Genomic DNA, 144,179 nt, shown 5'->3' on the forward strand with positions numbered 1-144,179 from the left:
TTCCTTTATGGGGCCTCACAGGGCTCTTCCACTGCAGGCCACTAGCACTCTGTCCTAATCACTGCAAGGCCAGGTATCAGACAACTAGGAACAGCCCATATGCTCCAGAGCCCAATGAAATTATTTAAACTAGCCAATGCCAAGCCTGCTCACCCCACCTTGTCCATTCCTTCCCTCGAAAAGCACTCAGAGGGCCAAACTGGTCACACCTGATGACGGCCTGACTGTCCAGCTGACTGGTCACCCCACAGACCCAAATATGCTGTCTCCCTGGCCCCCCATGTCTCCATCATCCCCACCTTGAAGGTGACACCATTTCTGGGGAGACTTCTGAAGTGCCAACTTTATTAAGATTGATTCGGCCTGCCCGCCATTCTGACAGGTCCAAAAGCAAACACGGCAGGGCCATGGGGGAGATTTGGTCATAATTACCATCTTTAATTACTGCTAAAACATCAATTGCTCTTGTTCAATTAGCAGTGCGGTTTCAGGCATGGCAAACTTTGCAACACAAAATAAGCTGAAAATTGATTTCTGAACACTTAATGCAGATCTGAAATTGCTAACCTGATAAGGTTGTCATAGAAGAGCCAACATGGCCAAGGAGGAACTTTGCAGGGCTGTAATTGCCTTGGTAGGAAGATTAATAACTTGTATACTTACATCTTGTTCATCAAGTAGGAGGCACTCGTTGGGGGCGCCAGAGCGGTGGGTGGGTGTGAGGCATGAAGGCAGAGGGAGGGTGTTAACAAGGACAACGGCAATTAGGCAAGAGAGAGCAGCAGTCTGCACCCAATGGTCCGTGAACGAGGACACAGCCCTCTGGGATGGCACGCGGAAGGGGCCGGCTGCCTGGAATGGCTGCCAGCGAGAGCGGACCTCTGCAGAGCAGGCAGGTACTGGGGCAGGCTGGTGGGGAGAGGGTGCCCAGGGTCCCAGCCACCTCCACTTTCTCTCTAAACACTGGAAAAGGACCCTCGAGGTCAAACACCCCTAAAAGCTCAGTTGGCTGATGAAAGAGCTTTCTCTGTTCAGGCCTCCTGGCAAGGAAAAGAGTCCAATGTGATGGACAAGAGGAATCCCAGCTGGGCTAGGAATGTGAAACCCCTGCTCCCACTGCTCTCATCATCTCTCCTTTGGATGCCAGGGTCTTCCTGCCATGGGATTGAGTGCATTTCTTGGTGCATATCACATAATGGTGAATAGGTGAGCATTTTATGAGCTACCAGGTGCCCCACAGACTGTGCAACTGTTGTTATTATTACTATTATCATTATCATTATTATTCCTCTAGGCCTGGGGCTGATATAAGGGCACAGGTCAAAAACCTTAACAGTCTTGGGAAAGGGCCCCCTCTCTCTCTCTGAACCCTGTCACTGAAGCTGAGGAAAATGAAGAAAATATTCCCTCCTCTGCTTGTGAAACTAACATCTACTGAGCACCGGTATGTGCCAGGAACTGGACAAAGCACTAGACAGACTGATGGGTCAATGGATCCATAGATGGGTGGATAAATGGATGGACAGATTGATGGATGCAGGTAAAGAGAGCAGGCTGGCAAGTAGTCAACTGTTAAAGAGAGGTTATTGCATTTAATCCTTTCAACACCACTAGCGGGTAGATGTTACTATCCCTATTTGATTGATGAGAAAAATAGGACGTAGCAAGATTAAGTAACTTTTCCCAGAGTCACAAACCTTCTAAGTGGTGGAGCTGAGATTCAAACCCATACCTCTCTGAGGTAAGAGACAATACTCTCAATCTCTACTCTCTGCCCCAGAAGTGTCCTTTAAACCTATTCAGTGCTTTTACTAAACTGTGCTGGGCCCCATGACAGACATGACTAGGAACTAGAAAAGTCCTTGCCCACATCACTGTACCTGTAGAAATGGAGGCAGACACTCATCCACCCAGCTGTGCTGTGTATGCAGCCGACAAACACCTCTGCTCCTGTCCTGAGCAGCAAACTGGACACTCTCAGAAGACACAGCTGCTAATGCCAGGCTTGGCTGGAGCCAGACTGTAACCAGGCCCCTGTCTTTTATTTTCTTAGAGCATAGGCCCACGACCGCTGTACGTCCAAAATCCAACTCAATTCAACATGTTTATTGAAGACCTCTTGCCCGGCCTAAGCCCAGAGATAAAGAGAAGAGTGAGAATTTCCAAACACACACTTCCTGAAAAAAGGAAAAGAAAAGGATGATCGTATGGGTGTGAGCCGTGCAGAACAGATGAATGAGGTGTCGAGGGCACAGGAGAGGGAAGCAGCTGGAAAAGGCTGCCCAGGGGAGGTAATATCTGAGCCGGCTGTGCAGCTGGTCAGGAGTTAGCTGGGCAAACAGAAGAGCCACAGGGCCCTCCCAGCAGAAACAGCGGTGTGAGGGGCACGGTCTGTTGGAGGAACTGGAACCTGTTTGTCTGTGGCCTTGATGCCTGAGGTTGGGTTTGGAGTATGAGACAGAGATGAGGCTGGAGAGGAGGGACCAGATGACGAAAGGACTGTAGGCCATGCTAGACTTTATCTTGTAGCTGCAAGGGGTCAGCACTGCATCCTAGAAAGCTCTCTGGCTGGAGGGGAAAGAGGGTGTATGAGTAACAAAGAACCACAGCCTGGGTGCCTTAAACAACAAAGACTTATGTCCTGGAGGCTAGAGGCCAAGATCAAGGTGCAGGCAGGGGTGGTTTCTTCTGAGGCCTCCCTCCTTGGTTTGTCTCCCTGTGTCCTCACACAGTCTTCCCTCTGTGCTGTGTCCTAATCTCCTCTTCTCTTAAGGACACCAGTCATATCAGATTAGGGTCCACCCATATGACCTGATTTTAACTTCACCCATGTCTCTTTAAAGACCCTATCTCCAAATAAGGTCACATCCTGAAGCACTGGAGGTTAAGACTTCAACGTTGAATTTGGTCCATAACAGAGAGATAAGACGCAACCAGACCAGAGAAAAGAAACCAATGGGAGCCTGTTGCTGCAATCAGGGTAAGGCCTGAATCACCCCCCACTCCAGAGCAAGGGGCTGTTTCGAGGGCTGTAGTGTAGAAAGGAAACAAACAGGCTGTGTAGGTATCTTGATGGAAGGACTCCCTTACAGTTGCAGATGTTCGTAGGGTCAGAGGCTGGGCCACCCACTCCAGAGAAGTCTCTCTAAAATGTTCGTTTGGGTGCCTGGGTGGTGTGTCTGACTCTTGATTTTGGCTCAGGTCATGATCTCAGGGTCGTGAGATCGAGCCCTGCATCGGACTCCATGCTCAGCGTAGAGTCTGCTTAAGATTCTCTCTCCACCCCCCCGGCACTCCCTCCATCTCAAAAAATTTAAAAATAAAATATTCATTTTCAGGACTCCTTAGGACAATATAGTATGCAAATCTACAGTGAACACACCCACCGTGCAAATCAGTGATACTGAGAAAATATCACATACTGGTTATTCGAGAGGTGGTCTAGCATAGTGGACAGGACCCCGGACCAAAAGTCAGAGGAGGCCTGGGTTCTGGGACCCATTCTCTTTAAGAAAGTCACCTCTTTTGGGGCATCAGTTTTCTCCTCTGCAAAGGAGAGAGTTGAACTAGATTGTCTATAAGTTACCCTTCCATCTCGGACACCCTGTTAGCTTTTTATTACATAAGGAGCAGAGTGGGAACAAGAGCAGTGGGAGAAAAGAGGCCAGAAGGAGACTGGGGTGAAGAGGGAGAAAAGGAGCAAGTCCCCCATTCATCACACTAACCACACTCCAGGGACAGTCTTAATAGGCGCAGATTCAAAGGTAAAGCCAGATCAGTGCCACCTTGGCCTGGCATGAATGTTTCTAACAGTCACTTGAGGGAAAATATTAATTATAATAAGTTAACACTGGTACAACAAACCAATTTGCCTTATTACCTGAACTCCTCCAAAGCTGATGACCCTAAAAGTACTCCCTGACTCTCCCTCCTGACCCCGGGCTCCATATCTTCCTCCTACTCCAGGTCTCCCTCCCACTTCCCAGTCTCAGTCAGTGGTACCATCTTTGACTGCCTTTTATCTAGTCTACATTACCGATTAGCCCCTGAGTTCTGCGGCTCTGTTTTAGCAGAGGATCTTGCCTCCATCCCTCTTCCTTCTTCCCTTCCAATACTAACCTTAGAATTTTCTTGGAATTTTCCAGCTTCATGACTGTTGAAGTTTGTTCTTCCAGTTCCCGGGACTTGCACCCTCGTGTCGACGGGCACTAGCCCCCTAACTGGGCTCCTCCGCCAGCCTCCCTTCCTCTGGTGCTCCTTGCATATCCTCAGTCCCAAGCCCCAGCCCTCCTAGGCCCTGCCCAGGTGCTGACTCAATGGAACGCCATCCAGGTCCTGAGCCAATGAGAGTTGCTGCTGTCTGGGGAGTTCCCGGGACGGGGGGGGGGGGGGGAGAAGAATGGAGGACTAAGTGCAACCACCACCCTTCCTGCACATTCAGTCTCATCCAGTACTATTCCTCAGCATGTTCCACTCCATCCAGGCTTGGTTAGGGGGCTTCACCCCACGAACTCAGTCCTAATCTCAAGTCATTGCCTGGGTTAGGCTTGCCCATACAAACCCTTGTGCCCATATCCCCCTGGTAAGGAGATAGTCCAAGACTGTATATACTCTGCTGCGTTACTGAAGAGCCTCAAGCACAGCCACCTGACTAGAGAAAGGAACTGATCCAAGCATTTTATTAAGAGGGCAAAAAGTTCTATCCAAATAAGGACAATGGTTATTCACTAGACCAATCAAATTGTTTCACAGGTTTGAACAGGAAACTATGGGGGAGAGCATCAATTAGTAGCAAAAGTAAAAACTGAAAAGACACACAGAAATAGGCATTGAAGTAATAGCGTTATTAGCATGCCTTGAATAAGCAGAAACTATGAGTAAATAGAAGCTATAAGCTAAATAGACAACCAAAATAAAGAATGTATGGAATTTCTGGTTGCTGTTTCTCCCTCTAAAAGGAAAATACTTCTCTTGAAAAACACGTAAAAGCAACAAGGAGAATAAGAAATGAATTCTATCTTTGACAAAGCTAGCAAAGACCTATAAACTCAGACACAACACATAACTGGGATACAGAAAAAGGCTAATAGAAAACAGCTGTGGCACAGAGCTCAGGTAAAGCTGGCCAAACACACCCTCCAAGATAAATGCCACTCTCCAGGGTTAAAAAAAAAAATCACACTCCCTTGTTAAGAATAATAAGGACAGGTATGTGGGCTAGGTGTTGGGAATTTTCTTGAATCTATTTGAAGCAGAAAAAGCAAAGGTGGGGCCAATGATGAATCATGCAGAGAAGTCATATTTGCAGAAAGCAGTCTCTTAGTAATGGAGGAGAGAGGAATGAGGCTCCACATTACGAGTGTGTACCTGCAGTTGTCCTTGCCAGTTGGCTAGACAGAAGTAAAGCTTAAAAGATCTTACTCTCATGTCCCTGTAGGAAAGTGCTGGTAGCCTAGAACATGACCGTGCTCTCCCTCCTCCATTCTAGAACCTCCTGCAAATAGCTGGTCCAGGAAAAAGTCACCTCATTAAAAGATGAATTAATAACCAAAAAGAAACTACCATATAACTTATATAATAAAGATTTTATAACAAAAAAGGAGAGAACAGAGGAAAAAATAAGTAGTAGACAAAAAACCCTCACCAGAAAAATGAACAAACATATTACTATAGAAATTTTTAAAACTCAAGGAAGCAATTACTTCTACAAACCAAGAGCACAAAGAAGAGATACAAATGTTTAGGGAAAAATATGGCAAGGCAAGCAAAGGCTTTAAGTCACAAGATGGCAGAGCTCAGAAAATAAGTAAGGAAAAAAATGTAAAACCAACCATACACCCTGCTGAAAGCAGAGGAAGTGATATGGAGGACAAAATTGAAGTGAGAAAAACCAGTAGAAATTAATAAAAGGCTAAAAAACCAAGATTATGGAGAAATGGTTGGTCTGAAAGGCAGACAAACATATATGTAATTCCTATCCCTATGAAGAGAACAGATATTTGAAGATATTTTATAAGAATTTTCTGGAAAAAAAAAAGGAATTTTCCAAAAAATATAAGAGCAAATCTACCAATTAAAAAGGAAAGTACCAGGAAAGAATGATCAAATCTAGTAAATATTCTGGACTTTAAGGAAAAATACTCCTTTGGAACATTCAGCCCAAAAGATCAAGTTGCTTTTAAGGGGGAGGGAAAACAATTAGGGTAACCTCAGACATCTCTACAACTTTATTCGAACAAAGAAATAACGGTGTAACTGAAGATGCCACATCCAGGCAAGCTATCAATCAACATTTATGAACATGAAAGAACATGAGAACATCAATCTTATGAGCCTGAGGAATCTACAAGAGGATAATCCCAAGGCAATCAAAAGATGAATGGAAAAAAACACAGTAATAGAACTAAAGTGACACAAGATCCATGTAACAGACCAAGACCAACACTAAAGCAACGTGGTAATTACAGTTTTAGAACCAAAGGTAAAGGTTCTAAACCTTGATAACATAAAAAGTTTATAACCAATGAAACTTGGCTCAGGGAAGGAAGAGAAGGTAGAAAATAGTGTAAGTGTGCTAAGAACATTTTGTTTACAACTCGCTTTCAAAGCTACCATTTAAGGCTAATAAAGTAAGTAATAGTCATGCATGAATATTTAAAGGTATAAAAGGAAAACATTCAGAAAAACATTAATAATATGATCAACTTAAGTGGTGGGGGGAGGTAGCATTTAGTAGAAATACAGCAATTTTTTCATTTGTAGAGAAAGCAGTCAGTAGATACTAGGGAACACAGACACACACACAAACACACACACACACACACATATACAAAAGGTAACCACTTGCGGGAAAATAAAAGCCTTTCAAATTATTAGAAGAAATATACCCATAAAAAACAAGCAAATAAAACACAATATGGAGTAAAGGATTGAAAAAATAAATGCAGCAGCAATAAAACCAGAAAGTATAACATAAAACATGATTTAAGAGGGAAAAAAAGCCAAGAGCAAACATGTCTGTCATATTAATTTATGTGAATGGGATCACTTTACCTGCTAAAATATTTTTACTCTCAGACTGGACCACAAAATAAGGTCCAAATTTCTTATGTCTCCTAAAACATGATTACCTAGGGAGGTTGGAAACAAAAGAATGGGTAAAGATAGAACATGAGGGCATAAAGAGGAAGGAAGGAGCGCGATTTTAGGGGCTGATAAGATTTAAGTCGGGGGCAGCGAGTAGGACACAGAGGGATATTAAACCAGAAAGCAGGAAACGTTCTAATGATAGAGATCACCATCCCCAATGATGATCGAACAGTTGAGAATATTTATATTTCAAACATCATCACATCAACATTCTTTAAGTAATACTACAGGATACACAAGAAGAACTAGAAGCATTTTAGTCGTCATAGATGACACTTGGCCACCCAGCCCATGCCAGAGGAAGTAAACACAAAATAATTCAGGATACAGAGGAGCAAATAATCAAATTAAGAAAGTAATCCTGATACCCTGAAAATAATGCCTGCAAAAGCCTGAAAACAGAAAATTTTAAAAATTGAATACCTTAGTCTACAAACACCACCACAATAATGCCCTCCAAAACAGAAACCATCCACACCATATGCTGGGATTATAATGAAATAAAATCAGAATTTTTAAATAAAATTCTTACCACTCTGAAATGTTCACTCCTTGTCTTAAAGAGCATTTGGAACAAAGAGGAAGTCAAAGATGAAACTGGAAAATACCTTTACATAATCCTAATGAAAGTGTTATGGCGGAATTGTGCTAGAAGGATGTTCACAGGTAAAAATGAAGATAAGTTAATTAAGCATGCAACTCAAGAAGTTAGAAAACAGCCAACAAACTCGAGCTGCGGAAAGCAGAAAGAAGACATTAGTTATGTGAAAGCAGAATACAATGAATGAAATTAAAGAATTGTAGAATTAATATATATATCTCTGAGAGGCAATTCTATTTAAAAAAAAAAAAAAAGCTCATAAAAGAGATAAACCATTAGCTAACATTATCAAGCCAAAGGGAGAAAACAGAAATACCCAAAATAAATAATTATAATGGGAAAATAACCATAGAAACTGATAAAATTTAGAACATAACATGACACTATTTTGCTCATCATTATGCAAAATAATTTGAGAATGTGGGAAAAAGGATAAATATACAGGAAAATATAAATTGTTAAAACTAACTGCAGTAAAGTGAGATACTCTAACAGATTAATTGCTATGTGAAACTACAGACAATTGTCAAAGCTGTCCTGCCACCCACCCAAAGAGCACCAGGCCCAGGGACCATCACAGAAGAACTGTAACCAACTTTAAGAAATGGATGATTCTGATGCTCTGTAAACTCCTTCGGCACATACAACAAGTGCGTATAATTTTTTTTTAAAGTAGTATAACACCGACATCAAAATCTGACAAAAAGCACAAAAAGAAACTACAGCCCACTGTCACTTATGAATATCATAACAACAAAGAAATTCTATAAAATATCAAGAAACGAAATATATATACGAACAACCACCAATTAGAAAATATGGTGGAAGTGGGGCGCCTGGGTGGCATAGCGGTTGGGCATCTGCCTTCGGCTCAGGGCGTGATGCCGGCGATCTGGGATCGAGCCCCACATCGGGCTCTTCCGCTATGAGCCTGCTTCTTCCTCTCCCACTCCCCCTGCTTGTGTTCCCTCTCTCGCTGGCTGTCTCTATCTCTGTCGAATAAATAAATAAAATCTTTAAAAAAAAAAAAAAAGAAAATATGGTGGAAGGAAAAAATTCATCTATAACAACAGAAGATCGGATACACAAAATTAAACCAGGAAATGTACAAGATCGAGAAGGAAAAAAAAAAAAAAACCAGAAAACACCATAAGGCTCCAACAGAAGACTTGCAGATGAAGATTTAACATCTAAAATATGAAAACTCCCTTTATGTTAATACACAGATTCAATATGATCCTGACCCCACCCCCCAATATCAACAGAGTTGGAATTTTTTTTTTTAATTTTGTTTCTTTGTTTTTGTTTGCTTGGGCTTTGGGGGACAGAACTGAAAATAAATAATGACTTTGAGAAATAAGTAAGCCAGAATTGTTAGCAAAAATATTTCTTGAGGAGTTATGGGTGGTAGGAGCAGGATTAGCCTTACCAGATATTAAAACAAATTATAAAGCAAAGAGGCCATAATAATTAAAACACCATAGTACATAGCATGAACAGATGGACAGATTAATGGAACAGAAGACACTCAAAGACATCCTTTCAAAAGGGAGGAAGACAGAATTAAAAAAAATAATAATAAATGGCATTTAGCCAACTGGGTAGCCATTGGAGAAAAAATAAATAAGAGAAATTGTATTCCTCTTTTTTTTTTTTAATTTTTAAGTTATCTCTACACTCAATATGGGGCGTGAACTCACAATCCTGAGATCAAGAGCCAGCCAGGCACCCCTAAAGTTGGACTTCTATCTCACACCTTACACCAAAATCAACACAAGAAAAATCACATATTTACATTTTTACACAATAAAACCATAAAATTCTAGGGAAAAAAATGGAAGAATCTTACAAATATAATCTTAGAGTAAGATAGATCTTGGTAAATAGGACCCAAAATCCAGAGCCCATTTCACTAAATTGATTCATTTGACCATATGGAAATCAGATTCAACGAGTCTGGGGCTGGTGAGGTGGGAAACAACCAAACAAAGCCAAGAAACAAATGAGAAACTGGAAAACAAATTGGGAAAACCATATTACAAACAGTTAATTTACTGAAAGGAGAAAGAACGTCTTATACATCAAAGAGAAATTGGGCAAATGGTACAAACAGACGTTCATCTAAAAGGGGACAGCTCCCAAACACAAGAAAAGATGCTCGCCCTCACCTGTAACAGGAGAAATATTAACATGGTGACACCATTTTTACCTAACAGATGGCCAAACATTAAAAAGTTCAATACCCCTTTGAAAGGGCTTAAGACACAGTTGGCTTTTGGTGCTTTTGTTTTTTGCCGGTGGAAGTGTAATGTGATATCCCCTGGATGAGGCTGCTCCTAGCTGGGTCTTTGACCCTAGGCAAGTCTCATACCCTGAGTCTCAACAGCACTCTTAGAATTACTTTCAGAATGAAAAGGAATGGCGTATGCAAACTGGCACAGTGCTCAGTACAGTAAGACTGATACACCTCACACCTTGGTTACATACCACCCTCTGCCCTTGTGGACTCAAAGTCAATATTCTATCCACAGCTAAGTTTGTTCAGAGGCTCTGCTCTTCGGGGAAGGGGTCCTCCTCCCAGAGCTAGAGGAGGGAACTGGTATATCCTAGATACCCAACCATGCCTGAGAAGGGCAGAGGCCCAACCCCCAGCCCTGGAAGCCCAGGATTTGCCTCCAGAGCAAGCCTCAGCCCAATCTGGCCAGCTAGTGGGGTAGAAAAGAACAGCTCAGAGACCTGGGCCTGAGAGCCACAAGCAATGGGCATGCACACAAAACCAGGGGCAGCACAGCCCTCAGACTGTATTTTGAGGTTGCTGATGCCCTCTAACTGGCCAAGATCCCCAACTGCTCAGTTCCAGCCCCAACACCATCCCCAAGTACCAGGGGTTGACTGAACTCTCTGGCTTCCTCCCAAATGGGAGAATGCAGGGAAGGTTGGCTAGATGCTTTGACAACCAGCTGCTGGAGGCCAGCCTCCCCGTGGATCTCCAGACCCTTCAGCACACACTCAGCTCTTCTTGGAGGTAGGAAAGCTGATGCCTGCTTGAATTAAGAGTCTGCTACCAGAAAAAGGAGGTGTGTTCTTAGAATCCTTTCCAGCCTGGGCTGGAAACAGCATCTCTGTGAGCAGGTTGCTTCCCTTCTCAGGGCCCCAGTTACCTAACCATAAAATGAAGCAATAGGACAAGCAGCCTCTGTGGCACCTTCCAGCTCTGACACTGTGTGGCTCTAGGATCTCTCCTACTAGCCAGCTTGAAGACCAACAAGACTGCTCTTTCTGGTAAGTTTCCCAGGGAAAGGGAAGGGTGGGCGGGGGCTCTATTCTGACCCTGTTAGGGGGATGGACCCCTTCCTCTGCAAGCATCTCGGTCTAGGAGGGGGCTTCAGCCATTCTTAACAGGGTATTACGTGGAAATTCTGGCACCATGACACAACAAATGCCAGTCTATCAGTAGAAATGGCAAAGGAGATGTTCAAAAACCAGTTAGAAGCCACTATGATCCACAGAGAGGATGCAAAAGATAGAGAAAGTCGGAATAGAGAGATGAATCTGAGAAGTAGTTTTATTTGTGGAGAACTGCTGTAAGTGTTCCCTATCCTACCCCAGGCCGGAGCAATGAAGAGAGGCATGCCCAATCAGGGGGACTTCCAAAAGTCCCTCCAAGAGCTTGATAAGGGTCCCTTGCACTTTGAGGAGCCCAAGGGTCTAGTGACTAGCTTTTGCCAGGATATTTAAAGAGCAAGAGAAGGAGGCCCATGAACTGCTGTCACGGCAGAGGAAGAACTGCTTCCGGGGTAAGAAGCCCTGCACCCCCAGGATTTGTCAGGGACAGAAGATGCTTAGCATTTCCTTAGACTGGAAGTGGGAAGGAGAGAGCCATCCACAAGCCACTTTGTATCCTACACAAGATGGGCACCTGGGAGGGCAAGGGGACGCTAACAAGGAGTGAACACCCACTGGATGCAAAGGGGGCATTCTGGGGAGGGGTGGCAGCTGGAGGATGGCCCACGTAAGCGAGCTGCCATCAGACAGGAGCCTTTGAGAAACCCACAAGAGATGATCAGGCTTCAAACATCTGCTGGTCCAGAGGGCACGGAGCCATTGTGTCTGTACGGTTTCATCAGGAAAGTGGAACTGCTATAAGTGAGACTAAAGGAAATCGGGACTTATTACAGGAATTAGCTTTCCACAATTATGTTAGCTGGAGAAGGGGTCTATGGAAGGCTGCTGCCTCTGTCTGATGTTGGGCCTGACATCACCATAGATCATGAAGCAACGGACAGCGAGGGCAGACTGGAGCCTGCACCTGCCTCTCCATCCCTCCAACCTCGTCAAGAGGTGGAAGGAGCGGAGCCCCTGGCTACGGAGCAGCACACACACCTGGCCCAGGACTCAGAGCAGCGGAAGGGGGAGACCCAGCAGAAGCGGCAGCCTGGCCCTGCGGAGGTGAGCCAGGAGACTGTCGGCAATATGTCTGAGCTACAGTGGCACCTGGTTCCCTGCACCGACCTTTGTAGCCTAACGGCTGCTGCTTGCCTTCTGCCTTCCAAATCTCACCCAGATTTCTCTTGTGCTCAATCCTAATCCAGAATCATTCTGAGAAGGGAATTCTGGGACGCTTCATTCTAGCTGAGCTACGTTGACAAAGCACAAAACCACCACAGCCACCTTCTGACAGCAGAACTTTCTCCTTTCCTCCACCTCCCTCCCTGCACTCCCACACCTGAGGGGTCAGGAATGGCAGCTGGCAAAGCAAACTGGTAAGGAAAAGAAGCTGAATGCATCTTCTGCTCCAGGACAGGCAGCTGGACCCACCTCCCTCAATATTCAACTAGAAATCAGATGCTGTCACAGTACCAACCAAAAATAAAAAGTACTTGGAAATTAATCTACCTGAAAATTTTCAAAGAGCCTTTACAAAGACAAGTTATAAACTATTAAAGGATAAAACAGGAGACCTAAATAAGTAGAGAAAATTATCCCCAAATTAATTCATAAACTCAATAGAATTCTGAACCAAATTCTGGCAGGCTTACTAAAAATTAGTTTTTAGTTCATTATGAATGAATCTGAATACCTTTTCCGTATATCACTTATTTGCTTACTTCATTTTCTCTTTAGGGAATTGTTTGTTTCTAAGATCGCCGTCCTTCTTAGGGGTGTTCCTGGTTTTCTTGATTGGATGAACACTTTACTAAAATGACAAATATTTTCCTGTCATGCTCATACAAAATACCTCCAAGTTTGTTGATTACCCTTAAGTTCTGCTCACACTGTTTGGACATCAGGAGTTTAACATTTTTATTTGGTTAAGTCTGTCAGTGTGTATATGATTTCTTCCATTATTTTTAAGGTTAGAAACAGAAATCAGATACTTATTCTAGCTTTTTGTGATTTCACTTTTACAGTTAACTTATTTTTTTAAATTGAGATATAGTTGACATACAACATTACGTTAGTTTCAGGCGAACAACATGATTTCATATATGTATATATTACAAAAGGATCACCTGTTAACAGCCATCAACATACACAGTAACAAAAATTTTTTTTCTTGCGATGAGAACTTTTAATATCTACTCTCCTAGCAACTTTCAAATGTGCAATACAGTAGTATTAACTATACTTGCCATGCTGTACACTACCTCCCCCTGACTTATTTTATAACTGAGAGTTTATACCTTTTGACCTCCTGCACCCCTTCGTTGCTTACCCCCCACAGCAGTTTTATCCATACAAAATGTGTCTTCTGATGATATAAGCTATGTATCTGGATGCATGCCTGTCTTCTTCTTCCCATCCCTACCCACTGTCTAATTTTTCCCAGCATCTTATGTTTGTAACAAAGTGATTAATTTTGTATTATCTTGACACCTGGCATCAGAATTCCTCCTGGGGACAGAGTCACTGTTTAGAAGGTCCTCTTAATAAATGTGGGATAAAAGGTGAGCCCTCTGAAAGCCCTAGTGAACAGTGGTACCAAAACTTTGGATAAGGGGGAAAGCCACTCTGAATGAGATTCAGAAGGAATTCATGGTTATTCACATACTAGGGAAGTGAGAGAAAATGAAAAACAAGAAGGGAAGATGGTGACATGTCCTTTAGAAGCTGATGCTTGTTGGGGAAACTGAATCTCCTTGCATTTCAGCAACTGAAACCCTCCCTCTTTTGTCACCACCCTGCTTAAAATTCCTTGTATGGGTTAATTTTTCCAGCTGCAATTCCCTAGAAGATTGAAAAATTCTAAAATGGGAGAACAAAGAGCTACATGGTTTTTTTTTTTTTAAAGGAAGAACAAAGAGGAGGGACATGCCTTATCAGCTACTGGAAAAAGTCCACCATGGTAATCGTTTTAGTCAGGATAGGCAAGATTTTGCTGCAGAAACAATAACCTCCCAGTGCAATCATTTAAAACAGCCAAGGTCTGTTCCTCACTCACGTTACATGTCCATCGAAGGTTGCCTGGGGGATCTGCTCCGTGTCGTCCAGGCTGACAGCGCCTACCTGACTGAGCATCACAGGTTGTCATGGCAGGGGGAAGGGAACGCGGGGAATTACACACTGGCTCTGAAAGCTTCCTTCCAGAAGTGACATGTGTCACTTCTGCTCATATTCCATTGTCCAAATCAAGTCATAGAGCCACAGCGAACTCCAAGTGGACAGGGAAATGCAATCCTACCATTTTCCTGAAAGAGAGAACTACTCTATTTTCAAACAGTGCTAATGATGACAACAAACATTTTTTAAAAGGAAAACTGGAGGGAGTACTGACACAAGGACTAACAAATAAATGAATAAAACAAAACGTGTGTGTGTGTGTGTGTGTGTGTGTGTGTGTCCATTAGATCAGGCATATGACAGGTGAAATCATAAAGACTGGGGGGAAAGGTGATTTGTTTAGTGGGTAGTGTTGGGAAGATTGGCTTACCATACAGGTGAAAAACAAGTTTAAATCTCTCCTTCTGCTATATAAAAACTTGAACTCCCAAAGATTAGGGCCCTAAATGTGACCTGCAAAACTACTGGAGAGTATATAAAAAAAAAAATCTTTGTGACCTTGGTGTGGGAAGATTTCTTTAATAAGACCCCAAAAGGCTCAAACCATTAGGCAAAAAAAGAAATGATGCATCTGACTAGAATAAAACTGAGGTTTTCTGTTCACCAACAGAACAGAATGCCAATTACCAGGCAGGTGACCAGCCGGGAGAAGCTGTTGCATCAACTGAGATAGAGAACATGCCTATATCTAGCAAATATCATAGATTTGAACACCTTCAAATGAACAAGAAGAAGAAGAAAAAAAAAACAGAAACAACTGAGAAAGGGAAAGAAATATGACCAGGCAATTCACGAAAGGTGAAATATGCAAAGTCCCTCACTGTAACAGGTACACCGTGAGATGCGCAACTGCACGGTGATCAGAGAAACAGAAGAACCAGGGGAGCACCCCCGTAAGGCCTGTCAGCCTGGCAACAGTTAGAAAGGCAGATGACAGACACCAAGTGCTGGAAAAGATGTGGGGAAACCACCAGCCACCGGCACTGCCAGTGATGGGAGTCTGCGGAGAGAGCCCATCTCAGGAGCCCTGTGGCCAGCAAGCCCTCTCCCGGGTGTGTACTGCACACAAACTCCCACAGAGACCCACAAGAGGACGTGCTTGAAATTGTCCATCAAGACAAGGAACTGAGGCAGCCTGGTGTCTGTCACTAGGACATCAAAGCAACCTTCAGTGGGTGCGTAGGCGAAATCCTCTGCATCATTGAGAAGCAGTGAAATGGATGTAGATACAGCGGCATGAATGAAAACAGCCGAGCAAAAGAAGTAAGGTGAGATATGGTAGAGACAGGGCAGTAAGCATGGGGGTGAGATGGAAAGAAATAATAAAGCAAAACAAAATAGTGGCCTTTCACAGATGAATGGTGACAGTTGCCCCGTACTGCAGAACATGATGAACTCAGTCCTATGCTTCTCTCGCCCACTAAATGGAAGGAAAAAGAAAGCAACCAATCAGAATCACCGCACTGCCAGGCAGTGGCACTTACACTCCTACTCTGTGGGTTAGAAGGCTTCTCACACTTCCACCTGCAGATTCCTGGGCTCGGCTCCCAGACATTCGGATGCAGTAGGCCTGACATGGGGTCCCAAGGATTTGCATTCCCAGCCAGCTCCCCGGTAATGCTGCTGCTGTCCAAGAAACCACCCGTTGAGGAGCAAGAAGTTAGACCACGGTCAGAAAACCATACCTCTTGCTAAGGAGACTGGAAAGGCTAGCCTAACTCTGCCCCAGGAAGGAGACGAAAAAGGTCTAGTAAACAGCTGGTCAGTGTCTGCCCCATGGTCACACCCTCACTTCCAGCACCTGCACATCTCGCTCATTGGCTCCTTCCACACGCCCACATCGGCCTTCCCTGCTACACTGTAAACTCCATGAGGGCAGGGCTCATGCCTCGCTGTGCCCCCTTCCCCCGGGCCCCCAAGCCTATCTCAATGCCTGGCACATAGCAGAGACTCAATAAATGCTTGCTGAAACTAGGCTGGACATTTAAAGTTTCTGAGCACAAAAATGGCTGGTAAGAGTCAGGATAGGGATCGCACCAGCAACCGGGAAAGAGTGGCTCAGAGTGGGAGTAAAATAAGCATCAGGGGAGGCAGGTGTAGACTAGGGAGGCTGGAATGGAAAGGAAGTGTCCTGTGGGTCTCTGCCTGTTGCCAACTGCCCGATCAACTGAGTTTCTTTCATCTACTCCTCTCCCTTGCCTCTCTCCTCCCTTCCTCCATACCCTCTCCTCCAGCAACAAAGAGGACAGCAGGGGCAAGACCAACTTGGACCCCATGGACTAGCCCAAAATTGCTGGGAGCTGGGAGTGGGGGCAGGAACCCAGTCCTAAAGTCCAGAGTGGATTAGCCAGATACGGATGAACAGCAGGTTGGCTGGATGCAAGGCCACGTGCTGCCTGGAACCCAAAGGGTCAGGGCAAGACCATCTCTGGGGATGGAGGAGTGGCTCCATTTGTCTCAGTGGTTCTTTCTTCCCTTGTGCCCCCTCCTCATCTTTCTGAGCTCTGCCCTCAGTGCTTCAGCTTGGAGAAGCACTGAAGCCAGAGCCTGTTCTGTGGCCAAGTCAACACATCCGCTTTGATCTCAGTCCCTATACCTGCAGTGAGATACCTGAACCCTTCTAAGACACAATTAAAATGCTGAGGTTCTAGGAAGTTATTTACACCTTCATATAATTTATTTTGTACCCCTTCCCGAGTGTTTTTTCCCCTAAGGGGAGCAGGGTAAATAAGTGATTTTAATGGTGATATGTCATGCAGCCATAGTGTCTCTGCAGGGAAGATTACAAGACATGCTTCCTATATGACCTGGTCAGCTGGCCGTGGGAGGGCAGCTCTCCCATCTATCCAATTCATTGTGACTTTCCCCCATCTCTATGGAACCTAAACTCTTCCAGACACAGAGGAAATGCCACATGTAGAACATTGCTCAAATTTTCCAATTGTTACCTGGGATTCAGGCAATAGGGGAAAGACATCCTTTATTATGCCTGAGGCACTGGGGAAGGAGTGTCTGGACCTGGGTGGGAGTGGGTCTGTGGCCCACTGGCCAGTCCATCCCTGAGGCTGCAGGCTCCCACAGCCCCCAGGCTGAGATTGCTGCGAGCGCCCAGCCAGGGAGCCCCGTTCCCAACCCCAGACTGACCTCTCCTGGCCAGACCCTGCAAAGCAGTTTGGAAAGAGAAAGGGTGAGGAGTCATCCATGTGTTCATCGTTTTCTCACCACCTTCCTCCAAAGAGAGGGAAGAAAGGGGACAAAGAGGAAATCAGGAGAAGTAAGTTGGCCCTCCCACCCTCCAGGCTTCCCCCTCCCCCAGACTCCAGCTGTCGGCCTAAAATCACAAAGCCTTTTCGCTCAAAACCCCAAGAAAAAAAAGAGAGGAAAGCGAAGGGAAGAGAAGCAGCAGCAGTGAATTTCAAAAAGAGGGCTAATTTGTGCAGCGCCGGACAGCTGCATTTGCATAATGAAATGTGCAGAGGATGTTTGGCTCATGTATTTTTTAGAAGGTTTAACTTTAATTTTATTTAGCCTAAGAAGGGCATGTCACTCAAACTCCGCTGGTCATTTATAAAAATATTTCAATTGTGTTTCCAAGGAGCTGTCTTTCTGGCCTAAGTGGCTGGTGCCCGAGGTTGTGAATGCTAATGCAGAGGTCGGAAGATCGATGGGGAGGGGAAAGCAGGAGAGAAAAAACTGGGAGGGGCAGAGACACCACGAAAGAGACACCGAAGATGCAGAGAAGAAAGGACAGGCAGGAAGACAAAGAAAGAAAGAGACGGAGTGTGGAGTTGGACAAGGCCCACTGGACTCAAAAGAAGCAGGTCAGGTAAACATTCACAGCAGGTGAGGGGACGGGCATTCCCAGGGGACCACACCTCGCTCATGCAGGTTGGCCCAGCTCTCCCAGCCTGTGGTGTTCAGGTTTGTTTTGAGTATTGCTACTCTAATCTCCAAAGAAATACCACTTCCAAGAAGGGCACTCTAGGACCAAACTGTCTGTCTTCTACCCCTGGGTCCTGCACTGGTGGCATCTTCTCCCATCTGTAATTCTGAACTGTAATGAAGGAGCTTGATTGTGGGCTGTTTGCATCAGTGATGGGCAAGGGAGGGCTGGGTGGAGCGAAGCTGTGTACACTTCTTTCCTCTTGCCATTAGGGCAATAATTACCCTTCAACTCCCCTCGCTAGTTTCCACTCAAACACCCCACCTCCTAAATAAAGCTCTCTCAGGCTTTCCCAGCACACACTAGGACAGCAACAGCAGCACAAAGAGATGAGGAGCGGGGAGGAAGGGGAAGCTGTGTCGCAGAATATCATCCTCCCTCCCCCACTGGCCTCAGAGCGCTTCAGAGAGACCCTAGACTCTCAGACCCAAGCCAATCTCTGATTCACTGATGTGGAAACGAAGAGTCAGGGAAGGGAGGAAACCCACCCGGAGGTAGCCAGGCCCTCGGGTTAGAGCTCTCGAGGCCACACCTCACTGCTTCCCCCCTTCCCTTGCCAACCCGCTGCCCAGAGCCTGGGCTTCCTCTGCCTCCTCTCTGGTCTCAAGGACCAGAAAGGAGACCCCCAGTAACCTGCTCAGGAGATGTCCACCTCACAGCTCCTTGAAGGCTCTCTATGTTAGGTTGTCTAATCTGAGCATTCAGCTCTCCACTGGATCTGTGGACACAGCTGGGGGAATAGGCATTCTGGTCTGGTGATACCTCCAATGGTCCCCATCTTGGAGTTCACAATAGCCGATACAGAATGTGGGGCTGGGGGGAACACTAGAACCCTCCCCACAGGAGGTATCCCAGTCCCTACTGCAGACAAATGACAATTATACACACAGTCAAGGTGGTCTGGGGCTGGAGCCAACTCCCAAAGCTCATGGACTTGGCAGAGGGTGCAGGGTAGGGAGGATGGCCCATATGGTGACATGGGACAGTGGCCTGAGGGGCAGGGGATTTAGAGCTGGTCCATCTGGGTTCAAATTTACTTGAATTAATCACTTGAACAAGTCGCCTAACCTCTTTGATCCTCCCTTTCTCACCTGTAAAAAGGAGGGAAGTTGATCTTACCCCATCAGATTGCCACGAGGCTTTGACATCACGCATTACAAGATGTGTGACCTGTGGCAGTAAGAGGGTTTGAAGGACCTTCTGCCGGGACAGACCCAACGTGCAAAGCCACCATACCAGTCCTGGGCACCTCGGGAGGCAGAAACAGAACCGGGAGAGCAGAGCCAGCTCCTGCCCCTGAAGAACGCCTCACACGTAACTACTACCAATGGCCCATCGTTGTGTCAGTCCTTGTTGCTAACAAAAGAGCTGGACAAAGAGTAGAGACTCAGAGACTGCTGGAAGCAGAAGAGATAGAAACAATCTAATGCAATACTCTTCTAATGCTTTCAATTCAAAGATAAGAAGTCTCAAGTCCAGAGAGGGGCATGAACAGCCAGCCCTACATCACATAGCTGGTCCACACAGAGCCAAGACCTGAACCTACCTCTCACATCCTGGTTTCCTCTCCTCTCTGATGGTAAGACTAACAGCTTCTGGTGTGTGAGACTCCCCTGCCTTCCCACCCCCTACCTCCTCCCCACCCCACGCACACACAACTGCACGCATGCAGGCACACACACACAGGTCCAGAAAGGGCTTGAGTGGGCTTCCGGACCACTGGTTTCCACTATGCAGACGGAGAGGGCAGCGGAGACCAGACTCGGGTGGGAGAAGAGCCAGGGGAGGGGGTTGGCTCTGGCCACCGCAGCCCCTTGGGAGACTCCCGCATATGGCTAGGCAGGCCTGGCAGCCCGTGCGCACTAATCCTGCTGTCAGCCAGGCCGCTCGCCGGATTAGGAAATGTCACGTTTCAAAGGAAATTATTTCCATTTTCTCCCCAGGAAAGGAAAAGGCAGAAAGACAAGCAAACTCCCAGGGTTGTGTGTTGGGAGACAGGCCAGCATATGGACCCGAGACAGGCACCCCCTCCTCCTCCTCCAGTCCCTCTGCGGATGCCCAGAAGTGACAGCGATCGCCTCACTGAGTTCATTCCAGCCAAGGACAAATGGATTTCACAGTTTATCAAGGGAGGAAGGGGCGTGTCACGAACTCATCAACCGTGACCCACCTTTGGTCCCTGCTTTCCCACCCTGAGCTCAGGCAGAGTCCCCTCCCTGGGCTGGCTCCCGGGCACCTGCCTCCAGGATCTGCAAGTGTGAGAGAGATGTCGCCCTCGATCCTCTGTGCTGTGCGGTACCTGCCAGACCTTCTGCCCCCGCCCGGCCCTGAGATCCTGCCTCTTATCTGGGGCTCTCTCCACTCTGCAGACAAGACAAAACCTCAAGACCCAGGGAATGAAACAATGCGTGCTCGCTCTCTAGATTTCTCTCTCTGCTATTACTTTTCTGCTGCTCTACCTTCTCCAGCCTCATCTGAGACAATAATAAACACTTCTCATTCTCACCGCCACTGAAAATGATGGGGCTTCTTAATTACGAAAGTAATGTCACAATATTAGCAATTAATTAATTCTAATCTGGCCCGGAAGAGAGGTCGGGCGCACAATTGCCCCATACGCCTCTGGAGCCGAGGACCACCCCAGCGGATACTGTGATTGAAATATATTTGTATGGAGTTATTAGATACTATCTGCAATCAATCCATTACCATAAACTTAAGCTTCCACGTTCTTTCATATTAAATGAATTTTCATATCACATTTCCCAATAAGCACTGCCTCAAGTCAACCCTTATTTATCTAATAATGCCATGCAAATATTTTATTATATTTCAAAGAAATGTGTCGAAAACTATTACATCGTGCTGCCTTTGGGGGAGGGCACAATGCTGAGTGGGAGGTGGGGAGACTTCCCTCAGCGTCTGCTCTGTTAGGAAGCAACCCCCTTCCCGACACCCACATGTCTCCAACTCCACTCTAGGCCCCCAGCCCCTTCAGGGAGGCAGGTCTGCAAGGAAAGGGTTTCCGCCCCAGACAAACTGAGGACTTGCAGGGCAAATACAAGCCCTTCAATGAGGAAAGGGACCCCTCCCCAGTTCCAACAGCCCTCTGTGCTGCCCATCGGCCATGGCCCGAGACCAGCGCTAGACGGTTGACTGCGCAGTCACACAGAGCCCCTCGCTCAGAGGGCCCTGTGCTTTGTTTATGGGTCTGCTGTCACTGTGATGAAATTCTCAATCATTTTTGAACAAGGGGCTCCACATGTTCAGTCTGCACCAAGGGACCCCACAAATGCTGTAGCTGGTCCTATCCAGGATATACTCTAATTCCACCAATACTGGTTTTGTACTTCTCAGACATGCTGTACGCTCTGAGGTGTTCACCTACAATCTAGCAGCCAAACCTCTGCAGTCAAAGGCCCTTTCCGGTCCTGCCTTTCCTGCCCATCCAGACTCCCTTCCTGACACAGTCCCGCTCCCAGAGATCTCACCATCAGGGAACTGAGGACCCAGAGGTGTGTGCCAGAAGCTACACATCCAATAAGCAGAGATCCTGGACCCCAGAGTCGAGACGGCTCCCAGATCCTGGACCCGAGTCGGGACGGCTCCCAGATCCTGGACCCCAGAGTCGGAACGGCTCCCAGATCCTGGACCCCAGAGTCGGGACGGCTCCCAGATCCTGGACCCCAGAGTCGGGATGGCTCCCAGATCCTGGACTCCAGAGTTGGGATGGCTCCCACTGCATTGCTGGTGCCATTGTCACGAGACTGTTCTGGGCCTGGGGACAGGTGGAACTGGTGCCTGCTCAGTGTCTCCCAGGATCCTGTCCCTGCTACACGGTGATCTGTCACTACCCCCATGACAGCTGGCAGAGTTCAGGGTGAGCGTGAACCCCTGTCTCCTTGTCCCTACTGTTCACAGTCTTTCTAACTAATCTAGAAGGACTGGCCTCTTGGTGACCAAAGCTCCCAAAATGGCCATTTGTTTTTAGTTTTGTTTGTTCTTTAGATTATTAATTTATTTATTTTAAAGAGAGAGCATCAGCAGGGAGAGGGGCAGAGGGAGAGGGAGAGAATCTCAGGCAGACTCTGCAATGAGTGGGGAGCCCAATGCAGAACTCGATCCCATGACCTAAAGACCAAGACCTGAGCCGAAACCAAGAGTCGGATTTTACTGACTGAGCCACTAGGGCATGCCCGCCATTTGGTTTTTAGCTTTGTGGTCCCTTCAGCCAAGAAACATTTCCCAGGGACTGGAGGGCATCAAACTTACACACATATCTCCTTCCCTGCTCTGGTCTTCAGTTTTACCAACTGCGAAATGAGAAAATAATATCTTCAATGAAAATCAGAGCCTTTGTGGAAATCAGGTGAAACAGTAGAGTTTCTAAAGCCCCATGTGATCTTCTGGCTCTCAAGCAAGTGTGTCTGGGGTAGAATGGGTCCTCAGTGATCTATGAGCTTCCCCAGGCTTGTGGTCCGCTGTGTAAGCTCCTCACACGTCACCTCCATGCCCCCCAATAATACTTTCTCCTCAACACATTATCAAAACTCACATCTGCTCAGTCAGAAAGGCAAGGGGGGCTCTTGCAAGCAGAACAGACTGATAGCAGGGAGGAGGAAACAGTCCCCACATAAGGAGTCGAGGGGTCATGTAAGCCACCCTGGCCTGGTGAACACCAGAACCCCATTACTGAGGGACTGAGACCTCAGAGCTGGGTCTGGCCCCCCAAGCCAGCAATGGGGGCGGGGAAGTCCAGCCCAGCTGGCAGCCAGCGCTCACTGAGATTAGGCTTCCTTCTTCCCAGGCCCACTTCCGTTTGGGCTGCTTATGTGCCTCCTTCTCACTCCCAACTTACACATCTGAACCTCCGCCACTGCCCCAGGAGGCCGTTTCACAGGTGAGGAGACTGAGCTCCCACGCGCAGTCACTGGCAGAGTTGAGATTCTAATCTGGATCCGGCTGACCACTTTCCATGACTCGAGGCAACACAGTGCCCTGCCTCTCACTCAAGCATCTGCCTTCTAAAAGAGCCTAGTCACAAAGTGAAACCTTGACTCCAGAATCCTGAGAGGTCTTCATTCAGTCATCCCACAAATATTGGCTCCACACTGACGATATGCCAGGCACGGTTCCGGGCGCAAAGCATACCAGATGAAGGCCTGGGCCTCCAGGAGCTTACGTGCTGACCTTTGACTACAGTCCTCCGATCCATCCAGAGGCTGCACTGGGTCTGCTCTGAGCTTGGAGTGGCCACCACTCAGCATCTAAGTGCTCAAGGCAGAAGCCAGAGAGGGAGGAGCCCAGGGCCGGCGGCCTGCCTACCTCCCAGATTAGGCACTGTGCCCTCTCAGTGCTTGCCGCGGCCTCCAAGGGGCTGACCTAAGATTTGAGGAAAGTCGGAGTCACTGCTCACAGGAAAAGGGGATTCCAGGTAATAGGATAGAGGAGAGGCGTCATGATGGAGAATCTTCCAAAAATTCTGTAAGTGTATCCTACAGAAAACCACTCACTGGTAAGGTGAGCTTGCACCCAAGCTCTCTGTGTGTGTGTGTGTGTGTGTGTGTGTGTGTGTGTGTGTGTGAGAGAGAGAGAGAGAGAGAGAGAGAGAGACCCATCATTCTATCCTCAGTGCCCTGAAGGCAAAAACACCAGCCTCCCATTTTTCAGCCCCACCCTTCGTCCAGCTGTGTTCGGGGGACTTCAGGGCTCTCAGTCCTTGGGGGGACTGACCGCTGGACAACCTGCCTGACTGGCCGGTGGTGCGCAAACCTCCCCCAGCCCCCCGCAGGACACAGGCTCCTCCTCCTCTCAATCTGTTCCCTCCCTCTCCTCCCCCTCCCTCTAATCATTCATGGTGACAGACTGACAGAAGTGCCCCCACCAGATAAAACTGCCTCTGGGCACAAGTACAAAACATAAAACATTTAGGGAAAATCATCCAAGAACAGTTGGCACCACGAGTAAACTGCTTTAAACACTCAACTATAAGCAACCAGTTTAAAACTCTGGCACAGCTGAGTCCTGGCATCAGCTCGGCCAGCCTCGCGGGGTCTCCATCCTCAGTGCCCCTGGGGCTTTCCAAATCATAGCTGCCTTCTCCTGGCCTCCTCCTTCCCTTCCCTCCTGAAACCAGCCAGGGGCCCCTCATGCCCCACAGGCACATCCAGAAAGTCCCAACACTGGAGGAGGCAAAAGGAAAAATTCCCTTTTAGGGAATACCCTCCCACCAACTCCCACATACGCCCCGCTGACAGTAAACAGGTCTGAGCAGCCTTACTATTTGCACAGCATGGATGACCCACACAGTCAGCCACTTCACACTGTGCACCCCACTGGCCCTCACAGCAGCCTGTGCGGTGCGCCTCTAACTCCATTCTTGAGATGCACAAAAGGCCCAGAGGCAACTGCCCAGGGCTGGCAGGTGGCAGAGCTGGGACAAGCTTCTTTGTGGCCTTCCCACCATATCCAGCTGCTTCTCGGCCCACACTAGAGTACCTCTTTAGGCTCAGATGTGGTTTCCTTGGGGAAACATGGGCACAGGATCAAGGGGGAGGACAGGTATGGCTCCAGGAAGAAGCAGTGCTGGGGAGGGAGTCGGGGAGCCTGCTGGGCTCAGAAGGTGGGGCCTCCCACTGAGACCTCGCTGTCCTGCTCCCCGTTCAACTCAGGCCAAGCTCCCCTCCCAGGGGGACCCAGGTTGGTGTCTGCTCCCCAGCAGGAGGTCTGGATCTGGGCAGGAGCTGAGTCCAGGCTGCCCCCGCCCTGCTGTGGTGCTCCCAGGAGCTTTGTGAGAAGAGGAACCTCTAACGTGTTACCTGAACTATGAACGGTTCACAGGCAAAGATGTGGAGACATGGCAATCCAGGCAGAGGTGACAGCATGGCACACCTGGGACTGCAAATATTTCATGATGGATGCAGCATAGACCAAGATGGGGCAGAGCAAGAGAGATGAGCCCGGAAACAAACAGAGGCCGAGCCACACAAAGGCCGGGGAGCTTTTGGTACCCGAGAGCCTGAGAGCAAAGGAAATCTACCATGGGTTTGGAGCAGTGGAGTGCTAAGACTTCTCTGGTCTTCACAGAGGCAAGGGATTGGAGTGGACAGGACTGGAAAGAGGGGGACAGGTGTGGGAGCCAAGGTAGTACCCCAAGCTGGGGCAGCAGGGACAGAGCGAAGGCAAAGCGGTAATGGGACCACAGAGGTAGACTTGGCAGCGTTGTGTGTTCTAGGAGATGGAAAGTGAGAGCACTGAAAGAGGCCTGCAGGGCTTCTGGTGTGGGCAGCAGGGGAGAGGTGCCCAGAGCCTAGAGCACTGCCCAGCAAACGGCAGGCACTCGGAAAATACATGCTGAATGAAGCGATTCACCAAGGGAAGGAATACAGGAGGGGAGAGTGTTTGTGGGGAGAGGGGATGGTGAGTGAAGTCTGGGGGATCAGGTGCAGAGAAAGATACACAAGGGCCGGGGTGGAGGGAACGTGCCAGAGTCACCAGCAGATAGACCACAAACAAGGCCATGGGATCGGCCTCAAACACCCACACAGAACTTGGGAAGTGAAACTGAAGGAGACAGAGAACGGAACACTGAGAAATATCAAAATTTAAGGAAACAGGAAACAGAGTTTACAACTCAGACCATGAACAAAAAAGGAAGAGTATAGAAAGAGAAAGGAAGAAAACAGCACCATGGGAAAGAGAGTGTTTCCAGAAGGTGTGGTCAACTAGATCGGACCATGGGAACAAGTCAAGCAGAGCACGAGCTAAACCTGCCCGTCACATTTAGCGACACAAGCAGGTCACAGGTGACCTCAGCAGAGTGATGGGTGAAATCGATTCCAACTCAGTGAATGGAATAAAAATAGACAATGATGACAATGTTTCGAAAAGTCTGGCTCTCCAGGAGAAAGGAAAGAGGAGCGATGACCAGGGAGGCGTAGGAAGTCAGAGAAGGGTGTGTGTTTGTGTACGAGAGATGCTGATGTCCCAGTGGTGCACGGAGGGGTCCAGACAGGGAGGGGTGCTTGTAGGTACAGCAGAGAAAGTTGCCTGCTGATGGTCAGATTAAGTCCTGGCAGGAGACAGAAAAGTTGGTCCCCCGTCAACAGAGACAGGAAAGATCCAGGAAAAGCTCAGACACAGATGTGCGGAGCCGGTGTGGGGGAAGAAGAAGTCTGTTGAAGGCACCGCGGTGGAAGGGCCGCTGCTGTCTCAGTGGTGCCAGAGGTGGGATGAAGGGGGGAGGGAGGTGCAGTGTTGAGGAGGTTCAAGGGCAGTAAAGGAGGCTGGAGACACCTTCTTGGAGAAATGGAAAGAGGTCTACCTAGGGAACCAGAGGAGGGCTGCAGAGAGCACCACTGAAGGCTGGGTGAAGTGCCACGGTGCTCAGCGGTGTATGTGTGTGTGCGTGTGTGTGTGCGTGTGCGTGTGTGGCCAGAGGCACTCATCACCCCAGACTGAGAAATGGAGAAAGGAGACCATTGGGTTGATCCAGGGTTTAAGAGTTTGTCCAGGTCACGAGACACAGACAATGGAGCAAAGGATCTGAGGATATTGCAAATGGGTGGCTGAAGTGCTTAATTCTATGTGTAAAACTGACTGCATCACAGGGTGCCCGAACATTCGGTTAAACATTATTCTGGGTGTGCCTGTGAGGGTGTTTTTGGATGAGATTAATATTTGAATGGATAGTGTGAGTATAGCAGATTGCCCTCCCCAGTGAGGGTGGGCCTCTTCCAATCAGTTGAAGGCCTGAATGGAGGCTAAAGACTGACCCTCCCAAGAGTAGAGGAAAACTCCTCCTTTCAGACTGGAACTGAAACATCAACTCTCCCTGGATCTGGATCCTGTTGGCTTTCAGGTTAGAACTACACCAGTGTCTCTCCTAGGTTTCTAGCTTACTGACTGCAGATTTTGGGACTTCTCGGCCTCCATAACTACATTAGCCAATGTCTTATAAATATAGATTGCCTCTTACATAAATATATAGATGTATAGATACAATCTTCTATTGGTTCTGTTTCTCTGGAGAACCCAAATACAGTGGCTAAATGGTGGACCACAGAATTTAGGGTGGATGGGAAAGGAAATGAGGACAGGGAAGTGACAGAAATCAAGGGATGTTCAAAGAGTGAAGGAAAAAACCAAATACGCTTACTGGAAAAGAAGAAATGGCAAGAAAGAGAGCTCAGTTGATGGGAAGTTGTGGTCAAAGCACAGATGCAGGATTTCAGAGTAGGGGGCAATTCTGGACAATAAGATCCAGATGTCACCATGGAGGTGGCTGCTGAAAGTAGAGCAAAGATAAAGGCCAATATATATGTGAAGAGACATGAGGAAGGAGAAGCCAGGATTTTGGATGATTGTCCTGTGTGGGCACTGAAGTTTCCAGCACCCAGGGAGGCCTTGGCATGAGGATGAAGGCTGAGATATGCCACGTGTCCCACGCAGGAGGGAGAGTCACAGCTCCTGTGATAAACCACTGGGATCTGCAGGTTATTGCCACTGTGATAACCAAGGATGGCATGAATGAGAGCTTTGGCAGGCTATGGCTGGCCACAAGGTCTCCATGAGATTTCATCACAATATTTCCCTGGCAGATTGGACTGGCACAGGAGAGAGACACAGGAAGATGCTGAAGAAGAAACAGAAGTGGGAAGGGAGGAAGACAGACTTTTCTAGAAGGACTCAGCCACAGCCTAGACTGATCAGGAATCTACCCTCACCTACTTAGTAAATAGGGGTCTGGACCAAAGTGTCCTCCAGGCTCCAGAGATTTACTGAGAGGCTGGAAGACCTGTCCTCAGCCTGGGGATCTATGGGTCTGGGTCTGTCACAAATGTGCTGTGAGCAGGGTCATTTAACCTCTCTATATCTCTGAGGTCCCCTTCACCCTGAGATGGTTCATTTACTCCTTCATTCATTCTATCAACAATGTATCGACCACCTGATACATTCCAGCACTTTTCCAGGGACTGGAATTGGAGACTGAGACTGACGCAGCTCTCCCAGTGAGACTGTAGATTGAAAGCAATGTGCCCTTGGAAGTCCTTCCTGGAGTGGTCAGCAGCCAGGGGGTCAAGGAGGCCAGGTCCATCCAGGGGAAGAGCCCCCTTCTCTGGTCCCTCCCCAGCAAGGTGAGGGTACAAAGACGTGGGACTTCCCCGCCCTGGCTGTTGGGCTGTGTGGATTCCCCACAGATGGCTCGGTCAGTTTGGGAAGGCTTAGAACCTGCACAGCTGTGACCTCCCTGCCTTCCCCAAAGCCCAGAGGAGAAACTCTGCCCAGAAGGAAGCAGGCAGTTGGGGCAGAGGGGGAGTAGAATGATTGAGGTTTGCAAATAACGAGGTTTCACCCTCGGGGGCCCTGGCCTGTCTAGCACTGTTGCTGTGGCCTTCTGGGGTGTCCAGCCTGCCCCATGCCCTGTCTCTGCACCACCACCCCCTCCCCCGTCCCTCCCTGACCCTCTGGCCAAGCCCCTTTTCCTGCTCTCCCCTGGCAACTCCAGCTCAGGTCACCCTCGCTTGCATCCATGTCTCTTTCCTATTCTCCTTTCCCTGGCTTCCTCTGCTCCCTTGGTCTCTCTCCATCTGTGCCTCCTTCTCTCCCTCCACAGTCTCTAACCTGGGCTCTCAGGCTCTGCCTCTGCCCCTCTGTCCTCCCTTTCCTCCCTCTTTCAAATCAAATCAACAAGTATTTATTGAGTCTGACCCTCTCACTCTCTCCCCTCCCCTGACCCTGCCTCTCCTTGGCCTCTACTCCCACCCACGTCTGCTGCCCTGTGGTCCATTCCACTCAGCCGGGAGCCCCCCCGCGGGAGGCTGTCAGCGAGCGGCAGGGCCCGGGGGATGAGGAGTGAGACGTGTCCCTCGCGCCCGCACTGAAAACCAAGCCAGCGTTCCCGCTCTCCCCCAGCTTCTCCTCCCTGCAGGCAGCCCAGAGAGCGTACATTATTTAGAGAAATTATTTAGCATTCTGCTTCTGTCATTCCTTGCCATGGCGCCAGGCCCTGATATGTGATAAAAATATCAACGTTAAATCGACTCTGACAACTGCTGTTTACTTGCAGTGTCACTAGAGCCTAGAGCCGGGGGCAGAGTCGACAGCTCCTGCAGGACCTGAGGCACCAGCAACAGCAGCAGCAGCTCGGAAGACTCTCCAGCTCCCCAGACGGGCAGGCCCGGCTGGGAGAAAGACCAGGAAGGATGGCTGTGAGAGGCCGAGCCCCTGGGACACGTGGCTGCCCGCATACCATGCTGCAACCGCCAGCCCCCCCCCCCCCAGTCCTTCCCACTCTGCCCAACCTTCCCACAGTGGCAAGTGTTCATTTCACCAGCAGTAGAAAAATTCCAATAAAACCCCAGCAGAGTCTTTACAACATGCACAGCACTACGCGAGCAGTCAGTCACGTGATACCTTCAGGTTCCACATCAGTCCTGGAGGAAGGGAGTTACACCCCTATTTTCCAGACTTTAACACTGAGGCTGGGAGATGTCATGGAGCTTTCCTGAGGGCACACAGCTAGCAAGCATGAAGCCTGGGCTAGGACCTGGGTCTGTCTGATGCAAGCCCAGGGCATCTGTGTGTGGCGATCGGAATCCAGCATGGGGCACTGACCAAAAGATGGCTGTTGTCTGAAGGCCAATGAGGGGGGGATCCTTCCCCTAATGTGTGACCACCAACCTGGTATGGACTAATTCAACCTACCTGGATGGAGGTGGGAGCATGGATCACTCGACCTGTGTTGAGGATGCCGGATGAGAGCTGGTTAGACCTTTACACTCTCCTTGCTCTTCGCCTTTGCAGCACTCCCAGGGCTAAGTAAGGATCCACAGGCAACTGGAGAAGAGAGAGAACAGAGAACTTCAGGGAGTGAGGGGCAGAACACCAAGGACAGCAGGAGGAAGGAAGGACAGAATAAGAGCAGGAACCCAAGTCAGAGAGAGCTCTGCCTTCACAGGACAGTCACATGACCAACATCGCTCTTGGGGGTCTCTCTTCTTGGAAACAGAAGCTACGTCCCCTCCTTCTTTTGAACTAACAAAAGGCTGAGTACGTAACAGACTGTGCAGATGTTTGCTAGTTGGGTTTTCTCCACTAAGGGCACAGGGTGGAGAATGGTATGACAGCCTCTGCAGGCACTCAAGGATGATGGTCCTGGAGTAAGTTCTCACCTGGTCCTTCCTTGTGGAAAGGACTTAGGGGCTCCAGACAGCACAGAGTCAGCATGGTGAAAGAGTCACCATGAAAGCAGCCCACATGGAGACACAAGGTCCAAAATGAAGGTGATAGTCTCCTCTGTCTCTGCAGGGAAAGCCCTCCCTGGGACCAGGGTTCAGCGGTGAGTGCTTTAGAAAGATTTAGACAGAGTAGGGTGACCAGAATGAGGACAGGCTTCAAATGATGGTAGAGGAGAGGTATTGAAGGAACTGGGTGTGTTTAGCCTTACAGAAGACTCACAAGGACAAAAGATCCAATATTTAAAGAGCTATTAGAGAATGGACTTGACCATTCGGCCCATAAAGTGTGGAACTGTGTTGTTGGGGAAAGGAATGGATGAGGTTGGCCAAAGCCACAGGCGACCAGCGATGGCACTCTGACCACCCACGTGGTGGCCCCATGGTGGAGAAGAACTCACAAAACATGCATATGGAAGGACACTGGAGGAGCTCTGTTGTAACAGTAGTGAGCCTCCTATCCCTGGGTGTATGCAAGGAAAGACTGGCTGAGGGCTTGGGGGAGAAAGGCTGCTGCAGAAAGGGTTTGAATATTAGAAAGCAAGTCCAAAGCTTTCAGCTCAGAGCTTCCTGGTTTCTAGGCCTCCAGGAGGACCAGAGAGAAGAGAAGCACGGCTGCTCCACACACATATGCAAGGCCCAGAGCAGGGTCCGTCCAAGTCCGCCTTCGCTCCTGGGAGAGCAGAGGATTTCTGCATTAGCCAGCCCCTCACAATGATGACCTGTGTCAGTCACTCGCTGTGCTGTGGGAGACCCAGGTGACCCTGTTGTATAACTACCCCATTAGCCTTCCACCCCTATGTGGGATAAGGCCTCCAGATGGACTAATGAAAATCACCCAAATTGAGTTCAATTGAGCAGAAGAAAGGAGGATGGATCCCATTAATTATTCCCAGGCCGACCCTCATGCATCATCCCAAACACAGAGCAGCGCCGCTTCTGACAGACAATAGCAATTAGTGATGTGGAACCTTGATGTTGTCAAAATAAAGATCCATGCTCTGCTCACAGAGCGTGAGATGACAAGATGGCCCCAGGTTGGCCCGGCAAAACTGTCTCAGCATGTCTGGTGGGAGGGCATGGACTGCAGAGCCAGACAGACCTGGGCTTCTCCACTCACTGGCTGTGTGACCTTGAACCAGTGACTTGGCTTCTCTGAGCCTCTACCTCCTCAACCACGAAACAGTTTGAATAGAGCCCACCTGATAGGCTTATTAAGAGGATTTCATGAGCTAGGGTGTGGCATTGTCATGGACACTCTGTGTGACGTTGGGAACATCACTGCTTTCATGAAGCCCCAGTGTCTCCCTCTGTAAAATGATGGGGTTTGTCCATAGACGGCTAAGGTCCTTCAAGCTCTAAAGTCCTGCCCTCGATGATTTATGAACTCACAGCCAAGTCTGGGGTGGGCCAAGAAAAGCCACCAGTCCCTGCCACCTAACGCCCATCTCCCTCCCTCAACCCTAACTCACTCCCTTAAGACAACGGTCTCCATCTTGCCTCCCCTCCAAATCCCTACCCCTCAGGAAATCCAGGCACCAACTCTCCAGATGTCCATCAATGTCATAAGACCTAGAAGTCACTAACTTTTGATTTATAAAGCACTTTGTTGTCCCCAGCCAGGTGCCCTCTACTTCTGCCCCGCACAAAAGACAGCCCACTCCTTGGAAGATAAAAAACCACTAATTGTTTCCCTTTCCACTCCAGTATTGATTAGGAGAGTACAAGGCTATTGGTGTTTGATCGACAGGCAGCTGTCTCTCTTGCCTAGGGTAGATGGCCTTTAATAAGACAGAAAGAAAGAGAAAAACTCTGCTGGGTCATACAGTCAGAGTCCGGGAAGGCCAGATGAGGGATGGACCAGGCAGCTGGATGATCTGGGTTATAGTTCTGCATTTCTGGGACAGGGTCTCAAGGGCCACAGCTGCCCATCTCCAGCCTAGCCCAGCCAGCATATGAGGGGAGGCCAGTGGATCTACACATCTCCCCAAGCTGGACACTCTCAGCTGACCCTGTACCCTGCGCACTGGACATCACCAATTCCCTCCCCCCAATCCTAGCACCCCCTTCTCCCCACTGCATGTGACCCAGCTCCTACAGCTGGTGGTCCCTAATGGGACCCTGACCTGGCCTACTCCTCGGTCCAGGCCAGTCAGGGAGCCTGTCCTCAGCTCTAAGCTGCTGCGAGGACTCAGGGACACAGTGGGCAGCAGACTATATGAGGCGCCCTGGGGAGGACAAGTAACAAACAGGGTCACCGGGCAGACATGGGAGCCAATGCTCACCTACATTACAGAGTCAAGGATATCTCCTCTGCTCCCCTTCTCCAACCCAACTTTGTCCCTCGATCCGCCTATTCTTTCTCTCATTCAGTAAATCTTAAGTGAGTCCAATCTACACTGCAGGCACAGCCCTAGATACTGAATTATAAAAACAAATTAGACACAGTTCCTGCCCCAAGGGGCTCACAGTTGGTGAGAGTCAGATGTACATATAGAACTAGGGACAGAGTCCTAAAGGTGCTGTGAGAAGGGTCATCACAGGGCACAATGGACATTGTCCACCTCCTTCTGAGAACTGGACACCAGATGGGGTGTCTCTCATTCAATCCATCAGTTTATCTGGAGATAAATTTTCCCTGCTAGGGGCTGTTTGGATTTGGACCTCTGTGGAAGTTGGAGAATGACCTGGATGATATATCTGAGGCCTCATACAGCTATAACCCTAGGAGTCCCAGCCCAGTGCACCCAGCCTCCCAAAGCGCTTGCCCTTGCCCTTGACTTTCTTTCCTCTAAGCAGTAAGGATGGTAACCTGTAGCTTTTTCATCATTTCTCCCAGGGGGTCCTTGGTTTGGAGGAGGAGGCAGGGAGCAGGGCCCCAAAGAATATCCCACGGCTCCCTCCCAGATTGCCTCCCTCCAGCTACCAGATGGGACAGGTGTCAGCTCAGGAGTCCAAAATCACCAATTCCCCTCACAAGGATGGGATTCATTCTAGAGCCTCCCTCCTGGAATGTATTCCATCAAGGAAGGGGCCTGTTTGAGGGATCACTGCAGCTCAGAGAGGAATTTATAGGATTAATCTTTAATACTTGCCAGCATCAGTAATTTGGTTATTAAAAGAAGAAATAATAAAATAACAAGCTGATTCCATACCATTGGATGAGGTTCCCTCCTTCCAAACACAAATGTTCCTACACACACACACACACACACACACACACACACACACACACACACACACCAGCTGTCCCAGAAAAACCTATGGTGGCAGTAATGAGCACCAGGACCCCGATCTCAAAGGACAAAGGTGGGGTTCGTGGGGATAAGGGGAGGGGAGGATGTTTCTTTAGGCTTCAAAGACAACTGTTTACAATAGATGGACAAAACTAAATTAAGCAATTCTAGAGCCTCAATATAAAGTTTGGGGAGGACAGAGTCTCCCAGTGCTACCGACAATGAATATTAAATAAGTTAAAAGTCATCCAAAATGGTAAAAAATTGAATTGAACTGAATGTTGTCATGTAGATCCATTTGGATATAATCAGATTATAAACTGTACACCGAAGACTTGAAAACCTACAGTGTGCCATTAAGAGACCTCACTTCTGGCAGAAAAGGTTAAAGAAAGGTCATTCTCACATTCAATAAACATTTATTAGGAAGCTACCAAGGGCCAAGCACTGTGTCAGACACCGGAATATAGACACGAGCAGGAGACCACCCCTGCCCTCAGCTTGCTCATGGGCTAGAGAGAGAAACAGACACAGAAGAAGATACTGGATTTGGTAGACATGTACAATGGGCTAACCCAGGCAAAGGCAGAGTGCCAGGGAAGGAGAGAGGAGGGAACGTGCCTCTGCTGGGAAGAATGAGAGAAGGGTTAATAGACAAGGTGACCACTGAGATGGGTCATAAAGGGAGGGGCTTACCCAACGAAGAAGGGATAAAGGCATTCTAGGCAGAGGGAAGAGCATATGCAAAGGTACAGAGGCATGAGCAAGCATGGTGTGTTCAAAGAGCAGCAAATAACTCCCCTGGACTGAAGCACAGAGTATAAGGGACACTGACAGGAGTGAAGGCTCAAAGGTGAGTTGGGGCCTCATCATGAGGGACTTTGAATGCCAGGCTAGAAGTTTAGATGTTATCCAATAGCAAGTGCCAAGCCAATAAGGCTTTAAACAAGAACATGGTAAGTTAGCTGTGTTTTAGAACAAAACTTGCTGCTCCAAAGACTATGGGGTCCTGGAGGCAGTGAGGTCCAAGGAATCCTCAGAGAGTAGCATCCCTCTACCAAGGAAAGGTAGGACAGACGCCCTCCTTCAAAGAGGACTGCTTATGAGACAAGCCCCATAAGGAAATGGGGTCACAACTTCAGGGGACCCTGATGGAAACCAGCCCCTCCATTTTCATCAGTGGTATGTCTCAGGTAGCGCTGATGGGCAAGCAGACCCTCAGTGGGGGGCCGGGGGGGGGTTCGAGGTCTCAGAATAGCTTGGCTGGTGCAGAGGCTGGCCCTCCCCCCTGGGTAGAGGAGACCTCCAGGGGAGTGATGCAGGGCCTGGGACAAGCCTGCAAATCTCCAAATCAGTTTTGTCTTGAGAAAAGGTCGGGTCATCAAAGGCCTCAAGAAACTCATTAGACACAGAACAGGGAGAGGGTTCTTCATCCCTTGCAAATAAAATTCAAGTTACACATTGATAAACCTCGGTCTCAAGAATCAAGGCAGATTTCCAGTGAGGGTGGAGTGAGGAGGGCAGTAAATTCTGTTCCCAAAATCTGGGACAAAATCGTCAAACACCCAACAACCATTCAGGGGCTCTGAACACCAACCAAAGGCAAAACAACCCACCAAGAAGACTCTGCTCATGAAAAACACTCTGAGTAAGAAAAGTGGACACCTGGCCTGGGACTGCTGGCATCCTTACCCCCAGCTGTGGTTCTGCCTAGGCGGGGCTGACCACTGAAAACAAGAACGTTCACTGCAGGAGAGGCCTGATTGGGAGCAGAAGGAGACGAACCCACGTCCGGCAGTGGGCAATACAAATGCCTGCTTGGTGGGGAAGCAATAGGCAAGGCCCACAGCTCTGCTGCAACGAGCGGCAGTCCCAACAGGAGCAAGCAACAGAGCAGCAAATCAGTCAGAACCCGGACAGGGAGCACCACCGAGAGTTCCCAGACTACAGCTCGTGGAAGGCACTCAGAACAACTGTCAGACCACTATGACTGGTCTCCTTTGTGTCTTCTCTTACATGAGTCAGAAGGCCTGATGCTTAGCCTTTCTGAGGCTCAGTTTCCTCCTTTAAATTAGGAGAAATCATGTCTACCTCATGGGAGTGGTAGTGCAGTAAGGATAAGGACATAATAAGGATAAATATTCATAACCCTAATTATTATTTTTTAAAGATGTATTTATTTATTTCAGAGAGAAAGTATGAGCGGGAGGGGCAGAGGGAGAGAGAATCTCAAGCAGACTCCCCACTGAGTGCAGAGCCTGATGCGGGGCTGAGATCAGGACCTGATCTGAAATCAAGAGTCGGTTGCTCAACTGACTGTGTCACCCAGGTGCCCCAATAACTCTAATTATTAATAACTAATACCAATAATAATGTTCAGCATTGATAATATTATCACTGACAATAAGAGTAAATATCATTTATATTATAAATAACACAGTGAAGGTGGCAGGAGCAGGGAGGGCTGGGCAGGACAGTAGGGGAGAGGGAGCAGGGGGAGCACAGGGCTCTCCTAGGACTGCAGGACTGCAAAGGCTGGACATATGAAGGCTGGGGTGAGAGAGCACTAGAGGGAGGGGAGGATTGAGGAGTGAGACCAGGGCCCCCCTTTGGGACATATGGGGGTGGGGAGGGAGCTGGAGGCAGAATCCACGGCTGGGTCCTGCGAGGTTTGATGCCCCTGCTGCTGGGCAAACAGCAGTGAGTCCTCAGGCCCAGCCTGTCGCCTGAATGCTCCAAATTAAATAACTGCAACTCCCCTTTTATTTCCTCTCTGACAGCAACTTATTGCGAAGGCTGCTGCTTCTGACATTCTAATATTCAGAGTCACATCCTGTGGGATAAACCCATCACTGTTGTCTGAGCCAATGATTTGTGCCAGGAGAGGAGGGAGCTGGGAGGGGCAGGGAGAGGTGAGGCCTGGTGCTGCTGGCAGCAAAGGGGGAGAAGAATGAGCTCTCAGATTCTGCTGGACCAGCCCAAGTCCCCCCTCCAACAGGAGTCCCACCCTGGAGTAGGTGGGGCTGTCTGATCATTCCTCCCCGGTCCACCTGTACATTTAAGAAATGCTTTGAGCACCCACCACATGCCGTCTGTGCCAGGCACCATGAGAGTCCCAGGTCCCACCCCTTCAGGAAGCTCACACCCACACTCCAGTCTGGGCAGGCAGCCCACAGTATGGCCCAGTGGTTAGAGTCGGGTGCTTCGGAGAGACACAAGACTGGGTTCACATTCGCACCCTGCAGCTTACCAGCATGGTAGCTATAGGAAATGTTCTGACATCAGACCCTGTGTCCTGCAAGTCAGAATAACCATGTGGTCCACCTCCTAATGTCATCCAGAAGATTAAATGAGAGAATGAAACATAAGCCCTGACCATCCCCAGTGCCTGGTGCAGAGTAAATAATGCTCATGGCAGTCTTGCAAGTGACACACGGTGTAGGACAAGATATTGCTAAAAGAGAGGCGCCAACAGAGTGCTGTGGCAGTGTTGGAGAGTGCTTGCTCCTAAGTTACGACGTCCTGGTCAGTTAGGGGCTTCCAACGGTCCCCCCAGCCCTCCCTTGACTTCAGACACATGTGGGCCCCTAAGGCTGCTCGCCATACAATGAGATGCTTCATGGAGTTTTCTGTGCATGCCAGCCAAGGCCCAGACAGCCAAGCACATGCAAGATGGAAGCAAACATGTAAGTTGAGCGTGCTAATGGGGTGGGTCACTTCCAGGGGGCAGGGTGAAGCCAGGGTGGTCCTAAGCTAGACTGTAAGGGAGATGGCTCCGTGGGATTCAGGAGACCAAGAAAGGACCAGTGAAAAGGCCTACCTGGCAGTCTGGAGAGTGCGGGGGTTGGGGGGCACTGCTGCTGGCAGTTGATCTTGGTGGGGGGAGGGTGGGCAACAGAGAGATGCTGGCTCCATTAAGGGATGGGCAACACAGAAACTTATGGGAATGGATAGGGTGGTGGGGGGGGGGGAGGCCAAGCCAAGAGGCCGGGGAAAAGGCAGCAGAGGGGCCTGGAGACAGACCTCACACTCCAAGTAAGGGCCTGTGGGATGTGTGAATGGAACACAGATTTGGGTCAGGCCTTCCCAATTAGCCTTTAAAGGGGAAAAAAGAGTCTCCACAGGCCTGAAAAGAAGAACAAAAACAAGGAAGAGAGAAGCTCTGAGAATACCCCGAAGAGCTGCTGAGGACTGCTCTGGCCTTTAAAATGCAGGGAGTATGGTAATCTAATAAACATGGCAACAAAGCGTTTGTCACCAAGCTAATTTTATTAGAACAGATCTCAAATGGCTAATTTCCTTTTACTAATGAGCAAATTAGTTGAATCTCTGATCTGCTTTTAAGGCACTTATACTAATAAAACATGAACGACAGTGAAATTCGTTGTGAGGTGTGGTGACACGCGCACTTGGGTTGAAGAGAATCTCCAGGCAGGGAGGCTTTGCTCTAACAGGACCTGGCCTCTGTCTGGTCTGTGCAGGCCAGCTCAGAGCCCAGCCCGGCCCCAGGGAGCTCAGGTGTCAGGTGGTCTGCTCCCCGCCTCCCCCACCTCCTGGCCTAGGTGTGTTGTATGTATAGAGAAGGTTCTAAAACACTCCCAGCCCTCTGGTGATCCCGGCTGGCTCCCATCAAAGCTGAAAACCTTTATGCCGAACTATCTTTCCCAGGGCCAGAGTTGAGGCTCCTTACTTCAACTCTTCAAATCAGTTATGCAGAAGCCAGGGGAATGGGATGCACAAGGCCCAGCTTCTTTCTGAGGCAGAGGCGCGTTGGCTGGGCTCTGATGGGGGCCAATATTTTTAGCCAGCAGCCAGGGCAGGCGTGGGAGGGTACAGCACAGACGAGGACCTGGGGGAGAGGAAGGCCCCCTGGCAATCACAGCCCAGGGATGCTGCCTCCCGCCTAAAGGATGGGGTGAAAGGGTGGGCAGAGGCCAAGTGCTCTGAGCTGACAGGAGGGTCCCCCACTTGCTTTGGTGACATGCTTGCTATTGGCAGAGAGAAGACCTGGGAAAAATGCTCCTGCAAGCAAAACCAGGGACAAGGGCTATCAGATGGATCCCATGTACTTGATAAATACAGTACATCCACTTGTTTCAACCAGGCTTTGCAAGGAATGGGGGGAAACTCCTAGGAACAAGATCCAAGACCAGGCAGGTCCCCTGGCCCAATCCATGCCTTAGTAGTTCCTTTATGCAAAAGGGTTAAAGAGAGCTGGGGGACTGAGGCAGTGGGCAGCACCTGCTTAGCTGCCCCAACAGTGAGCCTGACTGAGAGGACCCCCAAAATGCCAGCAAAAGGATGAAAACTTCCTCCAGTTCCAAGCCCAGCTCAGCTCAGCCACATACATTTGGATCCCAACTCACCAGTTAATTACTGGGAGTATAATTTGAGCCCAGTTAGTCTCTCTGTCCCTCAGTTATTTCTCTTTAAAGGGGAGACACTCATCCTTACGTATCTGAACTAGCATGTGGGCTCAGTGAGGAAAAGAGCCAGACACATGTCAAGCATCCAACAAAGGTGCGTCCCCTTATGTCTGCAGCCCGGGTTTTGGAAACTGGAGCCCCTTCTGGCCATGCAGAAAATGTAAGGACGGTATTGAGTTGGCAGAGAAAACAGGGGCAGGGGACTCCCAGGTCACACGCTTGGATGCCCACATAACTGAACTGCTGAATGAAACGGGCTGCCTTGAGACAAGAGGGGGTCTCATCACTGAGTGATCAAGTATCTGTCGGCCCTGAGGACCCCTGACCCCCGCTGGGGACACCCATGCAAGATGCCCTTGTCCGGCACCTGCCGGGAGTCACGTGTACCACAGCCACTCTCCTGGTTAATCTGGCCTTCCTCTAAATGCCCCCCACCAAAGTCTCCCATCCTGCAATCTTCATCTTAGGAGGGGTGCTCTGCACACAGTCTAAATCCAGCTCCACAAACCACCTCTGCAAAGCCCTCAAGTAGCTTTTCTGAGTAGGAGGTTCAAAACTGGGGGACGACAGGGACAGCACTAGGAGCTTAGATATGTGACAGACCCAGGGTTTGCAACACAATCCATAGACACACTCTCGTGGCCACTTACCTCTGACCTGCAATGGAAGCCACAGCCACGGCCCACATTGGATCCCCTGGAATCTCTCTCCATGCCTGTCCACTCCCCACCTGTCCATGCCCCTCCTTCTGCCCACACTGTCCCCAGGGCCACCGCTCTGATGTGCTGTAGCTCATTCATTATTCAGACATTTCCTCAGTTCAGAGGCCCAGGGCCAGAGGGTTGGCATTCCGCGTGCTCTTGCACCTCCCGGGTTGTACAGAGAATGCAGATGCGCCAGGCTGGGGTTCAGGATGCGGACAAAGCTCAGTCCTAGGGTTGGGGGCGTCTTCGCACTTTATGTTCTAGGACCGCATCCTCTCACAGCTGCCCCCTGGGGTTACCCCACCAAGGCTTACACATCCACCCTGAGGAGCCACAACCGAAAGCAGCTGGGATTTGATCCAGGGGCAGGCTCTTTACAAGCGGCAAGTGACAAGACTTGACTATTCTATAACAGTACTAGAGTCACCTGACTGTGACCTTGGGGCTGAAGGCAGCACAAAAGCCTGGGCAAGCCCCTGGGAAGAGGGACAAAGAGCCCTCCTGAAGTGGGGCCAAGACACCTGCCAAATCTAAAGCCAGCGGTGGCGCCCTGACCCCTGATCTGGCTGTGCGGGGGCTGGGCTGGGAGGGCAGAGGTCTCTCTCACCTGTATCACAGGTCCTGTGATGTGCATTCCAAAAGCTGACATTGCTCTGCTCCTCCCCTCTCGGGCTTTGGGCTGCATGGTCCTCTTTTCTCATGTTTCCCTCCCAGGGTGCACAGACCAGCAACTTAGCCTTCAGTTACTTGAATAAATGCAAGGGTTAGAGGGAGAGAGAGAAAGAGATACAGTGTCAAATTGCCTGGTCCTAAATATTTCTTGTCCCTTTGCCCATCCTGGATCCATCTCCCCCTCAGCTTTGCCCCACCTTCCACCCATCCCAGGATCAAAACTGGAATCTTCTATATACAGCTACACTTCCCTGAGTCTAGTGTTGGATCCCTAGGCTGGCCAAAGGAGCGGGAGCCAGCGTTGCCCCTCACTGGCAGGGGAGTGTTCACAGGAGGGCCCCCCATTGCCTCAGACAGAGAATGAAGGTGGAAGGGGCACCTAACAGGGATGGCTTCCTCTCTCCTGCCCCTGTGCCTGGCTCCACAGGATCAGGCCTGGAGTACACGCTGAAGGCGGTCTTGGTCATTTCCCTCCACAAAGCTCCATTTCGGAAACAACCAAAGGGGACCTCAAAGGAGAAGTCTCTCCATGAGGCCACTGAAGGTGGAGAGGGAGGGAAAGCAAGAAGCCAGGGAGAACTGCCCCTCATGGGCTCCAAAGTGTAGGTTTCTTCATAGAAATCTGAGGATCCCTGTTGAGTACCCAGAAAATTAGGCTGGTAAGGGAAGAGACAAGCTTTCAAAAGTGTGACTTTTTCATTGACTCCCACGGCCAGGTTGCTTTTTAAAACCCAGCTCCCAGGCCTGCATTCCTTCCCTGCACCCCCTGCCATAGTTCCTGGGGAGGGGACCAGCCAGAGCATGGAGGATGGGATGAGAGTTCTAGACTCTGGCTAGAAGCCAGCCTGTCCAAGGCTTTGTGCAGGGCCTAGAGATCTGGAGTCTTCCACAAAGCAGGCTCAGGACACACTCACCTGGGCCTTTCCAACGACCCCAGCCTCCAAGCTCCAGGGATCCAAAGTTTAATAATGCGCTTTATCCAGAAGTAATATGATTAGCTCAGCCCAGTCTGGCCTTCAAGACTGACCACTTCTAACCACTCTCACTCACATTGTTCCCTGCCAGGAACCCCCTCCTACTACCTCCACCCCTCTTCTCCTTCTCAAATCCTCCTTGTCTTCAAGAACGGGCTCCAGTGCCACATGGTCCAACAGGCCTTTTCCTTCTGCTCCAACTCCTGCTGACCCACCTTTTTCCATCACCCCAAACACATACTTGGCACTTGACCATATACAACTTCGCAATTCATTAAATACTCCTCTTATACCTTTCTCTCTTTTTTCATATATATCTTTCATATATACCTTGTCTCCCCAGCTAGTCTTACAGATGGGAGTCACATCTTCATCTTCCCTGTGCTTTCCCAGTGCACACCCTGTACTCCTTCTCATGGCCATGCCTTTAGATCAGCACCCCCCCCCCGCAATCACCTGATCACTGCTCAGATTCACCCTGTGCAACACCGCTAAGTTAGTCTTTCTAAAGCACCACTCTGATCATAACATCTGCAGCGCAAAAACCCTCAAAGGTTCCCTGCTGAGGTTTCAGTGAAGCCCAAACACCTCTGCTTGGCATTCAGGATCCTCCATGACCTGGCTCAAGCTCCGCCCAGCCTGCCTCTGTCATCCCTCTTCTACACAGCCTCCATGCTTCAATCAAACCTGTTACTTTAGCAGCTCCCAAATACACTAGGATTTCTTGCTTTGGTGCCCTGCCCATGCCACTGTGGCCACCTGGAGCACCCTTCCCTCCCACCGCCATTTGTTGAATTCCTACCCATTGTTCAGGGTCCTGCTCAAACGCCAACTGCCCCTACGCAAGTCCACGCCAAGAGGAGGCTGCTCCCACCTCTGAACCCAGGCAGCACTTGGTACCTCCCTTGGGGTATTTAATTGGGGTCTGCTTCTCATCACAGAGCATCCCCGAGCACTTGTTTACCCTCCTGCATGGGTGTAATAGCTGGGACAAGGACCATCCTGCATCTCCACAACCCAGTGAAAGATACCCAAGACTTTCCTGATTTCTCACATTTCCAAATCTTTTCTTAAAGAGAACCCAGGACTCTGGGTAAAGATTTAGCTACTATGAAAAGCACAGTTTCTTCATCTAGAGCGTATACAACATCAATAGTATTGATAAGAGTATTGATCATAGGCTCCCTGCAAAGCACTACACATTCCTCATCTCACCTGCCAACAATGGACAGGCCCTGCCCGGCACCGGGACCTCTGAACTGTAGCCCTTGCTATGCACTAACAGCACTGTCTCAACCCAGGCTCCTTTAGCTTACAATGAGAGGTGCTGACTTCAGTCACTGTGCTCTCATCCCAGCCTCACGTCCTGCGTATCCCTGACTGCCTGAAGTCCCAACCTGCCTCAAGGGTGGTTTGAGAACCACAACAAAGACCATGGAGATGCAGAATGGCCTGGAGAACGTAAGGAATGACCATAGGAGCTGTAACAGGAGGAAAGAGAAAAGACCTGCCCAGGCTCAGCCTCCAATGAGACATCGCAGAGCCCTGGCTGGCTGGGGCAGCGATTCTCCTAAGGGCCTGGGGCCACCTGCACTCTCTCTGATCATAGCAGGCTTGTAGCTGTTTCTGTGTGGGTTGGAAATGGTGGGCTTTTTGTAGTTTTGAGTTTAAGATATTCAGACCCCTCCCTCTGCTCCTTTCCTTATTAAAGTTTCCCTCACTCAGCTTATGTAATATCCAAAAATCAATTGCTTATTTTACTGTCTGTTTAGAAATGAAAGTGGGACTTAGTGGGGGAGCCTGCAAGCCAGGAGGCAGCCCCAGGCTGAGCCAGAGGCACTGGGAGGGAGACGGCCCAGGCAGCTGGCTTCCAAGCTCAGCTGTAAAGGAGCTGAGTGCTTGGGGTCTCCAAGGGCCTCAGGGCTGGAAGAGACCCCAGAGCTGAACTCTCAGTTGACAAGGCCACTCCCTCCCCTCCTCTGCTCTCCCTCACCCCCAAACAGAGCCTGGAGAACCAAGCCCTCTTGAGGCCACAGCTCAACCAATGGAATGGGGTGAGATCATCCAGTTCCAGCAGTAGCTGGGCTTTAAAAAAAGGCAATTCAAACTCATGTGCAAGCCTGTTCACACACTCCTGAGCCAGCATCCCATGGTGCCTGGCTTCCAAAAAGTCTCTGTGGATAGGCACGGTCAGGTCTAGAGATTCAAGAGGGGAGACATGTTAGAAAATTCCCAAAAGAAGCAAATAAAGCCCTGGAGATAGTAAAAAGATCAGCGGTTGGCAGAGGTTGGGATGGAGGGAGGGATGAACAGGCAGAGCACAGGGGATGTGGGGGGCAGTGAAATTACAGTGTGACACTGTAATGACAGACACGTGACACTATACGTTTGTCAAAAACCCATAGAATGTACAAAGCCAAGAGTGAACCCTAAGGTGAACTATGAATTTTCATTAATAATAATGTATCAATATTGGTTCATCAACTGTAACCAATGTGCCACACTCATGCAAGATGCTAATAATACAACTGTGAGGGGATATATGGGACCTCTCTGTATTTTCAACTCAATCTTTCTGTAAGCCTAAAAGTGCTCTAAAAAATTAAATCTATTAATCAAAAAATAATAATAGCCAAACTGGAAACAACCCAAAGCAGGTGAATGTGGTGCACGCCTACCATGCAACGCCACTCAACAATCAAAGGAATGAATGACTGATAGACACATGCATGCACAAGAGCATGCACATGCGTGCATACACACACACACGCACACACATACACACACAGCACTCCGTTCTAGCAATGGAGCCACTGACGTGCTATATGACCTCCGGCAATCACTGCAGTGTCTTGGCCCCAGTGTGGCCCCATGTGGACCTTCTCCCCCAAGTCCCTCTCATTGCCTCACTCTTGTCTAAAGCAGCAAGGATGAAATGAAGCAAAATTTGATCCTACTCTTGACCCCAAGAAGGAATAAGGTCTCCACAGCCCCTGGCTTCTTGGCGGCCCTGATGGCTTCCCCCGCCCCGCCAAGCACAAAGGGTTTCTCCTCTGGCGAGACTGAGCCAGGGCTCAGCTCTGCAGGACCAGGAGCCCGTGCACCAGCAATAGCAGCCACCTTCCCTGTCCCTCAAGGCTCCAGCCTCTCTGGAGTCCCAACTCCTCACCTTCCCCTCCCGTCCCTGCTCTCCTTCTGCTCTCCTGACTTACCCATACATCACCAGGAATGTAATACCCTTAAAAAAAAAAAAAAAAAAAAAAAAAACCATTTTGCTCTGAACTAACAGAGTCAGGCCTCATTGTTCCCAATATCACCAAGCAATTTCTAAGCTAGGGGAGTGTTGAATTGGAGCAGGAAGATGGGCAATTGGTCAGGGTCAGCTGACACGGTGGGGAGTGGGGGTTGAGAGCTCTAGGGAGGTGGGAGAAAGGGCTCAGCTGAAAATCAGTAAAGAAGGAGGCTGGGACTCCGAAGGTACAAACAGAGATGACATCCTAATATTTCTCTCTCTTCTCTTCTGACCTAACTCATCATGCTCAACTATGGATCCACCTGGAATGTAACTTCTTTACCAACTGAAAAAATCTCCTTTAAATAATGCCAACCTGCCCTAATAGCTCGACCCTCTTTGCTACACGTTTCAACAGCAGAAATTCCAGCCAAAGAGAGTTTGAGCATCTCCAGAACCCAGGGAACACTGACCAGTCTCTGTCTAAGGAACTATCAAGTATCCTTCAAGGAAGGGTCCCCAGGTCCCTCCTCTAGGAAGACCCCTAACCCAACTCTGAGAGAATGATTTGCCCGCCCGACCTGCATCATGACATTCGGTTCTGGCACAAAGCTCGCTCCTCTCACAATCATTTAGCTCCTAGATACATGATACAAACACAGCATTAACACATAAACTTTGCAAGTTAACAACCTACTGCTATTATAAATTATATTCATGAGAAGGGACCATATTTATTTATTTATTTCTCTATTTTTTAGTCATGTCTACTGTTCCGGACACCTAGTAGTAGGGACTTCGTCCATGTGGAGTGAACAGAAAACTCTGGTGGCTATACAATTCTAGAAACAGAATTGTTGATTGACTGACAGACACCAATTATCTAGAGGGATATCAAAACACTCTGAAGACAAAGGACTGCATTACCACAGTCCCAGGACAGTGCTGTCCAGGGGAACTGTCTGTAAAGATGTGGATGTTCCATATCTGAGCCGTCCAAGATCTAGCCACTGAATACATGGGGCCACTGAGCACTTGAACCGTGGCAAATATGATCGAGAAACTGAATTTTACATTTTAATTAATTTTAAACAGTCACATATGGCCAGTGGCTACCCAACTAGATAGTGCGGTTCTAGAAAGAGGTGTCTCTGGAGATGGGGCTCATAGTGACATGAGCATGGAAGTTCCCACTGAGAGCTTGGGACCACAGCATGGTGCAGTACTAAAAAGTACGCACTCTGGAGCCACACTGTCGTGGGTTCGAATCCCCATCTCACACTACTACCTAGCTATTTAACTCTCTGTACTTCTGCTCATCTGAATAATAAGAATAACACCGTGTAGGATTGCTATGAGGGTCAAATGAGTTAATACATTTAAACAGTTTCTCCCGTATAGTGAGTATTCAGTAAATATTGTTGCTATTACAGGCACATAGTAGGCATTCAAAATGGTTGTTGAATTCGAATGTGCATCTACAAAAGAATATTTGGTAATATTTATTGAATGCTCACCAAATGTCAAGCACTGTACTGAGAACTTGACAATAACACTGAGAGCAAAGTATGATTATCAACATATTAAAGGTGAGAAACTGAAGCTAACGGAGGTTAATGAGTACCCAGCTTCCGAATGACACTATGCCCGATTCCAGAACCCCTACTCAGTCTGTTTCCTCGTCTACACAATGAGCATTAGGATAGTATCTACAGTCAAGTTTGGCAAGTAGATAAATAAGGTAATGCATATGGCCGGTGCTTTGTATAACACAATGGTTTCCAACCGGGGACAATTTGTCCCCCAGGGAACATTTGACAATGTCTCCAAACATCTGGGTTCTCACATTTGGAAGAGAGGATTTGCTACTGGTATCTAGTGGGTAGAGATCAGGGGTGCTGCTAAATACTGCGCAATGCACAGGACAACCCCCCACAATAAAGAATTATCTGGCCCCAAATGGCAAGAGTGCTGAAGCTGAGAAATGCTAGGCTGGACCCTCACAGAATGTGTTCGATATGTGCTAGCGATGAGAGAAAGAAGGGAACTGATTCCACAAATCTCAAAAGGTACACCTTTTGTGCAAAGCCTAGGACAGCAGTGCCACAGCAGGGCAGGAGGCTCAGGGAAATTTTTCAGTCCATCAAATCACAGAGAATTCCCACTTGCCACATGAAAGAACAGTGTGCCTGGCACTGCAGGGCAGATGCTTGAAAAACAAAGTCCCCACTCTCTAGACACTTGTGATGAAATTGTACTAGTGCAAGGTAAGGAAAGGGGGTGGAGGAGCCAGGGAACTGAATCGCCCAAGACTATAAAGAGGTGGTGGGGTGGGGGGCAGGGGTGAAATCACTCTATCCCACTCCATCATTTCACAGGTGAGAAGTACAGAGGCCAGTGGAAGGGCACAGAGCCACAGGCAATGTGGACAAAAGGCATGGAGTTCCTGGAGAGGCCAATCATTCCCTATACCCCAACTTTCTTACAAACCAAGCATGAATGATACGTTCTGCTCCTTCATTGGACTGCAGCTGCCCAATCTCCAGCTAAGTTAGCATGTCAACCGAACACCATCATCAACATCACCACCGTTTCCTGGGCACTTCCTATGTGCCATGCACGGCACTGAAAGCAAAATTCCATTTAGTCTCATGACATCCCTATTTTTTAGATAAGGTAACCAAGTCCAGACGAGACTACAGATTCTACAGCTACAGCTCTTAATCACCACGCTGACTCACTCTCCTAGCATCAGATGGGAGCCCGAACAATGGATGAAATGGGCCCAAGTCACATTCTGCCCCTCCACACAACACAGTTGGACTTGCCTGCCCTTGCCGTGCCCTGACACACTGCAGAAATCAGAAGGGTCTCCCAGGTCCCAGCACAGTGCCTGGCATCCAGGCTTGAGACGGGAGGGGTGGCTCCTTGAGTTCCATGGATGAAAGCCACAGTCCCACTTCCTACTGTGCACAGGCCCCAGGCTTGTCGTTCATAACTCAGTTTGGGTGGAGGGGAGACAACATGGGTAATGAAATAACAGCACACAGCCAAAGCGTTGGGCTCAACAGGACCCTCCGGGTGTTTGGAGCTCACACCTCACATGCTTAGCAATCAGGAGACAAGGTGACAGAGCAGAGGGGGCTTCCCTGACTCCACGCACTTGCACTGGAACTTGAGGGAAGGGGAGGAGTTCTCCTGACAGACCTGGAGGAAGAAGTCAGGAAAAGGCATTCCCAGCAGAGGGACTTGTACGAACAAAGACAGAAGTGAGCAAGGCTGCTGAAGGGGGGAGAGGAGGATGCCAGCTTGGGCAGAGCAGGGGGGACAAGATGGGTCCTCCTTGGGAGGGAGACAAATGAAGAGGGGCTAGGCAGTGGGCATCCAAGAGCATCCTCTAGATGGGGGCGGATTAGTGTTAGCAATGCTTCAAAAGGGATTTGCAAGGGAATTATTTATGGTGGTAACAAGCAAGCACTCATTTAGCTTATATCCCACATTATACAAACACGGCATTGAGCTCTGCAAGTGAAGGCCCTAATGCCACTCTAAATTAAATTCATCAGTGTCTTAATTAAGATCTATATTTAGTTCTTAATTAAAGGGGAGAGAAAAATCCACGATGTTGCATGGCAGAGATTTGAAATGGAGATAAATCATGTTTCTGCCAGTATACTGGGCATATGCCCTCCCACCCTCAAGACTCTGCCCCCTGCCAGGACAGGCAATCCTTTAATCCCCCCTTCCTTCTTTCCTTCTTTCTTTTCTTCCTCCCTCTTCCATTCATTTCTTCTTAAATTTATTCTACATCTATATATTGAGTCCCTATGTGCCAGGCACTGAACTTTGATTCTGGGGCACAGCAGGAAATAAAACAGAGATAGTCCCTGCCCTCAAGGGTGGGGTTACACTCCAGACAAGAACACCAATGGATACATACATGTCTCAGCTTGGAGACCCTCTGGGTCTCCACTATTCTCCAGGTGCTTCCAGCAGGAAGAATCCTGGTGTCCAGACACTCTGGATGATGCCATGGCTGATGCCTTCATCCTATCAGCCAGAGCGAGAGTAGAAGAGTAGCTGCTCAGGTCCTTCAGTTTCCCTGTGCCCACCATGCTGAGCAAGCTCCCACGTGAGCCCGCTGCAGGGCAAACCCTCAGGAGCCCCATTCCACTCTCCCATTCCTTTCGAGTAAAGGATGAAGACAAGTTGTCGAGAGGATGAGGAAGGGGTCTGTGAGCTTCCCTTCAATCTTAAGATTCCAGGCTCCTCTGACACCTACTAGGGTACTGTCCCCTGGGAATGGCTTCACTGAACAGGGTTAAAATGAGATGCATCAGAAGATCACAGAACACAGAACATCACAGTCACAAAGACCTTTGCTTCCCGACAGTCTGAGTTCCTGGGGGGGGGGGGGGTCAAGGGACTTGGTCAAGTAAACAGCACTGGCAAAGGGCAAGAGCTAAAATACACAACTGTCTGGGGCCAAGGATTGTATCCAAAAGGACACAAACATGGATATAACAGAGTTCCTGCCCTCGGGACCGCTGGTGGGGGGGAAGGGGGAGACAGGGTAAATTAGGAGGGGAGTCCCTATGGATTATCAGTGAAATCTAACCCTGTTGTGCAACCGTATCCTCCAGAAAATGTTTTTCTCCAGGGCTCCCAGGGTCCCTCCCAGTGGTCAGTGCAAAGTCTGGGGGGTGTGGGGGAGCACTATCCAAATGGTGGTGACAGCACAGTGCCACTGAGCCACAACAGAGGCTACCCTAGCTCAGGCGATGACTGGAAGCCTAAGACGAGATGCGTTTGTGCTGAGTGTTCAAGATGTTCGAGTCTGTTAGGGAAAGAAATGGACAGAAGGGCATCCCGGTAGGGGAAATAGATTGTAACAAAACAATCAAGAAAACAGGCGAGTTCTGGAGAAAGGCTTGAACGCTGGCATCTCACTCCTGTGCTCAGCCTTGGGGAAGCCTCCAAAGAACGTTCAGTGCTGCTGGGGTCCCCATGGGCAAGTCCCGAAGTGCCCTGCACTTCCCGGCAGAAAATCAACAGATAAGCACCCCGCTTCACAGCACAGCCCCAGGATGGGCACGGGTCGCGGTTTATGTTAGAGCTGGCGACCTGATGCCCAAGCAGCGGCGGTGAAACCCGGAGACCTGGCGGGTGCAGTGGGTCTGGGAAGCGGCGGGGGCGAGCGCCGAGCGGGCCACGAAAGTTAACTTGGCAAAATCCGCGCATCAAAGCGGTGCAGCTGCGACTTGCAGAGCCCGCACAGCTTTCTTCTTGCCGCTCTCTTCTCCCCGATTAATCAGCGGCTACAGCGCGGCGCTTTGATCCCCGAAATCAAACCCTTCGTCTGATGGGTGACTTGATGTTATGCTAATCCGAGCTGATTGAGCTGAGATAATTACACTTCATCCAGGTTTCCTGGGAGTTCCGAATAAATATTGATGCACATCTGTCCCCCGCTCAGGTGTAGCGGGGAGCTTTGCGCTGGCAACAGTTTCGGCCAGCCAGGGAAGCACGCGCGGGCACTGCCGCTAGCCGCCAGCCACCGCCTTCGCCAGCCTCCACCAGCCTTCGCCACTGCGCCCGGAAGCCGAGCCCATGGGATGCCCAGATCCACCCGGGGAGATGGTGAAGACCTGGAGCTTTGAGGCTTGAGTCTCAGTGCCCCGCTATCAGCTGTGTGGTCTTGGACAAGTCACTTAGCCTCTCTGAGCCCCAAAGCCTACAAATTTTTCTAGATTGCCACAGAGATTAAATGAGATGCGTCAGAAGAGGCTGAACTAGGCGGAGTTGCACTCAGCCTTGCAGCGCCCCCACCCCCCCCACCCCAAAAGCTGGGGCTGGGGGGAGGTGCTGGGAGGAGGTGCCCCAACCAGAGCATCCTCTCTGCCAACACTCACGCGCCGCCCTGTGCGCTCCAGACAGTATAGAAATGAATAATAAAGCAAGCGTTTCCGTGGCGCCGCTCCTCCCCGCGGGCTAATTAGGTCGTGTTTGTAAAGCACTTCGAAGACAAAACGCGCCCCAAGTGTTAATTATCATTAGCCCCATCCCAACACGCTTTCCAAACAGCACGGGAAGCCCAGAGCATCCCCTTGCCAGCCTGCTCAGCAGCGGCTCAGCAGCGGCTGGGCGGGGCTCAGAGACCCCGAGAACCGGGCAGCCAGGCCTCCTCCCACCCCTCCTGTCTCTCTGTTCCTTTTCCCAGGCCCTCTGCAGTTCCGGATGCGAGGACAGAGACCGGGAGGGAGGAAGAGCGGGGTACAAGACAAAACTAACTGCAGATGTATCCATCCCAGGAAGGCATCACTGAGGAGAAGCCCTAGGTTTTGGCCATGTAGGAGTGGATGGGGGAATGGGACAAGGTGGCTCCTAGTACTGACGCTGCATAGACCCAAGCAATCTGTCTTCCTCAGTCTTGTAGGATTTGTCCCCAGCTGCCTCCAAAACGACACCCCCCTTGACCAGAGACTCTGGTGCCCAATCCCTACCTCCTTTAAGGCCAGGCCAGGGCTGAAGGACAGGGTGGCACAAACTGAACTCAAGTGGGTTCTGGATGTACCAAGCAGAAATTCTGGCAGAACCTGGTCTTGTGCTCTTGAGTTAGACTGCCCTGGAAGTCCTAAACCCAGCCTGAATAGGTTGTAGTCCTTTCTCTCACCTTTATGGAGTGATGATTATAAGGATGAGACCGGCGAAGGATCTCCATACGCCACACAGCCAGGTGGAAGCAGAGCCAAACTCCACCTTCCAGATTTCCCTAGTGCTCAGCTTCTTCTAGATGGTTCCCCTTAGAATAACCACAGCAATACTTAGAAAAATAACAGTGAATGATATGCAGAGTTCATTACCATTTACAAAGTGCTGAAACATACATTATCTCAGTAGGTCCTAAGGAGCCACAGAGGCTCAGAGGTGTCAAGGGATTTGGTCTAGGTCACACCTTAACTGGTCAGTGGCCATGCTAAGGCAGCAGCCCATGGCTGCCCTCTCCAGATCTTGTGCAGTACTTCCCAGCTCACTTTCTTAGTGTGTCTAGACTCATTTCTTCAAATGCATGCAATTCTTGCCTGCACTGTTTCTCATGTTGCTTTCTTAAAATTCAGCATTTTTCTGTCAATAAGCATTTTTGCCAAGAGATATTTCCTATTAACTTCAGAAGTTGGTGAATGGGGCTGAGCCCCTACACCTCTTCCATAGAAGCATGAAAAGACAAGCCTCTTGTATGGGTGGGGGTTAGGGTGGCAGAGAGAGGGTATCTCCATCCTCTGGGAAAGAAGACTCTAAACTCCACCAAGCAGAGGTTGGACTACACCTATCCCTTTCTCCTTCATCATTCCTACCACGGTGCTTGACAACACTGGTTGAATTCTGAGTGGGAGTGAAACAGACGCAAGCAGCCTGAGGCCTGGCAGAAGAAAGGAGGGGCAAGGAGAGTTCATGCCCTTTTCTGACGCTAGGGCCCTCCAACATTCATGTGCAGGGGGAGGGAATCTCCTGGGGAGGCCCTCAGAGGGCAGGTTCGCCACTCCAACCCAAGGGTCTGATGTAGAAGTTAGGTTAGAGACCCTGGAATCCTCTTTAAACACTCTCCCCACAGCCTCATCCCCCAGGCTTCCTACAGCCACTCTCAGAACCTTTGGCCAGCAGGAGCTGAGCATGGCACAAAGACCCCCAGAGGTCACATGGGAGTTTGAGAGCAGCGTGGACATTCATTCAAACAGAAAACAGTGGGGCCCAGGAAAGCAGAGCCATCTGAGGCAGGCCTTGTCGGAGGTGGGAAAACTTTAGCCCCCTCTACAGGAGTGTCTTTGGTTTCAGAAGCAGGGTGCGCAGGGGCTAGGGAGAGGCTTGGGACAGCCTGAGGCAAAACTAATACAGGCTTCCTCTGAGGACTTCTGCAGGGAGGAGTCCCCAAGACCTGCCACTTGTCACTAGGTCAGTGGGTGGGGAGGTATGCTGCCTGTCAGAAGTTTCGGAGAGGAGGGAGGCTGCCTTATCCATCAGTCCCAGGAGGCTCAGGGCCCAGGGCCTATCAGGGGAACCAAGCAAATGTCTTAATTTCTTTGAAAATCAAAAGAAAACAAACGAGCTTCCAGATAGAATAAACCATTTTAACACATAATATCAATGTATTTGTCTTTATACCCATGCAGTGGTAAAATAGAGTTATTTACTTACTTATTTTTCATGGGGGAAGAGACCCATGGAAGCAAAAGTGCCTAGGGGTCACAAGTCAGAATGCAGCCAGGGGCAGGGGAGAGCTGTGGGTAGGATGAAGAGCAACTTCCCTGGAGCCTCAGACGCAGGGGTGATGTGACTTCCCAGATTCCTACTGTGGGCCTGGCCCCTCACCGGCAATGCCCAGGGCTTGGTGAAAAGAGGCAGCCTTTGACTGGGCCCTAAAGCTGCCCTGTGATTATGACGGACCCTCAGGAAGTGCTCCCTAACGAGATCTTAGCCCTGCTAGGGATTCCCTGGCTGGGCTCAAAATGGGAAAGAGGATGCAAGAGGAATGGATTCAGCAGTGGGAGGACCCGGCCTCCTGTACCTTTAGATAGAAATAAAGGAGTGTAAATGAGGCCCAGGTGAGCACGTTGGTTTTATAGTCAGTATTTGGGCACACTTTGATCCCAAGCTGGGCATTCTTCCTTCTTGTCCAGAAGTGAAAAGGAAAATGAGAAAAAAGAGAAGAAGTGCCCCGCTGACCACGGCTTCCTTTCCTCCTCTTGCCCTAACTACCTTCCATCCTAATGCCCTGCAAGGTCCCAAACTTTGTGTGTGGTGAGCCAGTGGCCCCACCTGGAGTCAGAGACCACATTCACTAATCCAGAAATGAAAGCACCCAGAGAAAACAGGCTAATCAAATTATACATTCCTGAGAACCATTTATAAGCCAGGTACATTCTTTAATCTTAATTAGAAATCTGAACAGCTCCCACAGTCTCTGTAATCAACATTTAAACAGCACTGACCCCCATGGTGCTAACCTTGAGAGCCATACACGGATGGGTGAGAAGAGAGCTGGAGGCTGCCTTCTCATTGGGGAAGGGGTGTCCATGGGGCTGCAGGCAAGGTTGAATCACTAGGCTACCCTCTCAACACCCCATGCCCTGCCCTCCCCAAGGACACACATACACAGAGCCACAATCTATCCAATCCACCCTCTAACCACCCCCACCGTGAGCGAGGACTAGATTTAGAACCTTGTAACCCACACTTGTCTAATACAACACCTTTCTAGCTAGCCCATTCTCTGTGCTACAAGCCTGGGATCTTTCTACAAGGCACATCTGACCATGTTGATTCCTATAGAATGCCTTTGAGTTTTCTTAAAGCCTTTAAGATATAATTCAACTCACCTCACCCCCACTCAGAGTGTCTTTCTTAAGCTTTGCAGCCCAGCCCCTACTACCTCTCTACCCCACTCCCCTGAGAAACTGAAGGGGTTCGGAGTATGCCTCCTCAAAACATGCCACTCTGGCCTATGGATTATTTTGGATTGAAGGCAATTTTTAAAAAGCGACACAGGATAGACTTTTTGGCCTCCTCTCCACCAGGAAGGACAGGGTGATTCTTAATCACTGGCAATAATGCTGGACTCCCATCAGCCCAGAGATGGCACCAGAGTAATCTACATAACAAATCTTGCTAAAACCACCCTAATATTTCTTTAGTTTCCCCCATATATTTACCTTCCTACAGTCTGCCACTATTAAGAGCCTAAACCCCCGTTCCTTTGTCTTGTCACTTCTCTACAAACGTATTGCTCTTTGTTCAAATGCTATATAAGCCCAAGTTCTACCCACCCCTCTGAGTTACTAGTCCTCCCGTCTATATGCAGGACATATATTAATAAAATCTGTTTGTCTCCTGTTTATCTGACTCTTTTTGTGAGTCTAATTTTCAGGGCCTCAGGCAATGAACCAAAGACAGAGGAAAAGAGATGTTTTCCCCTTCCCTACAATACTGAACTACTATCATCCCCTTCATACATCAGGCACTTTAATCTTCTAAGCTTTTGCACATACTGTGTACCCTGCCAGAAATGTTTTCCTCTGGCTTTAACAACCAAGTCAGCTCCTATTTAACCTTCAAAACCTTACAAAGAACACATATGTCCATACAAAGGCTTGTACAGGAAGGTTCACAGCAGCATGATTCATAATAGCCCCAAACTGGAAATAGCCCATAGGGTCAAAGAGATCTGTGGCTGCACCAATGGCCTCTAAAATCCAGACCCCTAAAATACTATTATCTTAAGAGAGGGTGTCCAGATGAGTGACCTAGGCCCAAGTCAAGGACACAAAAGTGGACAGAGGAGGGCTGGTTTGAGCAAACCATGTGTGGTACAAGAGTTCCTCCAGACCCAGAGACCCTTGGGCAGTGTTTATACTTGTGGTAACAATGGTTAAGCATATGAGTTCTGAAGGTCTGAAGACCAAGTTTGGGGCTCCACTGCAGTCTGGCAGGTGCCTTGGGATTGGACAAGTTGACTTTGAGGCAGGACACCCTAAGGAGTATGGCCAAAGGAGCACAGGGTTCAACCATTCACTTATTCAATCCACCTGTGAACTGGTATTCCAAGGCACAGTGTTAAGAGCCAGGGACAGAGCTATGACTATGACAGCCTGTTTATGAAAATCTCCCAGCCTGGAATATGATATGATCTCATGGAGGTGCCAAAAGTCCTACTGGAACTATGTCAGCACACGTTAGGCTACAAGTCACAAAAACCCTTATTCAGGATCACTTAAATAAGGAAAGGGTATTATTTTATGTAGCAGAAAGCTGAGACTAGGCAGGATCCAGACCTGGCTTACACAAGGGCTCAATGACATGACCAGGAGCCTTGCTTCTTCCTGCCTCTCTTCTGTGCTCTCCCTGGCTTTGGCTTCATCTTCAGTCCGGTGACAGGATCAGTTGAGGCAGTTCAAGGCATCACTTCCAGACCTGATAGTGGGAAGCACACAAGACTTTTCTCTTCCCGTGGCTTTCTTCTAGAAGCAAGAAGACTTTTTCCAGAAGCTTCTTCGTCTACTTTATATGTGTCTTATTGGTCCAAATGTGGGGTACATTCCCAATTCCTGAACCAGTCACTGGCAGGAGGACAAGGTTTATTTAAGACCAGTTAGACTCACCCCTGGGGCCTGAGAGTCATGGGAAATCAGCTTCCCCTAAAGCCACAGGCTGTGTGGGAGAGTGGTGAATGCCCAGATAAAATCAGGATCTGCCATGAATTCTCATGGGTGAACTACCTACAATGTCTACAGTATGATGCCCAAGGAAAGAGCAGACAGCCAGGAGGTGGTGACCTTTCTAGAGGAGGTGACCTACGAGCCGGGTCTTTAACAATGGGCAGGAGTTATAAGTGAGAGAAGAGACAGAAGTTTATTCCAGACACTGGGCTCGGCATTTGCAAAAGCACAGCAAGATATTCAAAGGACAAGGAAATGCCTGGCTGCACTGGACTGCTGGGGGCCATGTGGGACACAACATCCCAATCCAAATCTGGCTGAAAAGATGGGCAGGGTAACATTGTGAAGGCTCTCACATGCTGTGTAAGGAGCTTGAGCTTTACCATGAGAACCAGAGGATAACTTAGAAGGCAATGTGAGAACGCCCCAGTCTAGCTGGGAGTGAGCATCCCTCTCAAACTAATCCCTTGTCCCCACCTCTCAATGACCACATCTAAGAGCTGTTCTTGGTCCTCATCCTCTTTGACTTCCGAGTGGCATTTCTCACTTTGGACAACCCCCTTCAGCTTAAGTTCAATTCTGGGTGGCCACCCCTTACTCCATGCAAAGCACCCCTGGACCTTGATTTCAGCGGCACTGCTCAGCTGCTTTCTGGGGCTCCCATCCCTCTGGGCATTTCCCGACTCCTCTTCTTCCCTCCGAGCCCCATTTGGGAGTGTCCTCAGTGGCAGTGCTCTCTCACCACACCCTTTCACCTGGTGTTCTTCTTATGTCTGCACCCCAGCCAACCCCTCCTGTTTACTTCCCAGCTTGTTGGAATGCTGGAATGGCGTCCACACCTCCCCTGCAACTGAATTTGAAACCCTGGTGTTCCTTGTGACACCTTGCTCCTCCCTTGCTCCTCCCACTGAATCCATAGTCACGTTTCCAGACCCCTACAATTCCGATATTTGCCATGCCGTGACAAAACTTTGGTGCCCCATCCACCATGTGTGTCTGATAAAGTTCAAAGTCCTCAGCTTGGCATCCGAGGCCATCCAGGATCTGCCTCCAGCCTCTCCTTCCAGCTCGTTTGCTAGTGCTCTTCTCTGGGCCACTTTCTTCCCCAACCATGCTCTGTCCCCCAGCTCAACTTGTCCATCCTCTGCTGCCTGGCTCAAATAGTGGTGCCCTCCAGAGGGACAGAAAGAACCAAGAGCTTCCTGCAGAGAAGGCTGCATGGGCAAGCACAGCTTGGATCTACAGTCACACCTGGGCTCCTCATACTTTTGCTTGGAACTGAACTTTGCACTTGGAACTGCACTTTGCACTTGGAACTGCAGGTCTTCTCCCTAAGGGGCGGACATCACCCCAGCGAGGAGCGGAGAAATGCAGGCACCCTGCAGACAGGGCAGCCCTGGCAGGAGAGAGAGGAAGAGTGCCCCGGCCACTCTGGTGCGAGCCCCTCTTCCATCTCGTCAACTCATTTGGAGAGAGGAAGTGATTGAAGGCCTGGAAGGAAGAGCAGAAGCAATTCTAGGGACTGCTGAGGGAGAGCTGCAGTTCCATATAGGGGACACGGCAAAATGCTGAGGAAGGGAGAAACCATTCCTCCAATGCCGCCATATGCTCGTTCCAGGGCAGCGAGCCAGAGCTGCAAGACTCGGCAGTCTGCATGGCTCTGGGTCCACGAACAGCTCCCCTGTGGGGGGCAGCGCCATCGCCTACATGCAAGCTTGGCCACCCTGTACCGCCTCTGTGAAGATTCCAGCTATGACTCAGATCTTTCCCTTCATTCTAGCACTCCTCTCCAGTTTCCAGAAGGAGGTGGTTAGGACCAGTGATTCCAGAGCTGGCTGATCCCAATATCCAGTCCCATATCAGCAGGCAAGACCCCAAGGGTTTGGCCTCACATGGTGGTACCTGCCATTTCGCCCAGCTGTGCTATCCTGGAGTTAGGGACCAGGAGCTGATAAGGGAGCCAGGGCTCATTCTTTCCAGCTCTCAATGAGCAATGGTAAGTAGCTCAAGGCAGTGTGCCAATAAGGGTGGGAGAAATGAGATCCCGATGGCCAGCACCTCCTCTCCCCCCATTAGAATCTGGTCAAAAACATCCACTAACCTGGAGATTCCAGCCAGCAGAAAGGCTGCCCCTCTGCAGCCCCGGGTTCATGCAGATCCCAAAGATGAGAGCGGCAAAGGGAGGCAGTTTGGGGCTCAAACAAAAGGCTGAGGGAGCAGGCCCCGTAGGCTGACATCTCACTCTTCAGAACTCTTCCAGGCCCCTAAGGGAACTCTGAATGCCCTGCTGACCAGGAGCTCAGGTCCCTCTGGTAGAGGGTACTCCAGCCAGCAGCCCTACCGGGGCCTCTGTGTCCTGGGAGAAAGGGCACAATGCAAGGCTGGCTTCCTTAGGACTAGCTCAGGCATCTTCCTCAATCCTTTTCGCCCACTTCTTGGTCCCAAGACCAAGGCCATCTCCATCTGGCCCTGAGAGCCTGCCAGTACAGTTTTTTCTCAGGTGTCTGTTGATGGGCTCTGCCCCCTGCCCCTTCAGGGCCATAGCAAGAAAAGATTCGTACGATGATGCTGGAGGGAACAGAGTGTATGAGATGTATGTGTCTATCCAGGGACAAATGCTTGGGTTGTGTTTCTTGGTATGCTGACAGGCTCTCAACACTTTTCTTTATAGCACTTTCTGTTCTATTACCCCAACTGTTTCTCCCCTTTTGGGGAGGCAGGTATTATCAGCTCCATTCTACAGATCAGGAAATGACGGCTCCAAGAAGAGAAGTCACCGTCCCAGTGAATGGCCAGGCTAAGATGAGCATGTGAGTGGCCTGACTCCCACCCCCCTGTCTTACTTCATCTTTTCTCAGGACTACTCCAATGAGGGAAGAGCTATGGGCACTAACACCCAGCCCAGGACGGTGTTCCTCTAGGGCCATCTCACTCCAAGCCAACTCAAGGAGCTGCCTGACAAAATCCTTCTACCAAAAATCTGTCCTGGTCAGGAGACACAAATCTGGATCTCTCTGCAGACTACAGTCAGTGGCAGACCCCATTCTTTTCCTTCCTCACCCGTGGGAGCAGTCACTGTAGCTTCTATAGACTCCTACCCAGCCTTAAAGAACCTGCTCAAACGTCACCTTTTCTGGGAAGTCCTCCCTGCCTTCCAGCATCCTCCTTTCTGCTCCCACAGCCCTGAACTCAAGCTTCTCAGTATAATTTCTTCGCCAAGTATTTTTTACGGGTCAGCCTCCTCTACCAGACTATGAGCTCATCAGATAGGATACAGCCTCGGTCACCCTGTTGTCCCCTTCAAGAGGCCAGAAATTACCCCCCAAACCAGGCTTAGGCTGGGGGGCCTGGCATGCTTCCTGAAGCCCTGGCCCTGGATCTGCTGTCACATCTCCCTGGAGAGCTCAGGATCTGGAAGGTTCCCAGCAGGTAGGATGAGTAGGCCTCTAGCCATGCCCTTCTCCATAATCAACTATCCTATCCCAAACCAGAAATTCCCAAACTGAGCCTGTTGGATCTCAAGGCTAAAGAAAAGCATGGGGAGAAAAGACACGACCCCAGGACCCGCCAGAGGGCCATCTCCCATCAAAGACCAGGCAATTGGTCAGTTCAAGATGAGGGTAGAAGGCTCTGGTGGGCAGCATATGGTGACAAGGTACCACCTGGTGCATGGTCAGAGGTCCATCAGCTTTTGCCCATAGGTCAGCCCAGAGGGATCAGGGACCAAGCCCCCAGGTAAGGTCAAGGGTAGGCTCTGTTTCTAGGTAAGGCTAGGGACTTGCTACTGGCAGAATGAGCTGTGCATAAAAGGTGCTCCATTCATGCATGTTGAGTGAATGAATGAGAAATGAATGAAGCCCCCACTGTCCCCTAAGTGGCAGGCTGAGAAGAGCCTCTGTGGGGTCGCGGGGCACCCAGGCAAAGGAGAGTCAACCCAGGGCCTGCACAGAGGATGCCTCCCGCCTACGCTGAGAACAAGAGCACCACAGTGGCTTATTGGGAAATCAATAAGGAGGCGGACCCTGTCTGGGCAGGCGGACACGCTGTATACAGGCCTTCTGCAAACACAATCATCTCCTCAGTTATTAATGGGCCCGCTCACTGCCTCTTCATTAGTGCTCAAATATCAACAGAAAACCGTTTACTTACCATGGGCTCCTGCTCGCGCCGAGCAAATTTGGACAGGACTAGTCAAACAGGGAGCTTGTTGTTGGGCTAATGACAGAGCCCAGTGTAAAGTTTAGCAGCAGCCGAAGCAGGCAGAGAGGGCACCAGCCTGCACCTGCCCCCGGGGGCGGCCCAGTGAGAGCTGGCTGGGGGAGGGGAGCCGTGTCCGGAAGAAGTGGCTGCCCTGAACCCAGAGCCACACGGCCACAGTCCCACAAGCGAACCCTGCTCACACATGAGCCTCGCACTGTCAGATCTTCACACTGGGCCTGGGAACGAGGTCTGGCAGGAATTATCAGGCAGTGTGGAGAAGCGGCTGAGGACCTGTGTGCACAGCTAGCCAGGGAACTGGTTCAAAGCCCAGCACTGGCTAACAGCATCGCTAGGCACAAATTATTTGGCTTAAGCCTCGGTTTCCTCATCTGTAAGATGGGAAATATAAGGGCACTTAGCTCACAGAGATGCCATGAAGATTAAATGAGATAGGGCACAAGGCAGTGCTTAATCTCTTTTGTAGATGAGAAACCAAGGCTTGGATGAATTTGAGACTCTCACCAAAGGTTGTGTGCTTAGGAAGTGGCAGAGTTACACTGGACCCCTGGCTTTCAACTTCAGGTTCAGGGTGGTACCCTTCGGGGTCTCCCCAAGGCTCTCTGCTGCCCGTGTACACCCACAAGCGCAGCCTGCCCCAAGAATGAGCTGCCCTGAAGGCTCAGGATGGGCTAGCCCAAGCTGACAGCCAAAGAGGGCCCCTCCCTGGCCCTCTGCCACTTATTCTTTGCTCTCTGCATCTCTAGTGGAATGCAGACAGAGAGTGGGGATCTCTGGAACTCGATTTTTCCATCCTCACCCAGCCCTGGCCTCTCAGAAAGTGTTGTGTCTTCCTGGGGTCTCCCCAGAACAATCCATCTGGGCAATATTAGGGAGGAGTTTTGTAAGCTTCCTTGGTGACCTGAGTTTGAGTCCCTCTGCCCAATGACTCAGGCGTGGGGAAGGTACCCAACCAGTCACTGGCTCTCCTGGGGTCTGGATAGTCATCTGGTTACTGTCTTCTCCTGGGGGCATCAGAGGCTCTCAAGCTAAGCCCAGGAGTTACAAGAAAGGACCAACCTCTGGTGGCCATAAAATCAGAGGGGCCAGGAGGAGTGGGCAGAGAACAGAAGATACATTTATTGCACCTGCACCTTTCACCTTCCTGCCAGACCTCCTACCATGTGCCCTAGGGATGCCAAGCTACAAGCCTCCTCTCCGAGAAGTTTGGGTCTAATGCAGGGGTGCACAAGCAAGTGTACCAAAGTGGTCACAGCAAGCAGGTGCACACAAAAGGGCCCCAGGAGCAGTGACAAAGCGTCAGGGACCCGGTTGTGTCTGGAGAGTAAAAGATAACTTCATAGATCATGAATACAGGAGCTCAGGCTATAAGGATGAGAATGAGTGTCCATCAAGTAAGAAAGGAAGGGCCTTCCAGGCCGAGATCACAGCATGTGCAGACAGGAGGTGTGAGGCTGGGGAGGTACACTGGGACCATGTCTTGACAACCTTTGTGTCCCACAATATGGCACTTAGGTAGTACTCCATGGGTGTGGAAAGCTAACAGCATTCACTCAGGCTCTATTTGAATGCTCTCTGTGACAGGGAACTCACTCCCTCATGTGCTAATTTGTTCTGTGACACAGTGCCTTTGCACTGAAGCAACACCTCCAACAGCTCCTCTAAGACCTCAGTCAGCCCCTGGGGCAACACAAGGCAACAAGTCATTTAACACTCATTCTACAAAGCACTCACTGAGTGCCTCCTGGGTATACGGAAGTGAACATGAAAGCTGATCCCTGCTCTCAGGGAGCTGCATTCTGGAGGGGGTGGAAGGACACCATCATATAAACAACCACAGAGCAAGATAAGTTCCGACAGAGATAAGGTTAGAAAAGAAAGGAGTATGTGCTAAAATGGAGAATACCTGTAGAACAGCCAAAGGAGCTATTTTGGCTGAACTGGTAACCAAAGGTCTATCTAAAGAGGAGAAATTTGAACTTGAGAGGAAAGCAAGGGAGAAAAGGGCCTCCAGGCTTGGGGCTAGACAGCAGGGTATATGGTGGGACCCCTCACACCAAGACAGGAGGGCTATGGGCAGGCGAGCGATGAGCCAAGGGAAGGGCCAACTGCCACCTACCCCTCAGACGGACCATGCAACAACCCATCATGAGCTGCGTGGCCACACACACGCCCAGGCTCCAACAGGGGCTGGCTGCACATGCGCACGCTCACGCATACCCACTCACCTCTTTCCTCGCTGCACACACTCACACACAGACCCAGCTGTGGGCCTTTCTCCCCACAGTGATGAATGCACTTGCAGGGACCTCCCACCCTCACAGACACACAGCAGTTCGGAGGCATAGAACACAGATGTGCACTTTGCTTTCTTCTGCGTCCTCACGCACACCCCTTGGTCCTTACTGTGTCACTAGTTCATCTGCTTTCTTAACCTCTGCTAATCTGTAATTCCACCCCAGGGTGACTGGACTGGCTTCGCCCCCAGAGGGAAAGAAATTCTGACTCCTGAGTCATTTGAATCTGTGGCACTGAAAGGTCTCCTGACCAGAAGGAACAAGAAAATGTCACTGGCTGATGGGAACAATTTTAATGCAAAATGCCACCTTCCGATGATTGCTCCTTTTGCCGCGGCTGCCAGAAAAAAGACACTTAGCTCTTTCCAGGGGCCAGACTCTGACCAAACAGTTTTGTACGTCCTTCTGCATCCCTTTCCCCTAGAACTGGGCATTTCGGACCAATTCTGGGCTCCTCCCAGTGCCAGGCAGGCCTTCTTCTGGCAAAAGGCAAAAGCGGCCTGGGCAAGTATCCCCAGATGGCCCTTCACGGGGCCTCGTCACCCCTTCACCTTCCGATGGAGGCAAGGGGCTCCTGCTCCATCCGCTTTAAACTGGGCCCTGGGGCGAGGGCCCTTCCAATGCCTCCCCTCCCACTACACTCCCCTCTGCACAGGAGGCTCCTCTTTGCTTGTCTCTCCTCTCTGGATTCCAAGTGCACATCGAGGGGAGGGCTCATGCCCACCTTGCTCACACCACCAATCTAGCACAGCCCAGGCACATGGTGGGTACTCCATAATACGTACAGAACAGATGAAGAATAACAGAATGAAGGAAGAAAGGAATCAAGCTCCTCATAGGGAGGGCAAAGAACATTTCTGTTACTTCCCCCACTGCTCTGGTCCAGGGTTCGGGCGAAGGCTTCCGCACCACACACCCACCAGCCTGCCTCCTCCACCCCACAGACCCCGTCCAGCCCTGGGGCTCGGGACCACCTCACCCTCCTTGCTCTGGAGCTCTCTACCCAGAATGCCCATCTTCACCCTTGGAAATCCTGTGTCTCCTTCCATCCCCATTCTAAAGATACCTGCCAGGGTGGGCAAAATTGTAAAATGCCTCCCCAAATTCCCCTCCCCAACAATTCAAACACTAAGCTAGGTGTTGCTGTGAGGAATGCTGCACGTGTATTCAAAGTCCCAAATCATTAACCTTAAGGGACAGAGATGATTCCGGTGGCCTGACCTAATCACCATGCCCTTTCAAAACAAAGCTTCTCCCGCTGGTCACAGAAGGGAAGTCAGAGACACAGGAAGCAAGAGGATCCGACATGCTGCTGCTGGCCTGAAAATGGAGGGGGCCGTGTGGACAGTACCTGAAAGCAGCCTGGGGTAGAGGGGTGGGGGGAGCCTAAGAGTGACCACCAGCCAACAGCTGGCAAGACAATGGGACCTCAGTCCTACCTCTGCCAACAACCTGAATGAGCGCAGAAGCGGATTTTCTCCCAGCTCCCCCAGACAAGAACACGGGAACACCCTGAGGTCAGCGTGGTGGATACTCTGAGCCCCACCTACGGTACTGGGAAGTCAGAAATAGGTGTTGTAGTGGCTTTGTTGTTTTCTTCCTCATGATTTTATCTTTTTTTTTTTTTAAGATTTTATTTATTTATTCGACAGCGATAGAGACAGCCAGCGAGAGAGGGAACACAAGCAGCGGGAGTGGGGGAGGAAGAAGCAGGCTCATAGCGGAGGAGCTTGATGTGGGGCTCGATCCCAGAACGCCGGAATCACGCCCTGAGCTGAAGGCAGACGCTTAACCGCTGTGTCACCCAGGCGCCCCTTCTTTATCTTTAATGGTGGCTAAATACACATAGCATAACATTTACCATCTTCCCCACTTTTTAATGTCCAGCTCAGTGGTGTCAAGTACCTGTGGACTGCCGTACCACCAATCTCCAGAACAGGTCTTATCTTGCAAAACAGAAGCTCAGTCCCCATCAAACACTACTTCCCCACTGTCCTCTCCCCACAGTCCCTGGCAACCACCGTCCCACTGCCTGTCTCTGCGAGTTTGTAGATGTTGTTTGAAAGTACTCAGTTTGCGGGGCGCCCGGGTGGCTCAGTCCATTAAGCATCTGCCTTCAGCTCAGGCCATGATCCCAGGGTCCTGGGAAAGAGTCCTGCTCAGCCAGGAGCCTGCTTTTCTCTCTCCCTCTGCCCCTCCCCCCACCGCTCACACACTCTCTCTCAAATAAATGAATAAAATCTTTAAAAAAATAAATGGGGGCGCCTGGGTGGCACGGTGGTTAAGCGTCTGCCTTCGGCTCAGGGCATGATCCCGGCGTTGTGGGATAGAGCCCCACATCAGGCTCCTCCGCTATGAGCCTGCTTCTTCCTCTCCCACTCCCCCTGCTTGTGTTCCCTCTCTCGCTGGCTGTCTCTATCTCTGTCAAATAAATAAATAAAATCTTTAAATAAATAAGTAAATAAATAAATAGGGGCGCCTGGGTGGCACAGTGGTTAGGCGTCTGCCTTCGGCTCAGGGCGTGATCCTGGCGTTATGGGATCGAGCCCCACATCAGGCTCCTCTGCTATGAGCCTGCTTCTTCCTCTCCCACTCCCCCTGCTTGTGTTCCCTCTCTCGCTGGCTGTCTCTATCTCCCTCAAATAAATAAATAAAATCTTTTAAATAAATAAATAAATAAATAAATAAATAAATAAACTACTCAGTTTGCGTGATTTGTTGTGTCCTAAGAAGAGTGTCCGCCTCTCTCAGGCCTTTGCTGACCCCCTCTGTGGGGGCACATGCTGTCCTCCTCCAGGCTCCCCTAGTGTCCCCTCCGGAAGCCCAGACCCTGCTCAGGGCAGCATTAGTGCTCATGGCCACGTGGACAAGCAGGACCTGGGAGTTCCTTGAGAGTGGGGACAAGAATGGATCCACCATCAGTCCTCCATGGCGCCTATTATCATAATAGCTAATAAAAAATGACAGTCACCATTTATCCCTTTGTTGAGCATCAACTGTGTCGTAAGCGCTTACATACGCCTCACCAAAAACAAAACAAATAAAAAAACAAAAATATAAACAAAAAAACCCAAGGTGGTAGTATTCATAAAGAAAATAATAATCCCTATAATTTACAGCATGCTAGACACCATGCTAAGTCTCTTATATGTATTTGCTCATTCAAACCTCACTGCCTTCTGAGGTCAAGATTATTATTAGCCCATTTCAGAGACGATGAGAAATTAAAAGTAAGGGCTTGCCCAGGGTGACACAACTAATAAACGGCACAACCCTGAGGCTGATGAGCGTGGAATTATGCGTGTTGGCACCGAGCGCACAGGCTATGGGGACAGGCCTTGTGGAGTTTGATCAGAGAACCTCAAGGCTGGAAGAGACGCTGGTATGCATCTTTGGAGATCGGGCAGGACCTGGGGAGGATACCAGGAGAACACCACAGGGCAAGGTCAGGGTCAGATGCTGAAACTGGGCCTGGTGGCTTCAAACCACAGTGGGAAAGATGGAGGGAAACCGAAGGAGGTCATCCAACCCCAGGCTTCTTCTTCAATTACAGTAACTCCGCATTTCACTATTTTATATGTTAGAGTTCCAAATAAGGTTCCAAAACGGAGTTCCACTCTTGAAAACATAGTCTGAAAACCAGGAAGCTCTTCCAAGCCTTTTTACTATAAAGATGGTATACTTACTATGAAAGCTCAGAGAGGTGAAGTCACTTGCTTCAGCGCACACAGCCTTTTTGTGGTCCAACCAAGACTAGATCACAGTCTTCTCTCAGATCTCCTTTGGGTCACTGGGAAGACTGGATAGTAGACAACCCAGACTCCTAAATGCCATGGGGGTCTGCTGTTGGGCTTGAGGCCTACCTTAGCCAAAATGACTGACAGGCACAAAAAGACCCCACACAAAGAGTGAGCACTGGCCTGGGAGTCAGCACATGGTGCACCGCTCTCGACTCTGTCTCTACCCGTGTGTCCGACCTAAGGCAACTCACTTTTCTTCCTTGGGCCTCAGTTTCCCCACCTATATAATGAGGGTGTAGGCTGGGTGTCCCTGTATTTTTTCCAGCATCAATGTGACGTGAGCTTGTGTTGGTGGGATGACAGGAAGGCTGGCAAGGAAGAAACTCGGTCCACAGCAGTGACTCAGCACTTCCTTCCAGCTCTCTCCATGGGCACCCCACCCCCACAAAACATGATGAGAAGCATTAAAATACAAAGCAGCTTCAGACAGGGGAGCTAAGCGGAGGTGCAGAAACCCAGGCATGAGGTGTCAGCACCAGAGGAAGTAATTTAATAAGGCCCCGCTTGGAAATTATATCACCCCAAATAATATAATAAACCCTAATTTACTCACATTTATCTCTCAGAGTTTTTTTGGGGAAGCATAATCTTGCCTACTCTACAGTGATGGATTAGCGCAATGGAAACTCCATTGGGAAATAAAAAAAATACATCTTGTAGCTTTTGACGTGTTATTATTCAGTGTTATCTCGTATGCCTCATTCCAGGCCCATTACTCATGTTCACTTTTTCCCTTCTGTTATTTTTCCCCTCCCCTTCTTAAAAATCAGGGCCAGAGGCAGGGCTGCGGGCACATGGCATCGCTCAGCCACTTGGCTGAGCCTACCCAGTGTGAGGGTTTCCTGGGCTGGGCAGGGGGTGGTAGGAGAGAGAGGCAGTCCTTCAGGAAGACTCTCCCGGGGATATGGGCATTGCTAATGGTCTGGGGGTGGGAGCCGCCTCCTCTCTTCCCTTTCTTCCAGCCCAAGATCACAATCCTGTCCACATCTGCAGGAACCCGCCTGGCCCCTGGAGTCAGAAGGAATGCTAGAGCTCCCCCATCTCCGGCCGACCACCAGGGCTGGCCTCGAAATGGTTATGTCCGAGCCCACTGAGGGACTTGGGATAGGGACCTATCTGGAGCGGGAGAGGGGATTTTATTGGAATGATACAGGGCTATCTCTTGGAACCAGAGGGCAGGGAAGTACATACAGATAGCCAGGCCTCACACTAAAGTGGAGAGTAAAGAACCAGGAATGAATCCTGTGTTCCTGCTCTCTCTCCATCTTCCTCTCTCTCCCGCTCCGTCTCTCTCTCTCTTCCCCTCTCCCTCTCCCTTTGTCTCCCTCCCTCTCTCCCTCCCTCCCTCCCTCTCCTCCCTATATGCATCTCCCTAGAGACTGCCTTTCCTTGTATATGATTCAAACTGAGCCACCCAGGTTCCTGCCTGTCCATCACCTCCCACATCCAGCCTCCCACTTACCATGTCTCAACTCTCCATTCGCAGGACAGAGCCCCTGAGAGGTCAGGAACCGGCAGACCCAGGCTGCTCTGGCAATGCAGCAAGGGGAGGAAGTGGCCTGGGCGTGCAGTGGGTTGCTTGCTACTTTCAGGGCAGGTGGGCCGCTCTCCCAGAAGAGAGGCACTCTAGGAGGTGACTGCTGTGACTTAACCTTCTAAGGCTCAGTTTGCTTATGTGTAAAATGGGGATGGTCACAGGAAATGAGGTCATGGAAGAGAAGTGCTTTGTAAAGGGTACCATGTGCAGTTAGCCCCGCCCCCACCGAGTCTCCCCATTTACGCAGCAAGGCCCTTCCCCCTCCTACCTTCCCAGGAGAAGCCCACAGCCCTAAGCTGTCTGCTTCTCTGGCCCTAAGCAAGGCCAGGCTATGGAGCGAGCAACGGGAACTACCTGTGTGGTTGGTGCTGCTCTTCCAGCCACAAGAAGGCCGTAGTCCGCAAACCTGCTCTCTTCAGGAGAAGGAAGGAAAAGGGGAAGGCCCACAGCACCCTGGGAGATGCCATGCATAATTGCTAATAAGCAGGCGTGACTGAGTCTTAACAATAATTAAAGTTACCAACTGAGAACTTGTCCATTTCGGGGTCTAATGGTTTTTCAGCACATTAAACATTAAAGGGGTAATCACCTCACATGCACTGGTGCCCACGCAGCAGCCCTGTGTCATGCCTGCTGACAGCAGGAAACTGCAGGCAGAGCCCCAAGCAGAACCTGGGGGAGGGGGGAGGTCTCTTGTCCTCTCCTGGGGTTCCAGACACAAAACCCCAGCAGACGGCTCCCACAAGCCCCAGTCACCCCCTGCGGGAGGTGGCCTCAGCCTGGGCAGGATATCTCCACGGGCTGCGGTGCCCTAGGTCAAAAAGAAATCAGGCTCCCAGGTCAAGAAAGCCCCTCCAAAGCCCCCTTCCCACCTCTCCTACACTGACATTACACCAGGGAAGGGCACACCACTGCCCCTCACCAGGACCTGCCTGGTGGACCTCACCCTTCACAGGAATTGGACAGATCCTGGACATTCACGGGAAATAGAACCCTCTGTAATTCTGGGCACTATTAGGCCCTTCATGTATTTCCTCTTATTGCATATAATCTGTGGGGGCCCCCTCAGGAAAGAGAGCCCGTGAACACAGAGCCTTCTCAGACAATGGGTGGAGGAGGGACAGGCACAATCTGTCTTTCCTTAGCTAAGTGTCAGTATTTCCCTCTATGCAGTGGTGGTAAGAACAACTCACAACAGAATCAGAAGTGATAGCAGACGGAAGAGTAGGGCAGACACCCCTTTCTTCAGAGGATAACTGACCCACACCACCACCCCAGAAACCAATCTCTCAGCTCTCTAGAGGAGCAATGCCACCTCCTGTGTGAAGCTTTTCTGGCACCTGTCCCATTGTTGGAAAATTAATCAATAGTGTCCCCCAGGATTCCCACAGTGCAATGCACACGCCTCCCTCCCCGCACTAACTCACCTCGCTGCAGTGTGTTTACCCATGAGCTCCTGTGCTCCTCTGCCTCCCCCTCTGAACCGCAAGATCCTCGAGGGTAGGATGTGCCTTATTCCTGGGCATGCCCAGGCTGCCAGGAGCATACGGGGCATGAACGCGTGAGTCCAGTCCCATAGAGTCAGTGTTCTTTGTGTAGAACTGCTCATCTACCCCCACACCCCACTGCCCCACTCAGCTTGCAGTAAGGGTGGCCACCTTCCCACACCCTGCATTTCCCCCTCTATCTTGCACCTCTCCTACTGCCTGCGGCCTCCAGACTCCCTAAGTCAGACTGGGCTGAATCCTCCCAGAAAAGGTCAGGCCTCCACCACATCCCCGCTCCCCCTCCCCAAACATCAGGGTGCCTAGGGTTATACTGACTTCTGTGCAGGGAGGGCATTTTGGGAAGCTGGCTCCAGGGCAGTCTGAGCCTCCTCCTCCCTGGGAGGAAGAGGAACTGCTATTCCGTGGTGTCATCTCCCCCACCTGCTCAGCAAGCCCCCTCTCAGCAAGACAGCGTCCCCCTCCAGCCTCACCTCCTCTGCCTTGGCTGCTCCCTGCCACTGACATGCCTCTCCTGCCAAGAGAGTCCCTAACCAGCCCACCCCAGGCCTGGACTGGACTCAGCTCTCCCCCCGCCTCTGGTCTCATCCCTTCCTTTCCCCCTTCCCTCCTCCTGTTCCTACTTCTTACACAAAATCCCAGACTTGCTCCTAATGCAGAAATGGAATTATCTACAAGGTTTTGAAAGGACAAATGTGCGGGGAGCCAAAGGCACCAAGCTCTCCTCTCCTTCCCTTTGATAAATTCCTTGCCTGATCCAGCAGTCTTCCAATTAGGTGGATTAATCTGTAACAGAGAGCTCTGGGGGAGGGGGGAGGAGCTGTTTAGGGAAGGCAATAAGTTCTGTGGGAAAGAGCCCATCGCTCTAAAGGGGGCCGTTCCACTCCCAAGAGGCTGAACTGCTCCTTCATCGTCAGACCGCACGTGCCTCTTACTTATGCCCAGCACTTCTACAGCTTACAAAATGCTCCTCATTCTCTTTACCCTATTTGCTCTTAACAGGACACTATCAAGTCTCTATCCCTATTTTATCAAGGCTATCCCTGTTTTATCAATAATAAAACTGAGGCTTAGAGAGAGGTGCCCAGGGTCCCCCAGCAGAGCCTCAGCTTAGGCCTGGGCATTCAGGGTGCTCCCCATTGCTCCTGCTCTTCCAGGCTCCCAGGTGCCCCATCACACAGGACACAGTGGTCCCTAAGAAGCTGGGAGAGCAGAGAGCTCAGCAGGAGACTCATCCTCAGACATGCATAAGTGAAACCATGAGACTTGAGAAAACAAGACATCCGTTCTGAAACAGTTGACTATAGCAAGGCCCTAGATGCCACAGGAAGGGCATCCTTCGTTTTCCAGACTCCAGGAGAAGGGTACAGTCACAGCTGGCTGAAGGACAGTACACGAGCTGCAAGGTGCAGCGGGCAATGTTGGTATGGGGAAGGCTTTCCAGTGTCTGGTGAGACTTCTTGCACAGAAGGTGGTTCCCTGGAAGCAGCTGGCTGGGACAGAGGAGAGGCCTACGTTCTACCCTTGCACAGAGCCCACACCCCTGCTCTAGCCGTGGCTTCCTCGGCAGTAAGGAGCCACCCAACGTGACAGGCTCTGCATTTCCTGCCCTAGTGCCCCAGGGATGAGGATGGAGTGGTTCAGGAAACACGACTCTTGCTCAGGGCAACTACACCCAGGACTACAGCAGGCTGCCACAGTGCCCCCGCAGCTCCCAGATCCAGCTCAGAGGGAGTGAGGCCCTGCTTCCTCCTCCACCCTTTCATGCTGGTGTGTCCCTGAGGGACATAAATGAAAGGATGCCCGGGCCGTTCCAGAGGGAGGAGTTGCAGAATCACAAACCAGGTCCTCTGGGAACCTGGTACCTTCAAGTCAGAATGCTATCAGGATCAAACTGAAAAGAATCTAGAAAAGCATCCAGACTAACCCCCTCACATTACTGACATAGAAAGTGAGGCTCTGAGCTGGGGAGTGACTTGCCCAGGGTCAAATGGTGAAACCATCAAAGATCCGGGAATAAGACCAGGGCTCCCAACATCCAGTCCTGGACCCTCCCCACAACACCTTATATTAGGTCAGATTGCTGAGTTCTGGAGGAGATGAATTAGCCCAAGACCAAGAAGAGACTCTGCAAGATTGAGAAATCTTCCAGATGTGGGCATTATTTGGTTGAGATCTCTTAAGTACTCTTTAATATATATAAAATACATTCCAGGGGCACCCAGCTGGCTCAGTCGATTGAGTGTCTAACTCTTGATTTCGGTTCAGGTCATGATATCAGGGTTGTGGGATCCAGCCCCACATCAGGCTCTGTGTTCAGCAGGGAGTCTGCTTGAGTTTCTCTCTCTCCCCCTCCTTCTACCTCTCTTTCCCCTACTCTCTCTCTAAAATAAATAGAGAAATAAATCTTTAAAAAATTTAAGAAAACACATTCCAAAATTGCAAGGACACTTTGTACTTAAATGTATTATTAACTGTTAAGCATCGACTGCATACAAGGCACTATTGCAGGGATTATGGGAAAGAGAAGAGGAAAAAACATTGTCTGGTCCTCCTCATGAGGCTTACTCTCCAGATGCAAGTGTATGCATTCCACAACATTCACTGTGATTCCACTGTGGATATTCAGTGGTCATCATGGGTAAGATCCATGTCTTCTGGAAACTTCTGGAAACTTGCATTCCAGTAGATAACCTTAGCTTATTAAGCATAGACTATGTGCTGGAAATTCCACTAAGTGCTTTACCTGTCTTATCTTGTGTCATCTTCACAAGAGGCTTGTGAATGCTCAGTTTATGGATAAGGAAACTGAGGTCCAGAAAGGTTAAGAACCATGCCCAAGTTCAGTTACCACTTAGCTGAGCTGGGATTTGAACCCTCACAGTTTAATTTCAAAGGCTATAGTTTTACCTGTTCTGTTACTGCATTCTGTTAGTGTGATAAAGTTCCAAAGAACATACATCCTCCCAAACGTGGCCGTGCAAGCCCCCTGCCCCCTAAGCTGACGGTGTGCATGCTCCTGAGTCCCTGGGGCCCTGATGAACAGCGCTGTGCCGTCACTGTAATTTATAGGCCTATCATATTCAAATTTGGATTCTACCCTCTGTGGCCCCACTACACTTTATCCTGGTAATGATTTATTGTTTTAATTGAGACTTCACTTAGGTAGAACTCATTGCCTCAAGCACCAGGGGTTCCAAACCCCCCCCATCCAAGGCCAAGTTTGGCCCAAGCCAGCTCTCTCTCCCCTGGCTCCTCTGACTACAGCCACAGAGTGACAGAAAGCTGCAAGCAGTCCCCCAAGGGAGAGCCATCCCTCCTGAAAGACAAATGGCCTTGTTTTCTGTGGAGAAGGCCCTGATGCTCGGTAGCCCTTGGCTGAGTGAGTGAGAGCAGCACCCAGATAGGTCAGTGCTGTCAGGAGAGGGGGCAGGGGCAGCGAGCATGCAGGGGGCCCAGGTGGGGAGAGGTGAGCCCTGTCACCGCAGGGGAACAAGCCTGTGACAGCAGTTTAGCAGGTCTAATGAGCAGCCCAGCTTCCCCATGTCAACCCTGACATCTCTGTTTCCCCAGGCAGCGGCACCTGTCTGTCTGGGGGCCCAGGCCCTACCCCAGCCCATCGCCCTCCCTGGCAGCCAGTGCCAAAGAATTGGCTAAGTGACTGTGAAAGGGAGAGCTGAGAAGAGCAAAATCAGGAGCTGAGCCGCCTCAGGAAGAAGCTTCTGCACAATCGCACAGGCATCAGCCATGGCAGAGGCCGGAGACATGGAGTGGGCGTCACCTTGAGAACCCAACAATTACCAAGGACCTACTATGTGGGGGCCCTTCCAGGCCATTTGGGGGAATTTGGAAACAAACAAGATGCAATCAGCCCTACAAGGCCTTCAGTCTGGTAAAAAGCTGAGACAACAACAGTATCAGGCAAACTTTGACAGCTACGAACAATTTACTAGGCCAGTATGGAGGACAGACCCATCACTCCTAACTCAGAGGCAATGAGAGGGCTTTATGGAAGAAGCAACTTGGAGATGAGCCTTGAATGATGGGTGGGGTTTTGATAGGCAGGAGAACCACTGGAGCCAAAGAAGACAGGAAGAAAAGCACGGGGTGTCTGGGCATTCCAGGAAATCAGTTTGGCTGAACCAGAGGACTCAGGAGGTAGAACCAAGCAGCGAAGTCAACACCCAGCAATGGAAGGTCTTTTATGCCAGGGGAACAAATTTGTATTTTATTTAGAAGATAATGGCAATCTATTAAAAGTCTTTGATTTGGGCAATGATATGGTCAAAACTGGGAATGGCTAGGAGACTATCAGCATTATACTGGGGGAAGAGCCTGCTGGACTTTACTACTCCCCAGCAGGGAACAGAAAGAGGATCAGTTAGGATTAGGTATGGCCAAATAGAACAGAAACCCAAGATAAAGCATCTGTACCTAAAACAAGTCTGGAGAGGAGGGCAGTTCAGGGTCGAGATGGTTGGTCTAGACATGTCATGGACCCAGGCTCCTTCTCTTTCTACTCTAACATCCTAGCATATGGCTCCCATCCTCCAGGTCACTTCAGGGACCAAATATCTGCTGGAGCATCTGTCATCTTTTCTACGTTTTAGGCAACAGGAGGAAGGAGGAGAAAGCAAAAAGTTCTCACTGAGTCAGCTCCCTTAAGGACACAATTTCTCTTACGGTGCTTCTTCTTACATCTCCTTGAGCAGAATTTAGGCACACGGCCAATACTAGCTGCAAAGGAGGGTGGGAAATGGTGTCTTCTGGGTGGATCCACTGTGCCCTGAATACATTCAGGATTTGTCATTAGGGAGAATGGAGAGATGGCTATTAGAGGACAACCAGTAGCCTCTGACCCAGGGAATGAGCAAAACTGCTGAGGCTGTGAGTACAGGGGCCAGGGAGGGTTATGAGTCCAGGGGCAAAAACAGGGGAGTCCAAAGAAAGAAGAGATTTAGGAGTGAAGATGAGACGTGGTTCTGAAGCCAGAGAAAAGACAATTTGCTGGGGTCCCTAGCAGCCAGGGACTCCCACCAGCCTCCCCACCTTTCCTGGGGTCAAGCCCTAGGGATAAGTCTTCCCTGCAGAGGGCGACTGGAGGTGAGGGACTGGGAATGAGGACTTAGGAGACCAGAATCGCTTGGCTGAGGAGTGGTAGTCCAACACCACTTACCAAGAGCTACTTGGCTGCAGGAGGAAACCAGGCAAACAGGACTCTGAAGCCAGAGTCATGAATGGAAGCAAATACAGGGCATGGAATGGGAGGCCAGCTCCAGAAAGCTTTCTCTAGACGGACTGCAACACGGGGTGCTCCTCTGTCTGATGAGGAGCCCATAGAGCAGCTGAATAAATTCTCCCCTACCTCACGATACCAGGCAGACCTCCAGGGCTTGGCTTCCGGTCTGGACCCCAGCCCACATGCCGACCCTGTGGGGAGAGCCGGAGACACTGGAAGAACTGGTCCGGGTAGATGTTTGCAGTCTCTTCTCCCCTCCTTCACTCCAGCAAAGGAGGTGGGGTGAATGCCACAGGTTGAATGCCTTCTGGCAAGAGTGGGTTCTCTATGTACAAATGAGTGTAATGAATATCACCCGCTCCTCAGTTCTCTTTGGGGTCAGCTGTTTCTTTTTTCCAAATATGCTGTCATTTGGAAATACTTTTGTTCACATCAGCAGTTTGTCTTACAACATAAATCTTTGTGTTTCCCAAAATGTCTAACATAGGGATGGGAAACAATTTCACTTCACCAACTAGTGCCAGTAAATTGTTAGTGGCTATCTAGAATGCTGTTAAGAAGGATTCTGAGGACTCTTCTTGACTCAGTGGAAAAAAGTGCTATCATCGATTTTGATGTCATGGGAAAGCAGGGAAGGGGAGTGGAACAAACGCCAGCTAACTGCTATTCCTGGTTTAGCACGTTATATTTCATATTTAATAAATGTTTATTAAATTAATGCCTGAGCTCCAGGGGTCATTCAAAGGGAGTGTTGTCCTTTCTCTCTGTAACTACCTCCCCCAGCCTGGGTCTGGAATGATCACATATTGTTCTGTCTTAAACCATAGGCAGATGTCTAGGCAGGGTGATCTCTAGAAGGATTTATTGGACTATACATGCAGGATTCTTGTAGGCAGCTCACATTTGTCTCTCTGAGAGATTTACTTCCTGCAACCAAGGCTCTGATCCCTTGGCCCAGAATTCCATGCCAGTCTAGAGGACACCTGAGGCCAGAAAGGGTGGGTATAGGATGGGGTAACACTCTGTTCCCTGAACTCTGGGTGAAATCAGACAACTCTCAGGAGCCCAAATCTTGAAGGTTCATAAAAACAAACAAACAACCACCACCAACAAAAAAACCTAGGATAGGCCAACTCCTATGCCCAGATCTACCCTGGCAGGGCTATTAAAAGAGGTCCCCAGTTTTTCCCCAACCACCCCCCCCAACAGATACTAGGGCCTCTTAGCCTGGAGGTGCTGCTCGTCAGCTTTGTGGTGCTTCTGTGCGTCTCACCCTCCCCCACCTCTGTCCTAGCCAAGAGCACAGCCTCACCCTCCATTGGGCAGGCTGGCACGCTCCTTGTTAACTCTCCCGAGCCCTCCGACGTTAGCCAGCTAACGAGAACGGATCTGACAGAGCAGGATTACCCACTCGGAGGGAGCCGAGTGATTGTGTTTACTCCCAAACCTGGCCCTATTTAGTGGTCTGTGTGCATCATTAATCTTCTTCCACAATCCGTTCCCCATCTGCTCCCACTTTTTAATGAACTGCCACTTGTCGCACTCAATAAAATCAGCACTTTGCGAGAATTTCAGCAACGATGGACAGACAGAGGAAGGCAAGAGGCAGCCTGAACAGGCATTGGGGGAGAATGAGGGGAAAACCGGGGGGAGGGAAGAGGCCTGGACAAGGAGGTGGCAATAGAGATGTCCCTGCGGGGTTGGGAACAGTGTCCGATCTGCATGGGCAAATGAATCACAGCGCGGCTGCCGCTCTGGGCGGCCTTGCCCCCAAGCAAGGTACTAATAACCACATCAGACCAGGACGCCGGCAATTCTTACACTGCGCCATGTCAGGCTGGGTTTGATCCGAGCCAGCCTGCTTTACACAATTATTTTCCTGGTCATAAATGGTGCAGAGGCCTGGGGATGGAGTTTTCCAGACTCGGCTGCCAGCTCTGGGGATTCATCTGATACCAGGCTATTACCTCCTGATTACTTGACTTGGCAGTCAAGCCACCCCGAGCTGCAAATCAACAGCAGGAAGGGTGCGTGGGGAAGCTGAGGCTTTGGATCGCACTCTTCAATCACATGTCCCAGCAAAGGTGTCATGAGGGCTCCACCTGGGGCTCCCAAGATGGGGAGATGTGGTGGAAGAAGGTGAAGAGGAGGGTCCCTGCTCTACTTAGGGACTTCAGGGCTAGAGAGGCCCCAAATAGAGGCCATGTAGTTGAGGCTCAAGAAGAAAACTGAGGGATAAAATGGTGAAGGGACTTGCCCAAGGTCACTGCCTATGTCCGTCTGGGCTGCTATACAAACTTCCATGACTTGGTGGCTGTGTTTATTTCTCACAGTTGTGGAGGCTAGGAAGTCCAAGATCAGGGAGCCTACAGACTCAGCATCTGGTAAGAGCCCACTTCCTGTTCCTCACAAGGCAGAGGGGCCAGGGAACTCTCTGGGATCTCTTTTTTTTTTTTTTTTATGAGGACACTAATCCCATTCATGAGGCTCCACCATTATGATCTAATCACCACCCAAAAGCCCTAGCCTCTAGCCCCATCCCATCACATTGGAGGTAAGAATTTAACATAAGGGGCACTTACAATTTGGAGGGGGAACAAAAATGTTCAGTCTGTGGCAGTCACACAGTGGCTGTCAGCATGTGGACCATTGGGTAGGGCTGGAGCTCAGGGCAGACTCTCACCATGGGTAAGGGCTGGGAGTTAGGCATTGTCTTCTTGGGGCCCTTCTCCTCCAGATCAGTAGCCCCGATTCCCTCCACCTGAAGGCTCTGTCCCATCTGGTTTCTGGACAGATACAGATCAAGTCAGGGAGGTACTGAGATCTAGAAGCAGCCTCAGCCTCATAAGCCTGGGGACTCTAAGGAGCCAGAGTCTCGAGCCTTCATGTGACCACCAAGTCAATGGCTCCCCTGCTCTCTCAGTCTGGGCCAAGGAGCTTCTGTCTTAGGGTTTGGTCACTCAGTCAGTAGGTCTGTGAACACCTGTCATAATACAAAGTGCTGACAAACAGGCCACATGTATACCCTGCTTACCATTCAAGAGCCATGAGCCTAGAGTTCAAGGGGCTTCCCCTCCCACTCCTTCAGTTCCCCACCAAGACTCTGGCGAGCACCTCCCTGAGGAATAGGAGTCTGCTCCTGGGGCCCCCAACCCTGCACAGTTCTACGCCCCACCACCACCACTAGACTGTCAGCTCGATCAGGCAGGGTCTTGAAATGTCCTATTCATGACAGTATCCCCAGTATTCAAAACAGTGCCTGTTAGGTGCTCAAAAATCTTTACTGAATAAGCAGATGAGTGAAGGGATGGGTGAAATGAAGGTCTAGACCACCTAATTTTGCATGTCACCTGTCTTTAAGGCCTTGGAGGCTCCTTCCCACCCTTCTGTTTCCTTGGCTTCTCAAAGACTGTCTCCATGGGGGCACCTGGGTGGCACAGCGGTTAAGCCTTCGGCTCAGGGCGTGATCCCGGCATTATGGGATCGAGCCCCACATCAGGCTCCTCTGCTAGGAGCCTGCTTCTTGCTCTCCCATTCCCCCTGCTTGTGTTCCCTCTCTCGCTGGCTGTCTCTCTCTCTGTCAAATAAATAAATAAAATCTTCAAAAAAAAAAAAAAAAGACTGTCTCCATGACCCTCTCAGTACTGGTTGCTGAGCTGGGGTGGGCAGGAGCCTAGTGGGTCCAGCCCTGAAACCACCATCCATCTCCTGAACCCCAGCCTCCCTCAACCACTTTCTCCCTTGCCTCACCCACCAGTGCTCCCTAGGTCCCCCTCACTCAGGGCTGAGTCACCATGCACTGGAGGAAGGATGATCCTGCTCACGGCATTTGCTCTGGTCCTCAGAAACTCCTTAGCCTGGCTGACTTTAAAGCAGTCCTGTTCCTGCCTTGGCTGCCCCCCTTCTTCCACTTGGGCACTCTGGGTTCAGAAACAGAAAGCCAACCCCAGATTTTGCCTATACCTATGAAAGGAAATCCCACTTGAGGCAAAGAATTACTTAAAAATCAAAACTAAGAGGGGATGGAAAGGGAAGTCAGAGTGCCAACTTTCCATTTGCAGAAAGGTAGTGAATGATCAGGGACCAATGGCTCCCTCTTCTAAGCCCAACCCTGAGAACATTACAGAAGCAGGAGGAAGAAATGCAGGTAAGAATATAAAGCAGAGGACATGAGATGACTAGAGGAAAAGCCCACATTGCCTTGGGAAAGAGACCTCTGCTCACGCTGTCATCATCATGGGGCAGAAAATGGCAGCATAAGCCCCGGGTGGGCATCCACAGAGTTACATCTAGGTAGAGCTTGAGAGCCCCCAACCACACATGCATACAGACACACCCTATAAAGACTAGGATTAAAACTTAAGGCAGGTTCGCTATAGGTCAGGTTCCCTATAGGTCAGGGCAGTAGGGGAGGAGACAGTGACGGTCCACGGGCAATGGCTGAGCACTGGCTGTACCACTAAGGTTGCACACTGACGTGCATTTACCCATCCTCCCCCCACACACACTAAACTCGCCTGAAGCGGTATAAACCGGGGTCCAGGATTCATGAGTCAGTACGTCAGTATACTGACTCAGTATATGCAGCAGTCAAGACGGCCTATGCTTCTGGGGAATAGAGGAAAATAATGAAATATCTGAGAAGTGCAACCCTTATTTTTTTTTTAAAGATAAGAAACTATCACAGACAAAAACGGAATTGAAAGACTAGACAGAACAAGAATTTTAAATATCTTTATAATAACGACTCTCTAAGAGATAAGGGAGAGGACTGGTGGCATGAAGTGGGAACACACCATTATAAAGAAGAGGCAGTTGGAATTTCCATCCAGTATGAAAAGCATCCTAGTTGAAATAAGGAAGTCAGTAGGTGGGTTGAATAGCAGCACGAATTCGGCTAAGGAACAAACAGGTGAACTGGGGGATCAAACTGATGCTAGAGAGCATCCCAAAGGGATAAAGATCATTAAACAGAAAAAGACAAGTGAAGAGATACGATGCACAGAAGTGGAAATACCAATATATGCTTAACAGGAGTCCTCTAAGGAGAGAACAATGAACAAAGGGGAGGAAATATTTCAATGAATAATGATTGAGAACTTCTCAAAATTAAAAAAAAAAAAGCTAAAAGGTCTCAGATTGAAAAGGCTCATATAGTGCCAAACAGGATGGATTTGGAGAGAATAAAAACAACATCTAGACACATTACAGAGTAAGTCAAAATCAAAATCAAAGAGTAAAATTTAAAAACCTTCCAAAAATAAAAAAGCAGATAAGCTGCATATGAACAAGAATCAAATCAACATCAGACTTCTCAACAGTGATCCCGAATACAAAAAAATGCAATACAGCAACATTTTCAGTGTTGCAGGGGGAAAACAACAACAACAACAACAACAAACCCTTTACACCTAGAATGCTATATCCAAGTGACCTATATTTAAATATAAGAGCAAAATAAAGGATAGTAACAGGGAGGCGAGACCTCAGAATATTCTCTTTGGAAAACTCTTAGAGGAAGTACCCTGGCAAGAAGAAAAATAAATTAAGAAATGTGCTGGGAGATATATGGATAAATAAGAAAAAAAGCAAGAACTGAAAACAAGAGTGCATCCACAACAATCAAGAACTAAGATTTTAAACAAACCTAACATGGTGGAACAAGGGGAGAAATCATCCTGCAAGGGAGAGGTACACATTCAGGGGAAGAGAAAAACACTGATATACTTCAGAACTTCAGGGGGGAAATATCATCAGAGCTCTTAATAGGATAAGCACCAGAAAAGCTAAAAAATGGAATGAATCCCTTTTGACCAGTCAGCTCTTACGAGGCTATGCTACAGTAACAAGCAACCCCATCTCGTGGCTTGAACAAGAGTTTATCTCTCTTTCGGGTGTTGGCTGCAGGCCAGCTACTGCAGGTGTGTTCCCGGCATCTGTTCATTCCCTCATTCCAGGCCCCAGCAAAAGGAGCAGGCCTTATCTCAGCCTCATGGCAGAGAGAAAAGCACAACAGAGGAACGACATGACGGTACGGAAAGCCTCTGCTCAGAAATCATGGGTAGATCTTTTTGATTCAGAGTCTATTTGTCAAGCAAATCTCCAGCCATGCCTGATACCAACAGGGTAGGAAAGTATCATCAACTCACAGGGAAATGCTGCAACTCACATCACAGAAGGCAGGAATTTATAATCTTCTTGTGTGGAGGATGGAAATATCTTTAAAACCAGGAAAAGAAAATTCACTGTAATTAATGAAAGGCATAGAAAGGGAGGGGGATGTAGAAAAGTATGTAAGATATAACATTATATAGCAGAAAGGACTACTAAAATAAAAATTATAACAATGACAATTGACTTAATTTTCTTAAAAAGCAAAACCCAGTAATACATTTTCTACAAGAGATATATTTAAAAACAAATTTCAGGTTTCCAGTCTGGATAAGATAGTGTCGACCCATTTCCCTGCTCCTCTCCCACTAAGTACAGCTACAAACCCTGGAAATATGCCAGAAACAACCAAAGGAGAACTCTGAAATGTGGTAAGTAAATAAACTGGTTTGTGGCCCTAGGACCAAAAAAACAAGAAGCAGCAAGGCATAGCTATGTCCCTATCCAACAGAAGAAGGCAGTTAGGTCCACCGTTTCCTAAACCCCAGCCTACCAAGAGAAGGCCGCCCAGTAGGCTCACTCTTTCCCCAAATCAAACGAGAGTTCCTCTGACAATATCAAGTAAGCCCAACACCACTGGCAAGGATGACTGATGCGGAAACACACCAACCATACATAGCCAGTGAAAGTATTATCTCTCCCTGCTAGCCTTGGACCCCTCCCCCATGGAGAGACATCCTGCATCCCGCCTGGGGAAAGCCCTTCTGCCCACTCAGGCAGCATGAGCAGGGGCCAGTGAGATCCCCAGCACTACCAGATACGCCAAGCAGACCAAAATAACACCAGAAATGCTCTGAAAACCTTACTGTCATTGGAACAACCACTGCAAATGCAGAACAGGAACTGTGCTAAACATAAACAGAGTGACTGCCTGCTAAAATAAAAGGTTTAAATAGGATCCTGAGTCTCAGAAGAGAAAATATAAAATGTCCAGGAAACAATTTTAAAACTACCTGTCATACCAAGAATCAAAAAACAAAACAAACAAACAAAAAACACCACAATTCAAATAAGAACAGGCAATCAACTATACCAGCATCGAGATGAATCAGATGTTGGAATTATCTGACAAGATAACTTTTTTAAAAGAAGCTATCATAAAAATGCTTCAAAACAATCAATTATAAACTCTGTTGAAATGAATGAAAAAATGGAAAATTTTAGCAAAGATTAAAGTTATAAAAAATAAAAAGAACCAGAGGGCATTCTATAATTTATTTATTTTTTTTTAAGATTTTATTTATTTATTTATTTGACAGAGATAGAGACAGCCAGCGAGAGAGGGAACACAAGCAGGGGGAGTGGGAGAGAAAGAAGCAGGCTCCTAGCGGAGGAGCCTGATGTGGGGCTCGATCCCATAACGCCGGGATCACGCCCTGAGCCGAAGGCAGATGCTTAAGCGCTGTGCCACCCAGGCGCCCCGAGGGCATTCTAGAATTTAAAAATACAGTAACAGAATTTTTAAAAATCTCATTGGATCTGCTCAATAGTAAAGCAGAGATGATGGAGGACAAACTCAGTGAACAGGAAGATGGATAAACAGATCTCACCCAATATGAAAAACAGAGAGAAAATAGTTTGAAAAAACATGAACAGAGCCTCAGGGATCTGGGGAATAATAACAAAGTATCTAACATTCACATCATCAGAGTCCCAGAATGAGAGGAGGAAGAGTGTGGAGCTTAAAAGGTATTCAAAGAAGGAAGAGCTAACTACTTCAAATGTGGCCAAAGATACAACCTTATAGACTCAAGAAGATGAGCAGACCCCACACAGAATAAACTCAAAGAAATCCATGCAAGAAATATCATAATGCAACTACTGAAAACCAAAGACAAATTTAACATCTTGAAAGTAGTCAGAGAGAAACAAAGCATTATGTATAGGGGAACATCAATTCAAATGACAGCAGATTTCTCATCTAAAACTATGGGGGCCAGAAGGTGTGACATGACCTTTTTCAAGAGCTGAAGAAATGACTTCTCAACTGTAAATTCTATACCAGTGTAAGTTTCCTTCAGGAGTGAAAAGAAAATAAAAATATTCTCAGACAAAAGAATGCAAAAAGACCCAAGGACCTACACTTAGAGACTGACTAAAGAAGTCTCCAAACAGGAAGGAAATGACAAAAGAAAGCATCTTAGAGCATCAGTAAGGAAGGAAGATCAATGGAAATAACAGAAATATTGGTACCTGCAAAAGACCATTCTTTTCCTTATGAGTTTTATAAATCATATTTGTTGATTAAAACAAAAATTGTAACACCATCTGATACTCAAGCTCCTGAAATTTGGAGAAATTATCCAAACATTTAAAAAGCAATTAACACTTTTATATAAAGTCTCTTCTAAAAACAGAAGGGGGGGGAAATTTTCCCAACGCATTTTATGAGGTCAGTATGACTCTGATAAGAAAACCAGACAAAGGCAGTACAAAAAAGGGAAAACTACAGACCACTATCTCTCACAAATTTAGATGAAAAAGTCCTCAATAAAATGGCAAGCTGAAGCCAATATATAAAAAGAATCATACATGACGATGGAATGGCTTTATTCCAGGCTGGTTCAACATTCAAAAATCTATGTAGTCCACCATATCGATAAGCTAAAGAAAAAATCATTTTATCTTATCAATTGGTACAGAAAAGCACTTGACAAAATCCAACACCCATTATTTTTTTTAAATCTCAGCAAGTTATAAATAGAGGGCAATTACCTCAATTTGATAATGAGCATCTACAAAGAATCTTCAGCTAACATCACACTTAATGGATAATGACTGAACACTTTCCCCCTAAGAGAAGGAATGAGGCAAAAATGTCCACTATCATCACTCTTATTGAACATAGTACCGCATGTTCCAGCCACTGCAATTAGGCAAGAGAAAGAAACAAAAAGCATACAGATTTAAAAGAAATAATTAAAACTGCCGCTTCTATTTACAGATGACATGATTGTCTATGTAGAAAATCCCAAGGAACCTACAAAAGATTCCTAGAACTAATGAGTTCAACAAGGTTGCAGGATAAAAGATAAAACATACAAAATCTATCACATTTCTATGTACTAACAATGAGCACACCGAAACAGAAATTAAAAGCACAATTATTTACAATCCCTCCCCCCAAAATGAAATATTTAAGGTATAAACTTAACAAAATATGTTCAAGATCCATATCCTGAAATGTACAAAATGCCGATGAAATAAATGAAGGAAGACCCAAAGAACTGGAGAGACATACCATGTTCACAGATTGGAAGATTTAACATAGAAAAGTGTCAATTCTCCCCAAGTATATATATGGAAAGACAGAGAGAGATTATGAGAAATTTGCTCACATGATAATGGAGGCTGAGAAGTCCCACAATCTGCAGTTGGCAAGCTAGAAACTCAACAGTATAGTTTCAACCTGAGTTTAAGTCCAAGGACAGGAGAAGACTGACGTACCAGCTTGAAGAAAGTCATGCAGAGAGGGAGCAAATTCTCGCTTACTCAGGCTTTTGTTCTATTCAGGGTTGATGGATTGGATGAGGTCAACTCACATGGGATGAGGGCAATCTGCTTTATTCAGTCTAGGGATTTAAATGTTAACCTCATCTGAAACACCCATAAACTCATACAGACACACCCAACATTTAACCAAATATCTGGGGCACCTTGTGACCCAGTCAAGTTGACACATAAAATTAGCCATCACAGTAGACAAGCTTATCCTAAAACTTATATGGGAAGGCATGGACACTTAAACAGCTAAAACAATTTTGACAAAGATGAATAAAGTGGGAAAAATCACTCTACCCAATATTAAAGCTTACTATATAGTAGTGAACACAATATGGTATTAGCAGAGGGATAAACATATAGATCAATAGAACAGAAGAGACAAGCCAGAAACAGACCTACACAAATGTGGTCAACTGATTTTTGACAAAAGTACCAAAGCAATTCAATGAAGGAAGAATAGTCTTCTCACCAAATGATTCTGGAGTAATTGGACATCCATAAACAAAACCTTGACTTCAACCTCAAACATTATACAAAAATTAACCCCAATGAATCATGAATTTATTTTTTTAAAGATTTTACTTATTTATTTGAGAGAGAGAGAAAGAGAGACAGAGAGAACACAGAGGGAGAATGAGAGGGAGAAGCAGGCTCCCCGCTGATCAGAGAACCCAATGCGGGGCTCGATCCCAACCCTGAGATCATGACCTGAGCTGAAGGCAGATGCTTAACCAACTGAGCCACCCAGGTGCCCCTGAATCATGAATTTAAGTGTAGAGTATAAAATTATAAAACTTTTTTTTTTTAATTTATTTAACAGAGAGACAGCCAGCGAGAGAGGGAACCACAGCAGGGGAGTGGGAGAGGAAGAAGCAGGCTCCCAGCAGAGGAGCCTGATGTGGGACGCGATCCTGGAACGCCAGGATCATGCCCTGAGCCGAAGGCAGACGCTTAACGACTGCGCTACCCAGGTGCCCCCAAATTATAAAACTTTTTAATAAAAAATAAAAGAGGAGGAAATCTTCTGTTTCTGAGGCTGGGTAAAGAAGTCTTAAGAAGTCTCATACTTGATATCAAAAGCTCAATCCAAAAAAGGAAAACTTGATAAATTGGACTTCATAAATATTTAAAACTTTTGCTCTGCGAAAGTCCAAGTGAAGATTATGAAAAGAGAAACTACAGACTGGGAGAAATATTTACAAACCACATATCCAACGAATGACTAGCACCTAGAACATATAAATAACTCTCAAAATGGTAAAAATATATATGAAGGGGAATATATTTTTATACACAATTAGAAAACAGGCAAAGGACAGGAGCAAACATTTCACCGATGAGGACAAACAGATGGTAAATAAGCACATGAAAAGATATTCAACATCATTAGCCATCACAGAAATGCAAATTAGAACCACAATGAGAGATACACCTCTCGTGATGACTAAGAAAACACCACCAAATGCTGGCGAAGATGTGGAAAAGCTGGATCACTCATGAGTTGCTGGTAGGAATGTAAAGTGGTACAGCCACTCTGGAAAATAGTTTCTTATAAAACTAAAATATGCCATTACCATAGAACCCAGCAGTTCTACTCTCGGGCATTTGTCCCAGAGAAATAAAAACTTATGTTCACACGCACACATATAAACTGTACATGAATGTCCACAGCAGCTTTGTTTATAACAGCAAACACTGGAATCAGTTCAGATGTCCTTCCAGAGATGAACGGTTAAACAAACCGCAGCCCATACATACACGGAAGATGCCCAGCAACAAAAAAGAATGAACTGTCGATATGGGCAACAACTTGAATAAATCTGAGGAATTATGCTGAGTGAAAAAAAAGTGAATCCCAAAATGTTACACACTATGTAAGTCCACTTATATAACATTTTTTCATGACAGCGTAGTGGTTGCCAGGGACGAGGGCTGGTAGCAGAGAGAGGATGGACGTGGAGACGGCAACAGGCAACTAGGATTCTTGTGCCAATGGGACTGTTCAGTATCCTGACTGTGGTGGTGGATACACACACCTACACCCATGATAGAACTGTAAAGAACTAAATGTGTGCACACAAAGAACTAACTACGTGCACACACACACACACAAGTACAAGTGAGCAAATCTGAATAAGACATAATATCGGTGGATTGTAGCAATGTCAATATCTCAGTTGTGATATTATATTATAGTTCTACGAAATGTCACCATCAGGGGAAACTGGTTGAAGTGTACGTGGGACCTCTCCATATTATTTCTTACAATGCATGTGAACCTACAATTATCTCAATAAAATGTTCAATTAAGAAAAACCAAAATCTACCAAAAAAAGTTGAAAAATAAAGAGATGGTATGGCAGAGATAGATAATTGTCAATTACATTCATGTTTCCCTTCTTTTATTTAATATAACACAATTTTTAGCTAGGCACATGGCTTCCTGGAATAAAGACTACATTTCTCAACCTCCCTTGCAGCAAGGAATGGCCTACAATGAAATTCTAGCCATGCAATGTAAGTAGCAATATTATACTCAATTTCCAGGTAGTAAGCTTTAAGAAAGGAGGGGTATCCTTCTCCTTCTCCTTCCTCTTTCCTTCTTACTAATCATGAGGACAAGGGATATAACCTATGCACTGTGGAAAGGTAGGTACCAGAACCCTGGGTCCCTAAGGAATTTATCAGGGTGCCATAACACCTATTGTCTGCCTATGTTGAATTAAGAAGAAATAAATATCATGTTTAAGCAGAACCAACCCTAGGCTTCTTTCAGGCTTTGATAAAATAAACTTCTATCTTGTTTGGGACACTGATATTTTGGGTTATCTTTGACTACAGTTGAATCCAGACTTAACTAATACAAATAGAAAAGATATTCCATGGAAAAATAAACCACAGTTTTATATTTAGGCCAATAGAATTCCAGGCCAAAAAGAAAACAAGAGAGAAAGAAGTTATAAAACTGTAAAAAAAAAAAAAAAATCAGGAAGATATAAGGATCATGAAGATGTCTGTTAATAACATAACCTCAAAAAAATAATACAGCCTCAAAGACGATAAAGCAACAGCTAACATGTTAGAGGGGAATAGAGAAACATCAAGAAAAAACTGTAGTTAAGGAATTAAACATACTCCTCTCAGAAACTAACAGATCAGAAGACAAAAATAAGCTAATAGAATTGAATAGTGCAGTTGATAACCTTGAACAGAGGTACAATAAAGAACTTTATACCCCAAACATGAGGAGTGGATATTATTATTTAGCTCACCTAGAACATTAAAAAAAAAAAATCTACCACAAACATAGATCTAGGCTACAAAAGATGATGATGCAACCATTTCCAAAGACTGCAATAAAAATAAGAATCAATAACAAAAAGACAGGTACTTATTAATCCCAAAGGTATAGAAACTGAAAATCAAGCTACTTAATAACACTCGTGTTAAAGAGGAAATCATAGGGGAAATTACAAAATACTTAGAACTGAATGACAATAAAAACACTACATGTCAAAATTTGCGGGACACAACTAAAGCAAGACTTAAAGAAAATTAATGGTTTTAACAATATTTACCAGAAAACAACACAGATGGGAAAAAATGATCTAAGTATTTGACTCAGGAATTTGGGGGGGAAAAGAGATTATGGAGTAAACCCCAAAAAGAAAATAACAGAAGAGGAAAGGAGTAGAAATCAGTAAAATCAAGAATAAAAATGAATTAAAATAAAATACCATCTATTGGAACTCCTAATGAATTAACTGATCTAGCAATTGATTATTAATGCCGACTAAAACCAATAAAGGAGAGTCAACCAGACATTTTCATTATGTTCCTCTTGAAGTAAGAACATAACCCACTTATGAGGTAGTCACGTAAAAAATATATATCTACATCTATCAATACAGACACACACAGGCAGATGTTGATAAATGAGGATCTGCAGTTTGAATTTGATCAACACTCTAGAAATTTGCAGGAAATTCTATGAAAATTCAATTGTCTCTAAATTCGATGAGAGTTCAATCAAAATTCTAGCAGATTTTTTTAGAAAGTTAGCAAATTGATTCCAAAATTAATATATAGAAAAATGAAGGTTCGAAATCCACAAATAACGAAATCAGTATTTTAAAAAGAAGAAAGCATAGTGATTTGCTGTATCAGACATTATGACATAGTATAGAGTTATATGATTTTATGAAGCTTGGTTCTAACTCAAGAACAGACATATAAATGAAACAAGAGAGAATACGTAAACAGACCCGGGTGCGTATATAGGAACTCGATACGTGATAAAGACAGCTCTGCAAACAAGTGGGAAAGGATGTGGTCGGTGGTTCACCAAAAAAATCTTTACCTCCACATACGCCATATACAGTGGTGAATTCCAGACAGATTAAAGATTAAACTTGATAGGTAGAATAATAGATCTAGTAAAATGAAAATGAATAAAACTCTCCTTGTGATCGTGGGCAGGGACAGAACTTTGTAAACAAAACCCAAACAGCAAACCCATAAGGCAAAACCGGATGAATTTGCCGCATGAACATTAAAGATTTCTCTTGTTATTTGCAGTAACATGAATGGACCTCAAGAGCATTATGCTAAACTAAATAAGTCAAACAAAGACAAAAACCACATGATCTCACTTATATGTGGAATCTAAATAAACAACAACAAAAGCTCACAGATACAAAGAAGAGATTGGTTATAAAATCAGTTATAAAATAAATAAGTCATGGGGATATAATGTACACCCTGGTGACTGACTTATAACTACTGCAGTGCGTATTTGAAAGTTGCTAACAGAGTCGATCTTACAAGTCTTACCACAAGAAAAAAATATCTTTTGTAACCATGTAAGGTGACAGGCATTAACTAGACTTACTGTGGAGATCATTTTGCAGTATATACAAATACTAAACCGTTATGTTATATCCCTGAAACTTACATGTTACATGTCAATTATAACCTCAGTTTTTAAAAAATAAAATCAAATACCAATAAAGAAATAAATTCTATGTGACACTGTAAAAAAATTAAAGATTTCTATTAATTCAAAGGATGCTGTCTTAGTTCAACTGGGTAACTTAAAACAACAGAAATTTACTGTCTCAGAGTTCTAGGGGCTACAAGTCTGGAGTCAAGATGTCGGAAGGCACGCTCCCTCTGAACCCTCTGGAAGCTACAGGCGTGAAGTCGGGGTGTCAGCAGGGCACTCTCTCTCTGGCACCTGTAAGGCAGAATCCTCCTTTGCTTCTTCTGGCTTCTGGTGTTGGCCAACAACCCTTAGCCTAACTTGGCTTGTAAGTGTATCACTCCAATCTCTGCTTCTATCTTCATATGACCATCTTCTCCCCACGTGTCTCTGCCTTCCTCTTCTTAAAAGAACACCAGTCATATTGGATTACAGTCCACTCTGAAGACTCCCATTTTTAACTTGATTACATCTGCAAGGACCCTATTTCCAAATCAGGTCCCATTCACAGGTCCCAAGGGTTAGGACTTCAACAGATCTTCTCGGGGAACATACTCAACCCATCGCAGTCTGCCCTCTGGCTTCCCTGAAGTACACATCCTGTGCACATACAAATACATCTAACATTCCAACATTCACAGAAGTCTTAACTCAGTCCAGCAACAATTCTAAGCCTAAAATCTTAACTAAATATAATTAACTCAAAAGTCCCAAACCCAATCATTTAAATCTATAAAACAGGTATAGGTGAGACTCTGGGTATAATCTATTCTGGGGCAAAATTCCTCTCTATCTATGGATGTGTGAAACTAGAAAATATGTTATCTTCTTCCAAATACAGTGATGGGACAGGCACAGAGCAGACATTCCCATTCCAAAAGGGAGAGATTTAAAGGACTAAAAGAGCCACCATTACCAAGCAAGTCAGAAACCAAAAATTCCTATGCATTTCAAGGCCTGAGAATGACCCTCTGTGGCTTCGTGCAATGTCCCCTGGGCCTATGGTGGCAGCCCCTCCTTTCTGGCCTCTGCTGCTGCATCTACAGGTCCAGAGCCGTTCACCTGTTTCCTTACGGGTAGCACACATTTGTAGCTGCGTATCTCTATCAGCTAGCTTCCTCCCTGCAGAATCCCAGAAGTCTGCCAGGCTTCCTTCATTTTGTCCGGTCTCTGTCCCTTTTGGTCCAAACTGGCCGTGTTTCTGCTGGTGTAACATTCTCACAAACCTTGTGAGTCTCCTGTGTGTCATGGAGATCTCTGCAATTAGACATGAATGTTACCCAAAGATGCTCTTTGGATGACCCCACCTCTATCCCTGGCTTCTGCTCAGACGGTCAGCTGGATCCATTTGTCACATACCTAATTTCCTCAGCAAAGTGATGCTGTCCAGCCACACTCTGGGTGCTTTCTCCGGAGCACACTTTCTCACCAGCGAATTTCCTAACTGTAGCAATCTAGATAAGCCAAGAACCCTCCAAACCATCTAGCGCTGGCCCCTTTATGTTTGACAATGTCTTCCTCAAGCGCTCTCTTTCCTCTTGGACTTCACTATGAGCAGTAAAGGGAAAACGGGCCACAGCTTCCACACTTTGCTTAGAAATCTCCCCCACAAGTAATGAATCATGGAGCATTACGTCAAAAACTAGGGATGTACTGTATGTTGACTAACATAACATAATAAAAAATTATTATAAAAAAATAAAAAATAAAAATAAAAAAGAAATCTCCCCAGCTAAATATCCTAGTCAAGGTCTGCATTTCCTCTAACAGTAGAGCATAAATCAGCCAAGTTCTCTGCCACTTTTTAATAAAAACTGCCTTTGCTCCCGTTTCCAGGAACATGTTCCTCATTTCCTCCTGAGGCCTCACTAGCGGTACCATGTTTCTAGTGCATTCTGTTCATGATAGACGCTTTCTCAACTGTACTGCTCACTTCCGTGGCAGCGCTCCCTAGAATCGCCTTTCACATCCGTATTTCTGTCAACGACCTTCTCAAGGCAGTGTAGGCTTTCTCTATAATAAGCTTCAAAATTCTTCCAGCCTCTGTCCATGACTCAATTCAAAAGCCATTTCCACAGTTTCGGGTATTTGTTACAGCAGCATACCACTACCCTGCGCCAAAATCTGGACGACTTTCCTGGGGCTGTCATGATGTAATTCCACAAACCGGGGAATTTATTCTGTTGCCGTTCTGGAGGCTGGAAGCCTGAAGTCAAGGTGTCAGCAGCACCATGCTCCCTCTGAAGGTTCTAGGAAGGAATTCTCCCTGGCCTCTTCCAGCTCTTGAAGGCTCTAGGCATTCCTTGGCTTATGGCAGCATAAGCCCAATCTCTTCTTCTATCTTTAAATGGCCTTTGTTATGTCCTCTCCAGTCACCGGATCTATAGCTCAGACAAAATCCAAGATTATTTCATCCTGAGGTGTTTAACTAATTATGTCTGCAGAGACCTTATTTCCAAACACGGTCACATTCTGAGGTTCCTAATAGACAAGAATTCTTGAAAGACACTATTCAACGGACTAAAAGTGCTGTGGACAAAATTAACAAACAAGTGACAACTGATAGAAAATATTTTAAGGGGCGCCTGGGTGGTGCAGTCGTTAAGCGTCTGCCTTCAGCTCAGGGCGTGACCCCAGTGTTCTGGGATCGAGCCCCACATCAGGCTCCTCCCCTAGGAGTCTGCTTCTTCCTCTCCCACTCCCCCTGCTTGTGTTCCCTCTCTCGCTGGCTGTCTCTGTCAAATAAATAAATAAAATCTTTAAAAAAAAAAAAAAAGAAAAGAAAAGAAAATATTTTAAAGTCTAAAATCATTCAAGATTGCTATCTATAACATGCCCCCAAACTGCAAATCAATAAAACAAAATCCTATAGAAAAACAGGCAAAGGAAGTGAATAGATGATCCATAGAAGCAGAAACCCAAATGAATAAAATGTTTATAAAGACCTATTCAGCCGCATTTCTCATAATATGAGAAATCCAAATTAAAACGAGGAAATTCTACTTTATGTCCACACTGTTCCACAAAAAATTAAGTTAGGTAATAGCAAGTGTTGGCAAGCCCATGGAGAAAATGGGAACCCTGCGTAACCTATACTGATTTCTTATCTTGCTCAGAGTGAAGCTCACAGGGCACTGCATTTCCCGGTCCAGCTACTTCTCCGACCGCAACTCCGACCACCCTCTGCTCCCTCTCTCTGCTGTCACCCAGCAGCCTCCACGCTGTGCCTCTAACAGGCCGAGCACACTTAGACCCCAGGGCCTTGGCATTTGTTCCTTTTGCCTGGAGTGTGCTTACCCCTTTCACTAGAATGGCTAAGCCCCTCATTTTTATGAAATCTCTGTTAAATTTCATCTTTTAGGGGATACTTCCTTGACCACTCTGGTAACACAGGATAGAGTCCCCTCTGCTTTTTCTTGATTTTTCTCCTCCACGGTTACACCTCGAGGTTTGACAAACTTCATATTTCTATTAGCTATGTCTCTCTCCTAGAATATACACTCAGTTCTGCTCATTGCTGCATCCCCCCAAGGCTCAAACAGTGCCTGGCATATCAGGTGCTCAATAAACACGTGGCATGAACAACGCACTCCTACTATTTATCGAGTGACTACTGTCTATTGAGTGCTTTCATTGAATTATCTCATTTAATCCTTACAACAACTCTAAGTGTTAGTTGTTATCACTTCCATTTTACTGACTTGCAGACTAAGGCTCAGAGGGTTAGCCAGCCTATGGGAGATCACACAGCTAGCAAATGACTGAGCTGGGGCTTGAGCCTGGCCGGGTTGATTCTAAAACCCAGGTTCTCAAGCGCTTCGCTGTACTTCTGCCAATCACCCCAAGTTCATAATTCTCAGGTGGTGGCCGTGAACACGCATGGCGGGGAACGCAGCTGCCATTCCTCCAGCTCCAAAACCACATTAGTGCCGACGCCACGCTTCCCCAGCTGTTCCCAGTCAATGACTAAGCACAGCCAGTACTGGTGTCGCCTTCTCCTAATGGTAACTCTGGCTGGAGACTCTACCTCAGCCTGGCCATTGCCTCCTCAGACCTGTGCTGGGTCTCAGATTCTTCCTGCCCAATCCCTCATCCTTCCCCCTCTTCCTTCACAAAGTCACACAGAGATTGAGGTCTGAAGCCTGTCTCTGCCTGCTCCTGCTTTATTAGGGTTCCCCCAATAAAGCTGTTGCACCTCTAACCCCATCTTGGCTTCTGCTTCTTCAAGGTCCTAATCTAACACACTCCTGGTGACAATCAGGAGTTGGCCAGCCTGGTATCTATGCACACGCCCCGTGACCCAGCAGCTGCACTCGTACATAGCACACTCAACAGAAATGCACACATACTGTCACCAAAAGACATGCACACGAGTGAACCTAGCAACACTGTTCATAATAGCTCGAAATGGGAAACTGCACAAATGCCTATCAACAGGCAAATAGGTAAATAAATCATGGTACAACATAGAATATTATATAGCAGGGAGAACAAAATAATCTACAATTACTCACAACATGGATGAAGCTCACAAACGTAAGACTGAGTGACAGAAGCCAGACACAGAAGAGTACAGACGCGAGACTGCATTTTATGTAAAGCCCAAAACCAAGCACAACTAATTTGTGGTGTTAGAAGTCACGACAGTGGTTGCCCTCGGAGGTAGGAGTGGAGGCTAGCAGGGGCACAACAGGGATTTCTGGGGTGCCAGTGATGTTTTGTTTCTTGACCTGGATAGTAATTATGAGGTGGCTTGGTTGACTTTTCGAGAATTCACTACATACAATATGTACATTTTTTCTGTGTTACACTGAAAAAAAATTTTTTTTTCTGAAAAATAGAAGAGCAGGCCACTACGGAACACCAGCAACCAGAAAGGCAAAATCACAAGCCAACTGCTAAGCTCTAACCCTGCTCCCTGCTCCAGTCAGGGCTCCACCATCCTCACGGACACACTCTGTCGCACAAATATGTCCCTTTCTCTTACCTTCGTGACCAGTCTGCCACCAAGTCCTGCTGGTTCTTCCTTTACAATATCTGCCAGTTTCGATCAGTTTCCTGCGTTCCTGCTGTCACAGCTCCACTTGATGACTGGACATGGCAAAAGTTAGCTGCTAACTAGTATTCCAGCCAGGGCAGGGACGAAGGTGAGGCCAGCGAGCACCTGGGGGCAAAATTTGAGAAGGCATCATTCTCAGGGTTTGCAAGCATGGAGTTGACAGCTGAGAGGGTGATTCTTTAAATTCTGCATTCCAGGCACCTATCTTGGCTCACATTAGTCCCTGCTCCATGGCGCTGGGTTACTTCTTCCTGCTTTCATCATGTCCCTCCCCCGCACAAAGACTGACCATTGTCCCTTCTGCCTACCAAGTAAGGATGGCCCTGGGCAGGTCACATCATCTCCCTTAGCCTCAGTTTTTTCTTTTTTATGTGTGCAGCGAGGAGACTGGACCCAGGGATGGCAAATCGATTTCCTTTGAGTACCAGCTCCAATCAGTTGTCACAGCTATCTTGACCAGTGGGTTGAGAAAGATACTGAGGACAAGTTCAGATTCATTGGAAAACGTGCTATGATCAGTTACCGATCCTTGCCATGGGTGAGAAAGAGGGCAGCCTTGATACACATACCAGGTATTTGCCTTAAGCAACTAAAGCCAAATTCTTTACCCAGGCCTTCTAGACCCTCCACAATCCAGTCTTATCATACATAACGGTTCCTATTCCCTAGGGAATCAAGTCTGAAATGTTCAGCCAGTTTCAAATAAAGTAAGCAGACCTGACCTGGGACAGTGGCACTGTGCTGAGATGCGGCCGCATCACTCTCAGGGCCGCTCGGGCAGAGCCCCCTCGGAGGTAGTCAGTCCTTGGGCGCCCCCTGGGCTCATCTCCATTTCCAGAACCCAATTCCAAAAGAGTGTTCTGAACTCCCTACAGAGAACTGATTTATGTTCTGGCTAAGTGAAGAGGAACCCCAAATATTGTGCCCATTTGTCTGCGCTGTGGACGGTTAGACGGATCATCTCCAGCCCGCTGACTGGCCTGGTGCTCGCGGGCCCTCTGGAACCTGCTGCAGGCAGCTGGGTTTGGCAGCTCAGCTCAGGGGACAAAGCCCCACAGGAATGTCACAGGAACGTCAACGCCGGGCCTCTTGGAGACCCCCAGGACCTGCCCGCAGGGCTTTCTGAAACCACGGCACGCTCGCAAGCTACGCACGCTCGCAAGCTACGCACGCTCGCAAGCTACGCACGCTCGCAAGCTACGCACGCTCGCAAGCTACGCACGCTCGCAAGCTACGCACGCTCGCACAGGCCCAGTAGTGCATGATTCCCTGGGAAATTTCCCTAGTCCTGTATTTCTTTTCTTTACTCCCCCTCTTTCCCGGCAACTTTCCACCCAAAATGGAGATGGCTGAGCTCAGCCTGAGCTGGCACGTCCAGGACTCTGGTGAAAGAGAATGCAGTCCCACTTCAACCCTCGTGTCTTCTGGGAGGGCAGCTATGTGCAGCTACCCAGAAGGCAGTTACGTACAAATGTAATACAGCGCGATTTGTGCTGTTTGGGCAAAGTGCCAGGAAACACAGAGCAGAAGTGGTTAATTCTCCACAGTGAAGCATGGCTGGCTTCTCAGGGGAGGTGACTGGGGTGGGTCTTAAAGGACAAGGGCTGGCCTAGCAGAGCGGAAACAGGAGGGAATGCTTGCGCCAAGGGATGTAAGTGTGACTGAACTTGACTTAGTATCGAGCATCTACTGGAGCTTGAAACCCAGGGAGCCAACCTGTGTGTCCTCCGGGACATGACCTCATTTCGCAGGCTTGGGGCAGGGTGCAGGGCAGCTGTCTCTGCTCTGCCTTCACCAACCGGGTGGCATTTCCAATTTGCCTCAGGAGCTCCTCGGGACCACAGTCAGACCCTCTCTCCAACATTCCTAACAGCCCCTGCCCGGGGCGGACCCACTCAGGGAATATCGTGGAAGGTGAAGGTAAGATTTCTAGAGACTGGAGGTCCTGGCAGAAGAGAATGAGCTGGGCATTGCTACATTCCTCTCCCGTGGACGCGCCCAGGGAGTGGTCCTGTGCAGTCTGTTTCCTGCTAAGCTCATCATCCCCCATCTGCTCATGGGACCGCTCCTGTCTTCTCTCCTTGGTTAAGCCCAGGGGAGGCATGAGTGATGACGTGAACAATGGGGAATAAAGACAGTGCCTCCTGAGGCCATGGGACAGGACACACCCCATGCTCGACTCTTCCCCCCCCACCCCCCACCCCCCACCCCCCACCCCCCCCCCCGCCAAATGAGCAAATCAAATAACCTAATTCTGGATTCAGTGAAGTTATTTGAAAGGAGAACTTGGACACTCTGTGGAGGCGATGTGTGAGCACAAAAGGCAAGAGGGACAGACAGGGATGCCTCTTCCCTCCCTATCCAAGAATTCTACCCACCAACTCTTCACCCCCAACTCACACCTACAGGTACCCTTCAAAGCCCCCCTCCTCCATGGAGCCCTCCCTGAAAGCTCCAATCACAAAAGCCTGGAGCACAGCCAAGGTTGAGGACCACTACTACATCTAGACTGTGGTCTTAGGAAGCAGGCCCATGCAAAGGAATTACCACAGGCTTTGGGAGGCTACATCTGTGTTTGATTTTCAATTATCCTGCCTCAACTAGGTGGGTGACCTCGGGCGAGGCGCTCACTCATCCTTCACAAGCACAATTTTTTCATCTGCCAAGTGAGAAGTGATCATGGTACCTACCTCCCGATGTTGAGAGCATTAAATAAGATATTTGTAAAGGCGCAGAACTTACCAGATGCTTCATAAATGTATTTTTCTTACAATGTGCTTCGTTGTCAAGAGCACACCTCATATAGGTTGTAAGCTCCAGGAGGGAAGGTTAGCACAATGAGCACAATGCCCGGCGCGTGGACAGCTCAATAAATACCTTTTGGAAATGCCAACCTAGAGAGAAAGAGGGAGGGAAAGGAGGCCAGGAGGCAGAACTTGGAGAAGAGCGCTTTGCCCTCTTCCCCACCCAGGAGGCTGGGTCACATCCTTCTCATCTAGTTGTAAAGCGCCTGTGTTCATTATTTTAACAGTTATTCGTGATCAAACGATTTGGTGTTAATGTGGATCTAATGTATAAATCCATACGGGTCCCACAGTCATTTAGCGTTAATTAAACGAGGCCATTATAAGGCTAGGATTCCACTGGGTTTATTGTGCTGAGCAATTAATGGCAGGAGCCACTTGGCCACTGCTTTCCCTCTGCTCTTGCCTTGTCCCTTGTCCCTCCAGAGGGCACAGTTGGAGCAGGAGCGCAGCCGCCCTGGGTGCAGAGCAGTGCACAGGAGGACCCGGGCTGGGGTGCAAAAAATGATGGAGAGGTGAGGAGTTCAGAGATGGCTCAGTCTTGCCCATGAGAAGTTGACATTTCATACAAAAATAAAAAATAAGGGGTACAATGGCAGAGCACTGGCCTGGGAATCAGAGGAACAGGATTTTAGTCGTCCTCTGCTGCTGCCGGATGGCTGTGCTACCTTACGCAAGACACTTGCCCTCTCTGTTCTTTATCAGTTCAGTAAGGAGTCTGGCCAAGGCAAGATCATTCCCTCTGCCTGGAATGCAACCCCTTCAGTTTTCCCATGAAGGCTTCATTCCACCTTGCATTCTCCTCCAAGAGGTCTCCTGACCACCCACTCCCAGCCACCATATTTTCCCTGCTTTTTTTATCTTTGAGAATTACCACTATCGAAATTATCTCTGAATTTGCACTCACATGTCTGCTTGTGGATTATCTGTCTCCTCCTAGTATAAGCTCCACAAACTAAAGACTTCACGTGTCTTTTCATCACTTTAACACGAATTTCCAGAACAGTACCTGTTCTTTCTATGCCACGTGTACCTGGCACATGGTAGGGGCTCCAAAAATAATCTGTCCATTGAATGAAAAATTGGGTCATCACTAAAACCTCTCTGAGATGGGCACTCGATGGCCCTTGACATCTGTGCCCAGAAAGTAAGGGTAGTGTGGGGTACAGACAGAGCTGGGTTAGAAGGGCCACTGGGACAAGACCTACAGGACAGAGCAAAGCCGGCCTGGAGAAGAGGGAAAGATGGATGTCATCTTGAGCAGAAGTTAGACAGGAGCCACAATGGTGGAGAGCTCCCAAGTCTCAGCAGCTGCTACCCCTTCGGGCTTCTAGCCAAGACCATTTGGTGAGACTATATTAATAACTGCAATACAAGAATCCCTTGTGGACTGGAACAGTTTCCCTTCCAAAGTACCACCATGCATAGCTCTTCCCATTATTCCCTGCCGTCTCCTTGATACAGGGCGGGGGGAGATATCTCGTGCTGTTTATACTTACAAAATTAATAACACTAATTGTGAATTTGAATAGTACATTCCAGTTTCCAGAACACACTTTCTTATATAAGAATGCTGGTATCTATCCCCATTTTGCAGAGGAGGAGACTCAGAGAGGTAAAGTGACTTGTCCAAGGTCACTTATTGACTAGGTTGCCTGAAACACTCAAACACAAAACTCAAAAATTTTCTACAACCCAATGGCCTATTTTGCACATAAGGAAACTAAGGCAGAGAATACATGGCTAGATTATGACACACTTAGGGTTGGGGGGGCTACGTTATTCGAAGGGTCAAGGTGAGGTGTGATGGGGACAGGGAGAAGAGGACAATCTCCCTTCCAGACCTGAGCATGGACATGGAGGTTATTCTGAGTGAAATGTTTCATTACACTAGTTGAGGGAGAGAGAGTCAGAGAAACATGGTATTACAGAATCTGAGGATTGTAAGCAGAAAAAGATGAGGGGGATAACTTCTGTTTCTTTAAGATTTATATTAAGACTGCTACAGGTCTCAGTTCCCTATTCTAAGCTCTTTGGTTTATCATCATAATTTCTGGAGTGAAAAGCGTGATGCCACACACGAAATGGGCCCCGTGAATTCTGATGCGGGTCAGCCACTGAATGCACACGCATAAGGTGGGTCAGGTGTAGCAAGGCAAACAGCCCTTGGCACTGGGCTTCAGAGTGGTGGGCACCATGTGTGGTAAACGGGAGAATATAATTCTGTCTCCGGGGGGGTACCATTGCAGCCAACTGTTGCCATGTGGGCATGCAGGCCCAGTTACCAATTCTTCCAATTTTTGAAGAAGTCAGAAATGTGGATCTCTGTGGAAAGTCTAGAATTTTAAATGTTGGCATTTAAATTTAAAGCACTGTGTGGGCCAAACGAAATATATCTAACAGTAAGCTTCTATCCATTGTCCATGTGTGACACTTGTAGTTAAATGAATAAATGACCTCTGTTCAAACCCTTCATTATGGAGATGGGGCAACTCAAAGAGTTAAGCCATGTTCCTGAGGTCACAAACAGGGCTTAGACCCCAGGCCTCTGGATTTCCAATCCGAGTGTGAAACTGTTGACCCAGGGATCAGATCAAGAAGGAACACCCTGTTCATAAGGACCCAGTAGGTTTGGAGACACATCACTACATGGTTTGATGTCCTGAAGCCACACATTCCATCCAGCCATGCCCTGGCCCAGAAGTCAGGGTCCATCCTCCCACCTAGGCTGGAAGGCCTGGCCCACAGAAGAGGTACACGCAGGCAGCACCTCCTGACCTCGCTCCGTCCAGAGCTTGAAAAGGGCCCCCCATTCCCTCCCCAGTGCCCCATTTAGAATGCAGCACCGTGGCACAAGCCAGCTGTCACTTAGGCACTTACAGGCAGAACCGCGGAAAAACCAAACCACTGTTATTACACTTAATAACCAGTTTCCACATCATCAACTCATTGGAGTCTGACAAGCGCTGTTAGGGTGTCAGCTTCCTTGGCCTAACAAGTCAGCAGTAGCGGGGGGCACCAGGCAGGGTTGGGCGCTAGCCTCTAGGAATTATTCCGTCCCCCGCCTGCCCTGTGTAGAGGACAGCCACCCAAGGGCAGTCTGAGGCTCAGTCCTGCCCTCCACAACCCCCTTCACCCATGCACTCAGGAGCGCAGCAGATGTACCAACAATACCCAGGGTTTGGAGCAAGGCCAGAACCCCAGAGAAAGGGGCTCTGGAACCTGACCAGTGTCTGAACAGGAGAAAACAGCCCAGCTTGGGAGAGTGGGGCTGAAGGGTCTGAAGAAAGACAGTCCAGAACTGGGACACCTGGGCTGGGATACTGGCTCTGCTGTGTGACCTTGGGTGTGTTACTTCATCTTTCTGAGACCCAGTTTTCCCCCTTGTGTGAGATGGTACCTCAAAGTCTTCTTACAAGGATCAATTGAAATGTATACATAATGCCTGGCATGGTGTCTATCCCCAGTAATTGGCAGGTATTGATGGGCTATTATTGACAGGAAATATAGAGAGGTGAGGGGTCCTGAGGAGGAGATAGGGATAAGTGCAGGGCCTATTAGGAAATAAGACCACTGAGAAATGCTTCTGAATTGGCCTAATATACTGGGGAGGGGAGGTCTTTCGGAGCTGTGATTAGAATAGCTAGTAATAATAAAACCTAACATTATTTTTATTGTTCCCCTTTTAGAGATAAGAAAACGCAGAGAGGTTAATTACTTGCCAAAGGTAATCGAGCAAGCAAATGGTGAAACTGGGCTTGGAGGCCAGACAGTGAGACTGGAATTGACATCTTAGCCATCCTGGCCCTCCTCTCTCTCCTGTCCCCTCCCAGCCCTGGTATTTACAAGTGAAGAGAAGCTGTGAAGGTGGAGGCACGGGGGAGGGGGGGGGCAGGCTACAGTTATCCAGGGTCTTGAGATCCCACCCCAGGCTGTTCTCCACCTAAACAGCCGCAACACTGGAGGTGTGGGGAGCAATTCAGGAATGGAGGCCAGGGTCACAGCCTCCAGAACGCAATGATCCTTCTGTCGCTCTGCGTGGAGGCCACGTGAACCACACCTTCTGTGCGGCCCAGCCAAAGTGGTAGTCCCCACCCAGAGGCTTGGAGGGCAAAGGACCCTTCCCAGACCTGGGCACACCAGTGATGGGCTCTTCCTGCTACCCTGCTGCAGCGCTGGACTGAGGCAGTGCAGTGCTGCCATCTTTTGGCCACACGCTGCATTGCATCCCCACCTGCACGATGGGGCGAACCCAGGCAGAGTCCAACGCAGCCCCCAGGGGAGACGCAGTCAGCATGTTCTGCTCAGCCTGCGCCTGGAGGGATCCACCTCTGTGCACCCTGGAAGGGTGGCCTCTAATCAGTGGACACGGCCGTGACTGCAGATCAGTCCAAGCAGCCATAGAGGGGCCCTCTGCCCTTGGAGAGGTTGCCCCCAGCCTCTGCATGCCTGGTTCAGCACTGGCACCACGCGGGCAGGGACAGGGGAGGAGTGAGTGGAGACAACAGTGCAGGTCCCAGACCTGGGCAGAGGTTCACTGCCAGCTTTAGCCTGAGCCTACATTCCCCAAGTCCCGGGAGCCATTACCGCTGAGAGAAGGGATTGTGGCTAGGACGTTTTTGTCAGTTTGTTTGCGTATTTATTTTGTTGTGTTTATTACTTTTTTTTTTTTTTTTTTTTTTTTTTTTTTTTTTTTTTGCTTTATGCTTAATTGGAATTTTACGGTTTTCTGCAATGGCCGCGTAAGACTCAAGAAATAATGTAATATGTTTATGAATTTATCTGAAAGCAAATTTTCTTTGCAGTAAAGACACAATAATTCTAGAGCAAAAAGAGACCTTTTTCCAAACTCTTTTCTTTCATGAATGAAGAAAATGAGCTCAGAGATAGGTGACTTGCCCAAGGTCACACCACTAGTGAGTGGAGAGATGAACTAGAATGTCCCTCTCAAGATAGGATTTTTCCCCTTGGAGAACGGACTGGGCCTTCCCTGCCCCTCCAGCCAGGGTAGCATCCCCTGTTAGTCACCTGTCCTTTTTACTGTCTGTCTCTCCCATGTCAGCTTCATGGGGGCATGAACCTCACCTGTGTTGTTCACAAATATATTCCTAGGGTCTATTGTAGTGCCTGGCATGTGGCAGACATTCCATAAATACATGTTCAATGAATGAATGGAGTTAATCAGGGAAGGCTTCCAGAAGGAAGTGAGTTATACACCCATTTTTGAAAAGACAGTGGTAATAGGTCAACAAAGAAGACAGGACGCATTCCAGGAGTTGGAGGATAGCCTAGAACTGGCACCTGAAACTAGGTGTTTCCAAATACTTGTGGGAGAAGAGAGAATGGCCTGAACTAGGATTCCTTTGTTTATCCTGGGAATCTGGGACAGAAGCCAGAAAGGGCCCCTCTGTGGGACCAGGAAGGACCCACCAAGAACTGAAGCCTCCGTGCAGCCCAGCTGGGTCTGATGGGATCTGACTGGGCCTGGTTAGAGCTGACCGTGCTGGACAGGGTCTGGCCAGGTCTGGATGGGTGGGCCTGGCTGAGCCTGGCTGAGCTGGCAGCCTTCGCCTTGCTTCTGTATGTAGCAGCGCCTAGCACCTGTCATCTCAGCCTGATCTCCCAGGGCACTAGTCTGGAGACATATGCAGGGAGGGGGTGGGGGAGGAATCCAGAAATGCTGAGGCCAAGGAGAAAACATGAGGGAGGCCAAATTTATGCAAGGTCTTGTTTTTAGGGTCCCTTATCACTGTTAGTTTAGGAACATAAAATGCATTAAGATATAATGATCATGTTGAAATACAGAAGCCATTTACTGTGTTTTGGTGCAGATATCAAAGTCTGAGAGAAAAATGGGAAATTTTCAACAGAGGGAAATGGACATTTCCCAAAGAAAAAAAAATTCTTCTTTTAATTTTTCTGGAAAAGTCCCCCAAAAGGTTCTTGGGAAAGTTTCATTTCTCCTAGAATGTTACATAATGCCCTTGGGACCAGGAGGTCAGAGGCTGTGGGCAAGCCCTTCCTCAGAAAGGAGACACACGCTAACTGAGCACCTGCTGTGTGCCAGGCTCTGTGCTAGGCTCGTCGCATGCATGGCCTAGAGTGATGAAAATGGAGCAACCAGTAGATCACAGGCACAGGCAGCCTGCGGCAAACCTCTGCCAAGTGACAGCATTTGCTCAAACACAGGGGAGCCGGGGTCCTTCCCTCAGCCTTAACCTCTGTTTCTGCCAGGCATGTCCCAGCCAGAGACGGGTGGGAGGGGCACTGGCCTGTCCTTACACCTAGCATATATTTGGAAAGTGTGCACCTGCTATTGTATGGTCTTGCCCACTCCCCTCCTCTAAGCACCTCTTGACCTGCCCTGAACAGAGCTCTGCCCTACCTTGGGCTGACTTAAATTTCCTCTCACAAAGCCCCCTAGCACCAAAGCCTAGAGATGGGTGCCGGTGAGGGCCCCTTTGCAGAACGGGGGCCAGGTTTAATCCTTTATTCTTGCTGAATTCAGTAGAAAGTGAGAGGGAGAAAAAGAAAGATGGAGAAACAAAGAAGTAGAAAAAAAGGAGAGAGACAAAGAGACGAGGAACAGGAGAGAATGTGACAAAGCAGGAGGGAAAAAGGCAAGCTTGCAAGGCAGAGGAAAGGAAGGAAAGAAGGAGACAAAGAGACAGACCCCCCCCCCCAAGTGGAAGAACCAGGGAGGAGGGAGAAGGCGCCATCTCTCAAGGCGCTTCCACCCCCCACCCCCCCTTCAAGAGCAGCTAAGAAATGGGAGGCGGGAAGAGGAAGCAGAGACGGGCAAAGTCACTGGGTAACCTTGGAGACAAGAGCAGGGAGATGGGCGCAGGGAGGGGCCCCACAGGAGGGAAGCAGGGAGGGGAGGAGGGAGAACAGGCGGGCTGGAGACCAGCAACAGGTCCAGTGTCCCTAGGGAGAGGGGTAGGGTGGGGGGGGCAGGGGCCCAGGCGTGTGGCTCAGAGGAGCTAGGGGAGGGGGCACAAAAGATTCCAGAAACAAACCTAAAGAGGCCTGAGAAGTCCAATAAAGAGAGAGGTTTGACTGCACTGCGAATCAATTTAGGGAAGAAAGAGCAGAGAATTTGGGGCTGCGATAACAGGAACCGATGGGGCTGAGGCCAGGAAGGAGCCAGCCCGGATGGCCCGCTGAAGCAAGGAGGGGTGGGATGTTGGCACTGGGCAGAGGGGCACAGAGGCTCTGGTTTCGGACCTTTTCCCTGGTGGGATAGCCTTGCAGCATCCAGCTCCAGCTGGGGACCCTGAGTTCAGAATCCCAGCTGGTGGGCTGGGCGGGACCATTGCATTCACTTGTATCCCAAATTCTTGCTGAGCTCCCACTATGTGCCGGGGACCTTGGGGGACAAAGGAACCATTAGATAAATTATGTCTTCAAACCTCGCATAGGCTAATAGAGAAAATAGGGTATGTGCACAAATAACGAGATGACAATAACACAGAGGGACTCTTGGATCACTCACTGCCAGCTGGAGGCATCAGAGAAAGCCCCCCTGGAGGTTATGCTTGAGCCAGGCCCAGAAGGCTGGGAAGGGCCAAAAAGAAGGGGAAGGAAAGGCTTGTCAGGTGGACAGTGGCAGGATGCCCAGCAGGCCCCCCAGCAGGAGGCAGGAAAGACCAGCCTGGTTTGAATCCTGAATCTCCTACTGACCAGCTGTGTGTTCCTGGGCAAGTTACCTAACTTTCCTGAGCCTCTCTTTCCCCATCTGGCAGAACTGTTTAGGAATTATAGACAACATCTATATAGTGCCTGACACAGAGTGGGTGGTCAACAAAACATAGCTATTATCGTTGGAAAGAAGGAAGCAAAAACATGGAGCTAGAATCCAAGAAAGTGGGTAGAGATGGGCTGGAAAGGCAGGTTGGGGCCGTGAATGCCAGAGGAGACCAGGTTGATAGAGAGGATGGGGCTGCAGACCCACCCAGCCCTCAGAAGAAGCAGGGAGCAACAGGTGGGGGAGTGTTCCCCAACGAGCAGTGGGTGAAGTCCTGGTTGTGATCTGGTAAAGAGCTGGGTGGCTTATCTTTACTAGTAAAAAAGAGCAGTTGAGAGTGCAGTGATTTTGAAACATGTCCACCATTCATTCTGACACTCCTACCTTCAAATAATGACGCTAACTCCCCTCCACTTGAGTGTGGAGTAGGGACTTGCTTCTATCCACAAAATACAATGCTGTGGGAGCGACTGCGTGACTTCCACTACGAGGCCGTACGAGACGTTGCGGCTTTCCCTTTGCTGTCTCTTGGATCACTCACTCTGAGGGTAGTCATGTTGTGAAGACACTCGAGCAGTCCTATAGAGTGAGTGCGCCATCTTGGAAATGGCTCCTCCAGCCACAGTCAAGCTTCCAGATGATGCCTCCCCAGCCGACATCTTGACTGCAACCGGGTGGACCTTGAGCCAAACCCATCTAGCTAAGACACTCCTGAGTTCCTGACCCACAGAGACTGCATCAGACAATAAATAACAAATAAGGGGCTCCTGCCTGGGTGACTCAGTCAGTGAAGCATCTGCCTTGAGCAATGGTCGTGATGTTGGGGTCCTGGGATTGAGTCCCACATTGGGCTTCCTGCTCAGTGAGGAGTCTGCTTCTCTCTCACACTCTCCCTGTGCGCTTTCCCTCTCTCTCTCTCCCTCCCTCTCTCATTCTCTCTCAAATAAATAAATAAAATCTTTAAATAAATAAATATTGTTTCAAGCTACTAAATTATGTGGCAATTTGTTATGCAGCAGTGGATAGATGATACAGGGGGCTTGTGGCTGGGTCTAGAGCCCTATGGGCCTTGGTTATAAACAGCTGAGCTCAGTGCCCACCGCAGGGAGGCTGAGGGGGTGATGGGATGACACCAAGGCAAGATATCAGCAGGTCCAGCTGCAGATGGAGTTCTGAATGACACCCAGGCCGGGCTAGCTGTGGAGGGCGTGGGCAGGTCTGGATTGCCCTGCATTCCCAGAAGGGCGGCAGGGCGGAGTAGGTCCGCATCGTCCCTGGCTCTGCCCACATTGACGCAGCTGTGTGTGCCTTACCTGGGCCAGCAGGCAGGCCAGGGTCGAAGCGAGAACAAGGTGGTGCTGACCTCACCTAGCCTCACACCTCAGTCCACCACTTACTATCTGGGTATGACCTTGACTCTCTGCCTCAGTTCCCCATCTGCAAAATGGCGATAAGTCTGTTTTGTGGGGTATTGTCCTCATGGTGTGGCAAAAAGCCGCGGTCCACGGGAGGCAGATGAAAAATATACAACATCAAGCACAAAGCTGAAGCTCCATAAACGTTGGAACGCCCACCCCCTGCAGCCCCCTGCAGCCAGGAGAGCAGGTCTGGCGGGGGTTCCCATCTTCCATCACTTCCTGACATTCACATTGCTCATTTTATTTAGGGTCTGAATTAATGTGCTGGAACATCTTAAAAGGAAAGGCTGGGGGGGGAAAGGACAATGGTCATTCCTGTCCCATAACTCTCCTCAATTCATTGAGGACTTATTTGCAGAGCACATCATGGTCTGGACCTTGTGTCATTCTCATCACAGCCCTTGGTTATTCACTGAGGCTCCTCTGCTCTGCTAACCTCTACAAGCCCCAGTCTCCTCATCCAGGAAATGGGGACAAAACGGCATCAGATCCACAGCATTGTAGTGAGGATTACATGAGATCCCAGGGGAGCAGCCCTGGCAGGCCCTCCTTAAATGTCCAGGAGCCCCTAAACATGCTACCCACACTGCCCCTGCTCACATCCTCTCCCACCGAGTCCTCCAGAGCCAGGCAGAAGCTCTAGCCACAGGGAAGGCCAAGCTGCCAAGTCGCCCCAGTCAGTACCTTGAACTCTGAGCCCTGTTCTCCCTGCTGTGAGTGCCACCTGGCCAGCCCAGACAGCCCTGGAAAGGACGTGGAGCCAGGCCAGGTCTCCAGCATGGACAGTAGCTCATAGTGATTCAGCTCCACCAGGCCAGAGCCGACCAATCAGGAGAGGAGTCTCTCTGAACCTCAGCCTCGACTGCTCCAAAACAAAGCCAGAGAGGCAGCAGGGGTGACCTGCATGGTGAACCCTCACCTTCCACCAAGCCCAGAGAAGGAAGAGAAGGGGCTGGCATCACCCACACACCTTCTGGGAAGTGTGGAGACAGGATTCGTTAGGACACTCCTCTGGGCTCCAACGCAGCCCTCCTACCCTGTGGCCAAGAACACCCCTTGGCCGGCTCCAGCCCTGACTCCCAAAGTCCGCTCGCTGTGCATAGAAAGGGCTGAGCCCGGACAGGAGTGATGACTTTGCCAAGCATCAGCAGTGGGGAGAAGGGACACACGAGAGCCAAGCTGGCATGTGGCTCTCAGGAAGAGGGACCAGGATGCAGGCTGCAAGACCCAGTACTAGACTCACTGTGGGTTTTGCTGATCCACACAGGAGGGTCTCCAGGCAGACAAGAGACGGCGGCCTGAGGCATGCCTGGTTTGGAGACGTTCCCCTCTCTTCATCATGTCCCTGCCACTAACCCGCCGCATGATCTTCCACAAGACAACTAGCCTGTCTGGGTCTGTTTCCTTGTCTATAAAATGGGCATAACTCCTGCCTGGCATCCCCCTCAGCTCAGGGCTCCCTGGGAAGTCCACATGAGTAAATGTGCTATGTCAGTCAGAGACGCTCTCCTGGCTTCCCAGTTGTGGAAGAGGCTCAGACAAGTTAGGGGACTTCTCCAAGGTCACAGAGCATATCACTCTGTGGTGACTGCAGAGTGTGGATCCACGCATCACTGTACAAATAAGAGAAACACTGTTTCCATAACAGATACAGAATATTTCAGCAGTAATCTGATACAAGTTATAGACCCTCCTGAAAAATACTCCTATGCACAGACATGCAGATTTTCATGGCAGACTTCTCTAAGGCAGTTCATTCCTGAACTCCATGCATGGATTAGCTGGTGGTCAAGGATTCCTACTCTGCTACTGTGTGACCTTGGGCAACTTCCTTAACCTCTCTGAGCTTTCTTTAATAATCAAAGGGGACAGTAATAGTACATACATCATAGGTTGTTTTGAGGATGTATTGAGTTCTCTATGTGTAAAAATACTTGAAACCATGCCTGGCACATAATAAATGCTAAATGAGAGTTTGCTATTATTAATTCCTGTAAGTAGTCTCAGCTTCCCAGGATCTCCAGATGCCAGGGCAGTCATCCTACTGGGGGTCCTTCAAATGCCCAAGTATAGCTGCTGAAGTGTCCCCCAACTCCCAGCCTCTTATGGGCTGGGTCAGTAAACCCTGAGGGATAAGGATCTCACCACCACCAGGCAAATGCCCTTCTCTTAGCCTTGACCATCCCCCACCTGCCCATACCCACCTGGGCAGCCTCTGCCAGCAGTTCCAGGAACCCAGCTTCTTCGCTGCCCTGTCCTACCCTCCCTGCTGCCCAGGAATCAATGCAATCCCCTAAAAGCTCATAACTCGGAGGTAATTATAAGAAGCATCAATTACCCAGCAATGTGGATTTCATGAATTCAATTAATTTGCATGGCGATCGATACAGGCGGGTTCGCTAGGGTCCCCGGGGGAAGTTAGGACATTGTTCTGCACACTATTGATTTTACAATGTAAAACAAAACCTCTCTCCTCGAATTCATAGATGCCCATTCAGCCATATTAACTTTCAGATCATTTATTTTTGTATGTCTTTCAACTCTGTTTGTTGCTATCACACAAATGCAGAGTATTACATTGTAGGGAATAATTGAATCAATACAGTCATGCTACGCCAGGCCTCCCTGACTCAAAGAAGAGATGCTGCTTGGCGAGCTGCCGTTCTTCATATTCCCGTCCTCTGCTGTCCCCAGCCATCTCCTCACCCCCGTCCAAACACTCCCTCTCCTAACCAGGCCACTCCCCTAACCCTAAGTCCCCCACTCCATCAAATTTATCTACCTGATTCAAGAGAGACTTGGATGCAGCTGGAGGGATGTGGTTAGACAATAGAAAGAACTTTTCTGGTGGTAGATGGCAGCTCAGGAAGGGCTGGAGAGAATAGAAGACCCCCTCTTCCAAAGGATCTTCAAGACCAAAAAGATCCAAGCATGATGGTTTAAGTCAGAGGTATGGACCCAGTGAGCTCTCGGTGAGCTTTGACTTTGCCAGTCAGAGCAAAGGCATGTATATCCTGGGCTGGGAGAAGAGTGTTTGTTGTCCTCTCCCAGAAGCAATGAGGTTAAAGAGACAGCATCTCCCAAAAGTTATCCCTCTTCTCTTGGAGAAGGCCAAGTTTAATAGGAGTGGTCACTGAAAAAGTGAGGGGCCCATTGACCTTCTTCGTATTCTCCCCAGTTTGGGTGCCCTTAGCCCTGCTGCATTCCGAGGCCCTGACCCCTTCCTACCCAGCCAGACACCTTCCCCAGGCCTCCCTGAAAGAGGCCAGGCTCTTCTCTCAGCAGCATCCCAGCAACTCCTGTGCACATGTACACACACAGAGACTCAGCAGGCTAGGTACAAGGCTGGGGGCCCCCAACCCAGCCACACCCCCAGGAGGGCTTCTCTGCCTCCCCCAACTAAGCCCCAACTCAGCAAACCACCCTCAGCACCCCCTGTCTGGAGAAGGAAAGAAGGCTTTTTTTAATTTGCCTCTGCCCCCCACCCCCTGTCAGGATATTAGACAGCTAAACAGCCCGGCGCCTGTTTCCTTCAGATAACCAGTTCCTGACGAGCCCCCTAATTGTCCCTGGAATCTCAGCGCCAGTGTATAGAGTAGGTCATTTAACCAACAGTACACACAACTAAATAAAAATCCATTTTCCAAGAGAAAATTCTATTCTTATCAGAGTTTTGCAAGAGGGTTGCAAGCGGCCCATGTTAATTGAAGCTTTGATGTCTGTAGGAGGAGGCCTCTAATCAACGCCACAAAGGGGGCCGATTCACGGCAGTGGGCCCCTCAGCCGAGGACCGGACTCAGGGGAGCCCATGATGGGAGGCAGGGGAGAGGACAGAGGGCTCAGGCCAGCCACCAGACACCACTGCCCCAGGCCTGGAGCCGGACACAAAGACATCAGGGAGGCAGGCAGCTAGGCCAGGTAAGCCATGACACTGGACGTGAGCAGAGCCGAGGGTCAGACAAGCCTGGGTCAGGAGCCACGTGTGATTTGCTCGGTGCGTGGCCTTGGGCAAGTCATTCGACATTTCTGAGCCTCAATTTCTCCTCTGGACCATGAGAACCCTCTTGACCTACCCCGAAAACCCATTTGATGATGACTGAACAAAAACAAAATCCAGGAAAGCAGGTTCCATGTGTTGAGGACATCCTGGGAGCCAGGCTCCCTGCCACTTGATAATCCGTATGGTATAGAGTGCCCTCCATGCTTACTGCTGACGGCTTCGTATTTGTTCCTTACCTTGTTTCATCTTCAAGGTGGGGAATCTTACCCCATTTCTCAGGTGAGGAAACAGGGGCCCAGAGCAGCTAAGTATCTTGCCCAAAACCTCACAGTAGAAAGTGGCATCCTTGGGATTCAAACTTCCTGTCTTCAAATCCAGAATAGAAGCAGCTTTCTCTTATCTGAGCTGCTTCTCCTAAAATGAGCTGGGAGAGCCGTTCCAGCCCTTCCTCCCTATCTTCCTGCCTGCCCTCCCCTAACCCTGGTAACGATTAACATCCAGATACACGCATGCATCATTTCCCTTACTCCTCACAGCAGCCTCCAAAGCAGGCAGGAGGTACCTAGGAACAAGAAGACGGGCCTTGCGGGAATGTGTGCGGGTTAATGAGGTAATACTCATAAAAAGTCAACTCTGCCTGGACCATGACAGGCTCTCAAAGACTGGCAGCTCCAGCGCCGTAATGATTTGATGCTGGTGATTTTATACCTAGCACGCACAGTGCCTTCCACACAAGAGCTGCTGGGAAAGGCATAGTTAGCAGCCATAGTGAAACCATCCCCACTTTCCAGGTGAAGAAACTGAGCTCAGTGTCAGTGAGTCCCCGGGCCATACAGCCGGTGATGGGCAGTGTCAGGATGTCTTTATTACGGGCTTCAGTTCCACACCCATGACCAATCCACTGTGCTCCTGGCACCCAGTGCTTTGTAAAGGCCACAGCTGATCAGGACTGACATGGGAGGGAAGGAGAAGAAACCCAAACATGGGGTTGCCTGGGTGCTATGGACTCAATTGTGCTCCCTCCTCCCCAAATTCATATGTGGGAAGCCCTACGCAATTGGGAGTGGGACCTTCAGGAGGTGACTATGTTTAGATGAGGTCATGAGGATAGGAGCTTTGTGATGGGAATAGTGCCGTATAAGAAGAGACACCGAATCCGTGGGCACACTGATCTCAGGCTTCCAGCCTCCAGAAGTGTGAGGAATAAATGTTGCTATTTGAGCTGCCCCCCAGTCTGTGGTATTCTGTTACGCCCACCCAACCAGACTGAGATGTGGGGCCATCAATAGCATAACTCATGCACTCTGGACAAGACACCAGGTCCTCGGCTCCAGTGAGGGGTATGGATGGCACAGAGCGATGACAGTCCTCATGCTCAGGGGCCTTGGAGGGGAGGCTGGAGACCTGCAGCCACTGGACAGCTACAGACCTGCAGAGATAGTAGTCGCAGGGAGGAGAGAGGGTGGGCGAGGAGGGAGAGGTGGTCTGGGGGGCTACGCGCTGGGAGTATCTTCAAGGAAGAAAGAACGAGGAGAGCAGTTGAATTTGCCAGGCCAGACCAAGCTAGCAAGAATTCATGTTCATTTCTTCAACACTATGTGTGCCAGGTCTGCGCCCGGCGCTGGGGCCCAGAGAAGAAGGCGCATTGACGAGAGGCATCCACACTAGGGGAGCCGTATTTAAGTAAGGCAGTGAGAGCTCCAACAGAGGTCTGCCTGAGCCCTCAAGAAGAGGAGGTAGCTTTTCACGTGCCACTTCAGGGATGCTTAGTGTCGGTAGTGTGCTGGGCAGGGAATTGAGAGATGAGTGGTTCCCCGGGAGTTTCTGCACCTGCATTTGACCTCAGTTCATAACTTTACCTCCTGGGATAAACCAACAAGGAGGAAACCAGAGTCCAGAGAGCTCCAGTGGCTTGTTCAAGATCACAGGGCTTGCTGGGAACTGAAATGGGACCCAAACCCAGGTCTCTGGATCCTGAGTACAGTGCTTGTCCCACTACACCAAGGGGCTGAGGTATGGGGTGCAAAATACAAAGTGGCTAGCTACATAAAATCGGGAGTTAACACCAGGTGCCTGGAAATGGGTGCCAGGCTGAGCGTACATGGCTGGCCTTCCCATAGTATCCTGGGGCCCCAAATCTCCAGCAGGCAGTACCGGTGCCCAGCAGCATTTACAGGGTGTCAGGGACCCTTGGCCCCAAAAGGAAAGGAAGAGGGTGCAGGCAGACCATGTCAAGGTGGGCTGAGTGATTCCTGCAAGTGTAGTAACCTCCAGCTTCAGCCTTCCCGGGAGCTGGTGCGGTCTGCTGAAAGATGGTGGTGAGATTCAGGGGACCACCTGCACGGAGTCAAGGCCGAGGTGGGTGGGAAGCATCAGGACGCACAAGCCTCCTTCCTTGCTTAACCAGCTCAGCCAACTCCATCTGCCTTGACAGCAGTGGGGCTTCTTGCCTGCCGAGAGTTAAAGATTGGTGAGCATTTAGAAAAACCCTTATAAAAACAGGAGAAGGCGGGGCGCCTTGGTGGCTCAGTCAGTTGAGCATCTGCCTTCTGCTCGGGTCATGATCCCAGGGTCCTGGGATCGAGTCCCACATCAGGCTCCTTGCTCAGCAGGGAACCTGTTTCTCCCTTTGCCTGCTGCGCGTGCTCTCTCTCTCTCTGACAAATAAATAAATAAAATCTTAAAACAAAAACAAACAAAAACAAAACCAAAAACAAACAGGAGAAGGCTCCTAACCTGAGTCTTCTGATTATGAAATCAACTCCCAGGGAAGGCTGGGTGACTCAAAGTCTCCTAACTGGTCCCTGTCCTTCCTACTTTATTCCCTCCATTCTGTTCTCTGCTCTGAAGCCAGAGTGACCCCACTCTAAGGTACAATCTAACCATGTCGCTCCCGTGCTCGAAACCCATCAATGCTTCCTCACTGTCCTGGGGATAAAATCTGAAGGCTTTGCTGACAGATAAGTCCCTTCCTCATCTCCTCCTGCAGGCCTTTCCAGGAACCTCTAGTCTTGCATATTCTACGCTCCTCCCAGACAGTTCCCGCGTGCCAAGCCCCATCCTGTGCCTGCAGTCCCTGAGCTATAACACATCCCGCCTCCACCACGCATCCATCCCATGTGTGGTAGATTGCACTCATGGCCACCTTTCTGACAAGGTAGAGGCCAGATTCCAATAAAGAGGTAAATACCTTTACATGCCTCTTGACCTTGGGTTTGGACATAGCAGTTGCTTTGGCCCACGGAACTTCAGGGGGAAGGTCATAACTCAAGATTTGGAAAGTGCTTCTGTGCTCGGGCTTACTGTCTCATGCTTTTCCTGTCACTGTGAGAGACCATGCCTGTTGGCCCCAGGAGGAAAGAAGATTCATGGGGCAGAGCTGCCTAATCAGGCCCAGCCTCCATCAGCTGACACCCAGGCAACAAGAGGAAAAAGCCCAGATCAGGAGAGCCACCCAGGCAAGCCCCGCCAAGATCAGCCGGCCCTCAGCCAACTCACAGAAACATGGACTAAGTTAAGCAGTAATTGTTATATGTTGCTGAGATATTCCAGTATATTACGGTCATAGCTGATAGTTATACCATTGCAGCCTGAATCATTTCTAGCCATTCATCAGGCCTCAGCTGAGGTCAGGTCATTTCTTCTCAGGATTCTGATCTGCGTTCCATCACCATGCCCACAGTTCTGGGTGAGGTGCTCCCTCACTAGGCTCCCCTAGCACCCCGTGTTCTGGCAGCACGTGGCGCACCCTGGGTTCTAACTTCTATTTCATTCTCCTGTCTCCCTCATGGGACTCTGAGTTTCTTCTGCTCAGAGATTGCGTGTTATTCAAAACTTGTGACAGAGAGGGTTTCAAAGACTATTTATTAGAAGAAAAAATGTGAAGCTGACCTTTTCCAAGAGGTGGAAGCAAGGAGGACTCCTCACTTTGTCACCCGAGCTCATCAAAATTGTGGAAAATGCCCAGAATGGGAAGAAGACGTATGTGAGATCTCTATACCGCCTGACGGCTGCTTGTACACACACATGTGAATACTCGAACCCCACACGTACCCAGGCTGCATGCTCCCACCCGCCTGCTTGCTTGGTGACGAAACGCTTTTTGAACCACTTTGCTCCATCTTTCTGCAATATCCTCCAGCAAATCAAGCATCCCCTTCTTGGGATGTTTTCAATCTGTTTTATGTTGATTTTAATTAAAGAATCCGAAACTGAACAAACAGTTCCTAGCAGGTGGCCATACAAGTGTGAAATAAGCAAACTGTTTTATCTGCCACAAACTCTGCTAGTAAATTTCTTCAAATTAATCCCAGCCTCCGAGAGTCTGCTGATTCCAAGGAGAAAGCTAAGCAATCCCAGCCTCCAAATATTTGCTTTTGTTACAGCTCCTGGAGCCAATGACTGGTGGTGTCCACTTTGCTCCACCCTCATTTACTTTGTCCCCCAGGCCCATCTCTGGACTCTTCTGGCCCAACCCACAGGCCCAGAACAAGGCTCATGAGCCCACACCACCTGAGCTCCATGGCCCAAACTCCAGCAGGGTGGTCAGATGCTCTGGGGAGAGCCTCCAGCCCTTTCTCTTCCGTGCACCACCACCAACCAGCCATCCGCTCCCTCTGCCAATGCTCCCACCCGAGCTTGGTCCACCTCACCGAAGCTCACCCATTCCCAGGGAAGAACAGACTTGGGGGCGTAAGACCAGCCTTGCTTTCCTCCCCATGGTACAGCCCAGAAATGAAAGGAACCCTGGGAAAATGATACCACCCAGTCCCAGCACGGGTGTGAATAAACGGGTATCTCCTCCACCGATGACGAAGTGTACCTTAGCAAAGGCCTTCTGGAGACCAGTGCGTCTAGGCATAACCAAAGCTTTAGAATTTTTATTTTTGGATCCAAAAATTCCACATGTAGGACTTTATCCAAAAAAATAGTGATTAATGTATAGTAGTAACCATTTATCTCAGAGCCGTTTATAACAGCAAACACTGGGAACGATTCATTGCTCAGCAGTAAGGGATTGGTTAAATAAGCCATACAACATACTGCAAAGTAATATTTAATACGTAGAAAATAATCTTGTGGTTTTAGTGGAAACAGCAATTTAGAAGTCCATATGCCCAGCATGAATTCATTCCTTTTAGTTTTTTATGTATGTATATATATCTCATATGTAGTATAAACATGTCGTATATATATTATTCAAGGTGTGTAATATATGTGGGTGTGTGCACAGAAGAAAAGGCTGGAAGGCTATAAACTAAAAACTTCACAATAGGGGCGCCTGGGTGGCACAGCGGTTAAGCGTCTGCCTTCGGCTCAGGGCGTGATCCCGGCGTTGTGGGATCGAGCCCCACATCAGGCTCCTCTGCTATGAGCCTGCTTCTTCCTCTCCCACTACTCCTGCTTGTGTTCCCTCTCTCGCTGGCTGTCTCTATCTCTGTCAAATAAATAAATAAAATCTTTAAAAAAAAAAAACTTCACAATAATTGTCTAAGTATTGGTAATATAAGTGCTAGCTCTCTTTTGTTTCATTTTTTATAATCAATATTTTGTCAATTTTCTAATTTTGAGAACCCTGGCTGGGGAGTCTGAAAACCGGCTTGTGACCAATGTGGTGACACTAACACAAACTTATTGTCATGCTGTCTCCTGGCCTAACTTCAAGCCGGCACTGGAGTCATTAACATCACGCTGTGTAGATTTCCTGATCTGCATGCAACGTGGAAGAGAAAGCGGGCACCCCAGTTCTGCTGTGCAGTTCTACGGGGTGTCCTGCCCTACACCTGGGAAAGGAAGACTGACTCTGCAGCACCACGGGACATGTTGCCTGCTTTCCCTGGTCACACCAGCCGCAGAGCTGGAACTCTCCCTGCTGAAGAGGCAGTCGCTAGATGCCGGGCACTCTTCTATTATACACTTACTGCAAAGCCATAGCGCTAGAGTACTAGCCTGCATTTCTGCCCCCCTGGACCTGCAGAGCCATCTGGAGAGAACAGCAGTCTTTCTGGCCCTCGCCAGGAAGGATGTAACGTGAGCTCAAGTACAAAGTCCAGGGCCCGTCAGCTACCGGCACCACCCCTATGCCAGGTGGCACCACCCCTTCTCCAGGCTGCCTCCCCCTGTCCAGTCCCCAGGGCCTGCACCACTCCCCCTAACCTCCTCCAGGGCCAGCACCGCTCTGAGCTGTGACGTGCCACACCTGCATGGCAGCAGGCGGCAAGGTGGAAAACAAAATCTGCCCATTTGTTAAGGTGGCACTAGCTGCTGTACAGATAAGCACATAAATCTCATTGACCGAACACAATAAAAGTTTATCTCTTGCTCACAGTACAGCCCAGTGGGGAGTCGGCTCCACGAGGTCATTCATAAACAGAGTCTCCTTCCACCTTGAGGCTCCACCCTCCTCTAGGACTCCAGAGTCCTCTCCATTCTATGGGAAAGGGAAGCAGGGGGCAAGGATTGCACAAGGGAGGTTTTAAAGGGCCATGGCTGGAAGTGCTCCTCACCTCTGCTCATGAGTCACTAGCCCAGAATGAAAGGAGCCACATCTAACTGCAGGGGAGGCCGGGCGGTCCAGCCTGTGAGCCCCGGGGGAGGAGCGGCTGGCTGAAGACTGGTGAGCAACAGCAGGCTCTGCCCCACCTCTGTCCTCACTTTCTGAGCGACCCTCTGCGGGGCATCCCAGCAGCACAACCTCACACCCCAGTGCTGTACGGAGTTTCTGGAGAAGCAGCTCTTTCTCGCCGACCTGTATTTCCCCACCAGGACCAGATACACGTCCTGGTAGGAGTGAGTAGCCAAGGACACAGTGTTCCCCCTGGGAATACAGGGGGCTTTCAAGACCTTGTTGAAGAAACAGAATGCTCCCCTCAGTCCCTCATAACCCAATACTTAGAAATCCTAGAGGTCTCAAAGCCCACCAGATTGCCAGAAATAATGACTTCGTTGCCGTCTTTCTCACTTAGCCTTTCTGTAGCGTTGGGCTCCAGTGGCACCTTCCAAAACTCTCTTGGCTGCATGACCTGCTCTCCCCAGGTTGTCTTTCTGCTTCTCTGACTTCACCTCTGCCTGCTGCCAGGACTCCTTTCCTTACTTCTCAAAAGATAGTGTTCCCAGGCAGCAATTTCCACGTCCTCTTCCTTCCTTCTCTTCCCTGGCTCTTTCCCCAGCTACTTCCCTGCGCCCCACCTCAGGCACTGCCTTCTACCAGACCCATGTTTCTGGCCAGACCTCTCTCCTGAAATCTGGACCTGCATGTCTCACTGCCTGCCGGCCACATGTGCCTACATGTTCTGACTCGTCATGTCCAAAGCTGGGCTCTCTGTCGAATCTTCCTGAAGTCTTCCATCCTCCGTCTCCAGGTTGATGAGCCCACTGTCCACCCTGACACCCAGGGAAAATCCCGCAAGTGCCCCTAGCATCCAGCTGTCTGGCCTCACAGCCAGGTGGCAACAGCCCTGCCACATCTAGCTCCTGGTGCTTCTGGGCACTGTTTTCTTCAGGACCTGGAACTCCAACCTCTGGACCACCCAAGAGACTCCTGCCTGGTCTCCCTCCTGCCAGTCTTCTCCCTCCTACCCATCCTCCTCAAAGAAGCCAAAGGGGTTTCTCTAAAAACACGTTTTACCACTCCACTCCTTCCCAATATGCAAGGCGTGGGGCCCTGGGGGCAAGATCAAACTTTTTAGTCCTGCGGGAACTGCCCGCTGTGCTCTGCCCTCTCCACTCCCACTCACCTCCAGCTGCTCCTCCCCATGCTCCACGGGCAGCCTCTACCACAGCCTCTCCTGCCCGCCACACCCAACACCTTCTTCCCAAGCCCCATGCCCATGTTCACACACCCTTGATGTCTGCATGTGAGTGTTTCCTTTCCACCTGGAAAATTCCACACATCTTCTCTGAGCAGGATCCCCCTCCCCCTCCCCCTAGTAAAACAAGGGCAAGTGCTCCCACACCTGGGGTCCCTCAGTCATTTTTCTACCTTGAAGCCACTCTCCCCACACTGTTACACTCCTTTGTTTCTGGTCTAGTTCCCCCACTGGGTGGGGAGCTCCTGAGGTCCAACCACAGGGGCTGGCACTTGGAAGGACACATGAGGTTTCTGGAAAGAATTAAGTCCCTCCCCCTCTCCTCCTCAGGCCGGGGTGCAGCCGGGAGACACGCAGGTACTGGAAGGCACTGGGAGGCCAGATGTCCTCCCAGACCCTCTTCCGCAGTGGGACCTGGAGGAACCTGGCCAACACCCCTCTCTGCTCCTCTGCTGAAGCCGCCTTGGCCATAACCTTGAAGGCACAAAGCCAGCAAGGACCCTCTCTGCAGCAGCAGGCCCTGCATGCCGATGAGGCAGCTGAGGGGGCAGTGGGGCAGGCGGCCTACACTCCCTTCCTCCTCCTAGGAGGAGACAGCGAGAAGGGGATGGCAACAAACAAAAGAAATCCTTCCCCTTCATCTCCTGATCCGTGCCCTCTCTCAGAACTGCTTATCAGCATCTTGCAATGATCACCGTGCCATCAGCTTGCAGGAATATCACTCCTGTGTGTAGTGGCAGTCTGAATTGGAAGCCAGACTCATAGCGCGGTATTGCCAGGCTGCCTTCCGAGACCAGGGTGTCCAGGGCCTGCACCCAGCCAGGGGGCTACAGAGCATGCCCCTTTCCTAACCTGGGGCTCAGGGTTCCATCAGGGTGAACCCACAAGAGCGGCACAGGTACACAGCGTCACCTTCCACTCGCACACACTGGGTCTCAGGCATGGGCACACCCCCACATGTGTGGGCAACAGGTACAGAGGCGGATATGCACCCATCATGGAGCAAACACCATCACCTTCAGCTCCCTTTCCTCCTCACCCCTACCATCCAATCAAGAAGCACAGACTGAGGGGCGCCTGGGTGGCACAGCGGTTGAGCGTCTGCCTTCGGCTCAGGGCGTGATCCCGGCATTATGGGATCGAGCCCCACATCAGGCTCCTCTGCTGTGAGACTGCTTCTTCCTCTCCCACTCCCCCTGCTTGTGTTCCCTCTCTCGCTGGCTGTTTCTATCTCTGTCAAATAAATAAATAAAATCTTTAAAAAAAAAAAAAAAGAAGAAGAAGAAGCACAGACTGGGAACTCACCACCCTCCTGGAGCAGAGCTAGGCCCCTGGGAAACAGAGTGCAGCCTCAGGGAGGGCCGCAAGGAGCACAAGGGAAGAAAATGGGGGAGGGGGGCAGAAGGCCAGTCTGGGTACCCTGGTGCCATTTCCTGAGAAGTGTGAGGAGGTCATTAAGGGGAGAGGAGGTGGGAGGTGCTCTGGGAGCTAGAACAGAGGAGGGACACCCATCCCCCAGAGCATCCTGCTTCTCAAAGGCAGGGCTGGGTGAGTTGCCCTCTGGCCTGGGGTGCCTAGCCTTTGAGCCCAAGCAAGTGGTCTAAGCTCTATATATTTACTATTTCTACCGTGGCTTCCCCAGCGTCATATCCGCACATGGCAGCCAAAATGGTCCTCTTATCACTCTCTGTGCAGTGGCTTCCTATCACGGTCTAGACAAAGTCAGAAGCCCTTAGCATGACCTACAAGTTCCTACGTGATCTGGCCACTGCCCACCTCTTAGCCCTCCTGACACTATAATAGAGATTCATATTCACTTGTGTGTCTCCCCACGTGAAAGCAAGCTCACTGCAGGCCAGGACCCCACTGCCCCACGGCTGCATCCATAGTGCAAGAGCAACACCTGCCACGTGCCAGACGTGGGACGCACGCTTCCTGACCAAGGACCCCCATGCTTGCAGTCCAGGCTTGTCTCACACTTGGTTCGGGGCTTCTTAATCAGAGATCTGTGGACCACTAGGATGGTCCAGGAAAGGGTTTCCCGAAGTCCTTGAACTCCTGGAAATTCAACGTGAAACAAGTTCATATACCTATGAACACTTTTCTGGGGAGAGGATACGTGCCTGCCATCAGATAGATAGGAGGGTAAGAATCCAAGGAGCTTAAGGGAGAAAGATGGGGACACCCCAGAACATTCTGTGTTGTCCCAGCCCCCAGATGTGAGGGTCAAGTGCAGCCCACGGACACCTGCAAGGCAGGTGCATTAAGCACTCAAGAGCACGCACAGAGGTTCAAGACTTGAGTGCAAAGGCCTTCCCAGGGACGAGAGGAGAGCAGACCCCTGCGGATGAGTGGACAAGTCCTTCAGTGCAGATTCTCATCCTTCCTGGCCCTGAGGTCAGAGAAGGGGGAGAGACTAGGGCAGCTGAAGCAGTGGGGAGGTCCCAGAAAATGGGAGGGAAGCCAGATGGCCTATTTTGTAGCCTGTCCTGTGCAAACGTTTTCCAAGGCCGGCAGCACAGGGGAAGGGCCTTGCCAGCCTCACACAGCACTGCAGCACCGTGAGGAGCAGAAACTCTGAGGGCTCACAGACTTGGACCCATGGCCTGGCTCTGCCACTCTTTGCCTGTGTTACCCCAGGCAAGGGATTTAATCTCCAAGTCACAGTTTTCTCATCCATAACAGGGAGGTAAAAGAGAACGCTCTTTACAGGGTTGTTCTGGAAATTAAATGCAATTATATTTGTAAACACTTCGTCAGGGTCTGGCACAGTAAGAACCAAAATAAATGCAGAGAAACTTCAGTCCAGAGGTGTTAGGTGTGAAGATCCCTAGGCTCTGTTCACACTCTCTCCCATCCACCATTATGGCCACTTTCTCATCTGGGCACCTCAGACCAGATGAAACAACCACAATCATACCCAAGTACTCTAGACGAATCTACACAAAGGGTCTGGCAGAGGTGGGGAGTGTGAAAGCTTACTACACTAGGGACCCCTTAGGTGTGGTAATGTGCCTAGGTTGGGTTCCTGCTCTCTCTCTTAACTTACTTTGAGCCCTCAAGAGGGACACCCCAGCCCTAGTTCAAGGATCAGAGTTAGGGGGGGAACTAAGAAAAGGTTGGAGAACTTTCATTTGTTAAGTATCTATTATGCATTGAATCCAGGGGAGATATGATTACCTCCATTTAGTAGGTGAACAAACTGAGGACCAGAATGATTTAAAAGAGCCTAAGGACATTGTAGTCGGCAGTATAATATCTCCCACACCCGAGATATCCACATGCTAATCTCAGAATCTGCCAACATGTTACCTTACATGGCAAAAGCAACTTTACAAATTTGATTAAGTTAAGGACCTTGAGATGGGGATGTCATTCTGGATTATTTGGGTGGACCCAATGTAATCACAAGAATCTTTAAAAGTAGAACAGGCAAGCAGAAGTGGTTGGAATGATGCAATATGAGAAGGATTCAACTTTCTTTTGCTGTCTTTGAAAGTGGAAGAAGGGGCCACAAGCCAAGGAATCTGGGTGTCCTCCAGAAGCTTGAAAATGCAAGGTAACAGGTCCTATTCAGATCCTACAGAAAGGAATGCAACCCTGAGGACCTTTGACTTTATTTAGCACAAAGAGACTTGCGTAGATTCCTGACCTACAGAGCTGTAAGATAATACATTTGTGTTATACGAGCTACTAAATTGGTAATAATTTGTTATAGCAGCCACAGAAAACTTACACAGTCACACAGTTTATAGGGGAGTCTAGATCCAAACCCAAGTTGGTATGGGTGTATTTTGAAAATTGAGTTGACAAGAATTGTTGATGGGGTATGTGGTGTGAGAAGAAGAGAGGAATTGAGGATGACTTCAGGGTTTTTCCTGGGAGCTGCTATTTGCTGAAGTGGGAAGACTGTGGGATAAGCAGGTTTGGGGGAGAAAATTAGAAGTTGATATTCGGACATGCCACATTAGCAATGCCTATTAGATATCCAAGTCAAGACGTTGAGTAAGCAGTTGGATATGGGACTCTGGAGCTCAAAGGAGAGGCTCAGGCTAATAATAAAGATAAATATGGGAGGCACTGGCATGAAGAAGGGTATTTAAAGCCAGGAAATTGAATGAAATCACCTAGAATGAGAGAGAAGAGAAGAAGACCAAAGACTGAGCCCTAGGATTTGGAGAGATGAGGAAGAAAGAGCAAGAAGATAAGAAGAGGCATCTAGAGTTCCAGAAGCAGTTCACTAAAGCCTTAAACCCCTCTTGGCAGCTTGGACAATGATCACAACATTTTGGAAGCTGCACATCTAAGAGAGACAAGACAAGTGATGACTGAGTTAGTGGACCCAGGAATGTTGAATCCCTAGCTAGCAATAGGAAAAGCCTCTGAGAATCAACCCAATTTACACTGCAAAAATCCATAAAAGCCTTGGGTACCAACAGCACCAGATACCTCTGGAACTAGGGCAGGATGGGAAGGATCTAAAATAAGGAAAATTAGACAAAAGCTGTTTTGAGAAGAGCCTAGCCATGAGACCATGAGGACATTCCCTTAAACTTCTCTGAGACTAGTTTCCTCATCTGTAAAGCTATAAAATAGGGAAGGTGCCTATCTCACACTGTTGTTTTGAAAAGGAATTAAATCAAATGGAAAGAATTGCCCACACTCATTGACACCACTTCCTCTTCTACCATTTTCTCTAGAACTCACTCCAACCAGGCTTTTGTCCCCACAGCACCAAGAGACATCTCTCATCCAGGTCACCAATGACTTCTTCATTGCCAGGTCCAAAGGCTAGTTCTCTGTCCTCATCTTATTCATCAGACTCTTTGACAGAAATGACCACTCACTCTTCTCTGAAACCTCTTCACTTGCTTCAGGGATGCCACCCTCTCCTGGTTGTCCTTCACCTTCCTAGGTCACTTTTTCTCAGTCTCCTTTCCTGATTTTTCCCTCCCTCATCCACACTGCTGGGCAACTGCCCTTCCCCAACCCAGCAGGGCAAAAGACTGGAGGTTACTCTCTAGAAAGGGTAAAACAGAGATCTCTGAACTAGGTGTCAGCCAGCACAATTGAGATGGTGAGTACCAGACCATAAACAACGGAAATCACTATTGTGCAATACTAAATATGGGATCCTAAGACTTCCAGACCTGATCATTCACTTGGTTCTAGAAGGCTGGCAACCAGACCTTTATCCTTCAGGCAGGAGTTTTGTAGGGACTATATGAGGAATATGATCAGCCCAAGAGGAGAGACCTAAGATACTGGCATTGTTTAATAAACATCCCATAGAAGTTGACATGTGTCACCCTTAAGCTCAAAATTTCCAATCACCTCTTTCATCTGCCACTCGGCTCATTAGCTGACAGTGAAGGATTCTCAGATATTCGAGGGGGGATAGCCTCTAATACAAAAGAGAGAGGCCAAATCAAACAGCTTTCAAAAGAAAAAACATCAGTAATATCCTCAGGATAAAATAAGATACTGCATCCACAAAATAAAAATAGGATAATATAAGAAAAGAACGTTGTAAGAACAAAATGAAATTTTTGACATTTCTAATAACAAAAATGAAAAATTCAATAGAAAAGGTGGAAGATAAATTCAAGGAAATATCCCAGAAAATAGAGCAAAATAAATAGAAAATAGGAGAGAAAAAAATAAGAAAATTAGAACACCAGTTTAGGAGATTCAACATCAAATTACAAGAGATCAAGAAAAAAAGAAATCTTTGATAAAGTAGTTCATGAAACTTTCCCCAAACCAAAGAGCATGAATTTCCAGATTGAAAGGGTACACCATGTGCCAAAGAGCAATTGATGAAAATAAATTCATGCTAAGACACATCATTGTGAAATTGCAAAACACTAAAATAAAGAGAAAATTCAAAAAGAAAAAAAGGGGGGGTCACAATCAATGTATCAGAAATTGGAATGGTCCTAGACTTCTCAACAGCAATACCAAATTCAAGAAGGCAAGGGAGCACTCCGTTTAACATTCTGAAAGAAAACAATTTACAAATTGGAATTCTATATCAGTCAGGATGGGCTTGATTAAGCTGCAGTAATAGACAACTCCAAATTCTTAGATGCTACCTGTGCATCTCAGTTCAGCAGGTACCTTGGCTGTTAAAGTCTCCATCCATTTCCATGGTAGAAAGGGGAACATGACAAATTAGCTAGCAGCTCTTTAAAAAATTCTACCAGGAAGTGACACACATCACTTCTGCTCACATTTCCTTGGCCACAGTTAGTTACAAGAACTTGCCTAACTTCAAAGAGTGAAAGAAGTGCAAACTTACCCTGTACCCAGAGAGACCCAGATATATGTAATCACCAATCCATTCTTTAGTCACTAAATATGTGTCTCACTCTCCTCACTACACAATATATACATCTTCTCCCCAAATGCAACATCCCAAAAGTTCCATTTAGTCATAGCAACAAACACAAAGTTCAATATCTATGGACAATGTGTCATAATGTCTCCATTAGATCCAGATGTGGCTCTCCTCCTAATTTGAAGACATATAAAGTAAAAATATGTTTTCTGCTCCACACATTCAATCTACAGTGGTGGAACAGAGATAGGATAACCACAAAAGCCAGTCACATTCAGAAAGAAAAAGAGTGAAAATAGACAGAAGACACTGGCCCATGGCAATTCTGAAATCCTGGTGGGAAGACATTTTGAGAGTCCCATTCCCAAAAACGGATGTTGCTAGGCTGTCATCAAGCTCCCTGGGAGTAGCTCCTTTGCCATTATACTCCATTGCTCTTGATTCTTTTCCCTATGAAATTCTTTCTTTTCCGTTATTCTCCTTGGCCGTATCTGAAGTAAATGTAGGGGAATATGCTCTTTTCCTTGAGGGCTGAGCCCCTTTATCAGATCATTTGCTACTGATACGGTCATTTTAGGTTCTTGAATAATCTTTCTCAATCCAGACTGATGGTTCTTTTAGCAATCCAAGTCTCTCAATATCTTATCTCCTTACCTATTTGATTCTGTCAGTAACAGAATCCAGCCCACATTTCTTTTAGAGACATAGTTCCCACAGTTATGTCTTTGATTTCTCATGTCCATATCTTCTCTCTTCTTCTAAAGATCAGGGTACCTTGGCCCATCAGGATTATATGAGAGAGCAAAAGTCTTGTTTTCTTTTCCTTCCTTTAAACATTTGTCTTATGAAAAGAATAACTAGGTACCACAACCGCAAAGGATCTTTATCTGAAGCATCTTAACCTAGGCAGTTTTTAACAGCAGGAGTGAAAGTCATGCCCTTATTCTGACCCATGCCACAGGAATAAATTTTAAGTGGGCTTCGTCATCCAATTGTTCTTAATTTTATTTCCTACTATCTGGACTTCAAAATTAAGTGGATCTTCCAAATACTTCAAGGCTCTGAATTTTGGGAAACTCTCTATTCATTTTTATTTCTGCTTGCATATTGGTCAATTGTTTTTTGAGCATAATGTTTCTTACAATTTTGTCAAACATAGTCAATAATAACCAAATATGCTAACATACTGTTTTCCCATATTTTCATCTTGAGCTTAAATTTCTTTAAAAATGTGATCTGACTCTGAGACTATTTTATTAAATATTTCCCACTGCATAATGTAAATTGCCATCTTCACAACTACTAATACATTTTTCTTACAGCTGACTAAACAGCCCTAGGCCAGGCCACCTATTATAGGCTTTTTATTTTACTCGTACTCCATTTCTAGGAATCTATTTTGATCTCAGTCAGGATGAGCTAGATTATGATATGACAACAAACAATCCCTAAATTTCAATGGCTTAAGACAATAAAAGTTTTATTTCTTGCTCATCTGCATGGTGGGGAAACATATCTCCTAAGTCATTCTCACTCAGGGCCCCAGGATGAGAGAGCCTGCAGCATCTCAAATGTGTCAGTCAGAGCAGCAGAGAAAAACCATGGTGAACTACACACCTTCTCTTAGAGTCTTCCGTTCAAGGAATACCTTCTACATCTAATCATATTTTGTTATCTAAAGCAAATCACATCCCAGTGTTAACATTCAGAAGATGGAGTTATACAATTCTACCTTGTGTGTAGAAAAGGGAAAACTAGAAATACTGGTGAATGACATTAAAGGCCACCGTAAATTCTATACCCAGACAAACTATCACCTGGTATTAAGTAGAATAATTAGAATTCTCAATTTTGCAAAGTCTCAAAAGTTTATCTCTGTTCTATACTTTTTCATAAGGCTACAGAGAATGTCTTCCACCAAAATAAGGAATAGGCAAAGAAAGGGGAAGGCATAGACAGAATCAAAAGGCAGTTACTGGATGGATGTGAGAGAAGATCCTAGAATGACAACTGTTCACAACACATAGAAAACAATCAATATAGACTGGAGCACTGTGAATTAACAGATAGTAATGTTCATAGATTTTCATTTGCACATTGAATCTGATGAAACTACCTGAAGATGTACTTTACCAAAACAAGGAAGAAAAAGCAAAACAGAAAAAGACATTAGAGAGGTGTCTGGGTGGCTCAGTTGGTTAAGCATCTGCCTTCAGCTCAGGTCATGATCTTGGGGTCCTGAGATTGAGCCCAGCATTAGGCTCCCTGCTCAGTGGGGAGTCTGCTTCTCCCTCTCCCTCTGCCCCTCCCCTCAAATTGTCCTCTCTCTCTCAAATAAATAAATAAAATCTTTTTTAAAAAAGAGAGAGACACAAGATTTAGAAACAAGGAACCCAGCTCAGGAGAGAGGCAAGGGAAACTAAGAATGGCAGCAATGGAAAGACCCAGGATAAAAGGGGTGTAGCAATCCTTGAAAGTGATCAGCCCAGAAGAAGAAAAATGGAGGTCTTTAGAAGGGATATCTCTATTAAAAAAAAACAAAAACAGATGGAATTAATAGATTGCCTGATGAGACGGCGGCTGTTAGGAGGTATAGGAAGAGTTGTCAATGGATACATATAAAACTAAGAAAATTAAAAATAAAGACAATTATTAACTTCAGGAGAAATGAAAAGGAATAAAATAAAGTATATAATATTATATTATATCCAATTACAACCCATGATATTTGTAATATTCAGTTATGAATATTTCTATGCATATAACAATGTAACTATTAAATACTGGTATATTTTTAAATGATAATATTGGGCAGTTAAGATAACTAAATTCTCACCTACCATAAATAGAAATCAATGGATGTTTAAAAGTGATGAATTAAAAGATATCTTTTGTATTAGTATTTACTTGTTATTTAGAGTAATGGAGATTTGTATATATACTAGAAGAAAGAGTTAAAACAAAGATAATGCCTCTGGGGAAGGAGACTGAGGAGAATGGAGAGAGCTGAGAAAGGAAACCACTGTGTTTTATTATAAGCCTTTTGGTATTATTTGACTACGTGCTTATATTACCTTCAAGAAAACAAAAATTAAAGCAAAAAAAAAATTCCTAGGTATTCTGATGCTCAGGCAAACTTAGGAACCACTAAGACAGCACACTGTCCCATCCACTATTGAAAACTCTGCAACAGTCCGTGCTAAGTAGTTGTCCAACTCTGACTTGAATATCTCCAGGATAGATAGCTCACTACCTGAAACTGTCCATCCTGCTTCTTTACAGCCCTAATTCTTACGATATATCAGTTATGGATATTGCATGGTGAAAGTACAGAGATATTGTGAGACTGTACTTGCCCAAACCATTTCCATGGAAGTAGGTAGTTGGAGAAGTAATGAATGTCTCTCAATCCTCCAGCACTGAGTGGCTATTCAAGAGGGTGAGGCTTTTCCTTGTGCTGGAACCACTGCCCTAGCAATCACTTGGAAGAGATTTGCCCCTCAGAAGGGAGGGGAGGGTTTAGAAGCTCTAGAAATTTTACATTTAGGTCTCATCCTCTGGCTTTGATTGATGGCACAGCTTATGCCATCCTGAAGACTCCCAGAAGTTGAGGTGGTGAGATGTCTCAGAAGACAGGAAGCTGGGCAAAAAAAAAAATCTTATAAATTATACCAAGCTTTTGGGTCCAGAAAGTAGCTATTTATCTCAAGATGCAAGACCTACCTTTAAAGCATGATTTCTATTATCAGATACCCAGCAGCTCACTCTATTCCCTGGCACTCTGTTGGAAGGTCCTTGTGAGAGGGAGAGTAGTATAGGAATTAAAAGCACTGGCTTTCAATAGTACAGATAAAATTAATTATATTTTAAAAACTCAATCCAGAAAAAGACAGAAAAGTAGGAACAAATAACAGATATTAAAAAGAAAACAAATAGGAAAGAGATAGATTTAAAACCAACCCTGTTGATAATTATATTAAATGTTAATAGTCTATACACCCAAATTAACAGACAGAGATCATCAAACTAAATTAAAAGGCAAGATCCAACACTTAAAGCATAAACACACAACTAGATAAAAGAAAAGGGGTGGAAATAGGTATACCATGTAAACTCTATTCAAAAGAAAGCTGAAGATGGCTCTATTAATACCAAAGTAGTTTTCTGAATAAGGGATATTGCCAGAATGAAGAGGGACATTTCATAATGATAAAGAGGTGAATTACCCAGAGAACATAACAATCCTAAATATGTGTGCACCTAATAACAGATCAAAATATATGAAACAGAAACTAATAGATCAATGTAATTCACCATATTAACAAACTAAAAAAAAAAAAAAGCAATATATGATCTTCCCAATAGATGCAGAAAAGTCATTTGATAAAATTTAACACCTATTTGTAATTTTTTAAAACCCTCCATAAATTAGGAATACAAGAAAACTTCCTTAATCCAATAAAGGGCACCCCCACAGCTAATATCATACTTAGTGGTGAAGTTCTCAACACTTCTATTCAACATCATGCAGGCAGTCCTAGGCAGTGCAATAAGACAATAAAAAGGAATAAAAGGCACTCAGATTTGAAATGAATGGTAAAACTATCTTTATCATACAGCAAGATCATCTCTGTACAAAAATTCAGAAGAATCTACTAGAACTAACAAATGAGATTAACAAAGCCATGATAGAAGGCCAATATATTTTTAAAACAATTGTATTCCTATATATTAGAAACAAATAACTGGAAAATGAAACTGAAAAATAGTATAAAGAATAATCCTCAGAGATAAATTTAACAAAATATGTATAAGACTTATATGCTGAAAACTGTGACATTGTTGAGAGAAATAATGTGATCCCAAATAAACAGAAAGATGCAAGAGTCCATGGATCAGAATATTCAATACTGTTAAGATATTAATTGTCCCCAAAATGATCTATAGATTCTCAATGCATACCAAATCAAAAGACCAGTGGACCTTTTTAAGAAATTGCTTATCTAATTCTAAAAGAAATGCAGATCTAGAATAGAGAGGGGGGAAAAAGTGGAGTACTTACACTATTTGATTTCAAGACCTACTACAAAGTTACAGTAATCGATCATGTCAGTGTGGTGTTGAGGTAAGCACAGACATACAGATCAATGGAACAGAAGAGTCCATAAATATATCCAACATATGGTCACCTGATTTTGACAAAGGTACCAAGGCAATTCAATGGGAAAAGGAAAGTTTTTTCAATGAATTATGCTGGACAATTGGATATTGAGGTGGGAGGATGGGGAAAAAGGAGAAGGGGGAGAAAGAAAAAAAAAAGAAGGAACAAACAAAGGAAGGACCTCAACATACATCTTATACCATATAAAAAAGTTAATTTGAGGGGTGCCTGGGTGACTCAGTCAGTTAAGCGTTTGCCTTCGGCTGGTCATGATCTCCGGGTCCTGGGATCGAGCCCCACGTCAGGGGTCCCTGCTCAGTGGGAGTCTGCTTGTCCCTCTCCCTCTGCTCCTCCCCCTGCTCATGCTCTCTCTCTCTCAAATAAATAAAATCTTAAAAAAAAAAGAAGTTAATTTGAAATGAACCATAGACTTAAATATAGAGCTAAATCTGTAAAATTGTAGAAGAAAACAGAGGAAAACATCATTACTACCTTGGGTTAGGCAAATAGTTCTTAGGACACAAAATCTATATAGTAGAGCTCAAGGCCAACTTTAAAAATTGACCAAGGCATGTTTTAGGCAAATTAAAGCAAGGGTTCCTTTATACAGCTGAGTCCAACTACATTCAGTCCCTCCATACTCTCTCCTGCGACACCTTCCCTCTTCCCCAATCCAAATCCTTAGTATAACCAACTCTTAATTGTTGTCCTGTCTCACTGCCACTTGCTCCAGGAAGACTTCCCTGACACCCTAACCTGGATCAAGTGCTTCTCCTTTGACTCTCATTTTCATCGTAATGGCCTATAATGCCCTCTAGATTGGAAGCCCCATGAGAAACTGGGATGATGTGTGAACTGCTCATTCTTATACCCAGTGCCTGGCAGATGGTGGATGGTCGGTAATATTTTACTGGAAGAGCACTTGTGTGATCACATCCATTTTTTTTCCAATTTTTTTGTTGCACTTGATCTTAGCCAAAAGGCTGAGAAGAGATTCAATTTTTTGTTATAGTAAAATACACATAGTACAAAATTTAACCATCTTTACCATTTTTAAGTGTACAGTTCAGTGGTACTAAACACATTCATAATGTTGTGCAACCATCATCACCATCCATCTCCATAACTCTTTTAATCTTGTAAAACTGAAACTCTAATACCCATTAAACACACACTCCATTTTCTCCAGTCCCTGGCAACTACCATTCTACTATCTCTATGATTTTGACAACTCTAAGTATTTCACATATGTAAAATTATGCAGTATTTGTCTTTTTGTGACAAATAGTTGTTTCACTTAAGATGGTGTCTCCAAAGTTCATCCATGTTTTCCCATGTCACAGAATTTCCTTCCTTTTTAAAGTTGAATAATATTCCATGTGTGTATATACCACATTTTGGTAATCTATTCATCTGTTGATGGACAATGGGTTGCTTCCATGGTTTTTTAGCTATTGTAAACAATGTTGCTATGAACATGAGTATACAAAATATCTCTTCCAAAGACTATAATTCCAGGGGTCATTTCTACAGTTTACTAGACAAGTTTCTCTCAATGTGCGGAGTACCCAAAACCATAAGGAGGAGGCAGAAAAAAATCTCTTCCAGACCTTGCTTTTAAAAAGGTGAATTACACCTTTTTGGGTGTAATTCTTTTGGGTGTATACCCAGAGGTGCAATTCCTGGATCATACGGTTAATCCTATTTTTTATTTTTTGAAAAACTGCTATACTCTTTTTCACAGTCAATGGCTACACCGTTTCACATTCCCACCAACGGTGCACACGAGTCCCAGTTTCTCTGCATCTTTGTCCATATGTTTTTTCTTTTTCTTTTTGTTTCTCTTTTTTATTTGTTTATAGTAGCCATCCTAATGGGTGTGAGATGGTGTCTCATAGTAGTTTTGATTTGAATTTCCCTTAATGATTAGGGCAGCTGAGCATCTTTTCATGGGCTTATTGGTCATTTATATATCTTCCCTGGAGAAATGTCTATTCAAGTCCTTTGCCTAATTTTGAGTCAGGTTCTTTGCTGTTGTTGAGTTTTAGGAATTTTCTAGATATTCTAGATAGTAATCCTTTACCAGATATATGATTTGCAAAATTTTTCTCCCATTCTGTGGGCTGCCTTTTTACTCTGTTGATGGTGTCTTTTGGTGCACAAATTTTTAATTTTCATGAATTCCAATTGCCTATTTTTTCTTTTGTCACTTGTGCCTTTGGTGTCATATTCAAGACATAATTGCTAAATCCAGAGTCATGAAGCATTTGTTCTATGTTTCCTTCTACCAGTTTTATTGTTTTAGGTCTGACACTCAGGTCTGATACATTTTGAGTTAATTTTTGTATATGGCATTATGTAAGGGTCCAACTTCATTAATTTGCCTGTGGATATCTGGTTCTCCTAGCATCATTTGTTGAAAGACTGTCTTTTCCCTATTGAATGGTCTTGGCACCCTTAACAAAAATCATTTGACCATATATTCCACTGTTTATATGTTTATCTTTGTGCCAATACGACGCTGTTTTGATAATGTAGCTTGCACTGTAGCTTTATAGTAACTTCTGAAATCAAGAAATGTGAGTCCTCCAGTTTTGTTCTTCTTTTTGAATATTCTTTAACTATTAAGGGTCCCTTGAGTTTCCATATGAATTTTATTTCTGCAAAAAAAATCATTGGGACTTTGATAGAGATTGCATTGAATCGGTAGGTCACGTTGGGTAGTATTGACATTTTAACAATATTAATCCATGAACATGGGATGTGTTTCCATTTATCTATACCTTCTTTAATTTTTCAGCAGTGTTTTGTAGTTTTCATTGTACAAGTCTTTCACCTCCTTGGTTAAATATTTCATTCTTTTTGATGCTATTGTAAATGGAATCGTTTTGGTGGTTTCCTTTTCAGGATTATTCATTGTTAGTGGATAGAAACACAATTTTTTTTCTAAATAGGCTCCATGCCCAACATGGGGCTTAAACTCACGACCCTGAGATGAAGCGTTGCATGCTCCACTGACTCAGCCAGCCACGGACCCCCAGTTTATTTTTGCATGTTGAGTGTATTCTACTACTTTGCTAACTTCATTTATTATTTCTAATAGTTTTTTGTGGAATCCTTAGGGTTTTCTACAAATAAGATCATATAATCTGCAAACAGGTAATTTAACTTATTTTCCTTTGGATGACTTTTCTTCTTTTTCTTACCTAATTGCTCTGGTTAGAATTTCCAGTACTATGCTGAACAGCAGTACTGAAAGCAGGTATTCTTGTATTGTTCCCAATCTTAGAAGAAAGGCTTTTAGTCTTTCACCATTGAGTATAATGCTTACTGTAGTTTTTTCATGTACGGTTTTTATTATGTTGAACTAGTTTCCTTCTATTCCTAGTGTGTTTTCGTGTTCTATTATAAGAGGGTGTTAAATTTTTCAAATACCCTTTCTGCATCAATTGAAATAATCATGTGGGTTTTTCTCCTTCATTCTAGTAATGTGCTGTATTATTTGATTTATTTTTGTATGTTGAGCCATCCTTGCATCCCAGGAATAAGTCCCACTTGGCCATGATGTATAATCATTTTAATATGCTGCTGAATTTGATTCATTTGCATTTTGTTGAGGATTTTTATATTGATGTTCATAAAGGATATCCTGTAGTTTTCTTGTAGTGTCTTTCTCTGGCATTGGTATCAGGATAATGCTAGATTCATAGAATGAATTAGAAAGTGTTCCTTCCTCTTCAGTTTTTTAGAAAAGTTTGAGAAGGATTGGTATTAGTTCTTCTTTAAATGTTTGGTAGAATGCACAGGGAAGCCATTGAGTACAAGGCTTTTATTTGTCAGGAAAATTTTTATTACTGCTTCAATCTCCTCACTAGTTATAGGTATATTTATGTTTTCTATTTCTTTGTGATTTAGTCTTGGTAGGCTTTGTGCTTCTAGGACTTTTTCCATTTCATCTAGGCTATCCAATGTTGGTGTGCAATTGTTGATAGTACTCTCTGGTAATCCCCACTTTCATGTCTAATTTTAAGAATTTGAGTCTTCTCTCTTTTTTCTTAGTCCACCTAGCTAAAATGTTGTCAATTCTGTTGACTTTTTCAGAGAACCAACTTTTGGGTTCATTGATTTTTTCTATTGTTTTTCTCTTCTCTATTTTGTTTACTTCTGCTCTAACCTTTATTATTTCCTTCCTTCTGCACTTTGGATTTAGTTTGTTCTTCTTTTTCTAGCTCCTTAAGTTGTAAAGTTAGGTTGTTGATTTGAGATATTTCTTATTTTTTAATGTAGCATTTATAGCTATAAATTTCCCCCTTATTATTTTTGCTATGTCCCATAAGTTTGGGCGCATTGCCCTTTTATGCATTCATCTCTAAGTATTTTCTAATTTCCCTTGTGCTTTATTCTTTGATTCACTGGATGTTTAAAACTTTAATTTCCACAGTTTCATAAAATTTCCAGTTTTTCATCTGTTATTGATTCTAACTTCATCTCATTGTGGTCAGAGAAGATACTTTGTATAATATCTGTCTTTTAAAATCTTTTGAGACTTAATTTGTGGTCTAACATATCACCTATCCTGGAAAATGTCCCACGTGCATTGAAAAGAATGTGTATGTTGTCATTGGGTAGAGTACACTGCATTTGTGTGTTAAAGATAGGGGTTCATTGTGTTAAGCCCTCTGTTCCCTTACTTACCTTCTGTCTGGTTGTTCTGTTATTTTGAGTAGGGTATTGAAGTCTCCAATTATTCTTGTGTAACTGTCTGTTTCTTACTTCAATTCTGTCCGTTTTCTTCACATACATTGATGGTCTGTCATTAGGTGAATAAATGTTTATAAGTGTTATAATTTCTTACTGTATTAAAATTTTTATTAATATATAATGTCCTTGTCTCGTACCTTCTTTTGAGTTAAAGTCCATTTTGTCTGAAAATAGTATAGCCATTCCTGCTCTCTTTTGGTTACTATTTGCATAGAATATCATTTTCCATCCTTTCACTTTTAAGCTATTCGTGTCTTTGGATGTATAATGAGTCTCTTATAGACAGATAGCATATAATTGGATAATCTGCAAAAGTCTCTGTCTTTTGGTTGGTGAGTTTAATCAACTCATAGTTAAAGTAATTACTGATATGGAGGGACTTTCTTCTGTCATTTTGCTATTTGTTTTCTATATGCTTTACATCTTTTTTTTTTTTTTGTCCTTCATTTCCTGTACTACTGTCTTCTTTTGTGTTTAGTCGATTTTTTGTAATGAAATGTTTACATTCCTTTCTTACCTCCTTTTTTGTATATTCTATAGTTATTTTTGTTGTGGTTATCCTAGGGATTACATTTAAAATCCTAAAGTTATAACACTTTAATTTCAATTTATACCAGCATTACTTCAGTAACAATAAAAACTCTGCCTCTTTGCTGCTCTTTCCCCACCCCTTTCATTTGTTGGTGTTCTCAATTGCATCTTTATATATTGTGTGTTCCAAAACACAAACTAATGATTTTCTTAAATACATTAGTCTCTTAAATCAGGTAAAAAACAAAGAGTGCAGTTATAAGCCATTGTTACAATAATACTAGCTTTTTTAACTGTCGACGTATTTACATCTATTGAGATTTTTCTTTCTCTATATGGCTTTGAGTCACTGTCTAGTGTCCTTTGATTTCACCTTGCAAGACTCCCTTGAGCATTTCTTGCAGTGCAGGTCTAGTGGTCATGCACTCCTCAAATTTTGTTCATCTGTAATGTCTTAATTTCTCCCTCAATTTTGAAGGACAGTTTTATCAGATATGGTATTCTTGGTTGACAGGTGTTTTTCCTTTAGCACTTTGAATTTATCAGGCCACTGACTCTGGCCTCAAAAGTTTCTGGTGAGAAAACTGCTTAATCTTATTAAGGATCTCCTGTATGTAGCAATTTGCTTCTTTCTGGCTGCTTTTAAAGTTCTCCCTTTGTCTTTTGAAAAGTTTGCTTATAATGTATCTCAATGTGGGTCTCTCTGAGTTCATCTTACTTGGAATTCATTGGTCTTCCTGGATGTTTACATTCATTCCTTTCATCAAATTTGGAAAGTTTTCTTCCATCATTTCTTTAAATATTTTCCGTGCCCATTTCTCTCTCTCCTCTCCTGGGATTCCCACAATGCATATGGTGGTCTGCTTGATGATGTCCCACAGGTCCCTTAGAGTGTTCACTTTTCTTCAATCTTTTTTCCTTCTGTTCCTCAGACTCAATAATGCCCATTGTCCTATTTCAAGTTCACTGATTCTCTCTTCTGCCTGTTCAAATATGCCTTCCATTTCCTCAGGTGAATTTTTTCATTTTAATTATTGTAATTTTCAGCTTCATAATTTTTTTGTTTCTTTTTAGGTTTTTTATCTCCTTATTGATATTTCCATTTTGTTCATACATCATTTTCTTCACTTGCTCCACATTTCCCTTAGCTCTTTGAGCATCTTTAAGACAATTACTCGAAAATATTTTTTAGTATATCTGCCATCAAGTCTTTTTTAGGGACAGTTTTTGTTTATTTATTTTTCCCTTTAAATGGGCCATACTTTCCTGTTTCTTTGTATGCCTTATGATTTCTTGTTATTGAATACTCGACATTTGAAACAAATAATGTAGCAAATCTGGAAATCAGATTCTTGTCCTTCCCCAAGTTTGCTGGGGTTTTGTTGTTGTTTTGTTTGTTTGTTTTTAATTGTTGTAGTCTGTCTCTGTGCTGAGGATTAGCCTCAGATGTAAACTTAATGTCTTCTTGAGTCTTTTTATGAGTTTCCCTGGTGTCATATGGTCATTTTCGAATTTTCCCTATATATGAAGTTGTCCTTAAATGTCATAGTTTTTAATGTCTGTCTCCCAAAAAGGGAAAAAGAAAAAATGAAGGGTGGAAGGGAAGTGTCCTGGCTCTTTAAATACCCTAGAAGTCACTTTAGTCATTGCAAGTGTGACTTGTAACAATTGAAGGTATATCAACAATAATTGCTGCCTCTTTGTCTGCACCTCTATGATCAGAAGCAGCAATTAGCAATCAGAACAGAGATCTCTAATATTTGGAAGACAGGGTCCTTTTAGCCCACCCTAGCTCCAGCAAGCTGTGTGCAAGCTGCTCCAGGAACATATGCACATCTGCCTCCCAAGGGGCTGAAGGGTGGGGGACAGAACAGGGAGCCACTACTGTGTTAAGAGCTGAAATTGACCAAAATTAACCACAATTTACTTTCCAAGTCTTCCTCTGGAAGTTTCCAGCCTTCAATAGACTCTAGAATTCCAAAATAGTTACATCACACAGATTCTGCCAGAGCAATGGTTTTCTAAGTAGAAAGACAGATTCCTAATGCTTCCTACTCTGCCATCTTCACAGAATTCTCTCTACATCCATTATTTTTTATTACCATCAGGACCACCCTGAGAGGCAAACAGGGCAGAATTATTATTTTCTTTTGCAGATGATGAACCAAGGCCCAGACAAGTTAGGTGATTTGCCCAAGGTGACATTTCTGGCACAGGCTATCCTGACTCCTCATCAGATGCTCTTTTTCCTTGGTACAATGCACTGCTTCTCTACTGTGGCACCCCAAGCTGCCCTCCCCAGTGATATAAGGGGGCTGGGTTGAACACCCACCTTCTATCTCCCACTCTCTCACCTTTCAATCTCCTTGTCTCACTCACTCTGGTCTCCTACTCCTTAACCAGGATGCCTGGTAGTGTAATGGATGAGAACAGACACAATGGGTTTGTATCAAACTCACTAGCTGTGTGATCTTGGGCAAGGTAAACTCACTGAGCCCTAGGTTCCTCAACCCTCAGGTGGAGATCCTTCAGAAGCTCATTATAAGGACTCAGCACAATGCCTGGCACCTATCAGCTGGTTATCTGCTTTTTACTATTTCTCAGTACATGGTATCTTCATGTCTCTCCTCCTCACTGCCTTTCTTTTCCTCCCCTGTTGGTCTGTCTAACTCCCAGGCAAGCTGCAGTCCCTTTCAACAAGCTGGGCCTGGCCTGAGAGATGCAGATGGGGCTGGGGCTGAGACTTCCATCTGTACTTTGCCCTGGATCAGGAAGAGAACTTGTTCCAGGAAAGTAACCACAATAAACCCAAAGATCCACATGTATGAACATCTTCCTCACATGTCCCAGGCAAGGCCTTGGAAGAAAGGCCTGGGATATTGTGTGTGGTGTGAGGGGTGGGAGGAGAGGCTGAGGCTGGGAAGTGGGGAGGACCCTGGAGAGGCCTCAAGTGAAGCACACAGGGGGGTCCCAGTCCTGGATAATAGATGGGATGGGGATGAGCAGCACCCAGGTATCAAAGGGCACCACTGTTAGGGAGCAGTAGAGGGCAAAAGTCAGCTCCCTGGCCATTGCCCAATGGTCACTCACCCCACAGCTGGCACAGAAGAACCTGCTGTGCTAGGCTGATACCAGAGGGGAAGGCACAGGGGCTCCTACGGGGGGTGGCTTTTGGGCTCCTGGAGAGGCTGCATTAATGGGAAGGCATCAGGGCCTCAGTATCCTGGGCTGTAGGAAAAACTAAGACTATCTCAGCAGACCTAGGTTTGGGTGAATGCACAGCCATTTACTGGTCACATGACCTAGAAATCATATAACGGCTCCCTCTAAGCCTCAGTTTCCTCTTATGTAAAATATAACAATATATACACCACTGGGTTGCTGTGGAAATTAAATTTACAGCTTTAGATTAAAAGGCAAACTATAAGGTGCTCTCTGATGCTGGGTGTTCTTATTGGCCCAGGCTGGGCAGCCGAGCTCCCACAGCTACCTCTGGATGGCTAGTCCAACCCCACTTCCCTCCCCCTACTATCGCAGAGGACCCATTATCAACGGTGACACCAAGAAGACAGACAAACTCCAACAGAGTCTGGCAACGTAGTCCAGCTAAGCCCCTAATCAACTTGCTATGTGACATTATACTATTCCACCTGTGAACCTCAGTTGTATTTTGTTTTTTGGTTTTTTTTTTTTTAATACCAAGGCGGTTGGGCCAAAGTGTTAAATTTTCAGGAGTTTTGTGAACCCAGTGACTTCATGTTGGTAGCTGAAAATCAGCCACGGTGGGAGTATTTACACCACAGAAATCAGCAAACACTACAAATCAGGGTACCACTGTTTGGGCAGACATTCCAGAATCTCCTCCTTCCAGTGGCTGGCCAGGAATGGAGCAGCTGACCCAAACAGATCGCCTGGCATGCTCAGCATCTGGCTGCTTCCCAAGGATTCACCCCTCATAAATATGGATGCACACCTGGCCAGCAGCAGGCCTGCACCCCCCGACACACACCCCTACCCTCTGCCTGGTGAATCCCTGGTCACAGACAGGGGAGGGAGGCAGGGAGGCAACTGGTGTACTTGTCATTTACAGGAACAAGGCCCTGGACCCTGCCTGGCCTGAATATTACATGAGGCCCAGTATTCCTGCTCTTCCCCCTCTCCCCAACCCATGTGAATGCAGGACGGGAGCTTGGCAAGCCTCCAGCATCCCACCTGCTTTGCAACCGAAAGGCATCACTACTCAGACCCCTTTCCCCTCTTCTGTCCTCCAGCAATGACCCCCACCCCGTGCAAGAGCTCTACTCAGGGAGTGTCACCCACATAGATTGCAATGTGCCTGGTGCCCCCTGGAGCTGGGCCTCACACACTCTGTCCCCTTCCCTCCTGCCACACCCCCACACCTCAAGCCCAGGAAGGCAGACCAGCCCCCAGATAAGGGGGCACAAGGTAGAGATATGTGTCGAGGGCTGCTCAGGGACGGGAGCTGAGCCTGGTCTCTGCCCTCCAACTCTGTCTTCTTCCAGTGTTTTTGGTCTGTTGCTCTTGCTGCTATTTTGTGACTCAAGCAATCACACTCTCTCACTCCCGGTGACTGACTTGATGTCACCTAAAAATGCTATGTAAAATCCCAGCCCCCGGTACCTCAGAACGTTATTTGGAGATAAGGTCTTTATAAAGGTAACTGAGTTAAAGTGAGATCATTAGGGTGGGCCCTAAGTCAGTGTGCCTGGTGTCCTTATGGAAGGGGGAAATTTGAACACAGAGACAGACATGTATTGAGGGAAGAGGATGTCAAGGCGCAGGGAGAAGATGGTCATCTATAGGCCAAGGAGAGAAGCCTGGAACAGAGCCTCCCCTCACAGGAAGTCCCACCAACACCTGGGTCTTGGACTTCCAGCCTCCAGAACCATGAGACAAAACATTTCTGCCATTTAAGCCCCTCCAGTCTATGGCACTTGGCTATGGCCCTCTCTCTGAAAGAGAAGAAAACAGAAAATGCTTGTGGAGCCCCACACTGGGCATAGAGCTTACTTAAAAGAAAAGGAAGGAAGGAAGGAAGGAAGGAAGGAAGGAAGCAAGCTCCTTGTGTGTATCTGGGTTTTCTTTCTAAGCATGTTCACTCTCACTGTGGTCTCTGATCAGATGACCCCTTTTGTCACTCATCTCATCTGACAGATGACGAAACTAAGGCCCAGAGGCAGGGGGCTTAGCAAAAAGCCCACACAGGGCTAACCATCCCCAGGACTGGAACCAAGTCCTCCCTGCTAACAACCAGAGGACTTCCCTACATTGAGCTGAACTTCTCTTCCTAAATCTGTACAGAACTCCGTGAGGCCGTGGGGTTGGGGCTAGGGCCACCTGCCTTCACCAGAGAAGACCTTTCCGAAGCGGCCCTCCACCCTACAGGAACTGTGGAACCTCCCCGGCACCTTTTCATCAGCTTGATGCCTGGGCCACGCCCCAGACCAAGCGAATGGGAACCTGTGGGGGTGGGGCTCAGGTACTGGGAGTGCCTTTAGCAAACTGCCAGGATTTCTGATGTGCAGCTGGGATGCAGAAGCTTGAGCTGGAGGGTCATGGCAGGTCTGTGCCAGCAACCTGTGATGTGGTGAGAGGGGTGGGCGCCTCAGGGCCGCTGCACCACCCCACAGGGGTTGTGAGGGTGCCCAGCAGGCAATCACACCTCCATAAACGTGAGGTATAAATGAAGGTGCCAATTGGTGCTCACTCATTCGGAGGAAGGCCTGAAAATGTCAGGGTTAAGGAGAAGTTTATCTAGTTCTTTTACTTTATTGCATTGGGGGTAGGAGGGAAGGAGTCCTTTAAAATATTAATGGAAGGGAAAATAGTGTTTTTGCTTTAAACTTGGGCCTGTGCTCTCCCCGTAAACCAAATGTAGCTGTTTATCATATGAAAACAGAGCAGCTGCACTGGAGCACTTACTCTCTGCTGGGCAGGGCTAGGCAACCCTCACAGCGTCTATTCTTACAATAACCCTGTGACGGAGGTATTACAGTCCCCATTCACAGATGGGGCAACGGAGATGTTATTTAACCCATCCAAGGTTACTCAGCAATTAGGTGGTGGAGCTAGGATTCCAACCAAGGAGCCTGCCACCAAAGCCCATGACCTTGACCAGCAGCTGCGTAGTCTTCTACAAAGACTTTTTAACATTCATAACCCTTTTTTGTAAAAGGCACTAAAATAAGTATCATAGATATTAAAAAGTTTACACAAAATGCTTTTTACCCATTTCTTCAAAATTCCCAGAGATTTTTCTTCCCTAACTAGGGGAGAAAAGCTCAGGCCCTAGGAGACCCCAACCCAGAGAGGCAGCAGAACAGGCACCTGCATTCCCAGCACATGGAACCCCAGCCTGGCACCAATATTGGCACACCCACCCCATCTCCCCTCCTTGCCAGGGCCCGCGACTTCAGGAACAAGGGAAACGTGGGCTGGGACTGCCCTCTAGTGGCCATAAAGTTAATTGCAACCGACACATCGGCACCGACCCAGGCCTGGGGCAGAGCCCTGAGCTCACAGAGAAGGAGGAACCTCTCCGCGATGGGCAATCCCACTATGGCTGCACCAGGCCCTTGAGACTTTACCCAGGTACTGACACTGTGGTCCCAAAAGGCCAAACCAAGCCAGACTCCCACTCACCTTTTTCACCTCATCTGCTTCCCATCCCTCCCTGGTTGATGGGGCATTAGAAGTCAGGAGGAAGGCTGCCCTGGGCAGTGATGGAGCCCTGAGTGAAGGTCCACAGCCCTCCCTCCAACCCTGCCCACTCATGCACTCCCTTCAGGAAGTCTCTGAACCCCCCTCTTCTGCACGCCCCTCAGCTGTGCTCTCCCCCACCCTCACCTGCTGCAGCGAATACCGTGGGTACCTCTCCATGGACCCAGAATACTTCTCAAGACCACCAGTCTGTCCCCTTCCCCAGGCATTTCCCCAGTAGACTGGGAGTCCCACCCAGGGCCAGGGCCCAGACATGGGAGCCTGCTCAATTGGCTACCCCAAGTTCACGTGAGCACTCAGCCCCAGGCATCCATTGGGGGGCCAGAGCAACAGTTGCCCTTGGCAAGGCTCCCTCCCTCCTTTCCCACCCTTCTTCAGGGTTCATTGGCCCCAGGGCAGAAGGGAAGGCTCCCAGGAATGCACAATGTGAAGCTGGAGAAGGAGCAGACACTCCAGAGTCGATGGGGAAGGGCTGGCTCTCAGATGACGGCAGCCATGGTCTCTAATGACCTTCTCTCTGCACTGACATGGTGGAGGACCAAGCCTCGAAGAGGGGACACATTCTCCTCACCTTCCCCTTCAGCTCTGAGTGGGGAGATGTCTGAGACCCAGCCAACCCTCCTTAAGCCCATGTCAAGGCAGCAGGGGCCTCCCTATCTCAGAAGCAGGCTGACGCCCAGGGTGTGGGGACTCCCTGGCTAGCCAAGGGCACCTCGGAGTCACACCCAGTCCCCCCCTCCCACCCACCCCAAGTTCTGAGTGCATTAGCGGCCTTCAGGCTGTCAGGAGCAATTCCAAATGCCCCATTTATATTCCTAAGTAGGGGACTTGTTAATATGGAGCCAGCCTCTGGGGGAACGGGAACGCGCTGGGTGAAAGACGACAAATCACGCCCGATGGCCAGGCTGAGAGCACTAACATTCACTTACATCTCATTCATCAGGGCCACTGTCTCTCCAGGCCTTGCCATCCACTGGGTCTCAGCCCTCTCAGGGGCCGGAGGGGTCAGCTCTAGAGGCGCTGGGCTCCAAGAAGTTCTGGGATTTTGGGGAGGTGGCAGAACAGTCTGTCCTGCCAGCAGGCCCCCGGAGGGCCCAGCAGCAAAGGGGAATGGGGGGCACCCCACCCCCAGCCCCACAAAGTGGACATGGGTGAGGCCCAAACCAGAACAGTCCTTGGGACAAAACTTCTGCCTCTGGTACTGGTGAGAAAACCAAAGGCTCAGAACGCCACCAGGTTCCTCTTAGGCTGCACGCAGCCCCTGCCTGGGAATGACGGCCAGTCAAGCCATTGGGCCAGAAAGGGGCCAGGATGGCTCCTGCCCAGGACAGGGTGAGAGCTCTCCACACATCCTCACAGTCACGTACAGGCACAGGCACACATCACAGCCCAGACACCGGGCAGGGCCTGGCCGGGTACGGCCGTGGAGCGGGCTCTGTGCCCAGGCCCAGGCAGGGTGGGTGTGCAGTGTGAGTAATGGCGGGCACGGGGTGCACCCGAATCCTGATAAGGGAGAATAATAACTTGTCAAAGATATATATGATATGTGTTTGCTTTCCCGACGGAATATCTATGGGGCTAATTCATCAAGCCGGCGGGCTGGCTGGAGACCCAAGAAGGGAAGAGAAAAGGAGCACGTGACAGGACAGGCCCCACATCGGCTGGGGTGGGGAGGGGAGTGTGGGCCTCTCGGATTGGACACATGCCAGGGCCCTGGAAAGCCCTGAAACTGGTCCAGTCCACGGGGGTCCCCCAGATCCCTAACACAGATCTCCAGGTGCAGTTTTGGGTCTGTCATCCACAGGCGATGTCCCACTTACTTGGGAAGCCCACTGTTCTCTCGTGTGCTCCTTCTCTCTTCCCTTTCTTTCTTTCTTCCTGCTGTGAAGACTGTGTAAAGCTTCTGATTTGAGAAGTTGGAAGATGATCAGAAAATCTCTCCCCTTTTGGAGAGGAGAAGATAAACAGAATCTGCTCTCCTGGGAGAACAAAGCAAAGAGCTAAAGCTGAGAGGGTGGGTCCTACCTGGGTCTTGCGTTCTACTGTGCATTCCTCTCTCCTTCCTCCTCTCCATGGCCCACACCCTCCCACACAGCCCCAGCAGAAGGAGAGAAAGGGAAAGAAAACAAGAGGGCCCGGTCCCCTTAACCAGGTCATTTCAAGGACGCTGAGGCCACAAAACCCACCTGAAAACCCATGGCACTACCTCAGGGGGCCCCACCTCCATGCCAGGAAAGAATTCTTTCATCTGTCTATGCCTGCGAGATCACCAGGGGATTAGAGCTTCCTTTCTAATCCCATCTCTTCCTTCCTCCTCTCTTCTTTGTCAGAGTAATTTAAAAAATTGAATTAGCATGCATCATCCCAGGCCTTCCCCAGGGGCTCTCTGGAGGCCTGCGTGTCCCTCCACAACTGCATTCTGAGCCAGCCTGGGTGCAGGCAAGGACCAGTCTCCAGAAGGGGAACCCCAAAATTCAAAGTCTCGAAGGAAGGGTCCCTAGTGTGCCCTCCCCCAGGACTGCCCACATCCAGACCCTGCCCTTACAGATCCTCTGTCCCTCATGGGGCATCTTCCCTGGCTCACTGTCACCCGGGTCTGCCTTCCACCACTTC

General features: G+C 47.8%; 1 long non-coding RNA gene and 1 pseudogene across 1 annotated transcript; one reads left to right on the forward strand and one right to left on the reverse strand.

Annotated features, from left to right (window-relative positions):
- Nucleotides 1–29,960: 29,960 nt before the first annotated feature.
- Nucleotides 29,961–94,354, reverse strand: LOC123001376 (uncharacterized). Its single transcript, XR_006410199.2, has 3 exons — nucleotides 94,184–94,354; nucleotides 40,464–40,602; nucleotides 29,961–30,092 (listed from the first exon to the last, which is right to left on the reverse strand). It is a non-coding gene; the product is annotated as an uncharacterized LOC123001376 (long non-coding RNA).
- Nucleotides 94,355–131,035: 36,681 nt separating this feature from the next.
- On the forward strand, nucleotides 131,036–131,208 carry LOC113260216 (small nucleolar RNA U3; annotated as a pseudogene).
- Nucleotides 131,209–144,179: the final 12,971 nt, after the last annotated feature.

This window comes from Ursus arctos, unplaced genomic scaffold (assembly GCF_023065955.2).
Source record: "Ursus arctos isolate Adak ecotype North America unplaced genomic scaffold, UrsArc2.0 scaffold_22, whole genome shotgun sequence".
NCBI lineage: Eukaryota > Metazoa > Chordata > Mammalia > Carnivora > Ursidae > Ursus > Ursus arctos.